The sequence below is a fragment of the Schistocerca americana genome, chromosome 6 (genome assembly GCF_021461395.2).
Source record: "Schistocerca americana isolate TAMUIC-IGC-003095 chromosome 6, iqSchAmer2.1, whole genome shotgun sequence".
NCBI lineage: Eukaryota > Metazoa > Arthropoda > Insecta > Orthoptera > Acrididae > Schistocerca > Schistocerca americana.
The window spans coordinates 581691836-581836014 of record NC_060124.1 but is presented as its reverse complement, the minus strand read 5'-3'; positions in this window follow the sequence as shown (position 1 = coordinate 581836014).

Genomic DNA, 144179 nt, shown 5'->3' with positions numbered 1-144179 from the left:
CGGTCACAGAAAATCCGTGTTGATGACGTGATTGCACAATTGCGTGCGGATTCTCGTCAGCCCACACATGTTGATTCTGAAAATTTACAATTTGATCACTTTGGAATGACGAAACTAAAATGAGCTCTAACATGGAAATTAAGCGTTTCCGGGCACATGTCCACATAACATCTTTTCTTTATTTGTGTGTGAGGAATGTTTCCTGAAAGTTTGGCCGTACCTTTTTGTAACTCCCTGTATATATATAATTAACATTGCTAGATTACACGTGAATGTTAGTGCGAGATAAGTCATTGTAAATGTGAAATGCTTGTGATTTAATAAGTTGTGTAATCTCCAAAATATTGAATGCAAGAATGCAAACGTGCATTCATTTTGTTGTACAGTTCAAAATGGCTCTGAGCACTATGGGACTTAACAGCTGAGGTCATCAGTCCCCTAGAACTTAGAACTACTTAAACCTAACCAACCTAAGGACACCACACGCATCCATGCCCAAGGCAGGATTCGAACCTGCGACCGTAGCGGTCGCGCTGTTGTAAAGTTGCCGGACGGTAGTTTGTGGGATGGAGTTCCATGCATGTTGCATTTGCTTGGTCGATATAGGGATGGTTAATGCTGTTTGTGGATGACACTGCAGTTGTCAGCCAAAATGTCCCAAATGAACTCCATTGGAGACAGATCTGCCGATGGAGCAGGCCAAGCTAACGTGTCGACACTCTGTAGAGCATGTTGGGTTACAGCAGTAGTATGTGGGCCACCTGTTGCCCTATAGGAAAATGACCCTCCCTCCCAAAATTGCTGTTAGTGAATGACAGTGCAATAGGTCGAATTACTAGATTAACGTGCAAATTTGCGGTTAGAGTGCGTGGGATAACCACGAGAGTGCTTAAGTGCTTCTGTTGCCATACAAAATCGCACTACATACAATAACCCCAGACGTAGATCCAATGTATCTACCACACAGGCAGTTTGGTTGCAGGCCATCAACCAGCCTCCTTCTAAAGCCTCCTCCTAACCGACACACAGCCATCACTGGCACTGAGGCAGAACAGGCTTTCGTCCCAACACACAACAGACCTTCACTCTGCCCTCAAAAGAGCTCTCACTTGACACCACTGAAATGCTTTCTTTTAGTTACATTAACATAGAGACACCATTTGTCGTCACCAGTAACAATACAGAATGGGGATGGTCGGATTTTTCACTAGCCAACTGACGACGAGCAAGCAGAGACACACATATGGCCATCCGCTGATTTTTGGATTTTTGACTTAGAGCACGCGGTTCTCATACACCCCATATTTGAACCTTCGCCTTTGCACGCGAAAGCCGCAAGATGGAATGGTCACAGTATATGACACTTCCAAGTTCCGGGGAACATTGACTTGGATTAATGAGTTTAAACGATCTTCATCAAACCCCGAAATCTTCCTGAACGTGGAGAAACGTGGAGAAACGATCCTCTTTAAAACGAGAACCACTGTAGCAGGTTCGAATCCTGCCTCTGGCATGGATGTGTGTGATGTCCTTAGGATCGTTAGGTTTAAGTAGTTATAAGTTGTAGGGGACTGATGACCTCAGATGTTAAGTCTCATAGTGCTCAGAGACATTTGAACCATTTTAAAACGAGAAAACCATTTTCTCTCCGTGCTCTGTCCAGCGGCATTGTCCCCATACACGGCAGAAATGTTCCCGGCTGCCTCTGCAAATGTCAACCCTCTTCTAAACACAAATAGAAGGATATGTCACACACGTTCCGATTTCTCTACTTGGCACTCTATTTTCTAGCGTTCACAGTTCTACTCACTGTCTCCAGATCACAAAATGACAATATTTAAATTCAAATACCAACAATAAACTTCAAATAAACGACGACAGTCAACAAATAAACCCATAGCAACCGGAATACCAACATGCAAAGCAAAAACGCTACGAACTTATGCACCAAACTAATAAATATGTAGTGCCCATAACTAAAGTTCCAGTTTCAAAACGCTGTAGAAAGAGAACCACTGCTCGTAATGACGTCAGATATGGTCATCGTACTATCGACTGAGCGCAAACGACGTGGAACAAAAAAAATTAAGAAACATTTTACCAGTAGATGGCACTGTAAGGATCTTCAAGTAAATTCCGTCTGCTACAAATGACAGAAGAATCGCAATGGTTTGAGTTGCACGTTAATCCATCAATACTGTTGAATGTGTATGAATGCACAACTTCGTTAGTCAACAGTTGTGGTATTCCTAGTTAGGTAAGCGCATCCAGGACGGCAAAGTCGTACTACATGGGCTGGGAAATATCGGTTTTTAGTCGTTCTGACGCCAAGAACAGCTTAAAGAAAAAGACATCGGTTTTTAAATATCCCAGGACCGAACACTGCACAAGAAATAAAATTTATCGGTTTATAACTGACGTGAGACTGGCTCAAGACGTGTTTAATATGTTGTTCACCGTCTTATGGGACAGGTTGAAATCGAGTACCGGCATACTCCACAACAGATCGGTGTGCCTCGGGGAAGGAGGGGGGGGGGGGTTGGGGGGAGGGGGTCACGTTCGGAATGTGTTGTGCTATGCGTGCCTTCAATTCAGCTACGCACTGAATGCAACATCCTTCAGATAACCCGTACAAGTCACACGTATGAAGTTCAGGTGATCTGAACGGCCAGGCTGTAGGGAAACGGCGGCTTGCATTTCCGAAATACCTCTGCAGCAGCCGCTTCACTGGTTGTGCAATGTACAGGGGAGCGCCATGTTGCATGAAAACGATGCTACCCACACGTCCACGCTGTTGAAGTTCCAAAACAAATTGCAAAACGATTTAGAAAAGATATGTGAATGCTGCGAAAAGTGGCAGTTGACCCTAAAGTGTGAGGTCATCCACATGAGTGCTAAAAGGAACTCAAACTTCGGTTGCACGATAAATGAGTCTAACCTAAAAGCCGTAAATTCAACTAAACACCTAGGTATTACAGAACAACATAAATTGGAAGGAACACCACAACCAAAGACAGCGTTTTATTGGCAAGACACTTAGAGAATGTAACAGACGTACTAAGGAGACTGACTGCCTACACTACGCTTGTGCGTCCTCTTTTAGAATACTGCTACGCGGTGTGGGATCCTTACCAGATAGGAATGGCGGAGTACATCGAAAAAGTTCAAAGAAAGGCAGCACGTTTTGTATTGTAGCGAAATATGGGAGAGAGTGTCACAGAAACAATACAGGATTTGGGCTGGACGTCATTAAAAGAAAGGCGTTTTTCGTTGCGACGAAATCTTCTCGCGGAATTCCGAGCATCTACTTTCTCCTCCCAATGTGAAAATATTTTGTTGACACCGACCTACATAGGGAGGAACGATCACCACGATAAAATAAGGGATATCAGAGCTCGTACGGCAAGATATAGGTGTTCATTCTTTCCGCGCGCTATACGAGATTGGAATGATCGAGAATTGTGAAGGTGGTTCGATGAACCCTCTGCCAGGCACTTGAATTTGATTTGCAAGTATCCACGCAGATGTAGATGTGGAAATGACGGTGGTGAGCAGTAGACTCTCATGGCGTTTACCAGTGACGGTACAGGTAACAGGACTCCTCGAGAAAACGCGTCTCTGCGATAAAAGATGCCGTCATCGAACACCAGCCAGTCACTTTTGCAGAATGCAGCGGTACCGGTTAATGTGTGGGCGGGTTTTCCGTTGCCCATATTCTGCAATTCTGTATATTGACATGTCATTGGATTCAAATGATTCAAATGGCTCTGTGCGCTATAGGACATAACATCTGAGGTCATCAGTCCCCTATAACTTAGAACTACTTAAACTTAACTAACCTAACATCACACACATCCATGCCCGACGCAGTATTCGAACCTGCGACCGTAGCAGCAACGCGGTTCCGGACTGAAGCACCTAGAACCGCACGGCCACCGAGGCCGTCATGTCCTTGGAGATGGGCTTCGTCTATCGACAGAATGTTATATCACCATTGGTTGTCAACTTCCAAGCGAGCAAGAAATTCTTGCTGGCAGGTCAGCAGGAAGAAACTTCTGGAACATGTGTGCTTTTGTACAGATAGCAATGCAGGATGTCTCGTAGGATATTACGTAGCGTTCTCGCAGGTATGTCCGACGTTCGTGCAATTCCCCGTGCACTGCTTGTTTTCACACTACAGCTCGACCCCTCCTGCAGTGATGTGACCACAACTCTGACAGACATAGGATTAGCTGCTTTCCTCACTCTACCACATTGCCCTTGATGAGGACCAGTATCTTTCAATTTTGTAATCACTTTCTCCAGACCCTTAGCGTGCATCGGACGAATGCCTTTTGTCTTACCCTTGAGCGTCGGTGGCTTCTGTGGGGCTACCTGCGTACAGTTATCGTTCTTGTAAAGAGCTTTAGCAGCATCGCGCGATCCTCATGTTGGGCATCTCGAAATCAAACAGAGGAACAGCCGCGTGCCGCACGTCTGTTGGTGACCATTTTCTGACGCTTACAGAGCCATCTGTTGGTCAAAGCTTTTTCATTTTTTCTTCCTTGAAGTTTCCCCCTGCGTCAATAATATTCTGTTCAAATTTGAAGTCATTCTGATGAGCGGCTCTCTTTCTAGAGAGTTTTGAAACTGGAAATTTAATTATGGGCACCCTATATACACTGAAGAGCTAGAGAAACTGGTACACATACCTAATATCGTGAAGGGTCCCCGCGAACACGCAGAAGTGCCGGAACACGGCGTGCCATCGTATCAACTAATGACTGAAGTAGTAGTACAGGGAACTCTGATGCCGCGCGCCGCGGAATTTGAATCCGCGCCAGACGTCACGGACGTCGAAGATCCATAGAGGTCTCTGCACCATCGCGGCGCGCGCCTCCTGGCCCGCTTTCAGCGTGGGGGCGCCACAGTGGAACACGGGGTCCCTGCGGCCAATAGCGGCGCCCCCGGTAGCGTACTTAAGCGCCGGCCACTCGCTCAACCAGATCCTGCCTCCTCCTCAGGGCTCCCTCTCCTCCCCCTCCCTCCTCCTGAGCGTCTTCCCCCTCCTACTCCCCCTCCATCTCTTGTGCCTTCTTTCAGTGTCTCTGCGCTCCCTCCTGCCCTGTCTTCCCTTTTCCTCTCCCGCCCCATGTGTCTCCTGCCTCTTCGTGAACCCACGGTTGCCCCTCTTCATCCCGCCGCTCCCCTCCTTTTCCACCCTCTCTGACCTTTCCCTCGGCAGGTCCCACCTGGTAGTTTCATTCTTCGTCGTGTGTGCTCCAATTGGGTTTTAAGTGTGTTGTTTCGATGTTTTTTTAATACTGTGGCCAACTTTTAACCTGTGCATGCGCATCCAGTGTCTTCTCTGTGTTTTAAGAATCGCTAACTGTGTTTTTTAACTTTCTTCTGACTTTTTTAACTGTCCCCAATCAACGTCTACATGTCAGTGTATTTTTACCTTCATTTTCTCCCCTTACTCTGTTTTATGTTCCCCTTTTTTATCTCCTTATGTATGTATTATTTTATTCTTGTTTTAGTTGTCGTGTCACTCGGCTGAAGAGCGGCGTAATAAGCTGCTGCCAGCCCGCCCCCTTTAGGGGGAATCGAAACTCAATAAAGGAAAAAAAAAAGAAGCTCAACCAGTCAGTCTGATCTCGCTTACGTCGGTTTACACCTCGCTTTGCGTTAGACTGCTTACTTCCTGGTTCGTGTACGAGTTTGTTTCCTTGTGACTCTGTTGTTCGGCCTTGTCGTATTCTTTCCGTCCTACGCTGGTCGTGTCCGTCCTCTTCCGTTGTGTTGTTTTTCGTGGGCCTCTCCGCGGGTCCCGCCGCGCCTTCCGTCAGCGCTACGCCGTGACCGTCATGGTCGCAGTTACAACAGGAACTGACACCATGAATCCTGCAAGGCTATCCATAAATCCGTTAGAGCACGAGGGGGTGGAGATATCTTCTGAACAGCATGTCATGTCTGGAGAGTTTGGTGGCCAGCGGAAAGGTTTAAACTCAGAAGAGTGTTCCTGGAGCCACTCTGCAGCAATTGCGGATGTGTGGGGTGCCGCATTGTCCGGCTGGAATTGGCCAAGTCCGTCGGAATGCACAACGGACATTGCCTGAGTTGGCTGCGGCATTTCAACAGCCGACTAAAGCTTCCATATGAGCTTACATGCAGAAATGATGATCCATATATGAATGCAGGGGATATTCTGTAACTGAAGTTAATAGAAACTTGAGAATCCCCGGTAGCAAGGTACTTCTAAGAAAGTAAGTTGAAACGAATTAATAGAGAGAAGAAAACAATAAATAATCAAGAGTAAAAGTGTAAATACGCAAGACATAATAAAATATAAAATTAGTGTTAAATGCTGTTAGAAGTTCTTACGTTAGTGTTACAGCCAGTCTTTCTTCATCTGAAACACGCTGTCGCGTATTTTTTCTGAAGCTCAGGAAGAAGGGATTGCAATAAATTCTTGAATTTAGTAAATCTCATTCTAAAGTATTTCACAAATTTCACAGGATCATCAGTGAGACTATTAAATATCGAATGGAATTCTCCATTTCCTCTAGCTCTGAATAGAGGGTGAACCCAGTAACGACGTTTCTTTCTTTCCGACTCTTGTTTTCTGTTCAACTAAACTAAATAAGTGCCGAGGACAACAACAACCTCCTCGTCTGTTTGCTCCACTGGCGATTGAGCACAGCTCACACGCGGCATGCTCTGTGGGCGTGGGAACGCATGCGGCGCGACACGGCAGGAGCACATTCGGAACACGGACCGGCCCTGACAAACCTCACCAAACAACAGCCGAGAGGTGCGTTTGCCTGCAGACGAGACTGGTGTCCAGTTGTTGAAAACTGCAACAGTGTTAGACACAAGGTGGGTTTCGTCCAGTTTTCGTAGTTTCAGCGTTTTGGGAGAATTAGGAGGTTCTTGCAGACCATTTTGCAGCAGCTAAGGAAAACCCAACACGTCTTCGGACAGATGCAAGTATGAAGGACTGCTCATCGACGTGTTTTGTTTTAGATTTGGCGTTGATGTGCATTTCAAGAACTTTCAGACATGAGCGAGAAATTACAATACCGAGATGTAGACTTACTTCTGGCTTCCAAAGAGCCTCAGATGTTGGTTAACACATTTACCGCTCTGGAAGATAGCCCGGGAAGTTTTTATGAGCAAGCTGTGAACCTGGCAGCAACGAAACTAAAGAATTGTCCATTACTCCTGTTGAGTTTTATAACAACCTTTCACTAGCGGCTGGAAAGAGAATGTTCAGTCGGGAAGATGCAGCTTTGGCCAGTTCATTCACTGTAGTTGATACAAGCACCAGGTCGAAATATAACTCAAATACAGTGAAAAAATAGCGAAGTGAAAACAAGCAGTTGAACGTGATGTGCACTGCAGATTATTAAACCTTTTTATCACCAAAACGGTGGTCTCCAAAGCATATGCTCAGTTCCTACTATACACTACTGAAAATTGGTATGTATACTTCCGCTTCCACACATTACACCATCCGGCACTGAATTTCACCGTTTAGGTTACACGATAGTAACACGGACACCATGAAACTGAAGTCCCTAACACTGGATTGCATTTCCGCTCTGTATCTTCACTGATTACCTCGAGGTGTTTTAGCTCACCTGGTGTCTTCTATAGATGTCCCATGGATGCCGTTTGTAGATACTGGCCATTGGATTCTTCTTCTCAGCGGGTCACCAGTTCATTTCTACTATATTGAATGGGGCAAGGACGAACAGAGCTGCAAAAAATTAAATTTCAAATTATGACTCGGTCGAAATAAAGAAACGGACACTGACTTAGGAAGCCACAAATACCTCTCCAAGGTTATTCAAACTTTGCCGTGAAGAGCCTACAGGCGCACACAGGCAGTAAAAGTAAGTTTTGAAAGTTTAAATATTTCCTGGACACCGTGAATAACAGTGTCACTGGACGCAATATGCTTCAGCATTCAGTTTAGATAAATTCTGGCAACATGACACGAAACATTTCAGCGTCACTCAGTGTCCTACCACTTACAACATACGACTTTACACGCCAGTCCCAACAGCGAATCCTGCAGCCGCTTAGCCACCGTTTAGTGAATGTGTCCTCCTCCTCCTCGCCTCTGATTGGTCCATCTCAACATCTAATAAAAGTTCAATAAAAGAAGTTCTAATAAAACAGCTAACTACTCGCATACATGATTATTAAAGTTGTTGAAATTATTAAATGACTGCTCTCAGTACAAGCAAGACCACCGGTACGGTTGGAAGCTAAAGCTTAATAGCAGCCTCCAACAGCATACTGTGCGGGATGTGCGGTTGCCCCCCATTGCTCCAGCATAGGAAGCCCCTCGAACGTTCCACGTTGCTCCCACAGTAGGCGACTACCTGGCGTCGGGTGGTGTGACGTCAGCTACGGACTGCCGAGGCCTACGAGAAAGACAGGCCCTGGCGCCTACGTCACGAAGGTAGCCCTGAGCTCGCTCGCTCGCTCAAATCAGCAGACACCTGTTCATTCGTAACTAGGCGTGTCTGTACAAACTAAAACTGAATCTTCTACTGGAATCCGCTATTATGGAATCTTACTTTTATTAGTCCTACGAGGTGCATTCAAATTCTAAGGCCTCCGATTTTTTTCTAATTAACTACTCACCCGAAATCGATGAAACTGGCGTTTCTTCTCGACGTAATCGCCCTGCAGACGTACACATTTTTCACAACGCTGACGCCATGATTCCATGGCAGCGGCGAAGGCTTCTTTAGGAGTCTGTTTTGACCACTGGAAAATCGCTGAGGCAATAGCAGCACGGCTGGTGAATGTGCGGCCACGGAGAGTGTCTTTCATTGTTGGAAAAAGCCAAAAGTCTCTAGGAGCCAGGTCAGGTGAGTAGGGAGCATGAGGAATCACTTCAAAGTTGTTATCACGAAGAAACTGTGCGTAACGTTAGCTCGATGTGCGGGTGCGTTGTCTTGGTGAAACAGCACATGCACAGCCCTTCCTGGACGTTTTTGTTGCAGTGCAGGGAGGAATTTGTTCTTCAGAACATTTTCGTAGCATGCACCTGTTACCGTAGTGCCCTTTGGAACGCAATGGGTAAGGATTACGCCCTCGCTGTCCCAGAACATGGACACCATCATTTTTTCAGCACTGGCGGTTACCCGAAATTTTTTTGGTGGCGGTGAATCTGTGTGCTTCCATTCAGCTGACTGGCGCTTTGTGTCTGGATTGAAAAATGACATCCACGTCTCATCCATTGTCACAACCGACGAAAAGAAAGTCCCATTCATGCTGTCGTTGTGCGTCAACATTGCTTGGCAACATGCCACACGGGCAGCCATGTGGTCGTCACTCAGCATTCGTGGCACCCACCTGGATGACACTTTTCGCATTTTCAGGTCGTCATGCAGGATTATGTGCACAGAACCCACAGAAATGCCAACTCTGGAGGCGATCTGTTCAACAGTCATTCAGCGATCCCCGAAAACAATTCTGTCCCCTTTCTCAATCATGTCGTCAGACCGGCTTGTGCGAGCCCGAGGTTGTTTCGGTTTGTTGTCACACGATGTTCTGCCTTCATTAAACTGTCGCACCCACGATCGCACTTTCGACACATCCATAACTCCATCACCACATGTCTCCTTCAACTGTCGATGAATTTCAATTGGTTTCACACCACGCAAATTCAGAAAACGAATGATTGCATGCTGTTCAAGTAAGGAAAACGTCGCCATTTTAAGTATTTAAAACAGTTCTCATTCTCGCCGCTGGCGGTAAAATTCCATTTGCCGTACGGTACTGCCATCTCTGGGACGTATTGACAATGAACGCGACCTCATTTTAAAACAATGCGCATGTTTCTATATCTTTCCAGTCCAAAGAAAAACAATCAGAGGCCTTAGAACTTGAATGCACCTCGTATAATTATGGGAAGTCCATGGGCCTACTTATAATTTGTTACGGCTGTACCGGCGTACAATAAAATCAAATCATTCTAAAATGATTATCAGTTGTATAAGGCACCACTCCTAGCATGTAATGAGTATTGTTAAGCAGAAGACACTAAATGCTATAAACAAGCCGTTATACCACTTATATCGAGTATTGATCTTAAATTAAATTTTGCTGTAGTACGGTTAATCAGTAAGACTTGACAGTAGCAGGTTCCAGTGGAAGATGCAATTCTCGTTAGTGCTTACACGCCCAGCTGCGAGTTAACAGGTTTAGAAACACATTTTGTCTGCTGAGCTGAGCGAGCGAGCGAGTTCACGACTACCTTCATGACGTACGCGCCGCGCCCTTTCTTTCTCGTGGGCCTTGCCGACTACCGGCTACCGATGCTGCTTCGCTCTATGCACTGCAGCCTATAATGTAATGTGCAGGGCGCGGTGTGGCATAAATTCCACACAAAGACATTAAAGACAAAAGTTTTGGGAAGAAAGAAGTTGAGTCACTTGCACTTCGCTTTGAGTTGAACAAATGAGATAACGAGTACAGCATTTCGTGAGTGCTTTTTGACAACAATGAGAACTTGGTAATTGTGGAAACAAAACAAATTGTCCCACAAATTGGCTTCCGTCGACAACCACCATCAAGATAATTGTAGAGTCATCTAGCGAATGTGAGAGAGGCTTTTCGCAGATGAATCTGATCATTACTGACGATAGAGTGTCTCTTTTAACAAAAAGTGTTTCCTCTCTACTGTATTTTTTCTCATGCCGAATGGCCCATCACCCACTCGTTTTGATCCTTCAAACTACGTGGAATCTCGGCTGCTTCGCGGACGACATTCCGCTGTAGACACCAACAGACGAGGGACGTACTTGTAGGTATTCGCCTTACTACAATTTTTTGTAACAAATCATAAACTAATAAATAATATATAACTTAAGTAACAAAACATGTCATGGCAGTTTTATTTTTTAGCAGTAAAACTGTTGTATTTACACTTTTAAAACGCTCAGAGAACCGTTAAAATACAGTTTTGAGAGCTCTAAATTTAATATTTTAACGGTTGTCTGAGCGTTTTAAAAGTGTAAATACAACAGTTTTACTGCTAAAAAATAAAACTGCCATGCGCACGAACAATCAACTATGACATGTTTTGTTACATAATACATACATACGTAATACATAATACATACATACACATAATTTTTAAAATATGTGGCTTATTTCTATCTGAAAGCTTACTTTAGTATTGTGAAAAAATCTGAAATAATTCGGTCAACCACTTGTCCTCGAGATTTTTGCTAACAACGTTTCCTATTTATACATTAAATATATGTCAAAAATTAGTAACGTATATCTGTCTCTACATTTATTAGAGTATCACAAAAGTTTGGAAATAATCAGTGAAGAACTTTTCGAGATCTTTACTAACAACGTTTACCCTTCATGTATCATGTATTAAATTTATATATTCCATCTATTAAAAATATGTACCCTATGTCCACCCAAACCTTTATTAGAGTAATCTATAAAATCTGAAGTAAACCGCTCAAGATCTTATCGAGATTTCTTCGAAATAATGTTTCCCTTTATACATTAAGTATTTAATTTATATATTATAACTATTATAAATGTATAGCCTATGTCTGTTTGAATGTTTGTTAGAGCACAAGAAACTTGAACTAAATTGGTTCAGAAATTTTGGAGATTTTTGGTAACAACGTTAAACAATGCATTGTCTTTATATAAAAGCACATGTATATATTTATATACCATATTTATTTAAAAATGTGCTGTCTATGTCTTTGTCTCCAAAAGTTTATTACAGAACCATGTAAAAATCTGAAGTAAATCGGTCATGACCTTTCCGATATTTTTCCTAGGAACGTTTCCTCTCTTTTTTTGTACCATACATAATAGAAAATATTTATCGTATGACCATCGAAATGTTTGCTAAACTCCGCGTGAAAATTTGAAATACAGTAAGTGTGTGTTTAGAGCTTAAAGCGCTCAAAGGCGAGGTTATCAGCGTCTTTACACACATTGAAAGAAACGAATGTGTACAAAATTACGAAAATGTTGTGATGCAGTGAGGAGGAAATCCATCAAATGACACTCATGCACTCTATCCCACCTCACTCACATTGACCACGGATCGTTCTATCTCAGGAGCACGAAGACAATGGAGAAAGGGTAAAACGTGCTGTTCAAAGGATTAAAACGCAAGAGAAACGACAGAGGAGCTAAAAAAAGGCGCAGGGAAATGTGACTGGCTGACTACTTACAAAAAGAGTGGGTGAACCAGTCACCCTGTTAACATCTCCTCAAAATTTTCAGAAACAAGTTGGACAAATCACAAAACCTTACAACTCTCATCACGTTCGTTGGAACGTTACGCAAAATACAGGGCAGATGAGCCGGCAGAAGAAACCGTGCGTCATAGGGCTGTGCCCTAAGCGAAGACGAGTAAGGAGACCTCGCGCCGTTGACACGGCTGGAAGGAGGTACGCCATGACCGCGATGTGGGCTTTACTAGAAGGAGCTTATTGCCTGTCATTTGCAGCCATACATCCTCCCGTCGACACAAGACTCTGTATCTCAACACCGAAGAGACAGCATGCAGGGGGATCGCACACCGATCTAACAGAGCATCACGACACGCCTCCTTGGCTGGTAGGTCCACCCTTTCATTCGCCGGAGTACTTACGTGCCCTGCTACCTAGCAGAAAGACGCCTCCTACCCTAGTCATTGCAGCTGGAGGAGAGCATCCTGGACATTCTGGACTACTTTATCTGCTGGGTACAAACGTTGTAGAGAGAGAGGGGCATTCAGAAAATCGGAATAGACAAGAAATTTAATACGCGAATCACATTCCGTTCCAGTGCCGGCAAGATCGCACATAATTCCGTATCGAAGACAGTACAGTCTTGAGGCAGTCGGATCTCAGGGATACGATCAGGGAAAATACCATAGCCGTCAATAGAGTCCCCCTGTTTCGACGCCGACGTAAAGACAGTTCTAAAGATGTAGTGCGCAGTTGAAATGTCCGTAAGTAACGTATTAGAAACATATGCAGGAGTGCACCTCCCCTGTACTGCACGAAATCTAAAACTGCTATGTGCCTCTACAGTAACTACGTTGGCAGGTGGTTAAAACCCTGGATTTGGGGCTGTACTTGCTACACACCTAGTGTCTCCAGCACTTGCCATACACGAATCCCAAGTGGCCATGTCGCTCGTGGACGATGGACAAAAGGCGTTCCAGAGGCAAACAAGCAGCTCTATCTTACACTGAAATCGGAGCTACGAGGAACTTACATGCCTGACGCACCATGAGGAGGTGCCGCCATAAGGTAAGTGGTGGAAACCCAGCCTCAACACACAGACTGGGTAGGAGCTGATCCTATAAGCACCTGTGGCCAGCCTAACACCCTCATGGTGAGTAGCGTCAATAATCTTCAGGTAAGAAGGCCTCACTGACCCGTAAGTTGTGCATCCATAGTCAACCAGGATTACTCAAAAGCTCTATAAAATTGGAGCAAACGTGCCCTCTCTGCTCCCTCAGGCACACACACAAGTGCATTCAGTGTTCTGGCTTTCAGGTCTCTCAGATGCGTTAACCACGACAGTTTGAGCCAAGAATGAGGCCCAGAATGGTAAATCAAAATTCGAAGGCAACGAATAAAATGAGTACATACTCACTTTTCTGCAGAAACCTGTGTTCACAGCCCACTCCTCAAACCTCCACACTGTAAGCTTGTAACAACAACAACGTTATACTATTGTACATATAATAAATTTTGCTTCTGTTTTTCGATAAATTGGTATAATCGATGTTCTGATTTCATTTCTTTTTTGTTTCATGCCATTATGTTAAAGGAACTGCAAACAATTTTCGATGTGAATATTAATGTTTATGTCAAATTGCAAGCAATATTATAACAAAATGGAAATGTAAGAAATGTTGAAACTGTTGTAAGATGTTAAAGTTGTAATTGTGCGCCTGGTCCCTACGTAGGTAATGTATTAGGATCTGCAGAATGCAAAACCTCGGGTGAATACCCTGTCTGTAGGGGAGCGGTAAAAGGTGGATGGCAGGCGAGCGCGGGAAAATGCACACGGGCGCGGCACGGCATAACGGGCTCAGCAGTAGTAGTCGGAGTTGGGCATCGGTCTGAGAAACACGCTCTGGATCGAGGAGGCTCTCCTGGAAGACGTAGTTTCATTGAGCCTCGGATGTGCCGTTTCCGACGACTATACAGCATAGCAATACTCCATAGGCACTAAATGGAAAAGTATTGCGACGCTATGAAGAAGTGCCGATACATCAAGAGCCATAGCTGTGAGTGTATGTGTGCTCTGCGCCTCGCAATCTCGCCGCCCGCCAACCGCCGCATCGATACGAACAGGTTGAAACTTTTAGTACTGTATTCGTGTGGACCAGTGTTACTTTTGTTCCTTACTCTTCAATAACAACTTAACTTTTACCAGAACTGTCCTATCATTTAATTATCCTCATATCTAACCTAGACAGGGTCCTTTCCACATGTTGTGCAATCCGAGAGTCCCGAGATGAAGATGTAAAGTTTATGTTAATAATAATTACCTGCAGACCTATCTATGTTAGAATGATGTTTAAAGAACTTTGTTGTTAATGAATATATTGGTAAATAATATAGGTCTGACAAAGTTGGAAGATAATGTTGAAATTGGTTTAGTAATGAAGGCTAATTAATTTGAGACAAAAATAATGGTAGTTAAATGAATAAGACAAAAAGAGTAGCAACTCATATATGGGAAATCTTGAGTGCTTAACGATTTTCGATAATCAAAAATTTCAGTACAGTGATCATAACAGTTTCAGGGTCCCCCCCCCCCTTTTCTTTTCTATTCATTTAAATTCTGAAGTGTACTGAACTGATTTGACCAGCAAAGTTAAAGTCAATATAAAACCAAAATTTATTAGTGTTTTATCTTTTTTCAAAATTGACATTGTATGTGTGTTTCGAAAGTGCTATTTCTAGGGTAACCTATGCCCGATTTTAATCAGATCCATAGACAGTACGAAGTTTGTAGTAAACATTATAGTGTATTGTTGTGTATTTATGGCTTGTCCATATTAGTACAGAAAGTGAAATTATTAATTCAATATATTTTCTGGTTCTAAAATTTACCATATTATGCAGTGTTATTACGTGTTGTTTTGTATGAGCGTGCATCAACTTGTACAGGGAGGAAACTCAGTTAATGCCTAATTAGGCTGGCGACCGTATTATTAACAATTTGGTAGCATCTGCTGTGTTGTTTCTTGTCCGTCCTAACGTGTAGTTGCACTTCAGACTTGCTTGACGCATCATTGTTGATAATGAGTGAGTGAAAGTCTGGTTTTGCCTCCATTCAGGTACACGCGGTCAACATATATACCAAAATCCTTTCTTATAAGGTGAAGCCCGTCAACTTACCATAGTACAGGCTTTAATAAGCATCGTGCGCAGGAGCGTAGGGTTACAAGCTGCAACTGACGGGTCGCTATTGTATCACTTAAGGAGGAACAGAAAACAGGAAAATCGTCCACAAATAAGGCGAACTGTACACGACTCCTTACGTAGACGCAATACTGTTAAAGGCTGTGGCTACGAGGGTAACATTTAAAACACTGCCCTGAAGCACACCATTCTCCAGCTCAAAACGATCCGACAGTACATCACAAACTCACGTCATAAAAAAGCGCATGGTGACAAAAGACCATTTGGAGATGGGTAGATGGTTACGAAAGGTCCATTGATGGAGTTGCACGAGAATACTGTGTCACTAAGTAGCGCTGTAAGACTTACTCATGTCAAAGAATATGCCGAGACTGTATGCAGGTGAAAGATTGCTGAATAGCCGCCTCTAGAAGGGCCGGGTTGTCGACAGTGGACAAAAATCTCCGGAACCCAGAATGGGAGTCTCTAAGGAGCTGCCTGGTCTCTAACAACCAGACCAGACGACGGTTAATCATTCGCTCCAGGGTCTTTCTACACAATGAGTGGATGCTCCAGTAATTACTTGAACATGTGCATTCTTTTCCTGGTTTGAGGAGAGGGATCAAAATTGCCTCTCTCCACAAGCTGGGGAAGTTGCCTTCTGCCATATAGATTAAAACATTCCAGGAGGATTTCCTTTCATGCTGTGGCAAATATCGCAGCATGCAGTACCGGATTTGGTACATGAAGAATCACGATCTCAGACAGTGCCGATTCCAGCACGAGGAGACAAGGCAGTTGCAAAACTCAGAATTGTGGAATCTGAAGTCCAGTAGTTGGACGGTAGCGGCGAAACGCTGGATCCCGGCTGGCAATGGCCGTAGTTGCAGCAAAATGCTTGGTCACCATCTGAGTGATGTCTGTGGGCGTTGCTTTGAGACACCCCCGTTTAGAACTGTTGCTATTGCTAATAGACTGTGTTTACCAGAAGTCCACCTGCTGGCTTCCCATGCGTTTGTAGAACACGTGGATCTACTGATAGTCCAGGAACGCTTTCCATGACCTTTTCTTGCTCTCCGTAACCACGTGTCGAGCCTTGGCTCTCGCAACTCGAAATGCTGAGAGGTTGTCTGCTGTTGAGCGGTATTTAAACTGTGGAAGAGCTGCCGCACACCTGGCCCATATTGCAGAGTAGCAGGGTGGCTCTCACTGATCCACCAACGTACACATTGCTTTCTAAGATGACCTGACGACCTTGGGATGGATAAGTTCGCAGCATGATGGATCATTCGTGTCATGTAGTCCACCCTTTCCAGGACGCTGTTGTGGTGCTCAAACACAGCCACATCGCTAAACAGCGTCCATTTAGTTCTGCTGACCTTTTTGGTGGCTTCTGTTCAAGTAATCTTCCATCCAGTAAGTGAATGCGTAGAGGAAAGTTGTGACTGGAATGAAGATCGTCAATGACTTGCCACAGGACGGAGTCTACAAGGGCTGGCGAGTAGGATGAGTGGTCGATAGCCATGAAGATCTTGCAGCAGCACAGAAATGAGTGAGAGTACCTGTGCTGGGGATCTACTGCTCATGAGACGTCATGAGACTTTCCAAAACTCGACCCCTAGGGCAAGCAGAGGTCGAGCACCACAGGACACGATGTTCACTGGAGTGTTGCAGTAGGAAAAATTGTTGGGTAAGTTCTTCCATAAGATTGGTGAAAGCCACCATGCTGAGGTAAACACAGTGAGCAAATAGTGATCTTCCGACTCGCATGAGTTTCAACTGCAACTGCTTGCAAATCAGTAGTTGGGAGAAGAGCAGAGCAATAGTGTGCATGATCTACAAACACAGCAGCTTCTCTTCCATTGGTCCTTTTTCCAGTCAGGTCATCCATATGACAGAGAGTATAGCCCCATAATACAGGGGCAATGCCTTTCCCATAAACCCAGGCACAGTCGGAGTTCCTTTGCTAGAAGTTTCAGCTTCTCCAGATGAGTCCTAAAGCCATTAATGTTCCACTGGAGGATGGAAGCCATCTGTCACAGGGTTAGCACCTTCAGCCTGTCTTTCTGCCACTGAGGTGAGCCCACAATAGGGTGAGGTTCAGTCTTGGCATGAGATGATTGCTCGAGTTCGACATGAAGGTCCATTAGTTCTACGGAAGAACCTTGGGAGACAGAGAGAACAACGTCGATATCATTGGACTATTTACTTCTTGACTTCATCAGTGGGGACGCTTGAGCTTTGATTATTTGTCCTGGGTGGGCTCCAGAGTCATAGATGAGGCCGTGGTAACGGCAGCAATGGAAGGCATCCCAGGCTCAATGTTTGGAGATGCAGAGAACTCTGCAACGGCTACAGCACAGCCTTTTCTGAAGTTCTTGGGGTAGGTAGAGGCATAGAAATAACTGCAGCAGCACAACTGCATTGGCACTAGCAACCTCCGTTTGTGTGGCAGCATCGGCTTTCTTCACTGGCTGTTTAAGAACAGAAGCAAACGAGGTAGCGGACGTTGGGGGCAGCGTACCTTTATACATCTTCTTAGCCTCACCACACGCGATGTGGTTCAGAGTAATCTGCTCTTGTATCTTCCATTCTTCCCGATATACACTGCATTCCCAACTCCAGACAGGGTGAGCTACAGAGCAATTGACACATTTCAACAGAGATGAATAGGCCTTATCACATTTGCCACAAGTGGCTTCTCCCTTACACCCAAGAGTAGTATGTCCAAACTGCTGGCATTTGAAGCAGAACCTTGGGTTGGAGGCATAAGGTTGCACACTTAGGCAAAGAAAATCTACCTTAACGTGCACAGGAAGTTGTGTGCTATTAAACGTCAGGATATAGGAGTCGGACTTTACAAACTCCCCATACATCCCCTTCGTGATGTTTCGCACGTCGACTATACCTTCGGGAGCGCACTCATCTTTCAGTTCCTCCTTGCGAATGTCCACCAGATCCCTGCACATCATAACACCTCCACCGTAATTCAGGGCGCTGTCCAGCTCAGTTTCGATGGCATATTCCGCAAGTAATTGTCGTTTCTGTATGTTCTTAACTTTCTGGGAGCTAGATGTTTCAGCCAACAGTGCTCCGCTACAGAATTGCTTAACTGACTGTAAAGTGCCAGAAATAGCCTCTATAACTCTTTGAATATAGAAAGGCGAAAAATTCTCGAAAATGCTCTCTTCGTATTTCACTATTAAAAACACAGTCTCATGACCAGCATGCGTCTTGTTAGTTTTCTACTAGACCGAAGACTTTCCGAATTATCAGCTAAGTCTGGAGGACTGGCTACACGAGCCTTCTTGTTCGATTAGGCGTTCGTACCCACCAGCGGTCCACTCTTTCCGCTGGCAGGAGAAGTAGGGAATTTCGAGGGTTCCATCCTGGTCCCGCGAGTAGCTAAGGAAATAGAAATCCACGTAGACAGATCCCTGCGTGCTAGGAAAGCCTTATACAACTGGGGTGGAGCAGGTTCCCCAGAGGTTGTCCACTAATGACTGTTCCACCACAATAGCCACGCGTTTCAACCGCGCGCAGCACACCTTGAGATCTAGGGACTTATTATAGAGGTTTCTACCATCCTCGTGATCCAGCCGGTCACGCCAAGACCCCCAGTCACTGTGACACTCAAAAGTTCCACCGCCGCACCGCACAGTGATTGCTGAGGCATGTCCAGAGCTTACGGTGACAGACGAATGGCGGCACTTACCGTCCTCCAGCTCAGGAACCCGAGGTCACCTAGCCCGTACACAGCAAATGAATGCTGAGCCCCTGGGCGGAATTTGAAATAAATTAGTCAAGAACGTTTCGAAAGTTTTGCTAATAGTAATTCCCCTTTACACAGTAGGTATACATTTTTATAACATATGAATTAAAAACGTTATGTGGACTATGTCCTTCTGAACCTTTCTTAGAATAAAGTGCAGAGCTCCGAAGTTTGGAGATTTTTTGTAACGACGTTACAGAACGACTTATGGGGTCTATTGAACAACAGAAAATCCAGGATGGAATTTAACAATATTATGAAAAGGAAAGTTGCTATTCACCGTATAGCGGTGATGCTGAGTCACAGATAAGCGCAGCAAGAAGTCTGTGACAAATGAAGCTTTCGGCCCGTGAGGCCTTCGACAAAAGTAGACGACAGACACACACGTCAGCCGTCTATTTTTGACAAAGGCCTTACGGGCCGAAAGCTTTATTTGTGACAGTCTTTTTGCTGTAATTATCTGAGACTCAGCATCTCCGCTGCATGGTGAGCAGTAACTTTGCTTTTCATAATATCATGACGTCTATTGGAATGATATGTACCCTATTCCCATAAGGACATTTAGGTGATGAAAGGGGTCAATTGGACCCAGTTTCATTAAATTCATTACACCTTATTTAATTTGTGTAATAATGTATGTACAGCCATCAGTGCCGTTGAGTATCTTCCATTCATTTGTGTACTGAGCACTCAGAGCCAAACGTGAGGGAGAAGGCAAATGTGGCGTTATTTATTCAGTTATGATGCAGATCCGTCCCCTTCCCTTATCTTTCCACCTCCTGGTGCGGACCTTCAGTAATTGTGGCAGTCTGAGTGATTTACAGATCGCCCCTTCTTAGGCAGAGATAGAGAGGCGGTGGGCTGTGTTACCAACTTAGTAGGTTCACCACTGCGGGAGGAATCTGCGACATCCCAAAAACACGTGGTGCGATCCAGGGTTGGTAACAGGTATGAACTTCCACGCCCTCACCTTCGGGAAGGGCGACTGGAACAGCGGACACGTCGCTCCAGAGCCTCGACGTATGCCTTGGCGATATGCTGGACAAGTGTATCTTCGCGTCACAGAGAAGTCGATAGTACATAGACTATAACGTGAGTAATGGGATCGGTGATTTTAGCCGCGTAACCGTGTTGAATCTGATTTACTGTAAGTAAATTTCAGAGTGCGTTATATACTCACATTGTTCTGATCTGACCGTCGAACCACATCGGTTCCATCTTATTTTAGAGCTAATTCATAACGTTGTATTTCTTAAGTTTCAGCTTTAATTAACAGGTCAATAAAGCATGTGTTAATTTATGGGATATTTTGATAAAAATAATCTAAGATGGACTTGGTAAGCTCAGTGGTCTACTGCCAACACGTGAGTAATCTGCAAGAAGTGGGTACATTTCTGTTGGGTGCTTCGCGAATCCGTCTATAGAATATTGAAATGCATCCGCCATGTGTGAAGTTACGTTAAATTCACTTGGAACCAATATTGATTATCTGGCGATCACTTTGATCGGCCGTCACGTGTTTAGATGATAAGCTGCAGTCATGGACCGTACGGCTGGTCCCGGCGGAGGTTCGAGTCCTCCCTCGGGCATGGGTGTGTGTGTTTGTCCTTAGGATAATTTAGGTTAAGTAGTGTGTAAGCTTAGGGACTGATGACCGTAGCAGTTAAGTCCCATAAGATTTCACACAAGTTTGAACATTTTTTTGTAGATGATAAGAATGGTTCTTCCTGCCACACAATGAAGGTGAGTAAAGCATGTAACGAATCAGTATGAAAGTAGGGAGGTTAGCATAGCGTGTATAGATTAAATTAAACTGCCGTCCAGAACAAGATATGGTATTCTGCGTGGATTCTCGCCACTAGGAGCGTAGTTTTAAATGTGGCAAACATCACAGACGGTAAGTCACCTGGCATCTGCTGAACAAACTGAGATGTGGCCATCGTGTGACATTACAATTTGTTATTTTGGGGGTTTATTCTTTGTCTGTAGCGCAGCGGCGCCACTGGGTAGGAACGGCCGTTATGATTCCCCTTGTGCAAGCTGTAACGATCACCACGTGGTGTTGGATAATGTGTCTTTTTGTTCACCTGTTCCAGTCTGGAGTAGCAGTCAAGTTTTTGTAATTTTTCTCCTTGACGTTAATTAACAGTGCGCGCGACGCCAATTTCCTAATCACTCGTTGTGATTCCTCCCCACAATTTTTAGAATATTTGCTGCCACAGTATCGTTGAAGGCATGCTGACGAATGAAAGACTACATGAGTGTCCTCATGCAATTGTGAAATTCAGTAATCCTGTGATCCCCAGAGGTGCGCATATACGACTGCATCTCAACATTCGATGCCCTTGAGATCATACACACATTTCTTCTTTGTTAACACCAGAGCGCACGCGAGGGCTACTTGTGTAGCACAGCGAGTAAACCAGTAGTTTATTATCAGCAAGCAGCGCGCTACAGTGCCGCCGTTCTATGTATTCCTCAGGTATTAGTCCCAGTTCTCGGTAGTAGCACGCCGACTGCCACGGCGTAAAGACGTGTAAATAAACTGTCGCTGAAGTCTGTTGGGTACGTCTGTAGCCCGCGCGATCGTTCGTGGAAGTTAAATTTCTGATTGAAAGAGCTGTTAAACTGAGGTAAATATGATACAAGTACTGTAATAAATACTACGAAAGCATTGCACTTTTTATAGTATTGTCGTTTGTACGCATTTTTGCAGTTAGTCATTTTCTACTCTTTATATTGTTGTTTATACACTGAAGAGCGACAGAAACTGGTACACCTGCCTAATATTGTGCAGGGCCACCGTGAGCACGCAGAAGTGTCGCAAGACGAAGTGGCATAAAAATGGTTCAAATGGCTCTCAGCACTATGGGACTTAACTGCTGAGGTCATCAGTCCCCTAGAACTTAGAACTACTTAAACCTAACTAACCTAAGGACATCACACACATTCATGCCCGAGGCAGGATTCGAACCTGCGATCGGAGCGGTCGCTCGGTTCCAGGCTGTAGCGCCTAGAACCGCTCGGCCACACTGGTCGGCTGAAGTGGCATAGACTCGACTAATGTCTGAAGTAGTGCTGGAGGGAATGGACACCATGAATCCCGCACGGCTGTCCATAAATCTCTAAGAGTACCAAGGGATGAAAATCTCTTGTGAACAGCACGTTGCAAGGCATCCCAGATATGGTCAACAATGTTCATGTCTGGGGAGCTCGGTGACCAGCGGAAGTGTTTAAACTCAGAAGAGTATTCCTGGAGCCACTATGCAGCAATTCTGGACGTGTGAGGTGTCGCATTGTCCTGCTGGAATTGCCCCAGTCCCTCATTATGCACAATGGACGTGAATGGATGCAGGTGATCAAACAGAATTCTTACGTACGTGTCACCTGTCAGAGTCGTATCTAGACGTATCAGGAGTCCCATATCACTCCAACTGCACACGCCCCACACCATTACAGAGCATCTACCATCCTGCTGACATGCAGAGTCCATGGATTCATGAGGCTGTTAATGGCCCAACATTGAAATCTCCAGGAATTTGCAGAAGGTTTGCACTTCTGTCATGCTGACGATTCTCTTCAGTCGTCGTTGGTCCCGTTCTTGCAGGATCTTTTACCGGCCGCAGCGATGTCGGAGATTTGCGTTTTACAGGATTCCTGATATTCACGGTATAGTCGTGAAATGGTCGTGCGTCTACCTCAAAGATGTTGTGTCGCATTGCTCGTTCGTCGGCTGTAACACCATCTTTAAACTCACTTAAATCTTGATAACCTGCCACTGTAGCAGCAGTGACCGATCTAACAACTGCGCCTGACACTTGTTGTTTTATATAGGTGTTGCCCATCAGAGCGCCGTATTCTGCCTGTTTACGTATCTCTGTATTTCAATACACATACCTGTACCAGTTTCTTTGGCGCTTCAGTGTATAAATAAGATGGATGGACAAATTCAGTGACGGCTATTGAAGGACGACGTAGACGGTGAGGTTTTGAGCGAAAGTGAAGAAAGGCTGGTGAACAAAATGTCCCGGCTGTGTCTCCTCACAAGTGTGATACGGAACAGGAAGGCGAGGAAAACGATGCTGATGAAAATGTGCATTTGTCGGGTTTGGCTACCTTTCACTCTCGTAATTCTGCGACATGGAGTAAGTTCCCACCACTCACCTCAAGAACCAGGTATCACAACATATTGGCTCTTCCACCATGCCGAATAGGTTTGGCTAACGATACTAAACAACTCTTCTATCATTTCTGCTATTTTTCGATGGTGATTTTTGAAACATTCTCGTTCATTCGACATACACTTGCATTGACACAATAAAAAGCAAACATCAAAGAGAGAGAAATGCATCCCATACTGACCTGATAGATATCAAGGCAATTATAGGCATTTCATTAGTAATTGGAACTTGCCATGCAGGCCTAAGAAATCTAAAGTACTTTTGGGACGATTCGAAAGGTACTGACATTGAATTAGTATGCACAATTATATCTGAGAGTAGATTCCGACTCCTACTAAGTGCTCTCTGCTTTGACGATGTAAGAGACGACCAGGCTTGTCAAGCAAACGACTGATTGGTTTCAGTACGCCAAATTACCAATATAATGCTTCAGAGCTGTAAGTAATATTACACTCTCAGAGAAAATCTTAAGACTGATGAGGAGTTAGTCGGTTTCAAGAGACGCTGGGCTTCCTTGACGTACATGTCAAACAATCCACCGAAGTTCGGTATAGAGATCATTATGGTGGTGGACGCCAAGTATCCATATGTCTATAATTTTGAGATTTACGTCGGTATGCAACCGGGAGGACCATTTTGAGAATGAAATAGAGTGACTGATATCGTCCACCGAATTCTGTGTCCATTATATGACCTGGGATGCAAAATCACTACGGACAACGGATTTACTAGTGTGCCTACATGAAATAACTGTTGACTCACAATATTACGGCCGTAGGAATGCTAAGAAAGAATAAACAAGTGATAGCCGAATTGCTCAAAACAACAAGAAAACGAGAAATAAACGAATCCATTTTCTGGTTTCAACCTGACTGCACTCTAGTCGGTTATGTTGCAAAGCGAAATAAAGTAGTATTGTTGTTATTTACATTTCAAAATGATGACAAAATCGATGTTGCTAGTGGTGATGCTGGAAAACCAGACTCATCGTATTTCATAACCAATCAAAGTGCGGTGTCGATATTTTTTGTAAAATGTGTAGACAAAACTACGTTACTGGAAACAGTCACACTGTTTTACAATTTTGTCAATATGGCGGGCATAAATGGTTTGTGATACATCAGGTGAAAAACTCTGAAATGAAAGTCGTCCACCGTAACTACCTACAAGAAGTTGAATTCGTGCTAGAGAGATCTTGTATTGAGCGCCGAATATCGCAGCAAAACTTACCCAGAGCTGTCAACCTGAAAGGCGGACTACTTCTTGAACCTCCAGAACAACCCATACGCCCTGTTACACTTACTCGTGGTGGGGCTAACCGTTGTTCTTTTTGTAGCAGGGCTCGCCGTCGCAGTACCGGTACACAATGCAGCAGATGTACGGACGGATTTGTAGCGGTCATCAGGCTGTCGTGTGCGCTGAATGTATGCCAACTGAACGAAGATGATGGTGAGAAATTATTTATTAATTCCACTAGAAGATTAGACATCGGGAAACTAATGACTGTTATTCTTGAAATTAAAATTATGTGAACTTCATCAAAACCGGTGCTTGAACATCGATTTTTAAAGAGTTTTTTATTTCTTTGTTTAGATAGTTAAAAAGTTATTTTTTTTTTCAAATTTTAAGTGTAAAGGTGATAAGAATATAGATATTTGGTATTTATGTAACATGTTTTCTTTAAATTATGTCATAATTTCTAGATAACATAATTTCTTGTTGGGCTATATATGTAGCCCGCCCGTGCGCTCAAGGACTGTTTGTGGGCACGTGCTCTCTATGTTAATTAAACTTCTTAGTGCCGTAGGTCGAATTTTATCTCACTCTGTGTCATTCAGTGTTGAGTACGTCAAAAGGCAAGGCGAATTATATGTGCAGATCATAAATGTTAATAAAGTCAGACCAGCTATAGATGTATGTTTTAATGTTCAGAAATCCCAATATACTCGTCCACAGACATTCCTTGAAAGTATCATGAAATGATAAAAGAGGAGCCACTTTTCTGGCCCACATGGACATAAATATGTTCCCCCTCTTGTTCTGATTAACTTTATACGGTACTGGCCATTAAAATTGCTACACCACGAAGATGACGTGCTACAGACGCGAAATTTAACCGACAGGAAGAAGATGCTGTGATATGCAAATGATTAGCTTTTCAGAGAATTCACACAAGGTTGGCGCCGGTGGTGACACCTACAACGTGCTGACATGAGGAAAGTTCCCAACCGATTTCTCATACACAAACAGCAGTTGACCAGCGTTGCCTGGTGAAACGTTGTTGTGATACCTCGTGTAAAGGGGAGAAATGCGTACAATCACGTTTCTACTTTGATGAAGGTCGGATTGTAGCCTATCGCGATTGCGGTTTATCGTCTCGCGATATTGCTGCTCGCGTTGGTCGACATCCAATGACTGTTAGCAGAATATGGAATCGGTGGGTTCAGGAGGGTAATACGGAACGCCATGCTCGATCCCAACGGCCTCGTATCACTAGCAGTCGAGATGCATGGCTGTAACGGATCGTGCAGCCACGTCTCGATCCCTGAGTCAACAGATGGGGACGTTTGCAAGACAACAACCATCTGCACGAACAGTTCGACGACTTTTGCAGCAGCATGGACTATCAGCTCGGAGACCACGGCCGCGATTACTCTTGACGCTGCATCACAGACAGGAGCGCCTGCGATGGTGTACTCAACGACGAACCTGGGTGCACGAATGGCAAAACGTCATTTATTCGGATGAATCCAGGTTCTGTTTACAGAATCTTGATGGTCGCATCCGTGTTTGGCGACATCGCGGTGAACCCGCATTGGAAACGTGTATTCGTCATCGCCATACTGGCGTATGACCCGGCGTAATGGTATGGGGTGCCATTGGTTACACGTCTCGGTCACCTCTTCTTTGCACTGACGGCACTTTGAACAGTGGACGTTACATTTCAGATGTGTTACGACCCATGGCTCTACCCTTCACTCGATCCTTGCGAAACCCTACATTTCAGCAGGGTAATGCACGACCGCATGTTGCAGGTCCTGTACGGGCCTTTCAGGATACAGAAAATGTTCGACTGCTGCCCTGGCCAACACATTCTCCAGATCTATCACCAATTGAAAACGTCTGGTCAATGATGGACGAGCAACTGGCTCGTCACAAAACGCCAGTCACTACTCTTGATGAACCGTGGTATCGTGTTGAAGCTGCATGGGCAGCTGTACCTGTACACGCCATCCAAGCTCTGTTTGACTCTATGCCCAGGCGTATCAATGCCGTTATTACGGCCAGAGGTGGTTGTTCTGGATACTGATTTCTCAGGATCTACGCACCCAAATTGCGTGAAAATGAAATCACATGTCAGTTCTAGTGTAATATATTTGTCCAATGAGTGCCCGTTTATCATCTGCATTTCTTCTTGGTGTAGCAATTTTATTGGCCAGAAGTGTAGAAAATTTCACGAGAATCCTCTTTAAAAGAACAGTGAGTCTTAGTGATGCTATCCTATTTATAAAGTCTTTATCAGTTAACGAATATTCCTGGACAAATACCACTCGCATGCATTAAAAGAAGAGGAGGGAGGGGGATACTTTTAACTATCGTGTAAAAATTTCAAGTAAATCAGTCGACAACTTTTCGGGATTTTTGCTATTAACTTTTAGCCTTTGTCCGTCCGAACGTTAGTGAGAGTATCGTGTGAAAATCTGAAGTAAAACAGTGAAGAACTTTTCGAGATTTTTGGTAACAAAGTTGAGCAACGACTTGCCTTTACACAGTAGTGCAGATGGGAGTCACTAACCGCAACCTGAGGCTCAGCACACCTACGCAGTGCACCCCGTTTCTCCTGACTGAGTGCAGCAGCAGCGAACTGGCGCTGCACACCGATGTGTCCCGGCCGTGTGGCGGCCCTCTGCCCCCGCGGCCCGTTCGCTGCACCCCGCCTCCTGCCTCACTCCTCCGCAGCTGCCGCCGCTCCGCCGCCGACCCCGAGACCTCGGTGGACCTGCTTGCTGTACTCCAGGGCGTTACGGGCCGCGAATGAGGTCAGAAGCCGTGTACGTGGCCGAACGCGGTGATCGTCAAGCCAGTGACTTTTAAAATCCAAAACTTCACTTCGTCGCCAATCGCAGTTCCTACTGTCATTCTTGTACACTGACGACGCTCTACGTGGTGCAGCTCAAAAGTCTGCGTGGACGCAGGTGCTGCTCCCGGTAAATGGTATCAGACCAGCATACACCTAAACACGACAAATACTGATTTAACTACAAATTTCTATGTCCGGAACACTGATTTATTGAGTAACACAAACGCACAACTTTCGTCTGATCGTTGTAGATATAGGTCTAGTCTCTGTCAGTACCCACATTACAGACAAAGCGCAAACTGGTAAACATGATTACCTTCTTCCCAGCACATACACTAGTCCCTGCGACTGTCTTGCGTTGTCGATGGGAGACTGGTTTCCCTTCGGGCTCGCCGTCATCTTGTCTGACAACTGCTTTGGTGAACGGGTCGTTGTTCATCAGTCTACTAAGTGGCAGGAGGCAGCTTACACCTTGGTTTAAGTGGTGATATGAAACTGTGCAGTATTCCTTTCACGTGACTGCTGATGTGCAGCGTAGCTCCTGTTAAGGTGTCAACCTCTCTCGTAGGGCGCCCGCAGGGCTCAGCATATATTTTCTGGGTACGGGCTTGGCGACACCAGGGCTCCTGAGCTGCGGACTGGTTAAGTGCCGCCAGTTCTCTGCAACTGTGAGTCCTGGGCACGCTTCAGCGACTACCGTCCGGCACTGCAGTGGAACATCGTGCGTCACAGGAAACAGGGATCTTCGTATAACTACACGCATCGCGAGGATGGTTAAACCTTTATAAACAACCCCTCAGTGTCAAGGTGCGCTGTGCACTGATGAAATACGTGGCCCTTGAGGAGCAACAGTCACTGGTGACAACTTCTGGGGAGCCTGCTGCACCTCAGTTATAAAGTTTACCCGCGCATGTGGGACTCTGTCTGGGTGGCTAACTCAGCTGAGTCAGCTCTGACTGTCAACAGCAGCAATCAGAGTAACGTGTCTCATCCTGCGGTAGGTGTGAACGGTTCTCTTTAGAAATTGTCACCGTTTTACATCCAAAAAGCTCTCGAGGGATTGGCGAGGCAACTCAAATCAATCAAAAGGCTACATAATGAGATTCTCCTGCTGGTGACTATGGAGCTGGATACAGAAGCTGCTGAATCCCAAGCTACTTGGAGAGTAATGCATCAGCAGTGAGCCCCACACTGAGTTAAGCTTTAAACGTGTTGTAACATGCCAGGGCATTATGAATATGGATGCAAAAGAACTGAAACAGGAATGGGAAAGCGCAAGGGTGACTCGTGTCCAAAACGTTATGAAAAGGGTTGACGGTGACTTCAGAAGTCAGCGTCCTTTATCCTGACATTGTCAGACAAAGCTGTCTGAGTGAAGAGCGGCGGGCTTCCTCCACCTTGAGGTTAGGCCTTATGTCCCAAATCAAATGCGCTGCTTCAAGTGCAAACACTTCTGCCACACCACTTTGGGTTGTAATGGTCGGCCCACGTGTGGACGGCGTGGCAGTGCAGGACATGAACGACGTTTCCAATGCACTGCTCCTCCCTGTCCATCCAGTATTGAGCAGGGACTCTCCTGTCTTCATTGAACTAGAGAAGACTTGAAGAAAGAACTTGAACCCACTCAGCCACCAAGTTTTGTAACACTTTTGTCTCGACATCGGAACAGCCTACTGAGAAAATCAGTGTCAGCACTCATATTGTGACTGCTGAGCAGGGCACACCTACCTGCACCTGTAAATGCAGCTGCCAGCCTACATGCCGCTTCATATCGCTGAAACATTGAGGGCTGCCAAATGTAATGTCAGCGTAGATAGCAAAACCTCATGAACGACATCCGAAGAGGTTCACATAATGTTTCAGTTACTTCTGCCCTCCCACCATCCCCAAAATCCAAGCTGGAGACGAAGGCCCGACGGCCAAAGCAATGCCCGTCATAGCCGACGGACCATGTAACCTTGTGACCATTCCCCCTGTGGGTCCGGGGGTAAGAATAGGCCTGCGGTATTCCTGCCTGTCGTAAGAGGCGACTAGAAGGAGTCTCACTGTTTCGGCTATTAATGTGATGGTCCCCATTGGGGTTTGACCTCCATTTTTCCAAATTCAACAAAAAAAAAAAAATGGTTCAAATGGCTCTGAGCACTATGGGACTCAACTGCTGAGGTCATTAGTCCCCTAGAACTTAGAACTAGTTAAACCTAACTAACCTAAGGACATCACAAACATCCATGCCCGAGGCAGGATTCGAACCTGCGACCGTAGCGGTCTTGCGGTTCCAGACTGCAGCGCCTTTAACCACACGGCCACTTCGGCCGGCCGCGCATCCAAATTCAACAGAAGTACGAGCCTTTTGGGGAAGGACGCCTTACGTGGTGCACCATCAGTCCTCTGTGCCCTAAGACCCTGGTACTCTCTATCGTCTTGGCATCGTAACTGCACCCTCCATCCTTCATTTTGGTCATACACACCTGATGGATTGTGTAAGTTACACCATTAGTGCGTTACCATCTGCACCCACGATACCATGGACTTCCCATGGCACCCAAAATCCAGCACGGTAGCCAGCCCGTTGTGATGAGGTCGTCATGTACCCTCTAGGTTGTAGCCCCTAACAACACAGGGATCGTACTGCCGATGCCTGAACTGACACCTCCCCATGTAAGCCAAGGAGTAGATGCTCGTCTCTCTGGGGCATCAGGACTCCCAGCAACGGCCATCCTGCCAGGCGGCCTTTGCTGTGGCTAGGTGGCACCCATGGGAGAGCCCCTGGTCGGAGTGGGTGGCATCGGGGTGGATGCCCCGCAATGAAGCGGGTGAAGTCTCAATCCGGTGGTCGCACGACCACCAACATCTCTAAGTTCGGTAAGATACAATTTAATGCTGTGACGTATAAACCCAAATCGTTCCCTTCCCTAGCCATGCCATGGGGGGAACGTAGGGCTGCAGACAGAGAGGAGCCATATTCACCACGATACCTTGTGTGCAGCAGAACCGATGGGGAATCGTTTTTGGGGACTAAGCCTCTCTTCTTTGTTCACCATCTTGAAGATAAGTTTGGAGAAGTGGCGTCTCTTTCCAAAATGAGGAGCGGGGCCATTCTGATACAAGCAGTATCATCTGCACAGTCACGGGCATTACTCACCTGTGAGAAGCTTGGTGACATCCCCGTTAACGTCATTCCCCATAAGTCCTTAAATTTGCTCCAGGGAATTATCTTTCATAAAGATCTTCTGCTACAGTCTGATGAAGAGCTACGGGAGAACCTGGCACGACGAGGTGTGCACTTTGTCCGTCATGTCTTTAGGGGGCTGAAGGATAATAGGGTCACTACAGGTGCCTTCATCCTGGCCTTTGAGGGTGACTGCTTGCCTGAGAAGGTCAAGGTCATGATCTACCGGTGCGATGTCAAACACCATGTCCCACCCCCAATGCAATGCTTCCAGTGCTGGAAGTTCGGACATATGTCCTCCAGATGCACTGCCAGCCCCACGTGTCGTGATTGTGGACGACCTTCACATCCTAATGCTCCATGTGCTCCGCCTCCCACCTGCGTTAACTTTTGGGAGCATCATTCTCCCTGCTCGCCAGACTGTGCAGTCTACCAACGAGAGCGGACGATACAAGAAATTAAGACCCTGGACCGTTTAACTTACCAAGAGGCAAGGAAGAAGCTAGAACGGCTCAACCCCACACTTATGTTGAGGAGTTATGCTGCTGTAACTCTGCCGCCACCAGTTCCTGCAAAGACTCCCTTCTCAGATGGCCCACAGAACAGTCAAGTTACGCCTGCCCCACCGCTGGTAGGGGCCACTCTCTCTTCCACTACTCCCAAAACACCCGGTTTGGGAGCAGTGGACCCCGAACAACTGGGGTCATCAATCCCCACCTCTCAGCCTGAGAGGCAACAGCCTCCTCCGGCTCCTCAGCTGGGGAAGCAACAGCCTCCTCCAGCTGCTCAGCCGGAGAGGCAACAGCCTCCTCAGGCCTCACTCGTTCGGAAGCGGTCCCTTGGGGGACTCCCTTCCAAGGACTTTACCAGTGTCTCGCAAGACGCTAGCCAGTGGCTGAAGAAGTCACTAGCTGCTGGTTGAAGGGCTTCACGCTCTTCCTCTGTTGCTGACAATGCGTCAGAAAACCCCTCCCAGCATGCGAACCCTCCTCCCAAAGACAAGAGAGAGAAGAGGAAGCTCTCTTAAAAGAATAAGGACCCAGTGGCTCCTGCGCCAAAGCTTCCTGTCAGCTCAGCCTCTGATGATGAGCTCTTTGCATCCCCTGATGACCTGGATCTCGCCGTCTCCTCAGAAACGATGGAAGTTGCGACGTCAGTCACTTAGTCGGTGGCAGCATGTGACTCTGTGAAGTAATTTGCTTTTTCAGTGCCTTCATGCCCCTACAAGACACGCTTTGTACAATCCTCCAGTGGAATTGTGGCGGTTATTTCAGCCATCTCCCTGAGCTACGACGGCTTCTAAGCATGAGACCTGCTTTCTGCGTTGCCCTCCAGGAAACCTGGTTCCGAGCAATGCAGACCCCTGTCCTTCGTGGTTACAGGGGCTATTCCTGTAACCGTAGTGTTTACAGTAGTGTGTCAGGTGTAGCCTGCGTGTATGTCCTTACCTCTGTATATAGTGCTCCTGTGCCCCTTCACACATCATTGAAAGCTGTGGCTGTCAGAGTAAGGACTACCCAGGACATAACTGTCTGCAGTGTGTATCTCCCGCCAGGTGGTACAGTCCCCCTGGCCGAATTGGCTGCACTTGTCCCTCAACTCCCCACACGTTTTCTTCTCCTGGGGGATTTTAACGCCCACAATCTCCTGTGGGGTGGAATAAAGATTACTGGCCAAGACAGGGCTGTCGAGAATCTCATCCACGAGCTTGACCTCTGCCTCTTAAACACTGGCGCCGCCACACATTTCAGTGTGGCGCATGGTACGTTCTCGGCCATAGATCTGTCATTGTGCAGCCCAGGGCTTGTACCATCGGTCCACTGGAGAGTCCATGACGACTTGTGTGGTACTGACCATTTTTCCATCTTCATTTCACTACCCCAGCATCGCTCCAATGAACGCTTGCCCAGATGGGCATTTAGCAAGGCAAACTGCGAAGTGTTCTCCTCTGCTGCCACTGTTGAATCTCTCCCCCACGGTACCATCGATGTGGCGGTTGAGACACTGACTGCAGCGATTGTTTCCGCTGCGGAACGTACCATCCCTCGTTCGTTAGGGCGCCCCCGGCAAAGGTCAGTGCCTTCGTGGTCTCCGGAGGTCGTTGAAGCCATTAAAGAGCGTCGGCGGGCTCTTCAGCGACATAAGCGGCACCCGTCTTTTGAGAACCTATTTTTATTCAAACGTCTCCGTGCTCAGGTCCGGCGGCTCGTCAAAAGGCGGAAACAGGAGTGCTGGGAGAGGTACGTTTCCACCATTGGTTCCCGTACTTCTCCCATCCAGGTGTGGATGAAGATTCGGCGTATCTTTGGATTGCAGCACTCTACAGGTGTCCCAGGGCTTACCATCAACGGGGCGCTATGTACCGATGCCGATGCAATCGCCGAGCATTTCGCTCAGGACTATGTTCGGGCCGCTGCATCAGGGAATTACCCGCCCGCGTTTCGTGCGCTAAAACGCTGGGGGGAAGGCAAACGACTTTCTTTTGCTTCTCGCCACCCCGAGGCGTATAACGCCCCATTTAGTTCGTGGGAACTCCAAAGCGCCCTGGCACAGTGCCGCGATACAGCCTCTGGGCCAGATGGCATCCACAATCAGATGCTCAAACACCTGTCCGCGGACTGTCAGCGATGTGTTCTTGCCATCTTCAACCGCATATGGGGCGATGGTGTCTTTCCGTCGCAGTGGCGAGAGAGTACTACTATCATTCCGGTGCTGAAGCGTTGTAAGGACCCGCTTAATGTGGATAGTTATCGGCCCCTCAGCTTGACAAACACTCTGTGCAAGCTACTGGAACGTATGGTGAGTCGACGGCTGTGTTGGCTGCTCGAGTCTCGGGGTCTTCTGGCTCCGTGCCAGAGCGGCTTCCGTCAGGGCCGTTCCACCGCCGGTACTTCGGTCTTCCTTGAGTCTGCAATCCGCACTGCTTTTTCCAGGCGCCAACACCTCGTCTCCGTCCTTTTCGACCTCTCCAGAGCATATGACACGACGTGGCGGCACCATATTCTCGCCACGTTGCACGGGTGGGGTCTCCGGGGCTCTCTCCCCATTTTTATTCAGAATTTTTTATCTGTTCGCACATTCCGCGCTTTGCTTGGCACATACCATAGTTCGCTTCATGTCCAGGAGAACGGCGTTCCACAGGGCTCTGTATTGAGCGTGCCACTTTTCCTTGTGGCCATTAATGGCCTTGCAGCAGCAGTGGGGTCGTCTGTCTCACCCACGATATATGCTGACGATTTCTGCATCTTTTTCAGCTCCTCCACCATTAGTGTTGCAGAACGTAGGTTGCAGGGAGCAATACGCAAGGCGCAGGCGTGGGCCCTAGCCCATGGGTTTCACTTTTCTCCTGCGAAGACTTGTGTTATGCCCTTTTGTCGGCGTCGAACTGTCCCTCCCCACCCTGAGCTCTATCTTCAGGATGCCATGCTCAGGGTTGTTGACACTTACCGTTTTCTGCTCGATGCCCGGCTTACTTGGCTTCCACATATTCATCAGCTCAAGCATCAGTGCTGGCAGCATCTGAATGCCCTCCACTGCCTCAGCAACACAACTTGGGGTGCAGATCGTAATACGCTGCTGCAGCTGTACAAAGCCCTTGTGCTGTCTCGACTGGATTATGGGAGTGTGGCGTATGGCTCAGCGTCGCCCTCAGCGTTGCAACTGCTGGACCCCGTTCACCACTGTGGGGTTCGACAGGCGACAGGAGCATTCCGCACCAGCCCTGTTAATAGCCTACTTGCTAAGGCTGGGGTTCCTCTACTTCGCGTTCGGCGTCAACAACTCTTAGCCAACTATGCGGCCCATGTCCGTTGTTCGCCCCATCACCCTCACTACCGTCTCCTTTTCGCTAATGCGGCAGTCCATATCCCATACCGGCGGCCGCGATCAGGCCATAAAATTGGGATCCGTGTTTGGTCACTCCTTAGTGAACTCGAGTCTTTGCCTCTTCCATCCGCTTTTCAGGTCCACGCACATACACCACCTTGGTGTATTCGTCGGCCGCAGCTTCGGCTGGATCTCTCACGATGGCAAAAAGATTCCGTTCCCCCTGCAGTCTTGCGCCGCCAATTTCTTGCTCTCCTCGACGCATCCCGTGACTCGGAGGTTATGTATAGAGATGGCTCGATGGTTGATGGCCGTGTGGGGTACGCTTATGCTCATGCGGACTATGTAGACCAGCGCTCCTTGCCGGAAGGCTGCAGTGTTTACACCGCAGAGCTAACAGCCATTTTTCGTCCCCTTGAGTGTATTCGTACCAGCACTGGAGAGTCCTTTGTTATTTGCAGTGACTCTCCCAGTAGTCTGCAGGCTCTTGACCAGTGCTACCCACGCCATCCCATTGTTGTTGCCATCCAGGAGTCTGTTCACGTTCTTGAACAGCGTGGACGTTCAGTGGTGTTAATATGAACCGCGGGACACGTTGGGATAGCGGGAAACGAACTCGCCGCCAAGTTAGCCAAAGAAGCTACCCGCAAACTGACGTTGGAGATCGGCCTCTCGGCAACTGATCTCCGATCGGTGTTGCGCCGTCGGGTCTTTGGGATGTGGGGAGACGAATGGCGCACTCTGTCTGTACCCAACAAGCTGCGGCGAGTAAAGGAGATCACGACTGTGTGGGGTTCCTCCATGCGGGCCTCTCGCAGGGATTCTGTTGTTCTCTGTAGGCTTCACATTGCTCACTCTTGGCTGACGCACGGTCGTCTGCTGCGTCGAGACGACCCCCCTCATTGTCGCTGTGGTGCAAACATGACGGTGGCCCATATGTTCTTGGAATGTCCTCTTTTAACCGCTCTCAGGGGAACTTTTAATCTCCAGGGTGATTTATCATCTCTTTTAGGTGACAATGTCTCTATGGCAGATCGGGTTTTAAGTTTTATTCGCGCAAGCGGCTTTTGTAGGTCCATTTAATTTTATTACATCACCCTATTTCGAGCTGTATCTTTTAATTAGTTTTGTGTTGTAATTCGACTCCACCCTAATCTTTTAGGCTGGACGTTTTAACGTGTTGCAGAGTGGCTGGCTCATCCTTTTATTTTCGTGATCAGCCAGCCACGATCCTCTGCTGTACAGTTTTAATTCCTTCTGACTTTCTTCTCTATGTTGTTTTTGTTGCTATGCTCCGTTTTCCATGTTGCTTTGTTATTGACCTTGGGGCTTTTCTTCCCCCGGAGTTTTTCTTTTAGTGGTTAGAATGACTAATGGATGGTTTCACTGTGCTCTGTGTGTTTCTGAAACAAGGGACCGATGACCATTGCAGTTTGGTCCCTTTAATCTTTAAACCAACCAACCTTGTGACTGTCTAATGCATCTGACAACGATCACACCATCGCTGGTATGGGCGTCAACGACAAGGGGAAACACAGAGCAAAACCTTACCATGAAAATGGCTTCCATATCGCAGTGGAACCTGAGTGGTTTCAGGACAAATGTAGAGGAATTACGTCTGTTAACTCAGGGGAGACCAATGTTTTTCTGCCTTCAAGAGACACTTTCTAATTCTCTGACAGTACTGAGCTACGTGGCTACATTCTCCACAAGAAGGACGATCTCAGTGGAGTGAGAGCTAGAGAAGAAGTACCCACTTTCCTCAACAACGCCTACCAATCCCTGCTTCACTCCCTCACAACCACCCCGCAAATAGTTGCTACGTTTGCCCATGTGCTTCACCAGTTGACAGTGGTTCACTTTACCTGCCCCCACATGAGGTGTTCGGTGAAGACGCTCTCCAAGACCTCTTTACTCAGCTCCCTCATCACTTCATCCTCTGTGGTGACTTTAATGCACATAAGGTGCTTTGCGACTCTGCAACCTCCTGCGTCTGGGGTAGAGCAATTGAGAGCATTCTCTTGTCCTTGCATGCGAGTTTACTGAACACGGGACGGAACACACACTTCAACACTGCTTGTGCATTGTTAACTGTCGTAGATCTCTCAGCACGCTCTCCAGCCCTCATGCACACCACTCAAAGGAAAGTGGTTGATGACGTGCACTCAAGTCACCAATTCCCAGTCTGGATTCATCTCCCAGACAAAGTGGACCGTGACAGTGTCCAGGAATGGGTGAATCAAATTACCCATAAGATCCACCACGCCACTGAAGCATCCATTCTGCTGTCTTGAGGCCTGCTGTAAAGGCAGCCTCTCCCTTGGTGGAGCGACGAAGAGTAGTTATCGTCATGTTGCCCTCACTAGCTGTGTGTGGAAGACCTTGGATCATATGGTCAAGCACCACCTTGTCTGGATCTTAGGATCCAGGAACTTCTTAGTCGTTTTCAGTGCTTCTTCAGGAGGTTTTGCCTTCCTGCAGGTGGCTATACAACAAGGTTTCCTGCCCCCCCCCCCCCCCCCAAAAAAAAAAAAAAATATTTTGGGTATATTGTTTTGACATAGAGAAGGCCTGTTACACAACTTGGAGGTTTCTTATCGTTAGGCAGCAACATGAATGGGTTTTTCGTGGGTGTCTTTTCATTTTTATTCGGTCCTTCCTCTCGCCACGCTATTTTCGATATCGAGTCGATGACGTCCTCTCTGACTGCTGTGAACAGGAGAACGTGACCCCGCGAGGTAGTATCTTAAGTGTAACTGCCTTTGCGATAGCTATTAATAGTTGTTAAATGTCCTGCCCTGTGTTACATATTTGTAATGACTTCTCTGTCTTTTGTTCCTCTTCAAGCGCTGCAACGACAAGACGTCAGCTGCATGTAACTCTTCGACAACGGTTGGACGAATGGGCAGTGAAGAGGTGTTTTAAGTCATCGTCCGAGAAACTTCTATGGATTCTTTTTACTGCTGTTGTTCTATTTTAATTTCTATGAGTTGAGGATGAGTTTTTTGGGCCTAATTTGCGTGGTTGGTACATCTTAAGAACCTGAAAAGAGAGTCACTCAACGCACTGAGCATTTTAAAGTGCCTTACCCACTATTCGTGGGGGCAGACAGACAGGACTTGACTGCTCCGTTTTTACAGACCTTTCGTGCGATCTCGGCTCCATTACGGCTGCACAGTGTGTGGGTCTGCAAGATCCCCTGGCTTAAAGGTATGGAACGCGGCGCACTGCGAAGGGACTCGGCTGGCCACTGGAGTGTTCCAAACGAGCCCCATACCAAACCTCTGCGCTGAGGCTGCTCAGACGCCGCTTCACATCACGCGACGGCTTTTCGATGTCCGCCAGGCAAGTAAAACGCCGCACGTGGTCTACACGCCTACCTGCGTACCACACCGCTGCTCTGGCTAAAGTGGAGAGGCTTTTTCGCAATCGGGAAGCGACGAGGCGCTATGGGATTCGAGAGAAGGATTGCCTTCTAGAGTCAGGTGTGGCTGGTTTTAAGGTTTTACACCGAGATTGGACCAGATCTCCACCTTGGCTCCCACAGAGGCCCAGAATTACACTCCTGGAAATTGAAATAAGAACACCGTGAATTCATTGTCCCAGGAAGGGGAAACTTTATTGACACATTCCTGGGGTCAGATACATCACATGATCACACTGACAGAACCACAGGCACATAGACACAGGCAACAGAGCATGCACAATGTCGGCACTAGTACAGTGTATATCCACCTTTCGCAGCAATGCAGGCTGCTATCCTCCCATGGAGACGATCGTAGAGATGCTGGATGTAGTCCTGTGGAACGGCTTGCCATGCCATTTCCACCTGGCGCCTCAGTTGGACCAGCGTTCGTGCTGGACGTGCAGACCGCGTGAGACGACGCTTCATCCTGTCCCAACCATGCTCAATGGGGGACAGATCCGGAGATCTTGCTGGCCAGGGTAGTTGACTTACACCTTCTAGAGCACGTTGGGTGGCACGGGATACATGCGGACGTGCATTGTCCTGTTGGAACAGCAAGTTCCCTTGCCGGTCTAGGAATGGTAGAACGATGGGTTCGATGATGGTTTGGATGTACCGTGCACTATTCAGTGTCCCCTCGACGATCACCAGTGGTGTACGGCCAGTGTAGGAGATCGCTCCCCACACCATGATGCCGGGTGTTGGCCCTGTGTGCCTCGGTCGTATGCAGTCCTCATTGTGGCGCTCACCTGCACGGCGCCAAACACGCATACGACCATCATTGGCACCAAGGCAGAAGTGACTCTCATCGCTGAAGACGACACGTCTCCATTCGTCCCTCCATCCACGCCTGTCGCGACACCACTGGAGGCGGGCTGCACGATGTTGGGACGTGAGCGGAAGACGGCCTAACGGTGTGCGGGACCGTAGCCCAGCTTCATGGAGACGGTTGCGAATGGTCCTCGCCGATACCCCAGGAGCAACAGTGTCCCTATACGATACGAGGACCTCCACTGCCGGACAGTTGGCTTCACTGATCGCAGCTCGTTGTCCGTCACCGCCTGCCACTCCTCCTCCCGTAACTGCAGAGATCTACAACTCAGCAGCAGAATGGGAGCGTTCGAGTGAATGGCGAATTCTGTGGCGGTATGTTTCCTGCAGGTTTGCTACGCGGCTTTGTCGGCCTGTTCATTCCCCCCCAGAGTGCCACGTGCCCTGGTATCAAGCAGAATTACACCTTCTTCCCTTGCCACTATTGGAAGTACAGCTGGTCGTGTATGAGCAGCGCCGGTTTATCTGCTCAGTACATGTACCGCAACGATTGTAGGCCAACAAGGGAATCAGAGCAGATGGGAAACTGTTTGCCCTGAAAATACCTCATCTGCTCCGATGCCTTCAGCAGCGCACGGGGATCTGCAGAAAATACGGTATGAGTACGGGGAAAGTGAATCCTGAAGACACGGTAGAGGAAGACTATGGAACAGCCAAGGGAGTCGCCTTGTTGGGAGCTATCTGCATACACAGTTGTAAAACCGTGAATCCATGCTAAAATGTTAAAAAAAAACAGAGATTAAAATCTAAAATCGGGAGTGCAATCTTTCATAAAATTCGCCTGCCGTGTTCCCTGCCCCACGCAACCCGCATTACTAGACGGATGGCTATCCTACAGTGGAGGTGCGACAACGAGACTCGCGGTTACAACGAATACACTGTGAGTGGAGTTTGTGTATACTAGTGTTATTAACCGGAATAAAAATGCATATTTGTATAAAAATGGCAACTCGTGTTGTCCTTGGGTCAAAAAAAGAAGTGGAAACCCAGCCATTTCTTTCTACAGCTAAATTTACAACAAGAAAAAAAAGCGACGCACCATAAAGGAATTATCCTTATGGGACGTAAATAGGTGTATATGATGTGCGTGTACAGAAAAAACACATGATTAGACAATCAGAAAAATTGGGTCAATTATTCAAGAGAAACTGCTTCATAAATTGAGAAATTCAATAACGCATTAGTCTTCCTCTGGCCCTTATGCAAACATTTACTCGGCTTGGCATTTATTGATAGAGCTATTGGATGCCCTCCTGAGCGATGTCTTGCCAACTTCTGTTCCATTGGCTCGTTACATCGTCAAGATCCTGAGATGATTGGAGGGCCCTGCCCATAATGCTCCAAATGTTCTCAATTGGGAGAGATCAGCGACCTAAAGCGCCAACTGGACAGAATTTGGCACGATGTCCCTCCAGGACATCGAACATCTCCGCCAATGCCAAGCTCAATAACTGCTTGCATAAGGACCAGAGGTGGAGCAATAACTTATTGACTTGCTCAATTTGTGAAACTTTTTTCTTGAATAAACTATCGAGTTGTTTTTTTAATTCTTCATTTGTTTGTATGTACATGTACATCACATATACCCATCTCTGTGACAGTCGCATAGTTCCTTCACAGTGAGTCTTTTTCCGAAGTTTACTGTTGCTGGACTAATACTTTCAGTTTAAATATGTACCATTGGTATCGATGTTTTCATTCAGTGGCTTGTAGCGGGAAATTTTGCCTGGAGAACATGGCATTATCTCGAAGTATACCACACCAAACAAATATAGCACGAAATACAGAGCGAAATTGACAGTCATCCAAATTCGAGGTCCTGCTTTCGCATCAGAGACTTCGGAGTATGTTGCACTATTTTCCATCTTTGGTGTGACACGTGCAGCATGTAAAATGCACTACATATTTGATGACAAAGTGTACAAACAAAAAACTGAAGCACACAGAAGACAGGAACAGATATCAATGTATTTATGTATGAAGTACATAGACAATCATAATAAAATAAATAACACAGCAAAAATGGAGAAATAAAATGGAACATTGTGGGGAGCATTTGAAAACTGCGAGCATTAATGGCGAGATAACTCCTGAGGGCGGCATTAATCTCTTGGAGAGAAGTCGGCAGCGAGTCCGTAGTACACAGTCACGAAGAAGTTTGTGTGTCGCATCCTCAATGTGAGGGTGAGAGGGTTACATTAAAAGGCAAGCAGAGCATCGGTTAGAAGCTACTGGACTCCAAGAAGAGGTTCCATACGCTGACCGTTGCCGCGTCAGGATCATAGATGTAATCTAGCAGAATGACTCTGACAATGTAATCGAGGTTTATGGAATAAGACAGTATCCAGCTAATGGCGAGAAGACCCCTGAGTGTGGCATCATTCTCTTGGAGAGAAATCGGCCTGGAGCCTGTAGTAAGCAATCGAGAAACAATTTCTGTGTCGCATCGTCAATGCGACGGTGCGAGGGTTGCAGTAAATGGGCAGCGGTGCATCGGTTACAAGCTACTGGACTCCCAGGAGCGGTTTCATGTGGTCACTGTAGGCGCTAGGATGATAGACGTACACTAGCATAATGACTCCAACAATGTCCTCGATGCTTATGCAATAGCTCAGCACCCGCCTCATGGCGAGACAACTCCTGAGGGCTTCATTAGTGTCTTGGAGGGAAGTCGGCAGAGAGCCTGCAGTATCGTATTACGAAGCATTTTCTGTGTCGCAACGTCCTTGTCAGGGTGCTAGGGTTACAGTAAACGGGCAGCTGTGCGTAGGTTACATGTTACGAGACCACCACGAGAAGGTCCATGCGGTAACCGTAAGTGCGCCAGGAACATAGATGCACACTAGCAGAATGACTCTGACAATATTGTTAAGGCTCATGCACCGGCCTAATGGCGAGACAACCGCTGAGGAAAGCATTAGCTTCTTGGGTAGATGTCGGCATGGAACCTGTCGTACGCAATGCTAAGCAATTTCTGTGTCGCATCGCCAATGTGAGAGTGCGAAGGTTACAGTAATCAGGCAGTGGTGCATCGAATACAAGCTACTGGACTCCTAGCAGAGGTGCCATGTGGTAACTTTTCCCGCCTTAGTGTCTTGGACAAAAGACCCCAAGGAGCCTGCAGTATTCAATCATGAAGAAAATTCTGTGTCGCATCGTCAATTTGATTGTGTGAGGGTTACAGTAAACGGGCAGAGATGCATCGAATACAAGCTACTGGACTCACAGGAGAGGTTACATGCGGTGACCAAAGCCGCGTTAGTCTCTTGGAGGGAGGTCGGCATGTAGCCTGTAGTATTTAATTGCGACGCTACTTCTGTGTTGCACCGTTAATGTGAGTCTGCGAGGGTTTCACTAAATGGGGAAGTGGTGCATCGGAATTTAACTGCTGGATTGCCACGAAATTTTCCATGCAGTAACCTCTTAGGCAGAAGACGGCATGCAGTCTGTAGTATTCAATCGTGATGAAATTAAGGTCTCGCATCGTCAATGTGAGGGTGCGAGGGTTAAAGTAAACGGCCAGTGGCGCGTCGTGTTTAAGCTACTATACTAGCAGGAGAAGTTCCATGAAATGACCGTAGCCGCATTAGTCCCATGGAGAGAAGTCGGCATGCAGCCTATGGTTTTCAATCGCAAGGCTATTTCTGTGTCGGTTCGTCAATGTGGTGGTGCGAGAGTTACAGTAAATGGGCAGTGGAGCATCGAACACAAGCTACCCGACTGCCAGGATATGTTCCATGCGGTGACCATAGCCGAATTACGCTATTGGTGAGCATGTTGTTTTTAATCACGAGTCAATTTGTGTCGCATCGTCAATGTGAGGATGCGAGGGTTGCAGTAAATGGGCAGTGGTGCATAGGGTATAAGCTACTGGACTCCAAGGAGAGGTTCCATTTGGTGACCATAACCACGATAGTCTCTTGGTGGGAAGTAAGCATGGAGCCTGTATTATTCAGTCTCGAACCTATTTCTATGTCGCATCTACAATTTGAGTGGGCGTTCGTTACAGTAAATGGGCAGTGGTGCATAAGGTATAAGCTATTGGACACACAGGAGAGGTTCCATGCGGTCACAGTAGACGTGATAGTCACTTGGAATGAAGTTGGCATGGAGCCTGTAATTTTAAATCACGATGCATTTATACGTCGCATGGAGATAAGCCTGCATGGAACATGTAGTATTCAATGGCGATGCAATTTCTGTATCGCATCGTCAATGTAATGGTACAACGGATAACGTAAATGGGCCGTGGTGAATCAGATAAAACCTTGTGGACTCCATGGAGTGGTCATAAGTGCTGACCGTAGCCGCGTAAGTCTCTTGGCGACATGTCACCATATTGCCTGTAGTTTTCAATCGAGATGATGTTTCTGAGTCGCATCTCCATTGTGAGGATGCGAGTGTTACATTAGACGGGCAGTAGTGCATCGAGTATAAGCCACAGGACTCCGAGTTGAGGATCCATGTGGTGACCTTAGCCGCGTTAGACTCTTGGAGGAAGTCAGCATGAAGCCTGTTGCTTTCAATCGCGTCGCAATATCATTGCCGCTTCGTCAATGAAAGAGTACGACAGATACAGGAAACGGGCAGTGGTGCATCGGATATAAGCTACTCGAATCCTAGGATAGGTTCCCTGCGGTGACGGTAGACGCGTTAGTCTCTTCGAAAGAAGTCGGCATGAAGACTGTAATTTTCAACCGCGATGCAATATTTGTGTCGCATTGTCAATGTGAGGGCGCGATCGGAAATGTGAACGGGCATTGGTGCATAGTATACAGTCTTCTGGACTCCCAGTAGATGTTCCATGCTGTGACTGCAGGCAGATTTGTCTCTGAGAGAGAACTAGGCATGGAAACTGTTCAATCGCAACACTATTTCCTTGACTCATCGTCAATGTGAGGGTGCGAGTGTTACAGTAAACTGGCTGTTGTGTTTCAGACACAAGCTACTGGACTCTCAGAAGTGGTTCCATGCCTAGAATGTAGTGACGTTAGTTTCTTGGAGAGATGTCGACATGGAGCCTATAGTTTTCAATCTCGTGCAATTTCTGTGTCGCTTCGTAAATGTGAGGGTTCTAAGATTACAGTAAACAGAAAATGGTGCATCAGGAACAAGCTAGTGGACACCAAGGAGAGGTGGAAATGGAAATGAGCGTTTGGCGTCATTGGCCGGGAGGCCCCTCGCGGGGCAGGTCCGGCCGCCATATCGCAGGTCTTATTACATTCGGCGCCACATTGGGCGACCTGCACGCCGGATGGGGATGAAATGATGATGAGCACAACACAACACCCAGTCCCTGAGCGGAGAAAATCTCCGACCCAGCCGGGAATCGAACCCGGGCCCAGAGGACGGCAATCCGTCACGCTGACCACTCAGCTACTGGGGCGGACCAAGGAGAGGTTCCATGCGGTGACCATAGCCGCATTTGTCTCTTGGAGAGCCTAGCATGGAACCTTTAGTATTCAATCACGCTACAAGCTATGTGTCGCATCCTCATTGTGAAGGTGCGAGGGATACAGTAGATGGGCAGTAGTCCATGGGTTTTAAGCTATTGGATAACCAGTAGAGATTTCATGCGATGACCATAGCTGCGTTAGTCTCTTGGAGAGAAGTCGGTAATGAGCCAGTAATATTCAATCACAACGCAATTTCACCGTAACAAACTGAATATGATGGTGTGAGGGTTGCATTAAACCGGCAGTGGCGCATCGAACCGATGTTCCTGGACTCCCCTCAAGGAAATATTTATATATTACGTTCTTTACATTATTAAACAAAAGCATTATCAACTGTATACCAATAATATTGTAACAATGAGAAGTCTTTGCTATTAGATTCAGAAGCATCCGACCAACTTTACATTTCTAGGCGGTGGCTGACTCTGTACTGTTAATGAAATAAAGAAATTAAAAAATAGATAACTCCCAGCAGACGTTCTAATCGGCGACTGCAGTTGCGCCAGTCTCTTGGAGAGAACTCGGCATAGAGCTGTTAGTATTCAATGGCACGTAGTTGCTCTGTCGCAACGTCAGTGTAACAGCGAGAGGGTTAAAGCAAACGGCCAGTTGTACATCGGGTATAGGCTACTGGGCTCTCCGAGCCCCGAGAGGCTACATGTGGTGACCGAAGCCGAGTTAGACTCCTTGAGAGAAGTCGGCATGGAGCCTGTAGTATTGAATGGCGACGCAGTTTCTGTGTCGCTTCGTCACTGTAAGGGTGCGAGGGACGCAATGAACGGCCAGTGGTGAAACGGGTATAAACTACTGTACTCCCAGGAGAGGTTCCATGTGTTGACCGTACCCGCATTTGTCTCTTGGAGAGCAGTAAGCAAGGAGCCTGTAGTATTCAATCGGCACGCAAACTCTGTGTCGCATCGTCAACATGAGGGTGGGACGGCTACAGGAAACGGGCAGTGGTCCATCGGATACAAGCTACGGGATTCCCAGGAAAGCTTCCATGCCTTCACCGTAATTGTGTTAGTCTCTTGGAGAGATAGTAGCAGGAAGTCAAGAAGAAAAAGGAATCTGAACTCTCTTGGTTAGGGCTGCTAAGACAATTAATATAGTAATAAGCTTTATTTAAAAAGACCCAGAATTAAAATCATAATAATAAATATAATTTCAATCGCTAAAATTTTACATTCAAGCAATAGAAATTAAAATAGCAACCTAAAATTCAGCCATCTTACCGCAAAAATGATTATTCTCAACAAACCATCGGTACTTTAAATTTTTTATTTGGAGCATGAGCAGGAATAGTAGGAACATCAATAAGAATTAGGTCAACCAGGATCACTAATTGGAGACGACCTAATTTATAATGTTGTAATTACGGCCCACGGATTTGTAATTATTTTCATCAAAGTAATAAGTCGGCATGGAGCCTATAGTTTTCAATCGCGATACAATTTCTGTGTCGCATCGTCAGTATGAGGGTTTGAGGAGTACAGTAAACTGGCAGTGGTGCATCACATACATGCTACTGGACTCTCAGGACAGGTCACATGCGGTCGCATTAGTCTCTTGGAGAGAGGTCGGTGTAGTATTCAAACGCGACGCAAATTCTGTGCTGTATCGTCAATGTGAGGGTCTTAAGGTTAAAGAGAATTGGCAATGGTGCACAAGCATAAGCCACTGGACTCCCAGGAGAAGTTCCATGGTGTGACCGTAGCCGCGTTAGTCTCTTGGAGAGAGCCCAACAAGGAGCTTTTAGAATACAATCACACCGCAATTTCTGTGTCGCACCCACAATGAAAGGGTGCGAGGGCTACAATAAAACGCCAGTGGTGCAACGGCTATATGCTTCTGGTCTCCCACTAGATGCCAGATGCGGTGAATGTAGAAACGTTAGTCTCTTGGAGAGAAGTTGCCGTGCAACATGTAGTTTACAATGGCAATGCAATTTCTGTGTCTCTTCGTCAATGAGATGGTGCGAGGGTTCACTAAACGGGCAGTTGTGCGTCGCATACAAGTTAGTGGACTCCCAGGCGAGGTTCCGTTCAGTGACCGTAGCTGCATTAGCCTCTTGGAAAGAAGTCAGCATGGAGCCTGTAGTTTTCAATTGCGATGCAACTTCTGTGTCGCATCGTCAAATGTGAGTGTGAGAGGTTACGGTAAACAGGTTGTGGTGGATCGCATATAAGCTACTGGACTAACAGGAGGGTTCCATATGGTAAGAGTAGGCGCGTTAGTCTCTTGAAGAGAGGTCGAAATGGAGTCTGTAGTATTCAGTCGCGACGCAATTTCTGTCTCGCATCGTCACTGTAAGGGTCCATGAATTATAGTGAACAATCTGTGGTGTATCTTATATAAGTTCTAGACTCCCAGGATTGGTTCCGTGCTTCAATCGTAGCCGTGTTTATCTCTTGGTGTAAAATCGACTTACAGCCTGTAGTATTCAATCACGAAACTATTTCTCAGTAACAAACTGAATGTGAGGGTGCAAGGGTTACAGTGAACGGGCAGTGGTGCATCATACACAAGCCACAGGACTCCCAGGAGATGTTCCATGTTTTGACTGTAGCCGCGTTTGTCTCTTCGAAAGAAGTCGCCATTGGTCCGTAGTTCTAAATAGCGACCCAATTTCTCTGTCGCCACGTCAACGTAAGGGTGACAGGATTACAGTAAACCGGCAGTGCTCCATCGAATACAAGCTACTGGACTCCCAGGGGAGGTTCCATGGGGTGACCGTAGCTGGAAGGAGGTCGGGGTGGAAACTATAGTATTAAATCGCGACGCAATTTCTGAGCCAGTCGTCAGTGAAAGGGTGGAACGTTTGCAGTAAGCTTCCAGTGGTGCAATTGAAAAATCCACTGGACTCCCAGAAAGGGTACCATGCTGTGACCATAGCCGCTTTAGTCTCTTGGAGGGAAGTCAGCATGGACTCTGTAGTATTCAATCGTGACGCAATTTCTGTGTCGCATCGTCGCTATAAAGATGCGAGGGTTACAGTAAACGTGTAGTGCTCTATCGAATATAAGCTACTGGACTCCCAGGAGAGTTTCCATGCGGTGACCATAGCCGCATTAGTATCTTGGATGGAAGTACGTCTCAAGGTTGTAGGTTTCAGTCATTTTTCAATTTCTGAGTCGCATCGTCAGTGTGAAGGTAAGAGGGGTACAGTAAACGGGCAGTGGTGCATCGCATACAAGCTACTGGATCATCGGGAGAGGTTCCATTCAGTGAATGTAGCCCGTTAGTCTCTTGGTCAGAAGTCGGAAGAGCCTGCAGTATTCAATCGCACTGCAAATCCTGTGACGCATCATCAATGTACGGGTGCGAGAGTTACAGTAAACGGGCAGTGGTGCATCAGACACAAGCCACTGGACTCCCAGGAGATGTTCCACATGGTGACCATAGCCGCGTTATTGTATTGGAGAGAAGTCGGCATGAAGTAAACGCCCGGTCATGCATCGGATATAAAATACTGGACTCGCAGGTGTGGTTCCATGCTTCGACAACAGCCCTGTTAGTCTCTTGGAGAGAAGTGACATGGAGCCTGTAGTACTCAATCGCGACAATATTTCTATGTCGTGTCGTCAATGAAAGGGTACGAGGGTTACAGTGAACAGCCAGTGGTGCATGCGGTGTAAGCTACTTGACTCCCAGGAGAGGTTCCAAGCAGTGACCGTAGCCGCGTTAGTCTCTCTGAGAATCGTCTGCATGGAGACTATAGCTTTCAATGGCACTGGAACTTTTGCGTCACATTGTCAATGTGAGGTTAAGAAGGGGTACAGTAAATGGGCATTGATGCATCACATGCAAGTTATTGGACTCCCAGGGGAGGTGCCATTTCTAGACTTCTAGACCGTAGCAGTGTCGCTCTCTTTGATGGGAGTCAGCATGGAGCCTATAGTATTCAATCGCAACACAATTTCTGTGTCGCATTGTCAATGTAAGAGTGGAACTGTTACAGAAAACTGATAGCGGTGCATTGGGTATAAGTTACTGTACTCCCGAGAGAGGTTCCATGTGGTGACCACAGCCCCATTAGTCTCTTGGAGATATGTAGGCATGGAGCCTGTAGTTTTCAATCGCGGCGTAATTTCTGTGTCGCGTCTTCAATGTAAGGTTGCTATGGTTACAATAAATGGCCCATGGTGCATCAGGTATAACTACTGTAGTCCCAGGAGAGGTTCCATGTGGTGATCATAGCTGCATTAGTCTCTTGGATAGAAGACGGCATGGGGCCGGTGGTATTCAGACTGGACGAAATTACCGGTGCACAAACTCTGTCTTTGGGTGCTAGATCATCAGTATAGGGGCAGTGGTGTTTCCCATACAAGCTACCGGACTGCCAGGTGAGGTTCCATGTGTGGATCATACCCACATTAGTCTCTTGTAGAGAAGTTGGCCTGGAGTGTATAGTGTGCAATCGCGACGCAATTTCTCTGTCACATCCTCAATGAGAGTGTGCGTGAGTTACAGTAAATGATCAGTGGTCTATCGGATATAGGCTACAGGACTCTGAGATATTCGCTATTTTTGACTTCATTAAAACAGCAAATACGAGTAGTTAATACTTTCAGCCAGAAGGCAAATACTTGTTTGTAAATAATGATTAATGTATAATGAGGCGTCGCATAGCGACGGTGGAATTTTCTAGTGATGTAATTTGTCGTCTTTGGGCGGCAATGAAAACAGAAAAATACGGATAGATATACGATCCTTCACTATTTTGTTCGCTGGAGAACAAATGAAGCCTGGAGCGCTAAGAAGACTTGTACTGTTTTTCTGAAGTAAGACGGACGCAGATTTGTGGCAGTCTGATTTAATTTTTACTAAATGTATAAAAACGTGTTATGTTTAAGTTTTGAGTGAAGTGTAGGAAGAAGAACTGTTGTAACTTACCGTGACGAAGCACGAGCGACTCAAGAGGACAATGGCTATATAAAAGAGCGCTCAATGGACATGATATGGACATAAAAATCTACCGTCATTGTAGTATTGAGCTTAGGGTACGATATATGCTTTAGTTATAATAAATATTTGTTCTGGGAATACTGAATCATTTAGCAGTGCTCATTTCTATTATCTCCTCAGTATTATTTTCATTTTAATTATGCATTTTGCTAATATTACAGACTCCAAGATCAGCAGTCCAATGTGCGTGTTACATTGATAAAAAGAAAACTGTTTTATCGTCTTCTTGCATCAGCTTTAATATTGAATTTCTCTTTTGTGTGATGTTACAGTTGTTTTTGCGCCCTTAAGAACTTTCTGGTCCCTTAGGAAATTTTTTTTGTCATAACAATAACTTCACAACCGGGTATGATCGTATCTACGATCATGAAGTAATTAGAAAGACGATAACGCAACTTCTTAATCAATAGCACGCTAGTTGTGACTGCCTCAAGCCACGCGAAACCGCAAGTAAAAACTATTCACATCTCATAATGCAATATTTTATGACAATGGTCAATCCATGATTCTTACGCCAATTGTGATTGATAAAACAGTTAGTTAAATCTCAATTTCCAACTTTCCATTGAATAGCAACATCACTTCTATTTTGTAACATCACACTTGGCGCCCGAACAGGGACCTGACCAAAAATTAGTTCAAATTCTTGGAGAATTTTTATGTGCTTGTGTTAATAAATGTTCTGTCGTTTCATGTACACATCATCTCTCTGTGAGAATGACAGAAAATACGCTGGTCGATAACGCAGTTTAATTACCGAGAAAAAAAAAAGAAAAGAGACGTGAATTTGCTGAGACAACATAGCGGTATTCAAGCCATCAAAAAGTAAGTCAGAATTTTGCATACGCAGTGTAGTGCTTCAGTAGCAACGTTGCTTTTCCAAGTCGATCCACATCCTTTCTATCTCCTTCCCCCTATAGAAAATTTGCTTTATTTTATCTTTCAAAGTAAAATTCTTCGTAGTCCAATAATGGAAATTATTTCTCCCCATTGTTAGTATACCTGTATTGCATTTTCAACATGGTGGATAGTGTGCGCAATTTGCAGTGAAGAGCATCTTCATTCATTTGTCTGAAACGGTTAGGTTCCATCTTGTCTTCTTGCCAGATAGAATTTCATTTGTTGCTCACGCGAGGGCGGTGATCTTAGCGGACTCACCACGTCACTGACAAACGACGAAAGCCTTACGTAGCACCTGATTTACTGACGAAAATGGCAGATAGTAAACAGAGACAGGTGACAACAGGAGACGGGAGTGAAGACGTTAATAGTATTCCATACCCTTTACGATCGCGACCGGTAGGTTCCCGTGTGGAAACTGAACTAACCATGTCTGTAACAGGGGAAAGTGACCCTGAAGTCCAAACTCGTCCCGCTGCAGCTACAAATGACCTCGGTGCGTTAATGGAAATGCTGAAACAACAGTTTGACGCAGTAAATGAGAATATAAAAACACAAAATGAGACTATAAAAACACAAAATGAGACTGTTAACGCCCGACTAGATGCTGTAAGCGAATCATTAAAAACAGAGCTAGGCACAATCAAAACAGATCTGCATAAAGAAATTACGGCTGAATTAAATACCCATTTGGGTGAGGTGCAAACTAAGATCAGTGATCAAATTCAGAAAATGCAGAAACAGGTGAAAAGTGAAATAGCTGAAGTATCTGGAACATTAAACACAAAAATTCAGGCAGCTACCAAAGAAATAAACTCAGTTAGAAATGCAGTATCTGACATTGAAGGTGTAGTAGAGGATCTGTCGAGGCAGATAGACTCAATCAATATCGAAGAACAGGTTAAGAGCACCGTGAAAGCACACGCGGAGGCATTGTCGGAACACTACAGTGAATGGATAAAGGGTAAAGATATTTTTATCGAAAAGAAGGTCAGGGAGGAGCTTAGGGAGACTGTCAAGGATGTAACTTATGAAATCTTAGCTGCTCCTGGTAAGTCGGGAGACACAGTAGTTTCTGAATTGGGACATATTCGGAGGACACTTACACGGGATCTTCCCGAGTGGAAGCAGCAAGTAGTGGACGAAGTCAGAATGCTGAGAAACTGGGTAGAAAATCCGCACACGCATACGCAAACTATAGGGAACAACTCTTTAGACGGTGACGAATGTCAGTCAACTCCTTATCGTTCACCGCCTGATTACATGCAAAACAACAGTCCTGTTGAGTCCCGAGTAGGGAAACTAAATGATCCGCCCACAATTGTGAGTTTAATGCAAGAGGAAAGTGTGATTAAGCATCGCACTTTTCCTGTTTTTCATCCGCAGAAGCGAGAAATACACCCCATCGTGTTCCTAAAGAATTTTTCCGGCATATTTCCCAGGAGCTGGACAGACAGACAGCGTATTCAGTTCGTCACTGGCTTTATTTCTGGTGATGCAGCATTATGGGGAACGGAAATGGTAGACACGTGTAGGAATTACGAAGAGTTTGAGAAAATGTTCTTGGCAAAATTTTGGAGTAATGGGGTACAGCAAAGATTAAGGAAGGAGGTGTATGGTGCGGAAATTTTCAATGAGAAGCATGGAAGTCTTCGGCGATACTTTGAGAAGTATCTAGCAAAAATTAAATTCTGGGATTCTCCGATTTCTTCCAAGGACGTAATTATGATTCTCAAAAGCAAACTCCCTGTGTCTATTAGAGAGAAATTAGTAAATGTGTCCGAAGAAGACACGGATGTATTCCTTTCTGTGCTGGATTCCTTAGATTTAATTAGCGAGGATGTGCGCTCCAAGGTTGGCAGCGGCAAATTCTTCCCTGGCAGCCAGCAGAATGCATCGCACGCGGACAACAATGCGCCCAAGGAGAGAGCGAGCTACTGCGACCGCTGTTACCAACCTGCCAGCGGTTATCAAAACGCAAACGGCAATAACTTTAAGCGGAAGCAGAAAACCAATTACAGTAATCAGCAGAGATACCACCCAATTTACAACCACCAGGTACAACATCAGTACGGAAACCCACCCTTTAATTCTGCGCCTGAGCAGTATGGAAATTCTCCACAAACTAGTGGTAATTTTTCAAATGGGCCAGTGTACAATCAAAGTTATAGGTCGAAATATAGCAAGTGGCATGGGCAAGGCGGAGGCCACCCAGCACAACATAAGAACAACTATTCACAGGATAGAGGACCGCGGAACAATTTTCAAACGGTACCAAATGCGAACTTTCCTTCACAAGGAAATGGTTTTGCCGGCAACCAAAAGATCGGGCGACATCAGCCTTCTCAAGTATTCTATTCACAAGTGAATGCACCCAGTGGATTTGACCCCTTTACACCGGCATTTGTACCACATAACCAGCACCAATATGAAACGGAACAAACACTTAAGGCCATGAATGACAAACAGGTTAAACATCCTGCGGAAAATTAGAGGCAGCGCCTTTCAGCCTCCTAGAGGTCGCTGCCGGTTCCAGTGGGGGTACTAACGAATACTCTGATTCTGAGTATGTTAATGCGATACGGTACGACCATGAGACCGACTTACGAGATGACCTTGCACCTGACCTAGAAGCTCAAGACATTTATGATGAACAGGTCCAGGCTTCGATTAAGATTTCTATTGCCAACATTCCTGTCACAGCCATTGTTGATACAGGAGCAAACATCAATGTGATGTCATCATGTCTCTTCAGACAGGTGTCTTCTGTTTCAAAAGTTTTATCATTGCCGATTCAGGGCTGCTCCATATCGGGAGCGATTGGTCCATTGAAACAGAGAGTTAGTTTACAGACACAGCCTCAACTGCAGATAGAATCTATTTCGGTTTCCTGCCTCTTGCGTACTGGAAATTTCCTTGTGTGAACTGTTAATGATAAGTATTGTGTTGAACAGCGCACTGACTACATGGTAACGGCTACTACATGTAAACTTTAAGTATTAAATGCTATGTATGGAAAAATTGTTTATAGTGATGGACATGAACTGATATTTCTTCAACAAGCTGAAGCAGGAAATTGAGGTTGCACCAAGAATTTCAATTTAATTTTAAGTTAGTAATAAGAAAAAAAGTGCTTGCGAGGTGATTGCCCGGAGCTAAATAAAATATGTAAAGGTGAGAAATGGAGGAGGATGCGTAAATAAGCACTTCTCTCAAGGTACAAGAATATTTATAGATTTATTTTTAGTAATGTAAGTACTTGAAGTTCTGTAGTAAAAGCCCAAATTACCTGCTTAAAAAAAAGGGTACATGTTCAAACCGTCCAGACAGTGGACAGGAGTAGAAGAAATAGCTTAAAGTTCAGTTAAAGCGTGCTGTTAAATGGAAAAACAAGTGGTAACCCACATGTGTTCACGCAAGGAGACAATAAGCTGTAGTAAACTAAGTTAGGTGAAATACAGTACAAATAGAGGCAAACCATGAAGCATCAATAATGTAGCGTAAGTACTCCACGAGGCCATTAATTGCTATGAAAGTAAACTATTTCCCTGTGATCTGAGCCCAATGTAAAGAGTATATGAGGAATGTTAGCTGACGAATTGATTTCAGTAGAATCAAGGTACTAAATAACCACACAGCAAGCCCCCTGTATCATAAATAAGTCCAAGTAAAGATCTTCAGAAGATTTGTAGTTTAATCTAGCGACCATTCAATACCCTGATTGAAGGCTAATCTAAAGAACAAGCAATTCACTGATATTTAAACTTAATACTGACTATAACCAGAGTAAGACGTAGAAGTAGCAAAGCATGCTGTAAGGAAGGAGGTTGAAGTTTATATATGTGCCTATGTTTATTAAGATAATTTTATTTACATGCAGATTTTATTGCAAAAATGTCTCCTAAGACACTCCTCTTATGAAATCCATTTTCCTTGTGCCCGTTCCTTTTGATCCTGGTTCATTAACCCAGACCAAGGGTCGACTTGTAAAAGGCACGTGTGCTTCGAAGCAAAGCAGTGCTTATGAGAAATGAGACACGTAGCGTGATGAACTTCGCTAGCTTTGGTAATGTTTGTTATGGACCGGTTGCGTAAACCCAGTGAACTGTCGGTAATTCCATTCATGCAAAAAATATAGTAGACACGCGTTACCCTTTTTTTTTTTTTTTTAACAGAGAACGATTGCTGAGTACATGAAGCGAAGAGGGAGAACTATTGTTATCCAGTCTGCCCTCAAATATAAAAAAAATTTGGCAAGCACAAAGGAAAGCACAAAAAAAAAAAAAGATTCAGCGTTAAATGTGTACTCGTTAAGTAGTAGATATGCTGCGTGGCAGTAGAAAATGATCTTGGGTGCACTAAAGAATAAATGCAACGAGTGTTGCGAAACCTGTAGTTTTCATAATGAGGAGATGAGCACTTAAAAGAAAGTTTGAAAGAATATTTTTAGGTTCACTAGTGAAAGCAAATCTTGAGATATAAAGAGTCCATTCATAAAGCAGTTGTTCACTGGACTTAACAAAAGGAGTGACCATTAATTGTAAATATTAGCTCGTAAGTGATATTTTGTAAATAGTAGAATATAAGTCTTTCTATATCAGTGGAGGAAACGTGCAAAATTGATTGTTTTGTAAATGAACTCCATCGGCGAAGGAACTAAGCACGAATGCTGTGTGAAGATGCACACTAAAGTGCGACGTGCATAATAAAAATAACTGTTCACTGTATACTAGTGGTAGTGTTGTACTGCAAGTGTAAAAAAAGAAGTCAAGGCTACGACAACAGGTGCAACGCAAAGTTCAGTGTTGTTCTAAGTGCAGCGACAGCTAAAACATTCGTCGTCACTTACCTGTGAGCCTCATGGGAGGCAGTTGACAGAGAAGTATGGAGGCAACTTCAGTGTCCGGCTCCTCCGATGGGAAACGCGCGCGAGGTGTTTGTATCGATGCACTCGTGTGATACGAAGTTCACAAAAAAAAAAAAGGGAGCAATCGACGACCAGCAGCTCTGTTACAGCCTGAGCGCGAACGGATACTAAGTATTGGAGCTCACGCAACACTGTGCAGCCGCTGTGAGTGGCTGACGTGTGGGTGACGAAACAATCCAAACTTTAAACTGCTAACCGCCATGACTTCAATCGTACATACTGGAGGAAAGACATTTGTACACTTGTGTGACTACATTTTCATATGTAAATTAAGCAATTTTCTTGAGTTGAAGTTAAGAGGAGTGAGAAGTAGATTGTTAGATTACTCAGGCCTTAAAGCCATTAATACCGGCACTCCTGAACACTGCTAAAATGAATTATAATCCTGTCTCTTGATGGACAAAGAAAATGAATGTGCACTCCAGACCAGTCCCGATCCTTAACAAATGTATCCAATAGGTTATAAGTTATACTAATAATTTTCCACTTCTTCTGTTTCATATTGTAAATAAAAACCCGGGAAGCCACTTGAATTCCTGGCACCACAGTGGAAAGGACAGATGTACTGCATGATGAACGCCGTAGACAGCTAACACAGAAAGTGAAAGCATCACGAAGTGTAGTGCTACGTTATTAAACTGTAATTGAACCACAAGGAGTCAACAGATGCTCGAACATTGTCCACTCTAGTTTAGTGAAAATAAGCACTCACTGTACTTATGTATTAGTTGTTAAGCTCAAGAGAAAGTAATTCCTGAATTCTATCCCCTGAAGTGCGAAATGAACGTTCACTTATTGTTATAAGCAAATATGGACCAAACTTAAATATGCACATAAATGTTAATCTTGGTATTATGGAATGAAGTGACTGATGAACAAAGAATGAAAAACTTTATTTTGAAAAATGATAAATATCTGATATATGTTTATAAATGTAATTTCATTTTAAGTACATACACTCCTGGAAATTGAAATAAGAACACCGTGAATTCATTGTCCCAGGAAGGGGAAACTTTATTGACAGATTCCTGGGGTCAGATACATCACATGATCACACTGACAGAACCACAGGCACATAGACACAGGCAACAGAGCATGCACAATGTCGGCACTAGTACAGTGTATATCCACCTTTCGCAGCAACGCAGGCTGCTATTCTCCCATGGAGACGATCGTAGAGATGCTGGATGTAGTCCTGTGGAACGGCTTGCCATGCCATTTCCACCTGGCGCCTCAGTTGGACCAGCGTTCGTGCTGGACGTGCAGACCGCGTGAGACGACGCTTCATCCAGTCCCAAACATGCTCAATGGGGGACAGATCCGAAGATCTTGCTGGCCAGGGTAGTTGACTTACACCTTCTAGAGCACGTTGGGTGGCACGGGATACATGCGGACGTGCATTGTCCTGTTGGAACAGCAAGTTCCCTTGCCGGTCTAGGAATGGTAGAACGATGGGTTCGATGACGGTTTGGATGTACCGTGCACTATTCAGTGTCCCCTCGACGATCACCAGTGGTGTTCGGCCAGTGTAGGAGATCGCTCCCCACGCCATGATGCCGGGTGTTGGCCCTGTGTGCCTCGGTCGTATGCAGTCCTGATTGTGGCGCTCACCTGCACGGCGCCAAACACGCATACGACCATCATTGGCACCAAGGCAGAAGCGACTCTCATCGCTGAAGACGACACGTCTCCATTCGTCCCTCCATTCACGCCTGTCGCGACACCACTGGAGGCGGGCTGCACGATGTTGGGGCGTGAGCGGAAGACGGCCTAACGGTGTGCGGGACCGTAGCCCAGCTTCATGGAGACGGTTGCGAATGGCCCTCGCCGATACCCCAGGAGCAACAGTGTCCCTAATTTGCTGGGAAGTGGCGGTGCGGTCCCCTACGGCACTGCGTAGGATCCTACGCTCTTGGCGTGCATTCGTGCATCGCTGCGGTCCGGTCCCAGGTCGACGGGCACGTGCACCTTCCGCCGACCACTGGCGACAACATCGATGTACTGTGGAGACCTCACGCCCCACGTGTTGAGCAATTCGGCGGTACGTCCACCCGGCCTCCCGCATGCCCACTATACGCCCTCGCTCAAAGTCCGTCAACTGCACATACGGTTCACGTCCACGCTGCCGCGGCATGCTACCAGTGTTAAAGACTGCGATGGAGCTCCGTATGCCACGGCAAACTGGCTGACACTGACGGCGGCGGTGCACAAATGCTGCGCAGCTAGCGCCATTCGACGGCCAACACCGCGGTTCCTGGTGTGTCCGCTGTGCCGTGCGTGTGATCATTGCTTGTACAGCCCTCTCGCAGTGTCCGGAGCAAGTATGGTGGGTCTGACACACCGGTGTCAATGTGTTCTTTTTTCCATTTCCAGGAGTGTAGTACGCCAGTCACATTATGTAAATGTCACACCAAAAATCACGAATATCTCATGAGGACATGAGGATCGAGGTAATCCTTCGGCATTACCTCTCTCCTCATGGGAGGCGATGAGATATTCGCTATTTTTGACTTCATTAAAACAGCAAATACGAGTAGTTAATACTTTCAGCCAGAAGGCAAATACTTGTTTGTAAATAATGATTAATGTATAATGAGGCGTCGCATAGCGACGGTGGAATTTTCTAGTGATGTAATTTGTCGTCTTTGGGCGGCAATAAAAACAGAAAAATACGGATAGATATACGATCCTTCACTATTTTGTTCGCTGGAGAACAAATGAAGCCTGGAGCGCTAAGAAGACTTGTACTGTTTTTCTGAAGTAAGACGGACGCAGATTTGTGGCAGTCTGATTTAATTTTTACTAAATGTATAAAAACGTGTTATGTTTAAGTTTTGAGTGAAGTGTAGGAAGAAGAACTGTTGTAACTTACCGTGACGAAGCACGAGCGACTCAAGAGGACAATGGCTATATAAAAGAGCGCTCAATGGACATGATATGGACATAAAAATCTACCGTCATTGTAGTATTAAGCTTAAGGTACGATATATGTTTTAGTTATAATAAATATTTGTTCTGGGAATACTGAATCATTTAGCAGTGCTCATTTCTATTATCTCCTCAGTATTATTTTCATTTTAATTATGCATTTTGCTAATATTACAGACTCCAAGATCAGCAGTCCAATGTGCGTGTTACATTTATAAAAAGAAAACTGTTTTATCGTCTTCTTGCATCAGCTTTAATTTTGAATTTCTCTTTTGTGTGATGTTACAGTTGTTTTTGCGCCCTTAAGAACTTTCTGGTTCCTTAGGAAATTTTTTTTTGTCATAACAATAACTTCACAACCGGGTATGATCGTATCTACGATCATGAAGTAATTAGAAAGACGACAACGCAACTTCTTAATCAATAGCACGCTAGTTGTGACTGCCTCAAGCCACGCGAAACCGCAAGTAAAAACTATTCACATCTCATAATGCAATATTTTATGACAATGGTCAATCCATGATTCTTACGCCAATTGTGATTGATAAAACAGTTAGTTAAATCTCAATTTCCAACTTTCCATTGAATAGCAACATCACTTCTATTTTGTAACATCACAACTCCCAGGGAACGTTCCAAGCAGTGTCAGTAGCTGCCATAGTCTCTTGGAGAGAAATCGGCATGGAGCCAGTAGTTTTCAACCGCATTGCAATTGCTGTGTTGGATCGCAAATGTGAGGGTAAGAAGGGTACAGAAAATGGGCAGTGGTGCGTCACATACAAGCTTCCGGACTCCCAGGAGAGGTTCCATGTGGTGACCATAGCCGCGTTAGTGTATTGTAGAGTATTGGGCATGGATACCTGTAGTATTTAATCGCGACGCCATTTCTGTGTCAAATCGGCAATGTAAGGGTGCTAGCATTACAGTAAATGGCTACTGGTAATCAGGTATGTTATGCCGGAGCCAAGGTAGGCCCTGAGGGCCGGCAACCCATATTACACCTGAGAATATGGGGTTGTCTATGTCTAAGGCGTACCAAAAGCGCCGTGGTAAACACTGGCTGTTTACATACAAGATAATGGAAACAGAAATCCCGTGCAAGGGGAGCCTGAGCCACGGCTCGAAGGTAGTATCACCACGCCAAAACCTGATTGGCTGGAGACAGCTATCTATGGGCTAGAACCAGCCCCAAAGTTCGCTTCACTCCGGATGCCAACCTCGTAGACTTCGACCGCTGAAGATTACGTCTTCGTCTCTGAATTGGACTTTTGCTAGTGAGTGCGTGTGTGTGTGTGTGTGTGTGTGTGTGTGTGTGTGTGTGTGTGTGTGTGTGTGTTACTACGAACCATTGTGGAAAATTAGAAGTGAACCTTTTGTTTGTTTCAATTAGGAGACTTTTACTGGCATCGGTTTTTTTTTTTTTTGGTTTTTTTTACCTTTCATTAGTTGTTCAGTCATCAACCTTATAAACGTACATAAATAAAAGTTGTGTTTGTGAAAAATATCGAAGTGTCAGTCACTACACAAGTGGCTACGAGTTGGTGCCTGCGTGTGTCTTCCTCATTGCGAAAGTTGACCTCAGCAGCTGATCCAAAGTGTACACGACTTACTACAAGGTTTTCAACAGTTTTGAAAGAAATTTCAGGATACACAGGAACGTTTATTTACGGAACTCTTGCAAAACCGCCCGGTTCTGCCGCCCCCGCCGTTTCCCGCTTTCAACGATGATAATGCTGAAGACTGCGAAACATACGTCAAGCGGCTCCAGCTGCATTTTCAAATCCACCAGGCTGCTCGTCGTTCCTACTTGTTGTCCTGGAACCAGTCCAAAGTGTATGTTCTCTTGACGAAACTCCAACCTCGATGTCCAGATTCTTTGACTTTATCCCAGATTTGTGAGGTTCTTGCGGCCTACTAGCGACGACGGTTCTACATGTTGGCTGGCCATATCGAATTTTATGTGTCGAAAGCTGGCCAATCCTATCGCCAGTGGGCAGCGGAACTGCAAGGTCTCAGCCGAAAATGTCACCTCAACACACGAGTCTCCAAAGCATCCTAGGCGGATGAGATGGTCCGCGACCAACTCATCCACGCTGCACCTGACACGGGTTTCTGGCGCAGCGTCCTCAGACTCGACGATCCTACTCTGGGCCAGATCATGGATCTTGCATTCAAGTATGAAATCTCTACGGCGGCCAACAAGCTTTTGGAATAGTTGGTGGAAGTGGCGGCCCTCCGCGACCACGACGCCTTGGAGCCCTTCGCATCGCTGGCGGAGGTCGAAGACGTTGCCGCCGTCCGTTCTGATGACCGGCGCCGACCGTGCTGTTCTGCACAGCGTCGACAGGGCAGCCGCCCTGCCCAGGAACTCGCGCCCTCGGACGGACCGTCAGTGCACAGAGGCCTCTGCAGCCCTCCCCAGCGCCGCCAGCCACTCTGGCTGCCGTCCTGCCTGGGATCCTTTACGAACCATGCACAGGGAGATTGCCCTGGCAGGTGGGCATATTGTGCTGTGTGTACCCCGGACATGTCAGTTTGGTTTGTCAATGTCAGCAGCCCCCGTCTCATCTGGGCAATGACCGTCAGGGGCCTATACCCATGGAAGTCAACCAGGTACAATATTCGTTATCTTCCAAGCTGATGATCGACTTTCAGGTCAACGGTCGGCCACAGCAGTCTCACTGATTCCTCTTATGCGAAGATTGGGGCCCCTCCCCAGGCGCCCACACCTCGGCGCCTCCGTACTTATAATAAGTGATCACCCTCTTGGGTCAGTTCATGGCTTCCGTCCTGTATAACTCGGTTCGCCAGGAAGTTCTCCTTGTGGTTAACAATGTGGCCATGGCGGATCTTTTCAGGTTGGATGCTTTCCGGGCCTTTGGTTTCGCCATCGATGACAGTGTTCATCTGATGTCTTCCCAGGTTCCATTGCTAGCAGTCGTTACCCTGTGCTCGGAATTCCAGGACCTCTCCTCGATGGGTATCGGCTGTGCCCAAGATTTTCATGCATCGCTCCAGCTGGAACCATCTGGCCGCCCAAAGTACTTCTGGGCCCAGCAGGCCCCCACGCCCTCCAGCAGCCTCTTCAACATGAAATGGACCGTCTCACCATGGAGAGAGTCGTCACTCCAGTCCGTTAAAGTTCGTGGGTGACACCCTTGGTCGTCCTCAAGAGACCAGATGGGCGTCTTAGGGTTTGCGGTGACTTCAAGGCTATGCTTAATCCTATGCTACAGCTGCCACATCCCAAGGACCTGTTCTCCAAGCTCGCAGGTGGGCAATTTTTTTCGAAGATCAGTCTTGCTGAGGCCTACCTCCAAATACCTTTCGATGAACCTTCTACTCACTTGGTCGTCATCAACACACCATTTGGGCTGTTCTGGTTGAACCATCTCATGCGTGGCATCGCTAGAACACCAGACATCTTTCAACGTCGGACCTACTAATTTTTCAGATCAATGACGACATACAGGATGCATTAACTGCATTCCCAGTCACAGCTGAGAGGATGGCCGCAGCGATGACCGCAGATCCGCTCCTACAACTGGTGTACCACTAGGTTCTCCGCAGCTGGCCGACGCTTCCTCTACCTCGCACCCAGGCTTACCTCTGATTCTTCTTTCTTCTCCACTTCTCCACCCACCATGGCTGTCAACAGGGTACTCCTCTGTGTGGAAAATGACGCCAATCCACGAGTCATCATACCAACTTCCCTGCGGTCCTGGATTCTCTACGTCTTTCATAAAGGTCACTGGGGTATTGCCCGGACGAAAACCCTCGCACATCGCCATGCCTTCTGGGTAGGCATGAGAGCAGATGTGGAGTGCATAGTCCGTGGTTGTCATCAGTGTACCCAGGCCCTTCCCACACTGTGCCAGTCCTTCCAATCCTGTCCAGCTGTTTCCCTCCCATGGGAATGCATCCATGTGGATTTTGCAGGACCCTTCCTCGGCGCTTACTGGTTACTCATCATGGATGCCTACTACCACTTCCCTTTCATTATCCGATGCTCCTCTATCACCACAGACAATACCATCAAGGCCCTGTCAAAAATATTTTCCATTGAAGGCCTTCCTGTCACCTTGGTATCAGACAACAGCCTGCAATTTCGCAGTCAAGAGTTCAACAAATTCTGCCACAGTAATGGTATCCACCACGTCTTTACCCCTCCTTTCCATCCAAAATCCAATGGAGAGGCACACCTTGTTCGCACTTCTAAAACTCAGATGAAGAAGTACATGCAGGACTGCTCTCCGGAACAAGCTCTTACATTATTTCTCAGTACCTACAGCACCAGGCCTATGGGTGACAAGTCCAGCTGAACTGCTCCATGATCGCCAGCCTCGGACCCTTCTCCATCTCCTCCTGCTGCAGGTTGGACCTCGTGCCCCGCCCAGCGATTCTTGATATTCATCCGGCTCCAAGGTGTGGGCTCGCAGTTTCAGGCCCCGGCCCAGCTGGCTTCCAGGGGTCATTATCCAGCCCCGTGGTCGACAACTGTTCGATGTATGCCTGGATGACAGGATGGTTTTGCGTCACCAAAACCAATTGCATCCTCCTTTCCTCGAGCAGCCACAGCACCAAACGCTGGCTCCTCTCTCTCTCTCTCTCTCTCTCTCTCTCTCTCTCTCTCCGATCACCAGCCCCTTTCTTGAGGCCTATGTTGATGCCCTCTCCAACACTGGTGGATGATCTTCCTAGAGATAGCCAGCAGACACTTGCTGCTAGCCCCATGCTGCCACATACTCCAGACCCGGGGCAGCTCTGGGACCTTCCCCTGAACCCACTTCCTGGCCCCCCTTCGGCGCTGCCCCGTTTCGACCAAATGGACATTCCCATGCCGCTTGCCCAGCCTGACGTCACATTGCAACTGCCACTGCTTCAGCGTTCCAGCCACCTCGCTAGGAAGGCGGTGCCCTACTCTCAAACAGCTGGGTTCCATCGCCTCCTTCAGGAGGACGTAGCTGCAAATCAGCCTACAGCAATGGGCTATATTGGTACTCTCTCCCCCTTGGTCACCCGTGTCGCACCAGCATTTCCAAGGGGGAAGGGGTGATATGCCAGAGCCAATATTAAACCACAGAGATTGGGATTGTCTATGTCCAAGGTGTACCAAAAGCACCATGATAAACACCGGCTATTTACATACAAGATAATGGAAACAGACATTCTGAGCATTACTTCCTGTAGGGGGACCTTGAGCCACGGCTTGCAGGAAGTATCACTACGCCAAAACCTGATTGGCTGGAGACAGCTATTCAGGGGCTAGAACCAGCCCCAAGTTCACTTCACTCCGAACCCGACCTCGTAGATTTAGACCGCTGAATATTACGTCTTCATCTCTGCATTGGTATTTTACTAATGTTTATGTGTTACCACGAAGCTTTGTAGAAAATAAGAAGTGAATTATTAGTTTACCTCAATCGGAAACGTTAAATGGCATCGTTATTGTTACCTTTCCTTTCTTATTCAGTAATCAACCTTGTAAAAGAACAAAAATAAAGTTGTTCTTGTGAGAAATTCCGAATTGTCAGTCACTACAAGGCGCAACCTACTGGACCCCAAGGAGAGGTTCGATGCGGGAATCATAGCATCGTTATTCTATTCAAGAGAAGTCAGCATGGAGCATGTAGTTTTCAGTCGTGTCGCATAGTCAATCTGAGCGTGCGAGGAGTAGAATAAAAGGGGAATGGTGCATCGCTCACAAGCTACTGCACTCCCAGAAGAGGACCCATGCGATGACCATAGCCACGTACGTCTCTTGGAGAGAAGTCGGCATGGAGTATGTAGTCTTCAATCGCGACAGAATTTCTGTGCGGCATCGTCAGTGTAAAGTTGCGAGGGTTATAGTTGTGGTGAAAGTAGCTGCGTTAGTCTCTTTACGAGTAGTCGGCATCGAGACTGTAGTATTCAATAGCGACGCAATTTGTGCCTCGCATCGTCATTGTGAAGCTCTGAGGGTCACAGTAGACAGGCAGTGGTGCATCGAACACAAGCTACTGGACTCTCACAAGGGAACCTCCCCATCGCACCCCCCTCAGATTTAGTTATAAGTTGGCACAGTGGATAGGCCTTGAAAAACTGAACACAGATCACTCAAGAAAACAGGAAGAAGTTGTGTGAAACTGTGAAAAAATAAGCAAAATATACAAACTGAGTAGTTCATGGGAAGATAGGCAACATCATGGACAATGTGAGCTCAGGAGCGCCATGGTCTCGTGGTAACGTGAGCAGCTGCGGGACGAGAGGTCCTTGGTTCAAATCTTCCATCGAGTGAAAGTTTTAATTTTTTTTATTTTCAGTTTATGTGACAAACTCTTATGTTTTCATCACTTTTTTGGAAGTGATTATCACATCCACAAGAAAACCTAAATCGGGAAAGGTAGAAGAATCTTTTTACCCATTCGCCAAGTGTACGAGTTAGGTGGGTCGACAACATATTCCTGTCATGTGACGCACATGCCGTTACCAGTGTCGTATAGAATATATCAGATGTGTTTTCCTGTGGAGGAATCGGTTGACCTATGAACTTGCGATCAAATGTTTTCGGTTCCCATCGGAGAGGCACGTCCTTTCGTCTACTAATCGCACGGTTTTGCGATGCGGTCGCAAAACACTGACACTAAACTTATTACAGTGAACAGAGACGTCAATAAACGAACGGACAGATAATAACTATGCAAAAATAAAGAAAGTAAAATTCTCAGCAGAGGGAAGATTTGAACCAAGGACCTCTCATTCTGCAGCTGCTCACGTTACCACGAGACCATGGCGCTCCTGAGCTCACATTGTCCATGATGTTGCCTATGTGGCCCATGGACTACTCAGTTTGTATATTTTGCTTATTTTTTCACAGTTCCACACAACTTCTTCCTGTTTTCTCAATTGATCTGTGTTCAGTTTTTCACGGCCTATCGACTGTGCCAACTTATAACTAAATCTGAGGGGGGTGCGATGGGGAGGTTCCCTTGTCAGGAGTGGTTTCATGTGGTGACCATAGCTGCATCAACCTCTTGGAGACAGCTCGACTTGCAGCCTCTAGTATCAATCGCGACGCAATTTCTGTGTCACATCTTCAGCTTAAGACTGCGAGGGTTACAGTAAATTGCCAGTGGCGCATTGGGTATAAGCAATTGGACGCCCAGGAGAGGTTCTGTGCGTTGGTCAGAGCCGTGTTAGTCTCTTGGAGAGAAGTCGGCATATAGCCTGTAGTATTCAATCGCGACGCAATTTTTGTGTCGCATCGCCATTGTCCCCCCCCATGAACCATGGACCTTGCCGTTGGTGGGGAGGCTTGCGTGCCTCAGCGATACAGATAGCCGTACCGTAGGTGCAACCACAACGGAGGGGTATCTGTTGAGAGGCCAGACAAACGTGTGGTTCCTGAAGAGGGGCAGCAGCCTTTTCAGTAGTTACAAGGGCAACAGTCTGGATGATTGACTGATCTGGCCTTGTAACAATAACCAAAACGGCCTTGCTGTGCTGGTACTGCGAACGGCTGAAAGCAAGGGGAAACTACAGCCGTAATTTTTCCCGAGGGCATGCAGCTTTACTGTATGATTACATGATGATGGCGTCCTCCTGGGTAAAATATTCCGGAGGTAAAATAGTCCCCCATTCGGATCTCCGGGCGGGGACTACTCAAGAGGATGTCGTTATCAGGAGAAAGAAAACTGGCGTTCTACGGATCGGAGCGTGGAATGTCAGATCCCTTAATCGGGCAGGTAGGTTAGAAAATTTAAAAAGGGAAATGGATAGGTTGAAGTTAGATATAGTGGGAATTAGTGAAGTTCGGTGGCAGGAGGAACAAGACTTCTGGTCAGGTGACTACAGGGTTATAAACACAAAATCAAATAGGGGTAATGCAGGAGTAGGTTTAATAATGAATAGGAAAATAGGAATGCGGGTAAGCTACTACAAACAGCATAGTGAACGCATTATTGTGGCCAAGATAGATACGAAGCCCACACCTACTACAGTAGTACAAGTTTATATGCCAACTAGCTCTGCAGATGACGAAGAAATTGAAGAAATGTATGATGAAATAAAAGAAATTATTCAGATTGTGAAGGGAGACGAAAATTTAATAGTCATGGGTGACTGGAATTCGAGTGTAGGAAAAGGGAGAGAAGGAAACATAGTAGGTGAATATGGATTGGGGGACAGAAATGAAAGAGGAAGCCGCCTTGTAGAATTTTGCACAGAGCACAACATAATCATAACTAACACTTGGTTTAAGAATCATGAAAGAAGGTTGTATACATGGAAGAACCCTGGAGATACTAAAAGGTATCAGATAGATGATATAATGGTAAGACAGAGATTTAGGAACCAGGTTTTAAATTGTAAGACATTTCCAGGGGCAGATGTGGACTCTGACCACAATCTATTGGTTATGACCTGTAGATTAAAACTGAAGAAACTGCAAAAAGGTGGGAATTTAAGGAGATGGGACCTGGATAAACTAAAAGAACCAGAGGTTGTACAGAGATTCAGGGAGAGCGTAAGGGAGCAATTGACAGGAATGGGGGAAATAAATACAGTAGAAGAAGAATGGGGAGCTTTGAGGGATGAAGTAGTGAAGGCAGCAGAGGATCAAGTAGGTAAAAAGACGAGGGCTAGTAGAAATCCTTGGGTAACAGAAGAAATACTGAATTTAATTGATGAAAGGAGAAAATATAAAAATGCAGTAAGTGAAACAGGCAAAAAGGAATACAAACGTCTCAAAAATGAGATCGACAGGAAGTGCAAAATGGCTAAGCAGGGATGGCTAGAGGACAAATGTAAGGATGTAGAGGCCTATCTCACTAGGGGTAAGATAGATACCGCCTACAGGAAAATTAAAGAGGCCTTTGGAGATAAGAGAACGACTTGTATGAATATCAAGAGCTCAGATGGAAACCCAGTTCTAAGCAAAGAAGGGAAAGCAGAAAGGTGGAAGGAGTATATAGAGGGTCTATACAAGGGCGATGTACTTGAGGACAATATTATGGAAATGGAAGAGGATGTAGATGAAGATGAAATGGGAGATATGATGCTGCGTGAAGAGTTTGACAGAGCACTGAAAGACCTGAGTCGAAACAAGGCCCCCGGAGTAGACAATATTCCATTGGAACTACTGACGGCCGTGGGAGAGACAGTCCTGACAAAACTCTACCATCTGGTGAGCAAGATGTATGAAACAGGCGAAATACCCTCAGACTTCAAGAAGAATATAATAATTCCAATCCCAAAGAAAGCAGGTGTTGACAGATGTGAAAATTACCGAACTATCAGCTTAATAAGTCACAGCTGCAAAATACTAACACGAATTCTTTACAGACGAATGGAAAAACTAGTAGAAGCCAACCTCGGGGAAGATCAGTTTGGATTCCGTAGAAACACTGGAACACGTGAGGCAATACTGACCTTACGACTTATCTTAGAAGAAAGATTAAGGAAAGGCAAACCTACGTTTCTAGCATTTGTAGACTTAGAGAAAGCTTTTGACAATGTTGACTGGAATACTCTCTTTCAAATTCTAAAGGTGGCAGGGGTAAAATACAGGGAGCGAAAGGCTATTTACAATTTGTACAGAAACCAGATGGCAGTTATAAGAGTCGAGGGACATGAAAGGGAAGCAGTGGTTGGGAAGGGAGTAAGACAGGGTTGTAGCCTCTCCCCGATGTTGTTCAATCTGTATATTGAGCAAGCAGTAAAGGAAACAAAAGAAAAATTCGGAGTAGGTATTAAAATTCATGGAGAAGAAATAAAAACTTTGAGGTTCGCCGATGACATTGTAATTCTGTCAGAGACAGCAAAGGACTTGGAAGAGCAATTGAATGGAATGGACAGTGTCTTGAAAGGAGGATATAAGATGAACATCAACAAAAGCAAAACAAGGATAATGGAATGTAGTCTAATTAAGTCGGGTGATGCTGAGGGAATTAGATTAGGAAATGAGGCACTTAAAGTAGTAAAGGACTTCTGCTATTTGGGGAGCAAAATAACTGATGATGGTCGAAGTAGAGAGGATATAAAATGTAGGCTGGCAATGGCAAGGAAAGCGTTTCTGAAGAAGAGAAATTTGTTAACATCGAGTATAGATTTAAGTGTCAGGAAGTCATTTCTGAAGGTATTCGTATGGAGTGTAGCCATGTATGGAAGTGAAACATGGACGATAAATAGTTTGGACAAGAAGAGAATAGAAGCTTTTGAAATGTGGTGCTACAGAAGAATGCTGAAGATTAGATGGGTAGATCACATAACTAATGAGGAAGTATTGAATAGAATTGGGGAGAAGAGAAGTTTGTGGCACAACTTGACCAGAAGAAGGGATCGGTTGGTAGGACATGTTCTGAGGCATCAAGGGATCACCAATTTAGTATTGGAGGGCAGCGTGGAGGGTAAAAATCGTAGAGGGAGACCAAGAGATGAATACACTAAGCAGATTCAGAAGGATGTAGGTTGCAGTAGGTACTGGGAGATGAAAAAGCTTGCACAGGATAGAGTAGCATGGAGAGCTGCATCAAACCAGTCTCAGGACTGAAGACCACAACAACAACAACAACAACATCGCCATTGTGAAGATGCAAGGGTTACAGTAAACGGGAATTGGTGCACAGGACGCAAGCTTTTGGATACCCAGGAGAGGTTCCATACGGTGATTGCAGCCGCATTAGTCTCTTGGAAAGAAGTCGTCATAGGACATGCCGTTTTCACTCACGATGCAATTCCTGTGTTGCATCTTCAATGTGAATGTGCGAGGGTACATTAAAAGGGCTGTGGTGCAGCGCATTTACGATATTGGACTCCCTGGAGAGGTACCATGTGGTGACTGTTGATGCGTTAGTCTCTTGGAGATAAGTCGGCATGGAGGCTGTAGTACTCGATCACGACACGCTGTCAATTACGCATCGTCATTGTGAGGGTCAGAGAGTAACCCTAAACAGCCAGTGATGCCCCGCATACAAACTACATAACATCATGGGGAGATTGCATTCAGTGACCATAGCCAAGTTAGTCGCTTGGAGCATCTAGTGTTCAATCATGAAGCAATTTTTGTGTTGCATCATCAATGTAGGGGTGCTCCATCTGTCTCTTGGAGACAGCTCGACACGTAGCCCGTAGAATTCAATCGCGACGCAATTTCTTCGCAGCATCGTCAATATAAGGATGTGTGGGTTACATTAAATAGCCTGTGGTACATCAGATATAAGCAACTGGACACCCAGGAGAGGTTCCATGCGGTGACCTTAGCCGCGTTAGTCTCTTGGAGAGAAGACGGCATGGAGCATGTAGTATTCCACGGCGACGCAATTTATGTGTCGCATCGTCAATGTAAGTGTGTGAAAATTACAGTAAACGGCCAGTGGTGCATTGGGTATAAGCTACGGAACTTCCAGGGGAGATTCTATGCGGTGACCATAGCTGCGTCAGCTTCTTGGAGAGAAGTCTGCATGGAACCTGTAGTATTCATTCGCGACGCAATTTCTCTGTAACTAACTCAATGTGTGGGTGCGAGAGTTACAGTAAATGGGCACTGGTGCATTGCAAACTAGTTACTGGATTCCCAGGAGCGGTTCCATATGATGACAGTAGCCAATTAAGTCTATTAGAAAGAAGTTGGTATGGAGCCTGTAGTTTTCAATAGCGACGCAATTTCTGTGTCGCATAGACAACGTGAGGATTCCAGTATTACAGTAAACGGCCTGTGGTGCATCGGCTATATTATACTGGACTCCCAGGAGATGTTCCATGTTGTGACTGTAGGCACATTAGTCTTTTGGTTGGGATTCGGCATGGAGTCTGAAGTATTCAATAGCGACGCGTTTTCTACGTCCCATCCTCAATGTGAGGGTGCGAGGGTTACAGTAAGTGGATAGTAGTACATTGGAACACAAGCAACTGGACTCCCATGGATCGTTCCTTGCGGTGACCATAGCCGCATTAGTCTCTTCAAGAGAAGACGGCATGGAGGCTGTGGTATCGAATTGTGACTTAATTTCTGCGTCTATGATTCAGTAGCTGATAAGGTTTTTTTTGGGGGGGAGGGGGGGGGTAAAGGATCTTTATTAAGCATGAAAATAAACAATAACATCTCCTTGTACGTCAATTACACCTTCTAAAATTACAGTAAATGGCCAGTGGTGCATTGGGTATAAGCAACTGGACTTGCAGGAGAGGTTCCATGGGGTGACCATAGCTGTGTCAGCCTCTTGGAGAGAAGTCCGCATGGAACCGGTAGTATTCAATCGCGACGCGATTTCTCTGTAACAAACTCAATGTGTGGTTGGGAGAGTTACAGTGTAAGGGGACTTCTAGGCTCCCAGGAGAGGTTCCATGCGGTGACTTCAGCCGCGTTAGTCTCTTGAAGGGGAGTCTGCATTGAACCTGTAGTTATCAATCGCGACGCAATTTCTGTCTCACATCGCCAATGTGAGCGTGCGGGGGTTACAGTAAAAAGGCTGCGGTGCATAAGACACAAGGTACTGGATTCGCAGCCGAGGTTCCACGCGGTGACCGCAGCCATATTTGCTTCTTGGAGAGGAGTCTGCAGGTAGTCTGTAGTTTCGACGCAATTTCTGTGTCGCATTTTCAGTATAAGGGTGCAACTAATACAATAAATGGATTGTGGTGCATCGGGTATAAGCAACTCGACTTGCAGGTGACGTTCCATGTGATGACAGTAGCCACGTTTGTGTCTCGTAGGGAAGTCGGCATGGAACCCATGGTAATCAAATGCGACACAATTTTTTTTTGTCGAATTGTCAATGTGAAGGGTGCGACGGTTACAGTAAATGGAAAGTGGTCTATCGGATATAAGCTACTGAACTCCCAGGAGAGGTTCCAAGCGGCTACTGTAACCACTGCAGTATCTTGGAGAGAAGTCCCCATGGAGACTCTAGTACGCAATCGCGACGCAATATATGTGTCGCATCGTCATTCTGAAGATGCCAGGGTTACAATAAATGGGCAGTGGTGCATCGGACACAAGCTACTGAACTACCAGTAGATGATCGATGCGGTGTCGATATTCACATTAGTCTCGTGGACAGAAGTGTGCATGGGGCCAGCAGTATTAAATCACGACGTAATTTGTCCATCACAACGTCAATGTGTGGCTGCGCGGGTTGAACAGGTAGTAGTCCTTCGGATATAAGGTGCTGATTGATTGATTTATTGATTTCAACTGAAGAGCTATAACAGCCTAGGTCTGACCCGCCACTGCCCCACCGAAACTAGATTTATTGTGCGGTATCGCTCTCTGTATATCTAATAAAGCCAACTAGTACCCTTAAATAGTGCAAGGAGTCCCTCTACCAGTTTTTTGTTAGACACAATTTCTTCAGTTCTAGTTGTCCTGAAGATTCTGTATCTTTTACTCTCTAATGGCGTGCATTCGAAGATCAGGTGTGTTACAGTTTCTTCACCTCATCCTACATTTAGGGTCCTCTTCCGTTATACCCATTGTGTATAGGTGTTTTTTGAAGTTCCCATTGCCGGTCATCAGTCTAGTCATGAGTTTGATCTCTTTCCTGTTCAGTCCTAGGATTACAGAGCTTCTTTTAAAACATGACTTGGGCATCATTATCTTACCATGTTTTTGTTTATGGACCTTGATCCAATATCCTACGTGCTGTTTCCTAAGCCAGTTCCGTAGTTCTAATTTGATCATAGCCTTAGTGATTGTCAAGAAAGGTTCCGGTCCAATAAATGGAGTTGTTGCCGCCATCCTAGCCAATCTATCGGCTTGTTCATTGCCACAGATCCCTGAGTGGCCATGGACCCACATTAGGTTCACCCTATTGCTTCCCCCTAGCTCCACCAGAGCCCTGTGGCAATCTGCAACAATCTTAGAGCTTGTTGCAGGAGCTGCCAATGATTTCAGGGCTGCCTGTCTGTCTGAAGAGATGTAGATGCTACGGTCATTTTAGCACCTACGCATATTCTTCTCCACACATGCCCTGATTGCAGTAATTTCGGCTTGGAATACAGAGGCCAGTTTCCCTAGAGGGATGATGCTCTGCAGTCTTGGCTAAGCCCCATACAACCCTGCCACAACGCCTTGGTCTGTTTTCGACCCATCGGTGAACCAAACAATGTCCCACGTTCGGCATCGAACTGTTTTCTCCCACTGCTCCCTACTTCCATTTACTATGTTGTAAGGCTTGTCGAAGCAGTTGGGACTTATACCGGATATTACAAAAAGGCACGGCCAAACTTTCAGGAAACATTCCTCATACACAAATAAAGAAAAGATATTATGTGGACATGTGTACGGAAACGCTTAATTTCCATGTTAGAGCTCATTTTAGTTTCGTCAGTATGTACTGTACTTCCTCGATTCACCGCCAGTTGGCCCAATTGAAGGAAGGAAATGTTGACTTCGGTGCTTGTGTTCACATGCGACTCATTGCTCTACAGTACTAGCATCATGCACATCAGTACGTAGCATCAACAGGTTAGTTTTCATCACGAACGTGGTTTTGCAGTCAGTGCAATGTTTACAAATGCGGAGTTGGCAGATGCCCATCTGATGTACGGATTAGCATTGGGTAATAGCCGTGGCGCGGTACGTTTGTATCGAGGCAGATTTCCAGAACGAAGGTGTCCCGACAGGAAGACGTTCGAAGCAATTGATCGGCGTCTTAGGGAGCACGGAACGTTCCAGCCTATGACTCGCGACTGGGGAAGACCTAGAACGACGAGGACCTCTGCAATTCTTCGTGCAGTTGACGATAACCCTAATGTCAGCGTCAGAGAAGTTGCTGCTGTAGAAGGTAACGTTGACAGCGTCACTGTATGGAGAGTGCTACGGGAGAGCCAGTTGTTCCCGTACCATGTACAGCGTGTGCAGGTACTATCAGCAGCTGATTGGCCACCACGGGTGCACTTCTGCGAATGGTTCATCCAACAATGTGTTAATCCTCATTTCAGTGCATATGTTCTCTTTACGGGTGAGGCTTCATTCCAACGTGATGAAATTGTAAATTTTCAAAATCAACATGTATGGGCTGACGAGAATCCGCACCCAATTGTGCAATCACGTCATCAACAGAGATTTTCTGTGAACGTTTGGGCAGCCATTGTTGGTGATGTCTTGATTGGGCCCCATGTTCTTCCACCTATCTTCAATGCAGCACGTTATCATGATTTCATACGGGATACTCTACCTGTGCTGATAGAACATGTGCCTTTAGAAGTACGACACAACATGTGGTTCATGCACGATGGAGCTCCTGCACATTTCAGTCGAAGTGTTCGTACGCTTCTCAACAACGGATTCGGTGACCGATGGATTGGTAGAGGCGGAGTAATTCCATGGCCTCCACGCTCTCCTGACCTCAACCCTCTTGACTTTCATTTATGGGGGCATTTGAAAGCTCTTGTCTACGCAACCCCGGTACCAAACGTAGAGACTCTTCCTGCTCGTATTGTGGACGGCTGTGATACAATACGCCATTCTCCAGGGCTGCATCAGCGCATCAGGGATTCCATGCGACGGAGGGTGGATGCATGTATCCTCGCTAACGGAGGACATTTTGAACATTTCCTGTAACAAAGTGTTTGAAGTCACGCTGGTACACTCTGTTGCTGTGTGTTTCCATTCCATGATTAATGTGATTTGAAGAGAAGTAGTAAAATGAGCTCTAACATGGAAAATAAGCGTTTCCGGACACATGTCCACATAACATATTTTCTTTCTTGTGTGTGAGGAATGTTTCCTGAAAGTTTGGCCGTGCCTTTTTGCAACACCCTGTATAGTAGGCAGGCATTTCCCTAGCCATACCTATGGTTACCTCTCTCACCATGTTATTGTGTGATTCAGGATATCTGAATGAGACCTAGTTTTGGCCAGTTTTAAGTCTGTACGCGCCAGCTGATGCCTCCATCTTAACCCAAAATTGAAGTGGGGGCATATCCAGCGTGGCTTTCATTCCAGCGGTTGGTGTCCTGCTAATTCCGCTCGTTATGGCTAAGCAGGCCAATCTCTGCACCTTAGCAAGCTCTTTAGCAGCAACCTGCTTTTCTACCTTCTGCCACTACACTATGGCCCCATAGGAAATCCTAGGTCTAGTCATTGTGGTGTATATCCAGTGCATACCCCTGGGGCTTAGGCCCCAGTTTTTGCCACAAGCCCTCCTAGTACTCACTAAAGTAGTTTTTGCCTTGGAGCAGATACTCTTAATATGAGGGGTCCAAGTTAGCTTCTCATCCAAGGTTACCCCTAGATATTTCACTGCCCCCTTCACAGGTAGAGTTTCATCGAAGAGCTTTAGATTCCAACTTGCATGCTGAATATGTCTCTTCATAAATGGCACCTGAACAGTCTTCTTAGGATTAACTCTCAGATCCTGTTTAATACACCATTTTTGCACAATTTCCAACCCTCCTTGTGCCATATTCCTGACTGTGTCAGTGAATTTACCAAGTATTACTATGACAACGCCATCTGCGTGTCCTTGGCAGAAGCATTGTCTAGAATTTTGTTCCTCAATGAGTTCGTTCACCACTAGATACCACAACAGACGAGACAAAACTCTTCCTTGTGGGTAGCCTCTAGTGGTCTTAATTACCATCTTTTCATTCATCATGGTAGCCTCTGCCTTCCTTCCACTAAGAATGGCCCTGGTCCACTTACATGTAGTGGTCCCCATGTCGTGCACCGCTGCTGCCCTTACCATGGAATCGAAGGTCGTTTTACTGAAGGCCACCTCGATATCCAGGAAGATGCAGAGGGCTATTTCTTGGAAGTGCTTCTTCCACGTTCCCAACGAGTTGGTGGAGAGCTGTCTCACATGATTTATCTGGTTGGTATGCGTGTTAGGACAGGTGGAAAGGGACCCTACTTAGCCTCCTCTCCCCAACATACACATTAACCAGTTTTTCCAATGTTTTGATAATGAAGGAGGACAGACTGATTGGTCTCATATCCTTGGCCTTGGTATGATCAGTTCTCCTGGCTTTGGGATGAAGACAACCTTCACTGCCCTCGAAGCATTGGGAATGATTCCTACTGCTCAGCTAACCCTGAATATCCTGCATAGGACTCTTATAAGCTTTCCTCCTGCCTGTTGCAAGAGAGCTGGAAAAATTCCATCTGGACCAGGTGACTTGAATGGTTGGAATGTTCCCACCGCCCACTGGATTTTGTTGAAGTTCACACACTCCTTGGCCGATTCCCAGTCCTCTCTTCGAGTGCCTGAGAATCGTTGTCTCTCTGGGGTCACATACTGGTTTGTGTTGTCGGGCAGAGCATATTGAGAAAAGTGAGTTTTTAGGAGCAATTCCAGCGTCTCATGTGCTGTCTTTGTATATTCCCCATCCTCCTTCCCCAACGTACCCCCTGGACTGGTTGGTACTCTAGTGAGAATCTTGTGAAATCTGGCTTGTGCAGCCGTGCCCTCCACTTCCTCACAGAATGCCTTCCAGGATGCCTCCTTTGCTTGTCTTATTGTAAGATTGTAATTGACAAGGGCCTCACGATATTTAGCCCATTGCCCTTTACGTCTCGCAATATTAAACAGTCTCTGTACCTGTTTTCTTTTGTGTTTCCAGTTTGTTATTCCACCAAGGAACACTCCTATTTGTGCACTTCAACAGCCTCTGCTACTTCCTCAAATTCTACTGGCTTCCTTATCGTGGTTTTAATTTCCGATAAGCCTAAGTCAAGGTCCCTCCTATATGTCTACCAGTCTGTTTTCCTGGGATTCTTGTAAGTCATGGTCTGTCTGATTCCCAGTTCAAGCTTGAATTTAACGTACATGTGGCCCGATGAGGGTGGCTCCAAAACCACACGCCATTGTTTGACATAGCTACCCATCTTCATGGAACCAAATGTTATATCAATTACTTCTTCCCTTCTGCTAGTCATGAATGTAGGTTCATTGCCCTATTCAGGACCTCTAAGCTAAGAGAAATTCAAGAAGGTACTCACCTCTACTGTTGGTGTTCTTGCTGCCCCATACTAGGTTGTGGGCATTGGCGTCGCATCCCACCAGCGGTTGGTCACTTTACCGATGGCAAGTCTCTACCAGTCTCCTCACCTCCAAGGGAGGGGGGGAACTGTCTTCGTAAGGAAGGTATGGTGAGGCCAAAATAATTTCCCTCGTGATACCTTCCTCAAATTGCTGCATTTTGATGGTCACTAAGTCCATAGAGCAGAAATCCATCATTGGCATGAAAGAAATGACATTTCTAACATAGATGCATGTTCTGGAGTTTCTTAGATTCCAAGTATAGATCAGCTTACCTACAGTGCCTCCAAGGCCCGATACACCCCCTTTCTATAAGTAGGGTTCTTGTATCAGGGCCACGTCCACTTCCTGTCTCCCCAGGCTGCGGCTCAGGGCAGCAGAGGCCCCTTTACTGTGCTGCAGATTAATCTGCAGCACCTCCAGGCTCCGTCTCACTGTCATCTTTGAGAACCCTGACAGTGACCTGCGAGAACCCTAAAAACAGTGTCAGGTCCTGCTCCCGCATCGACTTCAGGGACTTCTCACCGACCTCCACCACCAGGGTTCGTCCTTTTGGAGCAACCTTCTGGTTAATCACCCTCCAGTCTTCTGTCGGGACTTTTGGATTCTGGGCCCAGAACAGAATCTTGGTAGAGACTTCCTTAAGGATATTAGGTACCCATAATGATATCTTTGCGGTCGTAAGAAGCTCTGCTGCCATCTTGACCAGCAGCTTCGCATCTTCCCATGGGGTTATCATGGGCACCTTGTCCTTGAGCCATTCTACTGAGTGCACCCCCTCACAGAATAAACTGAGTGCACCACGATCTAGATAGTCCCTCCTGAAGTTGGGACCTGGGCCAGCGTCCTCCCCCAATCTTTTCAGAGAAGGCCCTCTTTACTAGTTCCTCCCGCTGCGAGGTGATGGACACCAGTGAATAACTCTCCTGGATAACTTGAAACGTCCCCTTAGAAAAATTATACATGACTGTGCTTAAACTGACACACAATATTTTTTAGCGCAACGCAATCTGACTTTCAAAAATCCCTACAAAAGAATGGCCCTGACTAACATTAATCTATACGTTTCACAAATCATTTACCTCACAAAAATCTTCGTTACTCAAACTACTGCAATACAGCGAGCGCCAATACTGCTAGCTAAATAAAAGATTCAAACTACTGAAGGCACTAACTACTGATAGGCATAGTTAGCAAATGAAAGATTTTGATAGAGAACAAACAATGTATTTACCTTAATAGTGTTCAAAAGTCATAATATACATAGCGGTTCATGTCATCCAGTCTTACAAATTTCAAAACTCCGCCATTTCTCTCCCCACATCCACCACTGCTGGCGGCACACTTCCAACTGCGCAACGATATGCGCTGTTAACAGCCAACAGCCCGACACTACAATGGCGAATATTACAACAATGCCACCCAGCCACAGATTTCACACAGCACACAGCCAGTGATTTTCATATAGAGCGCTACATGGCGTTACCAATATAAAAACCTAAACAGCCTACTTGCAAACCGAGACTGCAGTACCATAGGTCTGTTTCCCTATTTCTAGTCCCTTTATTTCCCTCCACTTGTTTTTAGGAAGCCATTCTTTTACTTCCTTTTTCCTCTGTTCCCTGAGTAGCTCTCTCCTCTAGGCCGCAGACAAGTCTTTGACCTTAATCTGGTCTAGCTTCTCGATTACAGTTCCCACTTCTGGGTCAGGTCTAGACCCAGATTCTGTCCATGATGTTTGGGTACCTGAGGTCTCAATTTGCCCCTCAGTATCTTTTTCTGTATTTTCTATAGTGGTGTCCATGATGGTCCCTCGAGATTTGGGGATCTAGAAGGTCCACACCACGAATACTCCACTAGGTGAAAGGCAAACCACTCAGGGAGGTCGCTGGTATCTCTGAGGCTCCTTTTGCGACACATCTTCCAATGTGCCATGCATCCATCAGCACGGATTGCATCACAGCTTGGGTTGGCTCAGGGAATGGGGTAGGACTAGGAGTGGAGAAGGCCAGATGGGACGTTGTGGGAAACTCTTAGTCTGATCCATCGGCAGAGGGCTTTCCGGCAGTAGGTCCTCTACCTTTGGCATAGCCCTCAGCCTCACCCAGATACACAAGTTATTCCACTCACATGGACAGTGCTTCATCAAGGTGGTGTCCCCTACTGAATGCCCAGGAGTGATTCCAACTGTCTACTGTAGCCGCTTTAGTCTCTTATACAGAAGACAGAATGGTGCCTCTAGTATTCAATCGCAAAGCAATTATGTAACGGACAGAAGCTACTGAACTCCCAGGAGATGATCGATGCGGTGATGGTACGTCTCGTGGACAGAAGCTTCCATGGAGCCTGCAGTATTCAATCGCTACGTAATTTTTGTTTCGCAACGTCAATGTAAGCGTGCGAGGGTTAAACAGGCAGTAGACCATCGGATATAAGCTCTTGAACTCCCAAGAGAGGGTGCAACTGGCTACTGTACCCACTTTAGTCTCTTGGAGAGAAGTCGTCATGGAGACTGTAGTACTCAAACGCGACGCAATATCTGTGATGACAGGGTTAGAGTAAACGGACAGTGGTGCATGGGACACAAGCTACTGAACTTCCAGAAGAGAATCTATTTGGTGATGGTACGCACGTTAGTCTCGAGGACAGAACCTTGCATAGAGCCTGCAGTATTCAATTGCGAGGTAATTTCTGTGTCGAATTGTCAATGCAAGGCTATGAGGGCTACATTGAACAAATAGTGGTCCATCGGAAATAAGCTACTGAAATCCCACGAGAGGTTCCAAGTGGGTACTGTAGCGCTTCAGTCTCTTGGAGGGAATTCGTCATGGTGACTCTAGTATTCATTCGCGATTCAATTTCTGTGTCACATCGTCATTGTGAAGATGCAAAAGCTACAGTAATTGGGCATGGTGCAGCCGGCCGGGGTGGCCAAGCGGTTAAAGGCGCTTCAGTCTGGAACCACGAGACCGTTACGGTCGCAGGTTCGAATCCTGCCTCGGGCATGGATGTGTGTGATGTCCTTAGGTTAGTTAGGTTTAAGTAGTTCTAAGTTCTAGGGGGCAGACGACCTTAGAAGTTAAATCCCATAGTGCTCAGAGCCATTTGAACCATTTTTTTCTTTGGGGGGGGGGGGGCATGGTGGCACGGACACAAGCTACTGAACTTTCAGGACAGGATCGATGCGGTGATGGTAGACACGTTAGTCTCGTGCACAGAAGTCTGCATGGAGATGTCAGTATTCAATCGCGACGTAATTTCTGTGTCGCATCGTCAATGTAAGGCTACAAGGGTTACAGTGACTGAAGAGTGGTCAATCGGATATAAGCTGATAACACCCAGGAGATGTTCTAAGCAGCTACTGTAGCTGTTGCAACTGCGACCAGAACGGTCTCGGGGTTGAAATTGTCGAAAGCGCTGCGGATTCCGTGGAGAGGCACGCTAACAACAACACAACGGGAGAGGACGGACACGACCAACGAAGCACAGAAAGAACAACAACAAGATGGAACAACGGAGTCAGGATACCTAACAAACACGTCCACTCGTACACAGAACAAGAAAGTAAGACGTACGCGAGATTACCCTGGCTGGCTGGGCGAGAGGCAGGCGCTCTGTCGGGGGGCGTTATTGGCCGCTGGAACCACGTGTTCCACTGTGGCGCCCTCACACTAAAAGCGGGCCAGAAAGCGCACGCCGAAATAGGAGGGGAACTTTACGGTTAAGGTATGCACAGTAGCCTCTTGAACAGATGTCTGCATGGAGCCTGCAGTATTCAATCGCGACGTAATTTTTGTGTCGCATCATCAATGTAAGGCTACGGGGGTTACATTGAACGGATAGTGGTCCATCGGATACAAGTTACTGAACTCCCAGGAGCGGTTCCATGTGGCTAGTATAATCGCTTTAGTCTATTGGAGAGAAGTCGTCATGGAGCCTCTAGTACACAACCGCGACGCAATTTCTGTGACGCATATACAAATGAGCAATGGTGCATCGGACACATGCTGTTGATCCACCAGGGGAGGATTGTTGCGGTGACGGTACGCACGTTAGTCTCTTGGATAAAAGGCAGTATGGAGACAGATGTATTCAACGCGCCGTACCTTTGTGTCCCATGGTCAATGTGAGACTACGAGTTTTACAGTAAACAGATAGTGGTCCATCGGATACAAGCTACTGACACCCGTGTGAGGTTCCATGTGGCTACTTTAGGCTCTTTAGTCTCTTCGAGATAATTCGCAATGGACCCTCTAGTATTCAATCGTGACGCAATTTCTGTGTCGCATCGTCATTACAAATATGCGAGGGTTACACTAAAAGTCAAGTGATGCATCAGACACAAGCTACTGATCTCCCAGGAGAAAATCGGTGCAGTGACGGTAAGCACGTTAGTGTCTTGGACAGTCGTCTGCATGAAGCCTGCAGTATTCCATCGCGACGCAATTTTTATGTCGCATAGTTAATGTACGCCTACTAGGGTTACAGTTTAGAGACAGTGATCCAACGGATACAAGCTGCTGAACTCCCAGGTGAGGTCACAAGTGGCTACTGTAGCCGCTTTAGTTTCTTGGATAGAAGTCCTCCTGGAGCCTCTAGTACTCAAAGTCGACGCAATCTCTCTGTAGCATTCATACTAAAAATATGCGAGGGTTACAGTAAACCGGAAGTGATGCATCGGACACAAGTTACTGATCTCCCACGAGATAATCGTTACGGTGACGGTACGCAAGGTAGTCCCCTAGACAGGAGTCTGCATGGAGCCTGCAGTATCCAATCGCGACGTAATTTTTGTGTCGCATCATCAATGTAAGTTTACGAGGGTTACAGTGAACAGATAGTGAGCCATTGCATACAAATTCCTGAAATCCCAGGAGAGCTACCAAATGGCTACTGTAACCGCCTTTGTCTCATGGAAACAAGTCGTCACGGAGACGCTAGTATGCAAAGCCGACACAATTACTGTCTCGCATAGTCTTTGCAAATACGCGGAGATTACAGTAAAAAGGCAGTGGTGCATCGGATACAATCTACTGATCCGGAGACAGTACGCACGTTTGTCTCTTGGGCACAAGAGTCCTTGGAGCCTACACTATTCCATCGCGACATAATCTTTGTGTCGCATCGTCAATGTAAGGCAACTGGGGTTACAATGAACAGATAGTGGTCCATCGGATACAAGCTACTGATCTCCTAGGGGACGTTGAATGTGGCTAATGTAGCCTCTTTAGTCTCTTGAGAAAGAAGTCGTCATCGAGCCGCCAGTATTCAATCGCGACGCTATTTCTGTGTCGCATCGTCATTATTAATATGATATGGTTACAGTAAAATGACAGTGGTGCATCTAAAAAAAGCTACTGACCCCCCGCGAGAGGAATTTTGCGGAGACGCTACGCACGTTAGTCTCTTGGACTGCTTGGAACCTGCAGTATTCTATCGCGACGTAATCTATGTGTTGCTTCTTCAGTGTAACGATACTAGGGTTACTATGAACAAATAGTGGTCCATTCGGATAGAACGTATTGAACTCCCAGGAGAGGTTCAACGTGTCTTATGTAGCCGCTTTAGTCTCTTGGAGAGAAGTCGACATGGAGCCTCTAGTATTCAATCACGACGAATTTTCTGTGTCGCCTTCTCATTATGAATATGCGTGAGTTACAGGAAAACGGCAGTGGTGCATCTAACACAAGCTACTGACCCCCAGGGGAGGAATTTTGCGGAAACGGTATGCACATTAGCCTCTTGGACACAAGACTGCTTAGAGCCTAAAATATTCCATCGCGACGTGATTTATGTGCCGAACTGTCAATGAGAAGCTACTAGGGTTACAAAGATTAGATAGTGGTCCATCGGATACAAGCTACTGAAGTCCCAGGAGAGGTCCAATGCGGCTAAATTAACCGCTTTAGTCTCTTGGAGCGAAGTCGACATGGAGCATCTAGTTTTCAATCGCGACGCAATTTCTGTGTCGCATTGTCATTATAAATATGCATGGATAACAGGAAAACGGCAGTGGTGCATCTAACACAAGCTACTGACCCCCCACAAGAGGAATTTTGCGGGAACGGTACGCACATTAGACTCTTGGACACAAGATTGCTTGGAGCCTACACTATTCCATCACGACATAATTTTTGTGTCGCATCGTAAATCTGAAGCTACTGGGGTTACAATGAACAGATAGTGGTCCACAGGATACAAACTACTGAACTCTCAGGAGAGGTCCAATGTGGCTAATGTAGCCGCTAGAGTCTCTTGGAGAGAAGTCGTCATGGAGCCTCTTTTATTCAATCGCGTCGCAATTTCTGTGTCGCATTCTCATTATGAATATGCGTAAGTTACAGGAAAACGGCAGTGGGTCATCTAACACAAGGTACTGAATCCCCCCCACCCCAGAGGAATTTTGCGGAGACCGTACGCGCGTTAGTCTCTTGGATACAAGACTGCTTTGAGCCTACACTATTCCATCGCGACGTGATTTTTGTATCGAACTGTCAATGTGAAGCTACTAGGGTTACAAAGAACAGATAATGGTCCATCGGACAGAAGCCACTGAACTCCCAGCAGAAGTCCAATATGGCTACTGTAGCCGCTTTAGTCTCTTTGAGAGAAGTCGACATGGAGCTTCTAGTATTCAATCGCGACGCAATTTGTTTGTCGCCTTGTCATTATGAATATGCATGCGTTACAGTAAAACGGCAGTGGTGCATCTGACACAGCCTACTGACCCCCCACGAGGGAAAATTTGCAGAGACGGTACGAACATTGGTCTCATGGAAACAAGACTGCTTGAAGCCTGCAGTGTTCATTCGCGACGTAATTTTTGTGTCGCATCGTCAATGTAAGGCCTCAAGGGTTATAGTGAACGTAGCTAGTTCTCAGTCGCGACGCAATTTCTGTGTCGGCTTGTCATTATAAATATGCGTGGGTTACAGTAAAACGGCAGTGGGGGGGGAACTGGGAAAACCCCAAGCCCGGAGAGAAACTCTCGGACGCGGACCGCAATCGTGCAACCCGATCGCGGCCGACGTTCTGGGAGATGGACGACTGACTGCGGGAACAGGAGACGATAATTTAGGTGCCCGGGGAAGCTACAAACATGGGCAGCATAAGCGGCCAGTAAATGTTGGCGCCGTAACCGCAGTGGAGGGACACCTGATTCCACTAGTATGCTGTCCACAGGGCTGGTCCGGAAGGCACCAGTGGCAAGGCGTATCCCGCTGTGGAGGATTGGGTCCAGCACCCGCAACGCAGACGGTGATGCTGAGCCATAAGCCAGGCTCCCATGCCCAGCCGAGACTGGATTAATGCCTGGTAGAGCCGGAACAGCGTAGATCGGTCGGTACCCCAGCTAGTGTGGCTCAAGCGTCGCAGAGCATTAAGATGCTGCCAACACTTCTGTTTAAGCTGCCGAATATGAGGCAGCCAAGTCAACCGGGCATCAAAAACCACACCCAAAAACCTATGTGACTCTACCACAGTAAGAACTTCGCCGTCAAGATAAAGCCGCGGCTCCGGGTGAACAGTGCGTCGCCGGCAAAAATGCATAACGCAGGTCTTGGCTGCCGAAAACTGAAACCCATGAGCTACAGCCCAAGACTACGCCTTACGGATAGCGCCCTGTAGCTGACGTTCAGCAGCTGCAATGCCAATAGAGCTGTAGTAAAGGCAGAAGTCGTCAGCATACAGGGAAGCGGAGACAGAATTTCCCACCGCTGCAGCGAGCCCGTTGATTGCAATTAAAAACAGGCAGACACTGAGGACGGATCCCTGTGGTACTCCGTTCTCCTGGACTCGGTAGGAACTATGGGAGGCCGCGACGTGCACGCGGAAGGTACAATACGACAGAAAATTTCGGATAAAGATCGGCAGAGCGCCATGAAGACCCCATCCATGAAGCGTAAAAAGGATGTGATGACGTCATGTCGTATCGTACGTCTTCTGCAAGTCGAAAAAGACAGCGACCAGGTGCTGACGGCGGGCAAAGGCAGTACGGATGGCCGACTCCAGGCTCACCAGATTTTCGGCGGTGGAGCGGCCTTTACGGAACCCACCCCGAGACGGAGCCAGAAGGCCCCGAGACTCCAGTACCCAATTCAAGCGCCGGCTCACCATCCGTTCAAGCACGTTGCAAAGAACGTTGGTGAGGCTAATGGAGTGGTAGCTGTCCACCTCCTAAGGATTCTTGACTGGTTTCAAAACGGGGATAACAATACGTACGTTCCCGCCATTGCGACGGAAACTCACCCTCGACCCAGAGACGGTTGTAAAGGTCGAGGAGCCGTCGCTGGCAGTCCACTGAAAGGCGTTTCACCATCTGACAGTGGATGCGATCGGGCCCAGGAGCGGTATCAGGGCAAGCGGCTAGAGCACTGCGAAATTCCCACTCACTGAATGGAACATTGTACGATTCTGGATGGTGGGTGCGAAACGAAAGGCTCCGACGTTCCATCCGCTCTTTAATGGAGCGGAAGGCCTGGGGGTAATTCACAAAAGCGGAACTCATAGCAAATTGCTTTGCGAAGCGGTTTGCAATGAAGTCGGAGTCTGTACAAAATGCTCCACTCAGTGAGAGCGCAGGGACGCTGACAGGGGTCCGATAGCCATAGACGCGTCGAACCTTGGCCCAGACCTGCGATGGAGTGACTTGGAGGCCAATGGTGGACACATACCGCTCCCAGCACTCCTCCTTGCCTTGGCGGATAAGGAGGCGGGCCCGCGCACGCAGCCGTTTGAAGGCGATAAGGTGGGCTAAGGAGGGATGTCGCTTGTGACGCTGGAGCGCCCGCCGGGGATCTTTAATCGCTTCAGCGATCTCAGGCGACCTCCAAGGCACAGTCCGCCGCCGAGGGGACCCATAAAAACGCGGAATGGCAGATTCTGCGGCAGTAACGATGCCGATGGTGCCCGATTGAACCACCGCATCAATCATTAGAGAGGGGCTCAATTGCGGCATTGGAGGAGAACAGGTCCCAGTCACCCTTATTCATAGGCCATCTGCTAGGGCGCCCAAAAGAGTGACGCTGCGGCAGTGACGGAAAGATCAGAAAGTGGTCACTACCACACAGGTCGTCACGCACTCTCCATTGGAGAGACGGTAAGAGGCTAGGGCTGCAGATCGAAAGGTCGATGGCGGAGTACGTACCATGCGCTACACTGAAGTGTGTGAAGGCACCATCATTTAAAATCGAAAGATCGAGCTGTGCCAATAAATGCTCAATGGTGGAGCCTCGACCTGTAGCCACTGACCCACCCAACGGAGGGTTATGGGCGTTGAAGTCGCCCAGTAGCAAGAAAGGTGGCGGCAATTGGGCTATCAGCGCAGCCAGGACATGCTGCGCGACATCACCATCCGGTGTAAGGTAAAGACTGCAGACAGTAACAGCCTGTGGCGTCCACACCCAAACAGAGACAGCCTCTGAAGGTGTTTGTAGAGGGACAGACTCGCTGTGAAGAGAGTGAAGGACATATATGCAGACGCCACCAGACACCCTTTCATAAGCTGCCCGGTTCTTATAATTACCGCGATAGCCACGGAGGGCGGGGGTTCGCATTGTGGAAGCCAAGTTTCCTGAAGAGCAATGCAGAAGAAAGTGTGAAGTCTGATAAGTTGTCGGAGCTCAGCTAGATGGTGGAAGAAACCGCTGCAGTTCCACTGGAGGATGATATTATCCATGCCTGAGAAAGCCGTGACGAAACTGGGAAGGCAGATTACGCCACTGGGTCACCTGCTGCCTCCGATTGAGTACCTGTGCTAGTGCTATCCATGGTGTCTGAGGGACCGGCGAGATCGAGGTCCTCAGCAGACGCCAGAATCTCCAGACGCAGAGCTGGAAGGTTGCGGTGGGGTGGCTACTGCCGCGAGTTCTTTGGGCTTAGAGTTCTTCTCCTTGGGTTTCTCACGCTGCTCCTTGGGTTTCACTCGCTGGGAGGGCTTCACCGATTCAGTCTCCGAGATGGAGGAGGATCTCGAAGCCCTATGACCAGCTGATTGTGGGCACTTACGCCACTGTCGGTCGTCAGCCTTCCCGCTGTTCAAAACCTGGGAAGGGAGGGACCCAAGGGACCCCTTGCGAGCGTGAGAAGTCGAAGAAGTTGGACACTTCTCCGGCTTAGAAGCGGGGACGAACATCCCCGATGGGTGGGATGGTGTTGCTCCTGAGGTAGGTGGCGCAGGAGCAACTGGGTGGGTAGAGCCCCCCACTGTCAAGGGGGCAGGAGGAGTTATACTACTCATCGATCAGGCCGGAATTCGAGAAACTGATGGGGCTAGCACAGGTGTTGTAGCAGCGGCGTAGGAAGATGTCATTCACACAGGATGGAGTCGGTCATATTTCCTTTTGGCCTCAGTATAGGTCAGTCGGTTCAGGGTCTTGTATTCCATAATTTTATGCCCTTTCTGGAAGATTCTGCAGTCTGGCGAGCAAGGTGAATGGTGCTCCTCGCAGTTGACACAGATGGGGGGCGGGGCACATGGCGTATCGGGATGAGATGGGCGTCTGCAATCTCGACATGTGAGGCTGGAAGTGCAGAGGGAAGATATATGGCCGAACTTCCAGCACTTAAAGCACCGCATCAGGGGAGGGATATAGGGCCTGACATCACATCGGTAGACCACCACCTTGACCTTTTCCGGTAATGTATCACCCTCGAAGCCAAGATGAAGGCACTGGTAGCAATCTGATTTTCCTTCGGACCCCAATGAACGCGTCGGACGAAATGTGCACCTCGGCGCTCTAAATTGGCGCGCAGCTCGTCATCAGACTGCAAAAGAAGGTCCTTATGGTAAATAACTCCCTGGACCATATTTAAACTCTTATGGGGTGTGATCGTAACGGCAACATCCCCCAACTTGTCATAAGCAAGTAACCGTTGTGACTGGGCAGAGGATGCCGTTTGTATCAGGACTGACCCATAGCGCATTTTGGACAAGCCCTCCACCTCCCCAAACTTGTCCTCTAAATGCTCGACGAAGAACTGAGGCTTTGTGGAGAGAAAAGACTCCCCATCAGCTCTCGTACAAACTAAGAATCGGGGCGAATAACTGCTATTGCCATCCTGAGACTTACGTTCCTCCCACGGTGTGGCCAGGGAGGGGAACGTTTTCAGATCGTACTTCTGAGCATTAAATTGAGCCTGAGAACGCTTAGAGACTGCTGGCGGCTGGCCACCATCGAGAGACGATGTACTACGCTTCATTGCGGGTCATCCGCCCTGATGCCACCTACTCCGACCAAGGGCCCTCCCCACAGACGCCACCCAGCCGCAGCAAGAGCCACCTGGCAGGATGGCCGTTGCCGGGAGTCCCGTTACCCCAGGAGGATAGGCATCTACTCCTTGGCATACGTGGGGAGTTAACGGCGCAGGCATCAGTAGAGCGATCCCTGTGTGGTCAGGGGGCTACAACCAACATGGCAGCCCCACCACAACGGACTGGCTACCGTGCTGGATGTTAGGTAACATGTGGTCCATGGTCGCCATCAGTGCAGAAAGAGGCACCGCACAGTGCAAGGTGTAATCTGCACGCAGGAACGTAGTCATGCCCAAGAGATGGAGAGTGGGCAGGACTGCGATTCAACGACGAATAAGTCGGTGAAAGGTTTGATCGCAAGATCGACACAATGCACCAAGTAAGGCGCCCTTCCTCAATCGGCTCGCTCTTCCGAAAAATTTTGAGAGATGGAGGTCAAACCCAACAGGGGACCATCACATAAGGCCAAAAAGTTTGAGACTCCTTTTAGTCGCCTCTTACGACAGGCAGGAATACCACGGGCCTATTCTTACCCCCAAACCCGCAGGGGGATGCTAAGTAGGGAGCTATTGTATCAGCGTAATCTGAAAGGAACCTAATCGGTATAAAATCTGGACCTGAAGACTTGCCCCTATCAAGCGATTTGAGTTGCTTCGCAACCCCTAAGGTATCTACTTCTAAGAAACTCATGCTAGCAGCTGTTCGTGTTTCAAATTCTGGAATACTCCATTCGTCTTCCCTGGTGAAGGAATTTCGGAAAACTGCGTTCAATAACTCCGCTTTAGCGGCACAGTCGTCGGTAACAGTACCAACGGCACTGCGCAGGGAAGGTATTGACTACGTCTTGCCGCTTGAGTACTTTACATACGACCAGAATTTCTTCGGATTTTCTACCAAATTTCGAGACGATGTTTCGTTGTGGAACGTATTAAAGGCATCTCGCATTGAAGTCCGTGCCAAATTTCGCGCGTCTGTAAATTTTAGCCAATCTTCGGGATTTCGCGTTCTTCTGAACTTCGCATGCTTTTTCCGTTCCCTCTGCAACAGCGTTCGGACCTGTTTTGTGTACCATGTGGGATCAGTTCCATCGCTTACCAATTTATGAGGTACGAATCTCTCAATTGCTGTTCCTACTATATCTTTGAATTTGAGCCCCATCTCGTCTAACTTTCCATAGTCAGTTCGGAAGGAATGGAGATTGTCTCTTAGGAAGGCTTCTAGTGACACTTTATCCGCTTTTTTAAATCAAATTATTTTGCGTTTGTTTCTGGTGGATTTGGAAGAAACGGTATTGAGCCTAGCTGCAACGACCTTGTGATCACTAATCCCTGTATCAGTCATGATGCTCTCTATCAGCTCTGGATTGTTTGTGGCTAAGAGGTAAAGTGTGCTTTCGCAACCATTTACAATTCGCATGGGTTCGTGGACTAACTGCTCGAAATAATTTTCGGAGAATGCGTTTAGGACAATCTCGGAAGATGTTTTCTGCCTACCACCGGTTTTGAACAAGTATTTTTGCCAACATATCGAGGGAAGGTTGAAGTCCCCATCAACTATAACCGTATGAGTGGGGTATTTATTTGTTACGAGACTCAAATTTTCATATTCTTATGAATATGCATGTGTCACAGTAAAAAGGCAGTGGTGCATCTGACACAAGCTACTGACCCCCCCCCCCCCCCCACGAGAGGAATTTTGCGGCAACGGCACGCACATTAGTCTCTTGGACACAAGATTGCTTGGAGCCTACCGTATTCCATCGTCCGTGATTTTTGGGTCGAACTGTCAGTGTGAATCTACTAGGGTCACAAAATACAGATAGTGTTCTATCGGATACAAGCTAGTGAACTCCCAGGAGAGGTCCAATGAGGCTCATGTAGCCGCTTTAATCTCTTGGAGAGAAGTCGTCATGGAGCTTCTAGTATTCAATCGCGACGCAATTTCTGTGTCGCATTGTCACTGTGAATGTGATAGGGTTACAGCAAAATGGCAGTAGTGCATCTAACACAAGCTACTGACACCCAACGAGAGGAAATTTCCGGAGACAGTACGCACGTTTGTCTCTTGGACACAAGAGTCCTTGGAGCCTACAGTATTCCTTCGCAACGTAGTTTTTGGGTTGCATCGTCAATGTGAGGCTCGTAGGGTTCCAATGAACAGATAGTTGTCCATCGGATAGAAGCTCCTGAACTCCCAGGAGAGCTTCAATATGGCTACTGTAGCCGATTTAGTCCCTTGGAGAGAAGTTGTCATGGAACCTATAGTATCCATTTGCGTAGAAGTTTCTGTATTGCATCTTTATTATTAAAATTCCTAGGCTTCAGTACACGGCCTGTGGTGCATAGGACCCAAGGTACTGGTCCCCCTGGAGATCAACATTGTTCAGATTGTATATACCAAAGTATCTGCGACAGAAGTCTGCAAGGAGCCTTCAGTTTCCATTTTCGACGTAATTTCTTTCTCGAATCGTCGATGTATGGCGACTAGGATTACAATGAACAGATAGTGGTCCATCGGATACAAGCTACTGAACTCTCAGGAGAGGTTTAATGTTGCTAATGTAGCCTCATTAGTCTCTTGGAGAGAAGTCATCATGGATCCTCCGTTATTCAATCGCGACGCAACTTCACTGACGCATTGTCATTATGAATATGAGTGGGTTATGGTAAAACGGCAGTGGTGGATCTAACACAAGCTGCTGACCGCCTAGGAGAAGAATTTTGCATAGACGGTACGCATGTTAGTCTCTTGGCCATAGGACTGCCTGGAGCCTCCAATATTCCATCGCGACGTAATTTTTGTGTCACATCGTCAATGTAATGCTATTGCGGTTACAATGAACAGATAGTGGTCCATAGCATATGAGCTCCTGATCTCTCACGAGAGGTCCAAAGTGGCTAATGTAGCCGCTTTAGTCCCATGGACAGAAGTTGTCATTGAGCCTCTAGTATTCAATCGCGAAACAATTTCTATGTCGCATTGTCATTATAGATTTCCGACGGTTACACTAAACAGAAAGTGGTGGGGAGCGCACAAGGTACTGATGTCCCAGGAGAGGATCCTAGGGGTTAAGGTACGCCCGTTAGTCTCATGGACAAATGTCTGCATGGACCCCGCAAATTGCAATCACGACGTAATTTTTGTGTCATATCGTCAATGTAAAGCTTCTAGGGTTACACTGAACAGGTAATGCTCTGTCGGATACATGCTAGGGAACTCCCAGGAGTTGTTATAAATGGCTATTGTAGACGCTTTAGTTTCTTAGAGAGAAGTCGTCGAGGGGCCTCAAGTATTCAATCACGACGCAATTTCTGTGTCGCATGGTCATTATGGATTTCCGGCGGTTACAGTAAACACAAAATGGTGGATCGCGCACAAGGTACTGATCCCCCACGAGAGGATCCTTGGGGTGAAGGTACGCCCGTTAGTATCATGGACACAATTCCACATGGAGCCTGCAGTGTTCAATCGCGACGTAATTTTTGTCTCATATCTTAAGTGTAAAGCTTCCAGGGTTGCAGTTAACTGGTAACGGTCCGCCGGATACATGCTAGTGAACTCTCAGGAGTAGTTATAAGTGGCTGTTGTAGACACTTTCGTTTCTTGGAGAGAAGTGGTCAAGGGGCCTGAAGTATTCAATCGCGCTGCAATTTCTGTGTCGCACCGTCATTATGGATTTCCGACGGTTACAGTAAACAGGAAGTGGTGGAGCGCGCACAAGGTACTGATTCCTCAGGAGAGGATCCTTGGGGTGAAGGTACACCGGTTAGTCTCATGCACAAAAGTCTGCATTGAGCCTGCAGTGTTCAATCGCGACGTAATTTTTGTGTCATATCTTCAGTGTAAAGCTTCCAGGGTTGCAGTTAACTGGTAATGGTCTGTCGGATACATGCTACTCAACTCCCAAGGTTTGTTATAAATGGATATTGCAAACGCTTTAGTTTCTCGGAGAGAAGTCGACAAGGGGCCTCAAGAATTCAATCACGACGCAATTTCTGTGTCGCATGGTCATTATGGATTGCCGGCGGTTACAGTAAACAGAAAATGGTGGATCGCGCACAAGGTACTGATGCCCCACGAGAGGATCCTTGGGGTGAACATACGCCCGTTAGTATCATGAACACAATTCCACATGGAGCTTGCAGTGTTCAATCGCGACGTAATTTTTGTGTCATATCTTCAATGTAAAGCTTCCAGGGTTGCAGTTAACTGGTAATGGTCTGTCGGATGCATGTTACTCAACTCCCAAGGTTTGTTATAAATGGATATTGCAGACGCTTTAGTTTCTCGGAGAGAAGTCGACAAGGGGCCTCAAGTATTCAATCACGACGCAATTTCTGTGTCGCATGGTCATTATGGATTTCCGGCGGTTACAGTAAACAGAATATGGTGGATCGCGCACAACGTACTGATGCCCCACGAGAGGATCCTTGGGGTGAAGGTACGCCCGTTAGTATCATGGACACAATTCCACATGGAGCCTGCAGTGTTCAATCGCGACGTAATTTTTGTGTCATATCTTCAGTGTAAAGCTTCCAGGGTTGCAGTTAACTGGTAACGGTCCGCCGGATGCATGCTAGTGAACTCTCAGGAGTTGTTATAAATGGCTATTGTAGACGCTTTAGTTTCTTGGAGAGAAGTCGTCAAGGGGTCTCAAGTATTCAATCGCGACGCAATTTCGGTGTCGCATCGTCATTATGGATTTCCGACGGTTACAGTAAACAGAAAGTTGTGGACCTCGCACAATTTACTGACCCCCCAGGAGAGGATCCTTGGGGTGTAGGAACGCCCGTTACTCTCATGGACAAAAGTCTGCATGGAGCCTGCAGTGTTCAATCGCGATGTAATTTTTGTGTCATATCGTCAATGAAAAGCTTCTAGGGTTACACTGAACAGGTAACGGTCCGTCGGATTCATGCAAGTGAACTCCCAGGAGTTGTTATAAGTGGCTATTGTAGACGCTTTACTTTCTTGGAGCGAAGTCGTCAAGGGGCCTCAAGACTTCAATCGCGATGCAATTTCTGTGTCGTATCGTCATTATAGATTTCCAACAGTTACAGTAAACAGAAAGTGATGGATCGCGCACAAAGTACTGATCCCCCTGGAGAGAATCCTTGGGGTGAAGGTACACCCGTTAGTCTCATGGACAAAAGTCTGCATGGAGCCTGCAGTGTTCAATCGCGACGTAATTTTTGTGTCATATCGTCAGGTTAAAGCTTCTAGGGTTACACTGAACAGGAAATGGTCCGTCGGATACATGCTAGGCAACCCCCAGGAGTTGTTATAAGTGGCTATTGTAGACGTTTTAGTTTCTTGGAGAGAAGTCGTCAAGGGGCCTCAAGTATTCAATCGCGACGCAATTTCTGTGTTGCAACGTCATTATGGTTTTCCGACGGTTACAGTAAAGACAAAGTGGTGGATCGCGCACAATGTACTGATCCCCCACGAGAGGATCCTTGGGGTGAAGGTACGCCCGCTAGTCTCATGGACTCAAGTCTGCATGCAGACTGCAGTATACAATCGAGACCTAATTTTTGTTTCTCAATGTCAATGTAGTGCCTCTAAGGTTCCATTGAATAGGTAATGGTCCGTCTGATAGATGCCAGTGACCTCTCAGGGGTGGCTATAAGTGGCTATTGTAGACGTTTTAGTTTCTTGGAGAGAAGTCGCCATGGATCCTCTAGTATCCAATCGGGACGTAATTTCTGTGTCGAATCGTCATTATGAATATCCGACGATTACAGTAAACGGTCAGTGGCGCATCGCACACAAGGTACTGATCTTTTAGGAGAGGATACCTGGGGTGAAGGTACGCCCGTTAGTCTCATGGACTCAAGTCTGCATGCAGACTGCAGTGTTCAATCGAGACATAATTTTTGTGTCTCAACCTCAATGTAAGGCCTCTAGGGTTACAGTGAGCAGGTAATGGTCCGTCGCATACATGCTAGAGAACTCTCAGGAGTGGTTATATGTGGCTATTGTAGACGATTTATTTTCTTGGAGAGAACTCGTCATGCAGCCTCTAGTATCCAATCGCGACACGATTTCTGTGTCGCATCGTCATTATGAATATCTGACGGTTACAGTAAACGGTCAGTGGTGCATTGCACTCAAGGTACTGATCCCCCCGGAGAGGATTCTTGGGGTGAAGGTACGCCCGTTAGTCCCACGGACACAAGTATGCATGGAGCCTGCAGTGTTCAATCGCGACGCAATTTTTGTTTCGCATCGTCATTATAAATATCCGACGGTTACAGTGAACGGAAAGTGGTGCATCGCACAAGAGGTACTGATCTCCCAGGAGAGGATCCTTGGGTGAAGGTACGACCGTTAGTCTCATGGATACAAATCTGCATGGAGCCTGCAGTGTTCAATCGCGACGTAATTTTTGTGTCTCATCGTCAATTTGAGGCCTCTAAGGTTGCAGTGAACTGGTAATTGTGCGGCGGATATATGCTAGTGAACTCTCAGGAGTTGTTATAAATGGCTATTGTAGACGCTTTATTTTCTTGGAGAGAAGTCGTCATGGAGCCTCTAGCATTCAATCGCGAGGCGATTTCAGTGTCGCATCATCATTATGAATATGCGACGGTTACGGTAAATGGAAAGTGATGCATCACACACAAGGTACTGATCTCCCAGGAGAGGATCCTTTTGGTGAAGGAAGTTACGCCCGTTAGTCTCATGGAGACAAGTCTTCATGGAGCCTGCAGTGTCAATCGCGACGTAATTTTTGTGTCACATCCTCAATGTCACTTGGCGGAAGCAGCGGCCAGTGCCCCTCGCGGCAGGTAGCGCCTGACAAAGGAACAAACCAGTCTGCCACCCTACTCCAGGCTGCTCAGCGGAACGCCTCAGAGCTTTTAGCAGCTCACTGCAACATCCAATCTTTTGCTGCACATTACGAAGAACTTAGCCTCCTCTTCAACCAACTAAACTACCACGTAATCCTCTTATCTGAAACGTGGTTGAAACCACACATATATTTTGCATCTATTCATCTCCCAGGGTACAAATTTCAAAGCGCAGACAGATCAAAAAAGCGAGGTGGCGGGGTTGGCGCGTATATACGAACAGATCTCAAAGCGAAAGTCTTATGTACGTTAAATCCCGCTGAAGAAAAAGAGGCTGAATTCATGTTCATTGAAATAAATATGCAAAGTCGGAACTTCTTGACTGGCGTCGTGTACAAGCCGCCAAAAATAACCTCAGTGAGTTCCTTCCAGTCGGAATTACATTCACTTCAGTGTCAATACGAACATGTCATCGTAACGGGTGACTTGAACATAGACCTGCTAAGAGACACTCCCTCCGCAATAAACCTAAGAAGACTGTTTAGTTGCAATAGCATGAACATTCTTCCATTACAACCTACACACCATACGGCGCACAGTCATACTCTTATAGACGTAATCGCAACGAAACAGACTGACAAAGTAAGAGATGTTGGTCAAACATCGGCCCCTGGCCTCTCAGCACATGATGTAATATTCCTGGCCTACTCTGTGCAGCCCCCAAGGATCAAATCGCGTTACATAACTTGTAGGAACATGAAACGTATTGACCTTGACGCTCTAACAGCCGATTGCTCAGAAATCTCATGGCATCAAATAATCAGAAAACCCACAATCGACGGCAAAATTAATTAACTTGGTGATAAACTCACTGCCCTCTATGACAAACATGCTCCTGTGCGCACAATCCGTGTAAGAAAATCTCCTGCTCCATGGCTGACAGCTGAATTACGTCAAATGATGACTAATAGGGATGCTGCCTACAGGCGTTTCAAGGCAGATCCGAAACCCGAGCGTTTCGAAGAATACAGAAAGCTACGGAGAGAGTGAAACAATGCATTCGCAATGCTAAAATCAGGCACGCTGGCTCCCTTGTATGCAGCGATCTGACGCCCACGACTCTATGGAAGAATCTCCGTAGCTTGGGGGTCGGAAAGGCAAAATCGGAAACTACTTTTCATGTGTCAGCTAACGAATTAAATGAATTCTTCTCTGCACCTCTGAATACCAGCACGGCTGATAATTACCGTTCACAAGAATCCCCAAACAGGATAACTAACAACGATAGCTTCCATCTAAAACATGTAACAACAAATACGGCAAGAAAAGCAATAATGAGAATCTCTTCTGATGCAATAGGCAACGACAGTATCGGTATAACCATGATTAAGAATGTTGTCGATATCTTAGTACCTGTCTTAACTGACATATTTAATTTTTCCCTCGTGAACGGAATACACCCCACTGCATGGAAAAGAAGCATAATTCAACCCATCCCTAAGATCGAAAACCCGCCACTGCCTAGTGATTATCGACAGCATACTGCCTGCTGTTTCCAAAGCACTTCAATATTGTTCATGACCAAATCACTGAACACTTGCATGAATTCAGCCTATATGACAAATTTCAATCCGCTTTCCGTAAACATCACAGCACAAACACCGCTCTAATTAAAGTAACTGATGACCTGAAGTATGCCATCGACAATCGAAAGGCAACAATATTGACGCTACTGGACTTCAGCAAAGCTTTTGACACTGTTAACTTTGACATATTGCTCAGAAAAATGCAACAGCTTAATTTCTCTGATAGTGCAATGAGATGGTTTGAAAGCTACTTAAAAGACAGACAGCAATGTGTTGTCTGCGTAAATGAAAAATCTTCCTGGAAACATGTTTCCTCGGGAGTGCCACAAGGATCAGTCTTAGGACCACTTTTGTTTTCTTTATATGTCAACGATATTTCGTCGGTTCTGTCCTCCTGTAAATATCATTTCTATGCCGACGACCTCCAGCTCTACCTAAGCGTCAGACCTGAAGATGTAAACACTGCAATCGCTCAGATGAATGATGATCTGTCTTCAGTAGTGACATGGGCGAAAAACCTGGGGCTTAAACTAAATGCAAAAAAGACGCAAGTAATCTTAGTAGCCCATCAGAAATTAATAAGTTCAGATTTCCGCGAACGGCTACCTCCTATTCTGCTCGACGGTACTCCAATACCATACCAGAAAACAGTGAAGAACTTGGGTGTAACTTTGGATGAGCATCTCAACTGGGCGGAGAATACAGTCGCAGTGTGCCGAAAGACGTCTGTTTGTCTCTATGCTCTCAAAAAGTTTCGGAACATATTTCCACAGGACTTCAAACGCCAGCTCGTGCAAGCACTCGTTGTACCGAACATCCACTATTGTGATGTGATTCAACAAGGCATGAGTAGTGAAAACAAAAGACGGCTAGAGCTAACCATGAATGCCTGTGTGCGTTACACCTGCAACATTCGCCGATATGATCGTGTTAGTGCTTCATACTCCGAGCTAGGGTGGCTGCGGCCGGACAAATTCCGTGACTACCACACTCTGTATCTACTTCACCGACTCCTCGTCGTGCAAGCACCCCAGTACCTTGCTTCAGAGATTAAAAACCTGCCATGCCATCATAATCGAAACACGAGGTCACTCTTATTTGGTATCCTAACTGTGCCCACTCACAAAACAAAAACTTTTGCAAACTCCTTCTCAGTTACCGCTGTCCGCCACTGGAACAAACTGCCCCTTACCTTGCGCAAAATTCAATCTCCTGCTGCTTTTAAGAAGAAGTTGAAGCATTTCCTACTATCATCCTCATAACGTTCTCCACAAAATTAATGTATAAGGCCAATCATCTCATCTGTCAAATAGCAAAGCTAACGTCTACTATCTTGCTCCTGAGATGCCTTCCTCTTCATCTATCTCTATTAGCCGCGCAATCTTCTTTTCCTTTATATTTCCTTAATTATGTTTCATCATGTCTCTCTATTCTCCTCCTCCCTTCCCCATGAGTCTCCCTCATACTCCCTGCTGCCAGCACTCCTATCTAAAATCTATCTCTTCAATGATGTCTAATTATAACAGTACCTATGATCTACAAATATAAACTCTATATGTATCTATTTTTCCAGGTGTACCTTTCTAATTGTTTATTTCACTTTTTGTACTAGACGTAGTTTAACATGCCTACTAAAACATATGAACGTAAAATAAGTACAATGCCTGGTTAGATGTAAGAGAGTGCCTGATGGCCCTAATCTTGCCAGGTTCAATAAATAAATAAATAAATGTAAAGCCTCTAGGGTTACAGTGAGCAGGTAACGGTCCATCGCATACATGCTAGTGAACTCTTAAGAGTGGTTATATGTGGCTATTATAGATGCTTCAGTTTCTTGGAGAGAAGACGTCTTGGAGCCTCTAGTATTCAATCGCGACGCAATTTCTGTGTCGCATCGTCATTATGAATATACGACGGTTACAGTAAACAGAAAGTGTTGCATCGCGTAGAAGGTACTGATATGTCAGATGAGGATCCTTGCGGTGAAGGTACGCACGTTAGTCTCATGGACACAAGTCTGCATGGAGCCTGCAGTGGTCAATAGTGACGTAATTTTTGTGTCTCATCGTCAATGTAAGACCTCTAGGGTTATGGTGAACAGGTAATGGTCCGTCGGGTACATGCTAGTGAACTCTCAGCAGTGGTCATAAGTGGCTATTGTAGACGCTTTAGTTTCTTCGAGAGAAGTCGTCATGGAGCCTCCATTATTCAATCCCGTCGCAATTTCTGTGTCGTTTCGTCGTTATGAATATCCGGCGGGTTAAAGTAAACGGAACGTGGTGCATCGCAAACAAGGTACTGATCCCCCTGGAGAGGATCCTTGGGGTGAAGGTACGCCCGTTAGTCTCATGGACACAAGTCTGCATGTAGCCTGCAGTGTTGAATCACGACGTAATTTTTGTGTCTCATCGTCAATGTAAGGCCTCTAGGGTTACAGTGAACAGGTAATGGTCCGTCGGATACGTGCTAGTAAACTCTCAGGAGTGATCATAAGTGGCTATTGTAGACGCTTTAGTTTCTTGGAGAGAAGTCGTCATGGAGCCTCTAATATTCAATCGCGACGTAATTTCTCTGTCGCATCGTCGTTATAAGTATCCGACGGTTACAGCAAACAGAAAGTATTGCATCGCACACAACGTATTGATCTCACAGGAGGGGATCCTTTGGCTGAAGGTATGCCCGTTTGTCTCATGGAGGCGAGTCTGCATGGAGCCTGCAGTGTATAATCGCGACGTAATTTTTGTGTGTCATCGTCAACCTGAGGTCTCCAGGGTTACAGTGAACAGGTAATGGTCCGTCGGATACATGCTAGTGAACTCTCAGGAGTGGTGATAAGTGGCTATTGTAGACGCTTTAGTTTCTCGGAGAGAAGTCGTCATGGAGCCTCTAGAATTCTGTCGCGACGCAATTTCTGTGTCGCATCGTCATTATGAATATCCGACCGTTACAGTAAGCGGATGTTGGTATGTCGCTCACAAGCGACTGATCTCCCAGGAAGTTGCGCCCGTTAGTCTCATGGACACAAGTCAGCATGCAGTCTGCAGTTTTGAATATCGACGCAATTTCTGTGTCGCAGCGTCATGATCAATATCCAAGGGATACAGTAAATGGGCAGTGGTGCATCGCACACAATGTACTTATATCCCAGGTGAGGATCCTTGGGGTGAAGGTACGCCCGTTAATCTCATGGACGCAAGTGTGCGTGTAGCCTGCAGTATTCAATCGCGAAGTAATTTTTGTGTCAGATCGTCAATGTAAAGCCTCTAGGGTTACAGCGAAAAGGTATCGGTCCAACGTATACATGCTACTGAACTCCCAGAAGAGACTCGGTGTGACTACCGTAGCCGCTTTAGTCTCCTGGAGAGAAGTTGGCATTGATTCTCTAATATCCAATAGGGGCCCAATTTCTGTGTCGCATCTTAAATATGAATATGCGAGGGTTACAGTAAACGGGCAGTGATGCATCGGCCACTAGCTACCGATCTTCCAGGAAATATTCGTTACGGTGTCGGTACGCAAGTTAAGCTCTTGTACAGAAGTCTGCATGGAGCTTTCAGTATTCAATCACGACGTAATTTCAGTGTCGCATGGTCAAGTTAAGGCTTAGATAGTGGTTCATCTGATACAAGCAACAACTCCCAGGAGAGATCCCAAGTTTGTACTGTCGTCGCTTTAGTCTCTTGTAGTGAAGTCGCCATGGAGCATTTAATATTCAATCACGACGCAATCTCTGTGTCGCGGCGTCCTTTGATATCGCGAATGTTACTATAAATGGACAGTGGTGCATGGGATACAAGCTACTGATCGCCCAGGGGAGGATCCTTGGGGTGAACGTACGCCCGTTAGTCTGTTTTACAGAAGTCTGCATGGAGCCTGCAGTATTCAATCGAGACGTAATTTCTGTGTCGCATCGTCAGTGCAAGTCTACGAGTGTTAAACAGGCAGTAGTCCATTTGATATAAGATACTGAACTACCTGGTTACGTTCCATTCGGTGACTGTAGGCGCCTTAGACTCTTGGAATGAAGTTTGCAGGGAGTCTGCGGTATTCAGTTGCGACGTAATTTCTGTGTCGAATCGTCAATATAAGGCCTCGAGGGTTACAGTGAACAGATTGTGGTCCATTGGATATAAGCTACCGAACTCCCAGGAGAGGTTCCAAGTGGTTACTGTAGCCGTTTTAGTCTCTTGGATAGAAGTCTACATGGAGCCTGCAGTATTCAATCGCTACTTAATTTCTGTGTTGCATCGTGAGTGTAATTCTGCCAGGGTTAAACAGGCAGTGGTCTTTCGGACAGAAGCTACTGATGTCCAAGGAGACGTTCCATACCGTGACCGTAGGCACATTAGTGTCTTGGAAAGAATTCTGCATGGAGCCTGCAGTATTCAATCGCAACGTAACTTCTAAGTCGCATCGATAATGTATCTTTGAGGTTTACAGTAAACAGGCAATGTTCCACCGGATATTAGGTATTCAACTCCCAAGAGAGGTACCAAGTGGTGACCTTAGGAGCTTTAGCATCGTGGAGACAATTCGGTATGGAGCCTCTAGTATTCACTCTCCAGGACATTTCAGCGTCGCATCGACAGTGTGAAGATGCTAGGGTTACAGTAAAATGGAGGTGGTACATCGGACATTAGCTAATGGTCACCCAGGAGAGTTTCCATACGGTTATCATAGCTGCGTTAGCCTCTTAGAGAGAACACGGAGTAGACAATGCAGTTTTCAAACGCAACTTCTGTGTCACAAACTCGATATGAAGGTGCGATGTTTACAGTAAACAAGCAGTAGTACATCTGATATAAGCTACTGAACTCCCAGGACAGGTTCCATGTGGTTACCGTAGGATCATTAGTCTCTGGGAGTGAAGCCTGCCTTGTGCCTGCAGTATTCAATTGCGACGTAATTTCTGTGTCGCATCGTTAATGTATTGCTGTGTGGTTTACGGTAATCAGTAAAGTTCTGTGTCACAAACTCGATGTGAAGGTGCGAAGTTTACAGTAAACAAGCAGTAGTACATCGGATATAAGCTACTGATCTCCCAGGAGATATTCCATGCGCTGACCATAGGCATGTTAGTCTCTTGGACAGAAGTCTGTATGGAGCCTGCAGTATTCAACTGTGACATAATTTCTCTGTTGCATCGTCAATGTAAGGCTGCGAGGGTTACAATGAACAGGCAGAGGTCCATCGCGTATAAGCTACTGAACAACCAGGAGAGGTCACATATAGTGACCGTTGTCGCGTTAGTCTCTTGTTCAGAAGTCAGCACGGAGCCTGCAGTAATCAAACGCGACGTAATTTCTCTGTCGGATCGTCAGTGTAAGGCTGCGAGCGTTAAACAGGCAGTGTTACATCGCATATGAGCTACTGATCTCCCAGGAGAGGTTCCATGCGGTGACTGTAGGCACGTTATACTTTGGGGAGAAGCCTGCATGGAGCCAGCAGTACTCAATCGGGATGGGGCCTGTAATATTAAATCACAACGTAATTTATGTGTCACATCGTCAATGTGATGGTGCACGGTTACAGTGAATGGGCAGTTGTGAATCGCCTTCAAGCACTGGGCTCCCAGGAGAGGTTTCATGCGGTGACTGTAGTCTCGTTAGTCTTTTGGAGAGAAATCGGCATGTTGACTGTGGTATACATTCATACCGAAATTTCTGTATTGCATCAGTAGTAGGGCAACAAGAACTCCAGCACATTTTGTTAGTGTGGCTTGCCTGCATCAGTGGCAGGTATGCACTCAGGATCAAACTTATTGTTCTCCTTTGATTGACAGGTACTTAACCAATTGTTCTGTTAAGTGGTTTTCAGTGTCACCCCCATTTCCTTTAGATGGACAACCACTTATCCTAAATTCCCCCTTTCCCTTCCCTCCCCAAACCTCCTTCCACCTTCGCTGCTACAGGTACACTTTAAAGTCTGAGTTATTGGAAGCAACCCTCATGTCGCTCTTATCTTTTTGATTGACTGCTTAATGAAATTGATCAATTAATTAACCTCTGACCCACTAGTAAACGCCCTCCTCTTCCTGTCCCCTCCCCTCCCCCAGAAAAAAGCGGGAAGTCTAAATTCCATCAGCATAATTGAACATACCATGGCTGCCTATACTAACCTAAGAAAAAGAACTACACCCTCCCCTTAACTGCTGTACCACTAACACCACACTGATATAAAAAATGTATGCAAATTAATTAATTCGATATTCTTCACAGGTATGGGGTTGTTTCTCTAATTCACAGCATCCTATTGGTCAGTGAAATGGATGGAATATAGTTTGAACAAAAGATCGGTAATAAAAAACACATCCTGCCACTCAAGCTTGACGCTGATGCGGCTGTCAGCTGCCAATCCACGCACAGATGTCTGTTCAAGTCCGTCAAACATGAGGTGATGGCATCCCTTTCATACTTTACACCTGAGAAATTCCTCTCGAAATACGTGATCACCTAGGCGCCATTGCTGATGCCACCGGATGGGAGTGAAGACTTATTTGCAGAGCGCAGACACTCCAAGGGCGCGCACTTGTCAACGCCACTGCGAGACACCACCAGACGCGAGCCAGCGTGAGCCAGCGTGAGCCATCCCTCTCAAGCCACTGCTGCCTACAGCGAGCAGGTGAAAGTTGGGTCTATATTCGGGTATACAGTTAGAGTTCTTAGAGTGTTATACTGACGTCACAGGATTACAAGGCGTGCTCACGCCGGTCCCATTACGTGAGATGGGTCTGGTAGCACGTATTTTTACCGTTACTGATGCGATACCTGCGAATACTGACGTCACAGAATAGCACAGTGTGCATTGTTCCTAGCGATCCTAACAGGGCATGCGAGCTGCGTCAAGCAGTGCACACTTACCCAGTGTGACTGATGCATAGCCCGAAATATTCGTCCTGCTATCAATATACGTCTCAGAAACGTTAAACATCCTCACTGCTAAAAGCCTGTGCACGCTCGCGAAAACACCATTAATCATAAAAGCATTCTTGTTGTTTGGAAGGAGAGCACTCTCTAAGTACAGACGGGAGGAAATCAGAACAATGATGCAAACAGAATTCGAAGCACTGTCTTACAGAAGAGAAAAAAGTGCCGGGATTTTCGGTACCCTACAACTACAGGTCTGGAGATGACCTAATGCCACATGGCGGATGAGTGACGGCATCCCCACCAGAGATGCATGGTCTCCTTCAACTTGTCTTCAAACACTTGCTTTCTCAGTACTTTCCATACATAAATTGCCGCCATCTTGTTCGAATCAGTTTATAGACGCTCCTGTGTCCCGGCACAAAGGATATCTTGTGAATGAATAGAGCATTATGATTGTATTTTGTAAAGATCACCAAATTGCACCGACAATTAAACCCTGCAAAGTGGCCTACAGATCCTCAAATGCAGAAGGACCTTTACTCAATTACACTGCTCTTCTATTAAGGACACGAGCTTGAATATTATAGCGCAAAACAGATCTCCAACCCAGCAATATACCACCGCGTACCGTGTCGATGTAGTAAACATACAATCTGTATCCTGCATAATACAACATCAGCCCGTTTACATCATTCATACATATACAGCGAAGACAGACAGCACTGTGTACGCTCCTCGCAGCACTACATATTTCCCTACGAGGTCGACGGTTGTCCACCCCCGACAGGTGGACCAAAGTCACTCTCAGAACTGTTCTACAAATTCGGGCTTGTTCCTCCTCGGTACAAATGCATTACTGTTTCTGGTCCGAAACGGCTTGCTTGCTTACTTTTCTACAGCCATCACCAGACTCTGGCATTACAATGAAACATGTATTTCCGCATGGTTTACGATAATATTACACCATTTTTGCGATACTTCTCGATATTAAGCACACAGCACTATCCTACCGATCGCTCGTGCAACATGATTCAGAAGATGTAGACTGGAAACTATTTCTCTACAGACCCAAAACTTTAGCTAGGTGGACTTGCTGTATACCACTGACTAACTAGGAACTAGTCACTTCTCCGAAGACATTTACGCAGAAGATCGAAAAAGATAGAGAAAACTGATATTTCCACTCACTAATACCGATGTCAGTGATTCTTCCCTATAATTTACAAGGTCAAGTAAGCTGTTTCTCATGTCTAGACAACTGGCAAACGTGTCTTCCATATGCTAGATGCACACACCACAATCGATCTTCTCTCAACTAAATAAATATGTGAAATGTGCAGAAGCAGTCAACCGAACAGTATACACGGAAGGAATAACAGTCCAGGGCAAACACAACTCCATATTCACTCTTCTCAAATCTCCCCTCCATCACGAAAGCTATCCAACACATACTAAGTATTAGTTCGCTATTTGGTCGTATAGAGGACAACACGTTATGTCATCTACATTCCTACACTCCAACAGACCTCTCCATTTGGACAGCTCCCTGCACAGGTCACCGGCGCTGCACGCCAAACACGCAAGTGTAGATTCATCATCCTAAGAAATCGGTCACATATATGTTTTATCCCTGTAATTACAACTAAATGTTACGATCGTGGTCTCAGTTGAACGAAATTCGACAATGAACTACGTATCGTAAATACACCCAGTTGACGGCTGAGGCTCAGGAAATTATATATCAGTACCATTATTATGACTAGACATACTCTTCCCTGAGGTCAAATCCATACCTTTCTTACGAATCGACATAGTCATTTCCTTTGCACATTTGGAACACAGACACATCCTTTATAAGCCTGATGCTCAAGGCGAACCTATCACACATCCCCTACTACTAAGTATAATACTTTGTCAGTAGCTGATCGCTGGCAATACGAAATAATACTGACCAAAAATCAGCAATAGGTGGACATGTCTCATAAGTTTTTCTTGCGAGCGTTGCCTCTGTGTCTTAGAAAGAGAGATGTAATCGTCTTACAAACCGCCAGATGTTTAAAAAAAAAAAAAACGATCCCAACAACTACCGTATGTTACTGTCACAAGCGGTCTTGGTTCTACATGTGCTCACAAGAATCCATGTTAAAAGCTACGTTAACTTACCAGTGGTTTTACCAGTGGGTGCAAGGTGAATTAATGGATCAATTTAATTCAGTAATCAATCACGTTCTTAAGAGTGAGAGAGGTCAATTCCAATAACTCACAATAGACAATCCATGCATACTTCTCTCCAAGTGTCTACAGTCATCACATGGAACGTCTCCTAAAAGTCCAGTAGATTGTATGCGATGCATGACTACCTGTTTACTGTACACTCTCACCCTAACACTGACAATGTGAGACAGAAATTCCATCGCGACTGTAAACTACAGGCTCCATGCCGACTTCTGTCGCCACATGGAACCTCTTTTGGGAGTATCTGTAGCAGTGAGGGTGGGAGGGGGTTTGGGGGAGGGGGAGGAGGTGGAGGGACAATAGCATAAGTTTCTGTCGATCAAAAGGAAATGCGGTAGACATGGAAAACCACTTAACAGAACAATAGGTTAAGTACATGCCAATCAAAGGAGAACAACAGGTTTGCCAATGAGTGCATACCTGTCCCTGATGTAGGCAGCCTGCCCTAACAAAATGGCCTGGCATCCTTGTCGCCCTTCTAGTCATATCGTCATTGTGAATGTGCGAGTGATACAGTAAACTGGCAGTGGTGCATCGCACGTAAGCTACTTCACTCCCAGGAGAGATTACATGTGGTAACCATAACTGTGTTAGTCTCTTGGAGAGAAGTCGGCATAGAGCTTTTAGTTTTATGTTTTGATGGAAGTTCTATGTCACATCATCAATGTGAGGGTGCAAGGTTTACAGTAAACAGCCAGTGTTGCATCACTGGATTCCCGGGAGAATTTCCATGGGGTGACCGTAGCCGTGTTACTCTCTAGGAGGTAAGTCGGCATGGTACCTGTAGTTTTCAATCGCGATGCTATTTCTGTGTCGCCTCGTCAATAAGAGGGTGCGAGTCTTATGATAAACAGGCACAGTCCATTGGATACTAACCACTGGACTCCCAGAAGAGATAAAATATACTGACTGCAACCAGAATAGTCTCTTGGAGAGATGTTGGCATAGAGCCTGTAGTTTTCAATCGAGATGCAATTTCTGTGTCGTACATCAGTGTGAGGGTGCAAGGGTACAGTAAATTGGCCATGGTACATCGGCTGTAAGCTACTTCTGGGAGGGGTTCTATGCGGTTAGTGTAGGAGGATTAGTCTCTTGCAGGGAAGTCGGCATGGAGACTAGTTTTCAATTGTTATGCTATTTCTGTTTCACATCGTCAGCGTGAGGGTGCGAGGTTTAGATTAAATGGCTAGAGTTACTCCGGGTATAAGCTATTTGACTCCCAGGAAAGGTTCCCTACGGTGACTGTAATTACGTTATTCTCTTTCAGAGAATTGCGACGCAATTTCTGTTTCGCATCGTCAACTTGAATGTGCAAAGGTTACAGAGAAATGGCAAGTGTTGCTTCAAATACAAGCTACTGGACTCCCAAGAGAGGTTCCATTCAAAGACCATAGTCGCGTTAGTCTCTTGGAGAGAATTCAGCATGGAGGCCTAGCTATTGAATTGCGACACAATTTCGGTGTTGCAACGTCAATGTGAAGGTGCGAGAGTTGGAGTGATAGGGCAGAGGTGCAGCGGGTATAAGCTACTGGACTCCCAGAAGAGGTTACATGTGGTGCTGGTGTCACATTAGTTGCTTGGAGAGAAGTCGTTATGAAGCCTGTAGTATACAATTGTGATGCAGTTTCTGCACCGTCAATCTGTTGGTCAGAGGGTTACAGTGAGCCATGCGCGGCTTGCAGTCATGATGTTTATTGCTCGTCATCTTGTTTTTATGGTTCTGTCGCCTCGTTTTTCTTTTAATTCGATTTATTGGCGACACTAGGTTGCTGGTTTTCTTGCCCGTGATTGGCAGCAGCAGCGCTAATCGATAAGTCACTGTCGTTGTCTCTGGAGCGACCCCTAGTATTTTCGGGTCGTTGTGTTTTTGGAGTTCAGTCGGGACAGAGCGCCAGTGAGGTGCGGACCGCCAGTACTCGCCGACCGCTGGTGACACACATGTACTGTCAGACGGAAGGAGACTGGAGGGATTGTTCGTTCGGTCGGTCGCGTCATTGGGCGACGTGTATTTGGTCTTTTGACCGTTTCTGGGGCTCGTCAGTTGGTCATCTAGCCAGACTTGGGTCGGTTCCTTCCTTGTGCAGAGATTTCTGGACGCCAATGGGCAAGAGTTCCCTCTGCCAGTGTGACCGTGTCTCTGTGTCTCCGAGATCCGAACGGACATCGAGTCGGGTTGCAGCTTCAGTTAGCTCCAGACAGCCATGACTCGCCTGACCGCTGCCGACACACATAACTTAAGAAGGGACGACCTTGATTGGTCGTTCAGTCGGTCGTTTCATTGGACGATGTGTATTTGGTCGCCAACCGCTTATGGAAACTCTGTGTGTGTCAACTTGTGATTCGTCCTTGTTATTCCACTTTGACAGGTTTTAGGACTGTCGGACTGCTTGGTGCAAGTGTCTACGTGGAACTGTGTGTAGTTTGTGTGATTTCCACTGAGCAGTTATGAATGCTGTCTGTGTACCGGAGTAGGTAGTTGGTCAGTTGCGACAGAGCAGCGAAGAACTCTTGGCGGTGTGAGTTCAGTCTGGGGTTGCCGGCAACGTGCACTCGCGGTCGGATATAAGGGAACTGGTTAGGTTGTTGGTTGGTTCTTCAGCCGTCCCTAGGTCGTGCTGCTACCCAATTATTTAGTGTTACGCTTGGCTGTCTGTCTCACCTAAACTGTTGTTAGAGTTTCCTCGCCTGGCCGACCCTTCGAACGCTTCTGAGCACCACTGCTCACTTCTTGGTGATTCTGATTTTCTTTTCTCACAAGTACTGTGCCAGGCCCTTAGCTATGTATTTTTATCTGCTCTATGTTCAGTATTTGGCCCTCAGATGAACCTTATATGAAGTATTATAATATTAAGCCTTCAGCCTATAATGAATTCTACTCTGCTTTTGTAAATGATGAAAGTCTATGTGAATGCAGCTTGCCGCTAACTTGGTGTAATGTTTTGTCTGTACAGAAGTGTATCTGTCGCCTTTATCGCTCTTTCCCTCTCACACATAAATCGGTACAATAAAGTCAGGGCTTCGTGTTTTCTAGTTAGGCTGATCCGTGAAAAGACAGAGAAACAATTATGCTAATGGAGGATTCTCTCACACTCTCTCTCTCTCTCTCTCTCTCTCTCTCTGTCCTTTATCTGTGTACAGTTTAAATATATTATTTACGTGAAATCAGCCTAGTAGAATCTCTGGTGGAGCCCTTTGTCTTAATATTCAGCGGCTGGCTTGCTAGAAAAGATCTTTACATTTGTTATTATTATTAAGCGCTGCATTCAGTTGGGAAAATCGATCGTTTGAACAATTCGTTCAGTTTACGACAGATCTAAAATTTCAGATGTGGACGAAGCCTTTTTGGACGATTTCAAAAAACTCAGAGATTGCAGGCTCTCTTCGTCACAGCTGAAACTTCTCAATTAATTACAGGGCCCAGACAATCATCAATGGTTCAGACAGAGAACTCATTCGTCATTCACTCTAGAATAAAATGGTCACAAACGTTATTTCTGAGGAAAATTGTATATTGAATCCATTTCCGTACATGTTCCGTTTTCTGTTGGTTCCAAGTCTCATGTAATTTTCTTTTACAGGTTTTTTTTCTCTTTATCTCTCACGCTAGCGGCACAAACTTTCCTAGCTCGCTTTAGCGCGAAGAAGAGTAAATAAATCTCCTTTAGCAATCCGACAATCTTCCAGCCGATACTTCTGAAGCTGTTCCTCTCTCCCACTATAATAACCATGGAGCATACATATCTGTACCTCTGTTGTTCCAAAGAATAAACGTACTAGAAAAATACCTTGGCGTCGACGAGCTGTCGGCGCATATATTACTAGAAAATCTGATCAGATACTTTTCAAACGTAAATAAATGTGGATGATTTGATTGACCATTATTAATTATTGCGTGGTAGAGGGTAATTTTCCGTGGGGAGATTACAATGCCCCTCGCAGCGAGCGAAGTTTGTGAGCTCAATTTTTATTTACCGAACACACTTCGCGAGCTATCTATTATCGAGGATAACCCGGAAGTGATGATTGTCAGTCCTCCGACTGGAAAAGAATATTATGTTTGCGACAGACGAAGAAAAGAAATGTTGAAGACAGAAGAAATGAAGAGACAGGTACCGCGGCTGTATTGCTTTTACGTGCATCTAGGTGTTATGTTTGCTGTGCACAACCAAGGAAGATTATCTTTCATGAAACTGTTATCAGGGTCTACCCATTCGGGAACTTTCTTAAGCAGGGAAACCTTGGAAAACCTCTTAAGCCTAGACCCCCAGCCTACGGTACATAGAAGATAGGAAAGCCTATAGAAGAAAAAAAATATAATTTTGAAATTCATCTCTAAAGGAAAAACAGGGATCAATTTGTATCACGATTTGGAGAAGAGTGGTTTGTGCCTCTAGCAAAACAAAACGTTTTACAATGAATAACGTGAATTCTCGTTTTACAATCTTGTTCCTAGTACAATATCTTGCGGTGGTAAACTCCCCCGGGTCTTGCATGTCCCCGACGTCCACATTTGTAGTCGGTCTTCTACGCGGCCCCCTTTGGAGTTGATCTTCTACGCGGCCCACAATGGGAAGAGTAGAAGGAACAGGGATACTCGAATTCACATGCAACATTCATTCCAAAAGAATTAGCAATGACCAAAAGGGAAACTCTTCCTGTAAGCGAACTGATTAGGTTGCACCGTCCAAGATTCTCCTTTTTGAAAGCAAAATCCTTATGGCTTCTGGATCCTTTTGTTACGACGTACTTCAAGGAATTCAACCATTACTTAATGATGTTGCCAAAAGCATCATCCGATTTACTCTCGTTTCAATACACCTTTTGACTTTGCCTCCCCACTTGTGCTTATAAGTCCAAAAGTTTTAACACATTTTCTATCACTGATTTGTTCTTCGTAATTTAAAGGATTCATGTAACTTACTATAGATTTTGGATTCAAATCATCGAATAATGGAAAGTGTAGTTCATTTTATACCAAGACATCATCCATATTTCCTTGATGTTGTTGTTGTTGTGGTCTTCAGTCCTGATACTGGTTTGATGCAGCTCTCCATGCTACTCTATCCTGTGCAAGCTTCTTCATCTCCCAGTACCTACTGCAACCTACATCCTTCTGAATCTGCTTAGTGTATTCATCTCTTGGTCTCCCTCTACGATTTTTACCCTCCATGCTGCCCTCCAATGCTAAATTTGTGAGACCTTGATGCCTCAAAACATGTCCTACCAACCGATCCCTTCTTCTAGTCAAACTGTGCCACAAACTTCTCTTCTCCCCAATCCTATTCAATACCTCCTCATTAGTTACGTGATCTACCCACCTTATCTTCAGCATTCTTCTGTAGCACCACATTTCGAAAGCTTCTATTCTCTTCTTGTCCAAACTAGTTATCGTCCATGTTTCACTTCCATACATGGCTACACTCCATACAAATACTTTCAGAAACGACTTCCTGACACTTAAATCTATATTCGATGTTAACAAATTTCTCTTCTTCAGAAACGATTTCCTTGCCATTGCCAGTCTACATTTTATATCCTCTCTACTTCGACCATCATCAGTTATTTTACTCCCCAAATAGCAAAACTCCTTTACTACTTTAAGTGTCTCATTTCCTAATCTAATTCCCTCAGCATCACCCGATTTAATTTGACTACATTCCATTATCCTCGTTTTGCTTTTGTTGATGTTCATCTTATATCCTCCTTTCAAGACACTGTCCATTCCGTTCAACTGCTCTTCCAAGTCCTTTGCTGTCTCTGACAGAATTACAATGTCATCGGCGAACCTCAAAGTTTTTATTTCTTCTCCATGGATTTTAATACCTACTCCAAATTTTTCTTTTGTTTCCTTTACTGCTTGCTCAATATACAGATTGAATAACATCGGGGAGAGGCTACAACCCTGTCTCACTCCTTTCCCAACCACTGCTTCCCTTTCATGCCCCTCGACTCTTATAAGTGCCATCTGGTTTCTGTACAAATTGTAAATAGCCTTTCGCTCCCTGTATTTTATACCTGCCACCTTCAGAATTTGAAAGAGAGTATTCCAGTTAACATTGTCAAAAGCTTTCTCTAAGTCTACAAATGCTAGAAACGTAGGTTTGCCTTTTCTTAATCTTTCTTCTAAGATAAGTCGTAAGGTTAGTATTGCCTCACGTGTTCCAACATTTCTACGGAATCCAAACTGATCTTCCCCGAGGTCCGTTTCTACCAGTTTTTCCATTCGTCTGTAAAGAATTCGCGTTAGTATTTTGCAGCTGTGACTTATTAAACTGATAGTTCGGTAATTTTCACATCTGTCAACACCTGCTTTCTTTGGGATTGGAATTATTATATTCTTCTTGAAGTCTGAGGGTATTTCACCTGTCTCATACATCTTGCTCACCAGATGGTAGAGTTTTGTCATGACTGGCTCTCCCAAGGCCGTCAGTAGTTCTAATGGAATGTTGTCTACACCCGGGGCCTTGTTTCGACTCAGGTCTTTCAGTGCTCTGTCAAACTCTTCACGCAGTATCTTATCTCCCATTTCGTCTTCATCTACATCCTCTTCCATTTCCATAATATTGTCCTCAAGTACATCGCCCTTGTATAAACCCTCTATATACTCCTTCCACCTTTCTGCCTTCCCTTCTTTGCTTAGAACTGGGTTTCCATCTGAGCTCTTGATATTCATACAAGTGGTTCTCTTCTCTCCAAAGGTCTCTTTAATTTTCCTGTAGGCAGTATCTATCTTACCCCTAGTGAGACAAGCCTCTACATCCTTACATTTGTCCTCTAGCCATCCCTGCTTAGCCATTTTGCACTTCCTGTCGATCTCACTTTTGAGACGTTTGTATTCCTTTTTGCCTGCTTCATCTACTGCATTTTTATATTTTCTCCTTTCATCAATTAAATTCAATATTTCTTCTGTTACCCAAGGATTTCTATTAGCCCTCGCCTTTTTACCTACTTGATCCTCTGCTGCCTTCACTACTTCATCCCTCAAAGCTACCCATTCTTCTTCTACTGTATTTCTTTCCCCCATTCCTGTCAATTGTTCCCTTATGCTCTCCCTGAAACTCTGTACAATCTCTGGTTCTTTCAGTTTATCCAGGTCCCATCTCCTTAAATTCCCACCTTTTTGCAGTTTCTTCAGTTTTAATCTACAGGTCATAACCAATAGATTGTGGTCAGAGTCCACATCTGCCCCTGGAAATGTCTTACAACTTAAAACCTGGTTCCTAAATCTCTGTCTTACCATTATATAATCTATCTGATACCTACTAGTATCTCCAGGATTCTTCCAGGTATACAACCTTCTTTTATGATTCTTGAACCAAGTGTTAGCTATGATTAAGTTATGCTCTGTGCAAAATTCTACAAGGCGGCTTCCTCTTTCATTTCTTCCCCCCAATCCGGATTCACCTACTATGTTTCCTTCTCTCCCTTTTCCTACTGACGAATTCCAGTCACCCATGACTATTAAATTTTCGTCTCCCTTCACTACCTGAATAATTTCTTTTATCTCGTCATACATTTCATCTATTTCTTCATCATCTGCAGAGCTAGTTGGCATATAAACTTGTACTACTGTAGTAGGCATGGGCTTTGTGTCTACCTTGGCCACAATAATGCGTTCACTATGCTGTTTGTAGTAGCTAACCCGCACTCCTATTTTTTTATTCATTATTAAACCTACTCCTGCATTACCCCTATTTGATTTTGTATTTATAACCCTGTAATCACCTGACCAAAAGTCTTGTTCCTCCTGCCACCGAACTTCACTAATTCCCACTATATCTAACTTTAACCTATCCATTTCCCTTTTTAAATTTTCTAACCTACCTGCCCGATTAAGGGATCTGACATTCCACGCTCCGATCCTTGATAAGTCATATAATTTAGCTATACTCAAAACTTTTTATTCTAAATACATATATTTCTTCGCTTAGTGCTGAAATGTAAAAGTTATTAGCATTGAGGAATGCGGATTCCCTTCTTTCAATTACTCTCTGATTCATACGGTGTTCATCCATGCTCATATATGGAAATGGATTTTTCACACAAAATTCCCAAACGAACACGAACCATTAAATTACTACTGAATCTATGAATATTACTTTCTTTAATCATTCATTAATAAATTAAAAACTCTTAACTTCTAATTATAACACCTATTCCTTTTAGAGTTCAACATGAATCAGTTTATCCTCGCGTTTGGTGCGAGTCTCTTACAAAGCATATCTGTATCGTCTATATCGATTTTAATTCTCGCGCCGACGTCAACTGTTTTGCGCGGGAAATTATCTTTGCGGCGTTATCCGTCACTCACGATTCACTACCACAACACATCCCTTCACACGTTTACACATGTAAGCGTTCACATGAGATTATATATGAATATTCACTCGGAACCTCTTTTGATTATTCCGCGTCATTTGCGGGAAACATTTCATTCTTCTTGAAGGTCAGTTAGATCCTTAATCATTCTTGATGACATTAGCAATGCTAAAGTTCTATGTTCACCCAAACCACAGGTGAAGCCTATCTCCACTATCTTCTTTACAACACTCGATAATAATAGTTAATCACTATTTCTATACTCTATGTCACTGATTAACTATTTCAATTTAAAGGTTTCTATCACTACACACACAGTTAATTGTTATGTTTTTTACGAGCGTTCATTTCTGTCACTCGGAACACCATTCCTCCCTATCTTCTAATCTTCATTATACTTTTTTAAGTCGTTATGAGAAAATAACCCTTTTATTTTGTTCGATCCCGGATATGCTAACAGATAATCCCCCGGATTCGGAATTTGTAGGATAATGTATGGTCCAGTATATAGTAACTCCCATTTCTTTATACTTTTCTTTATTACGGATGATTTGGTATGTCGTTTAACTAGTACCTTCTCTCCGACATGGTATGTCTGTACCCTTTTGATTAATTTGTCATATCGTTGTTTTCTTTGATCAGCCTTTTTCGTCATATTTATGATAGCTTGTCTTATTTTTTCTTCCCAAGGCATCTCAGTTTCCTGAGTTTTGGGGATATGGTCAGTCCAGAAGTTTTCCTCTTTTGCTCCGAACATCAATTCACAAGTTGAGGAGTGGGGCATGTTATTGTATATCTGCTCAAACTCTTCCACATAATTTGCCCACGCAGTTTGCTTATTATGGCAATACGTCCTCATAAATCGATTGAATTCTCTAAAAATCCTCTCAACCAAATTGCCTTGTGGGTGGTAAAATGATGTTAGTATGTGTTTCACACCGATTTGAGACAAAGTCTGCTTCCATCGGAGTCCCGTGAATATTTTAGCATTGTCTGTTATGATCGCCTTAGGTGTACCCACATGTGGAAGATAATCCCTTATCAATCTTAATACAATTACTTTGGCTGTAGCCGCCTTTATCGGGTATAGCTTCACATATTTCGTACACACATCGAGAAATTCCAACACATATTTAACACAACCTCTTGACGTCGGTAACGGTCCACACAGATCGCACGAAATTAATTCTTTTGGTTTTTGTACTAATATAGAGAATAATGGATGCTTAGTCCCTTTCGAATCCGGCTTTGTTTTTTGACAGCTTATGCATCTCTTTAAGACCTCATGCACTCTGCGCTTCATGTTGGGAAAATAACAGTACCCACTTATCTTGTCTGCACATTTTGTCGCACCGAAATGTCCCCAGGTTAAATGAGTGAACCATACAAGTTTCTCTATTTGCGCCTCAGGTATACAAACACACCAACGGACTTTGTTTGGCCTTCCACAGCGGAAAAATAATACGCCATTTACCAGCTTGTAATAATTTGCCATCTGATCCGAAGGTTGCTGTTGTAACCTTTGAATGACACTTCCCCATTGAGCATCTTTTTTCTGTAACTGGGCCATATGCACACACAAATTGACGTAGTACGTCTTAAATGGATTTTCCTGCAGCAGCAATACAGGGAATTCTGAGGAATTATTTACTTCAATCTCTTTTGTTAAACCCTGCGGTGACCTTGATAGAGCGTCAGCAATAATGTTTTGCTGCCCTGAGACATGTACGATCTTAAACTGGTATTGTTGCAGAGCGAGAGTCCATCTAGCCAGTCTGGGGTGTAACAGTTTACACGTTTGTAAAAACGTTAATGATTGGTGATCGCAATATACGATAGTCTTCGACCCATATAAATAATAATGAAATTTTTTAAATCCCCAGACGACCGCAAGAGCCTCTAATTCTGTCGTCGTGTACGTTCGTTCACAGTTGGACAAAACACGACTAGCAAACGCAATAGGACAAAAGGTAAGCTGTCCATTTATCTTGCGTACTTGGAAAAGGCACACTCCAAGACCCACATTTGACGAATCTGTTGACAAGTAGAATTCCTCTTGCATGTCCGGATGGTACAAAAGCGGTGCATTTACTAATTGCTTCTTTATCTCTTCAAATGCTTCTTGACACTCTAATGTCCAGAGCCAGGGCACATCCTTCTTCAGCAAACTATTTAGAGCTGCTGCATTCATGGCCTGATTCGTTATAAATCTTCTAAAAAATGAGGCAAGACCCATAAACCCTTTTAACTGCCTCCTATTTCTCGGTGTTGGAAACTTACTAATCGCAATTAGCTTCTCCTTGGTCGGTAAAATTCCCTTTGCGTCAACTATATGCCCCAGGAACTTGATTCTGGTTAGTGCAAAATGGGATTTCTGTAGGTTAGCAGTTATTCCCATGGTTTTGAACACGTCCAACACCCGAGTCAGTAAGGTAATATGCTCCTCCCAGGTCTTCGATGCAATAAGCATATCATCAACAAATACTGTTATCCTGCTTCTTAGTTCTGGGCCTAGAGCATAATCTAGAGCTGCTATAAAGATTCCAGCACTAATGTTGAGTCCGAAAGGAACTACAGTAAATTGGTAACTTCTTCCGGCATAAATGAAAGCTGTATATTTCCTTGATAACTCATCCAGCTTGACCTGCCAATACGAACTCCGCAAATCGATGCTCGTCAAATATTGGACATCCTGGAACCGTTGTATCAGTTCGTCTATGTTTCCCGGATGTGTTCTCACTGGAATTATGATTTTATTTATTTCCCTGGCGTCGAGTACCAGTCTCACAGTTCCATTTGCTTTTGGCACGACCAACAATGGGGAGCAGTATGGGCTTGTAGAGGGTTCGATCAAACCCCATTTCAACATGCGATCTATTTCTTTTTGAACTTGAGCCTTTAACCTCCAGGGAACAGGATAGAAAGTTCTACAATACGTTTCGTGCGGCTTAACGTAGAGATGGCATATGTATCCCTTAATAACTCCTGGCCTTTCATCAAACAGGTTTTCATACACTAATAATAATTCTTTGAGCTGCTTCTTCTGCTCTTCAATAATGCAGTCGGATTCATTTAACTTCTCATACACTAATTGACCGAAGTCTCCTTTGACTTGGAACTCATTATTTACGTGGTGTTTAGAATTTTGTGCAGTCCTGATTACTTGCACACTGATCCCACTATTATATTTTCTGCTAAGGCTTTCCTTTTTCAACAAGTCCAACTCAGTTTCTTGTTTATTTACATTTAACCAAATTTTTCCTGTTTTAAGATCTATTCTGCATCCGTATTGACGTAGGCTGTCGACTCCTATAATGCAGTCTACCACCAAATTTTTTACAACAAGGAATGTGCTTAATATTGCTACATTTCCGACTTCTACACTAAGTAGTGACTGCACCTTTACATTAGCCGATCTAGCCCCAAACGGCGCCTATTATTCTGCAATTTCGAACTGGAAAAATTGGTACTCGTCTTATATTTCTGATCTTGTTGAATAGAGCCTCCGAAATAACATTCGTGGTTGCAGCTGTGTCCAAAACCGCCACTATAGGTACAGTCTCCAAAATGACTTGCACTTCGGCTACTGCCACCTGTTCCTTATCCTCATCTTGGAGTTCTAAGTCCTCGGTCAATTCATCTGCCAGTAATCGTCCATCATTATACGTTAGCATGGGTACACATATCCTGTTGCCCCTCAACCAATTGTTGACCGCTCCTCCGGGGCACGAGTGGGTCCTTACAAGTTTGTTGGATTTTGATTCGCCTGGTGGTTGACATCGTCCGTCACTTCGGTAATTACCGGTTGATTCGTAGATGTCCGTCCCCACTGATGTTGGTTATTTGAATCTATTCCCCCCGGTTGATTCCACTTTCTATTACTGTTATTGTTCCAGGCTTGCGGTCTGAAATTCCTTTCGTTCCCCCATACGGGATTGTATCGTTTCCCATTCCTGTTGTTCCTTGGATAGCCCCTCGCAAGACTATTGCCGGTATTATTATTGAGATTTTGAGGGGTTTCTCCACTATTTATCGATCTCTGTGCGTTCCCTTACCTACCATTTGACGGAGGTTCTATCTCCCTATATTGGAATCTGTTGTTACGGGCTTTCTGGTTGCTCTCTTCTATAATGTCTATATGATCTAACGTCGTGAGGAACGACTCCAAGTCTTTATCGTTCCCGTAAATTAATTGATTCCGGATTAGTTGGTAATCTTGCCTTAAGTATGTTTATTATGTCTGGCAAAGGCATAGGTCTGTCCCAATATCTAGTTTTGTTTATATATTTTTCAAAATACTTCCTAAGGCTTCCTTTTGAAAAAGAAAAAGGCTCTGGGTAGAGCACCTCCTGCCTTAGGCGTTCCTGTACCCCTTCTGGCCAGAATTTTGCTAAAAACGCTTTCTCAAAATCGTCATATGTCGAGCAAACAGAAGTCACGTCCGAGGCCCAGATCGCCCCCGAACCTTGTATATACCCAGTCACGAAACTGATTTTCTGCCACTCCGACCAATTTCTGGGTAGCACTCCTCTAAAACTTCGGATAAAAACAATCGGATGGACCCACCTTTTGTCAGTGTTAGAAATCTGGAATTGCCGATGCTTTATCATTTTTTCTTCGGCATGGCAAAGGCTTTCGTAATCTCCGTCAGATAAAACTTCACGCGAACAACTAGCTCGTGGCAATTTAATATTCGAGTTACTCACACAAGTCGGTATCATGTGCGAATGTGCAGTAACTGGCTCTACAGACGCTGCCAACTTCTGCTGCTGGCCAGTAGTCATTTGTTCTGAGCCTTGTTGTGAAACGCGTATCGACTCTTCTATCGTTTGTTTCCAATGCTCGAAGTCAGCACCTAACTGCTGTCGCACTTCCTCAAGTCCTTTCGCAAACAAATTCTCTTCCTGTTTGCCGCATAGACTCTGGAATGCTGCTTTAACATTTTGCTCAACGTTTTCACACATTAGCCTTTTGTTTTCTGATGTGATTTCGGATAATTTACCCGTTAATACATTAATTTGGTGGTCTATAACGTCTTGACGTTCGGTCAGATGTTCAACACTTTCCTTTAGGTTCGTCTGCGTACGTGCCAATTCAGGAAGTTGCGCAATTGCACATGACATGGCATCTTGCTTTTGTACTAATTGCGGAACCATTTCCACCTGTTCCCGTACGGTATCTATCTTAATAGCCACATACTCCTTCATTTCTACACGTACGTGTTGAGTAGATTCCTCACATTGAGCTTTAACCAATTCTATTTGTGCAGTTAATTTTCGTTCCGTCTCTTCGGCCTGATCTTTAAGTTCCTTTGTCTTCGCCTCTATCCGCTGCTCTAATTCGGAAAAACTGTCATGTAACTGCTGCTTAATCTCAGCTTTCAGATTTTCCTGCCCCTCAGTAACTGAGGCTAATTTCGCATTCAAATCATTTTGCCCCTCGGTAACTGAGGCTAACTTCGCATTAATGTCGGTTTTCATATTATTCATGCTCTCGGTTATCATCTGCATCTGTCTCATGATAATTACTAATGGATCTAATCCATGTTGCATACTTGCTGTTACATCTCCAGCCGTGTCTACCGGGCGTTCTATTGCACTATCTGTAGCGATCGGTTCTACAACACTTCTTACTACATCACTATTATCCGTGCTCACAGCTGAAGGCTGTTGCGTGTTGCTCTGCTCTGCTTGACTCATCTTAAACATTGCCCTAGTTAAAACCATATAAATGTTCTACAGTCAATATGTATATATCTCCCTTCACACAAGAATACTTCTGTGGCTACTTTCTTATAGTACTTATACAGGTAAATGCAACTAGGGCAGGTCAATCAAACTACGTCTGGCATGAACACAATTAGTAAATGTTCAAATCTACGTCTACTTCCTCAATACTAGCAAGCTTTAATATTATTATTATTATTATTATTATTATTATTATTAGTCGTAAAGCTCCCAGCATGGAAGACGCTAAGTAAAGATGGTTCACTTCTGGGGCTTCTTATTCTTCTTGTTTGCCCACCAGGTCTTCATTCTTTGCGAGAATTCAGCTTTTCTTTCTTCGCTCCATTTTGTTCCAGTTCTCGGCGCTTTTGTCTCTGGTTTGACCTCCCATTTGTCAACTTTAAGTTTGAAATTGTTTCTTTTGTTCATGTCTTCAGTAGTACTGTTGGCTAATTCCAGATCTTTCTTTACATTTTTGATCCATTCTCCTCCATTAACAAGGGATGCTACGTATCTTACTATTTTTTTTGTAAGTATGTGATCGGGAAGTCTCATTATGTGGCCATAGAATTTTAGACGCCTCTTCCTCATGTCTATCTCTATGTTAGAATATTCTTCAATTATAGAATTTTTCTGTAATCTATACCCCTCTTTGGTCCATCTTGGTCCCAGAATTTTCCTAATGATTTTCCTTTCCTCTTTCTTCAGGTTTTCCATATCTGTGTTCCTTTTAAGTGTCAAGGTTTCGCTGGCATATAGCATTATTGGTTTAATTACCGACTTATAATGTTTAATTTTTGTATTTATAGATAGACATTTTTTATTGTAAATGTTTTGGACCAGCCCTAGACCCCTACGAGCTTTTAATATTCTTTCTTGTTGTGAGTATTTTTCAGAAATTATCTCTCCGAAATATTTAAAGTATGGTACCCTCTTAATTTCTCCATATTTGGTTTGTAACTTAGAAATTTCTAGATTTGTTGTTGTAAACACCGTTTTCTCAAAAGATATTTGTAGGCCAACTTTTCCTGCACACTCTTTTAAGGTTTCTATCTGTTTGACTGCCATTTCACTAGAATCTGCCATTATTGCAAGATCGTCTGCGTAGGCTAAGTAGGGGATTTGTAGGTCATCTTTTTTGGTTCCCAGTGATATTGGTTTCCAGTACTTTTCTTTTTTGAGTTCTTTTTCCCATTCTGCCATGACTCTATCCAGAACTAAGTTAAATAACAGAGGTGATAATCCATCACCTTGTCTAACCCCAGTTTTTATCTCAAATGATTTTGAAGGTTTTCCCATGAATTTCACTTTGCATTTTGTATTTGTTAATGTCTGCTCTATGATGTTCCGTGTCTTCTTATCCAGTCCTTGTTCTTCAAGAATTTTAAATAGTGTGGGTCTGTGAATTGAATCATATGCCTTTTTAAAGTCGACTGTAGGCTGCCTTCGCATTTGTCTCATCCTTGTAATCAATTTCAAGTTTAAAATTTGTTCTGGACATGATCTGTTTGGTCTGAGGCCAGCTTGGAAGTCTGATATGTGGGGGGATTTTGGGTTCTAGCAGTTTTAGTGTGTGACGGCGAGTAAGGAGATTCCTCTATAGTTAATAAAAAATTAAGGATCTGCCCCTTATTACTGCGCCCAGCGTGCTGCTTTTATTTGTAGATCCACTTAATTTGCCTGCGAGTATTTCTTCTCTTTTCCAAGTTAAGTTGTCTCGTCGTAGTTCACATGAAACAGAGAACAAAATTATTTTAACAACGTCCAAAAACGTGTCCTGTCACGGATTGGCCATTATAATGAATTCTACTCTGCTTTTGTAAATGATGAAAGTCTATGTGAATGCAGCTTGCCGCTAACTTGGTGTAATGTTTTGTCTGTACAGAAGTGTATCTGTCGCCTTTATCGCTCTTTCCCTCTCACACATAAATCGGTACAATAAAGTCAGGGCTTCGTGTTTTCTAGTTAGGCTGATCCGTGAAAAGACAGAGAAACAATTATGCTAATGGAGGATTCTCTCACTCTCTCTCTCTCTCTCTCTCTCTCTCTCTCTCTCTCTCTCTCTCTCTGTCCTTTATCTGTGTACAGTTTAAATATATTATTTACGTGAAATCAGCCTAGTAGAATCTCTGGTGGAGCCCTTCGTCTTAATATTCAGCGGCTGGCTTGCTAGAAAAGATCTTTACATTTGTTATTATTATTAAGCGCTGCATTCAGTTGGGAAAATCGATCGTTTGAACAATTCGTTCAGTTTACGACAGATCTAAAATTTCAGATGTGGACGAAGCCTTTTTGGACGATTTCAAAAAACTCAGAGATTGCAGGCTCTCTTCGTCACAGCTGAAACTTCCCAATTAATTACAGGGCCCAGACAATCATCAATGGTTCAGACAGAGAACTCATTCGTCATTCACTCTAGAATAAAATGGTCACAAACGTTATTTCTGAGGAAAATTGTATATTGAATCCATTTCCGTACATGTTCCGTTTTCTGTTGGTTCCAAGTCTCATGTAATTTTCTTTTACAGGTTTTTTTTTCTCTTTATCTCTCACGCTAGCGGCACAAACTTTCCTAGCTCGCTTTAGCGCGAAGAAGAGTAAATAAATCTCCTTTAGCAATCCGACAATCTTCCAGCCGATATTTCCGAAGCTGTTCCTCTCTCCCACTACAATAACCATGGAGCATACATATCTGTACCTCTGTTGTTCGAAAGAATAAACGTACTAGAAAAATACCTTGGCGTCGACGAGCTGTCGGCGCATATATTACTAGAAAATCTGATCAGATACTTTTCAAACGTAAATAAATGTGGATGATTTGATTGACCATTATTAATTATTGCGTGGTAGAGGGTAATTTTCCGTGGGGAGATTACAAGCCGTGTATTATTTAAAATTCTTGTTTGCTCTCTATTTAGGCCTTCAGACACATTAGTTTTAAAATCTGTGGCTTCCAGCCGTAATGTGTACATTCCTGTCTGTAAGGTTTCTCTTTAATTAACTTTAATTCTTAAAATGGCCTTCAGCAGTACTGTGTAAATGGTTATCCTAAGGTTTCTCTTTAATTCTTTAGAATAATTGTTTGGGCATCCAGCCATCAAGATATTTCAAATTTTCTTGAAATTGTTTTCTGTTGTACTGTGTAAATGCTTGTCTTTATAGGTTGCCTTTTATTATGATAAACAATTATTGGGCTTTCAGCAGAGGAATTAATTTATATTTTCCTTAATATGGCTTTTAGCCGAGTTTTGCAAATGCTCACCGTTTAAAGAATTTCCTTTGCTGATCTGAAATATTATTTGGGCCTTTAGCCAAGACGATATTTTAATTTCACTTAAGTAAAGTCTTCAGCCATTTGTCTAAATTCTGGCGATTTAAAAGGAATTATTTAAGGATATTTTAATTTTAATTGACTAAGGCCTTCAGCCATTTCTCTAAATCCTTGAGTTTTAAAACGAATTATATAGACCTTACTATTGAGAAGTTACTTGGGCCCTCAGGCGTGAATTGATATTTGTTGTTTTAAAGAGAAAACTGTGCATTGGTTTTCGAGCAATAAAGTTGTGTTTTTGTGTAACTAACAGTAATTGATCTTGGACCCATTCCACAACCTGATCCGCTCTGTCCTACAAAACCAGATTTCATACAGTAAACAGCAAGTGGCCCATCAGATATAAGCTAATGCACTCACAGGAGAGGTTACATGTGGTGACTGTAGCCGTGTTAGTCTTTTGGAGAAAAGTCGGCATGGAGCCCATAGTTTTCAATCGCGACGTAATTGCTGTGTCGCATCGTCAATATGAGGATGCGAGGGTTTCAGTACATGGACAGTGGTGCATCTCACACAAGCTAACAGGCTCCCAGAAGACATTCCAGGCGGCCACCATAACCTCGTTAATCTCCTCGAGAAAAGACACATGAAGTCTCTAGTATTCAATCGTGACGCAAATTCTGTATCCCAGCGTCCATGTGAGGGTGCGAGTGCCACAGTAAACAGGCAGTGGTGCATCGCATACAAGCTACTGGACACCCAGGAGAGGTTCCATTCGGTGACCGTAGTCGCGTTAGTCTCTTGAAGAGAATTCGGCATGGGCCTGTAGTATTCAATCGCGACGCCATTTCCGTGTCGCGACGTCAATGTGAAGGTGGGGGACTTACAGTAATAGGGCAGTAGTGCATCGGGTATAACCTACTGGACTCCCAAGAGAGGTTCCATGAGGTGACTGTTTAAACTATAGTCTCTTGGAGAGAACTCGGATTGGAGCCTGTAGTATTCAATCACGATGGAATTTCTGTGTTACATCGACAATGTCAGGGTGCAAAAGGTTACAGAAAACGGGCAGAGGTACATCGGATACAAGCTACTGGACTCCTAGGAGGGGCTCCACGTGGTCACCATAGCAGCGTTAGGCTCCTGGAGAGAAGTTGGCTATGGAGCCTGTAGTTTTATTCGCGATGCAATTTCCGTGAAGCGTGGCCAATGTAAGGGTGCGAGGGGTAAAGTATACAGGCACTGATGCATCAGATATACGAAATGGATTCCTTGGAAAGGTTTTGTGCAGTGAGTGTAGCCGCATTACTCTCTTGGACAGAGGTCGGCATAGGGCATGAAGTTTACAATCGCGATGTATTTTCTGTGTCGCATATTTAATGTCAGGATGTGAGGGTTACAGTTAACAGGCAGCGGATACAAGCTACTGGACTCACAGGAGAGGTTCCATGCGGTGACCGTAGCCGTGTTGGTCTCTTGGAGAGAATTTGGAGTGGAGAATGCAGTTTTCAATCGCGATGCAATTTTTTGTCGCATCGTCAATGTGAGGGTGCGAGAGTTACAGCAAACGGGCAGTGATCCATGGGATACAAGCTACTGGACTCTGAGGAGACGTTATATAAGGTGACCGTACGTGCGATTGACTCTTGGATTCTGTGTCGCATCGTCAATCTGAAGGTTCAAGATTTATAATAAACGGGATGTTGTTCTTGCGTACAAGCTACTGCACTCCGAGGAGAGGTACCATGCACTGACCGTAACCACGTTAGACTCTTGCAGATTAGCCGCCACGGAGCCTGTAGTTTTCAGACACTGTGCAATTTCTCTGTCGCATCGTCATTGTCAGGGTTCGAGGGTTACAGTTAACAGGCAGTGGTCCATCGGATACAACCTACTGGACTCGCTGGAGAGGTTGCATGTGGTGACCAGAGCTTCGTTTGTCTCTTGGACAGACGTCGGCATGATGCCTGTAGTATTCAATCATGAAGCAATTTCTGTGACGCATCGTTAACGTGAGGTTCCAACGGTTACAGTAAACGGCCAGTGTTCAATCGTGTATAAACTACAGGACTCCTATGATAGGTTTCATTTGGTAACCGTAGCCGATTTAGTTTCTTGGAGGTAAGTCTTCATGGAGCCTGTAGTATTCAATCCCGACGCAATTTCTGTATAGCATCGTAAATGTGAAGGTCCAAGATTTACAGTAAAGGGCATGTTGTGCATCGTAGTCAAGCTACTGAACTCCCAGGGTAGCTACCATGCAGTGACCGTAACCGCATTAGTCTCTTAGAGAGAAGTCGACGTGGAGCCTATAGTTTTCAGTAATGATGCAAATTCTGTGTCGCATCGTGCATGTGTGTGTGCGAGGGTTCCACTAAACAGACCGTGGCGCATCGTGTATAAGCTATTGGACTGCCAGGAGATATTCAGTGCGGTGAGTGCAGCCGCATTGGTCTCTTGGTGAGAAGTCGTCATGGAGACTCCAGTTTTCAATAAAGATGCCCTTTTTGTGAAGCATCGTTAATGTAAGGGTGTGAGGGTTCAAGTAAATGGGCAGTGGTGAATCGGGTATAAGCTACTATACTACCAGGAGAGGTTCCATGCAGCATCCGTAGACGTGGTCATCTCTTGGAGAGAAGTCAGTATGGAGGTTGCAGTTTTCAATAGAGATTCAATTTCTATGTTGCTTCGTCAATAAGAGATTGCGAACATTACAGTAAACGGGCAGAAGCTACTGGACTCACAGGAGAGGTTCTATGCAGTGCTCGTAGCCGCGATAGTCTCTTGGAGAGAAGTTGGCACGAGCCTCTAGTTTTCCTTAACAGTGCAATTTCTGTATCACATCTTCAATGTCAGGATGCGTGGGTTACAGAAATTGGGCAGTGCTGCATCGGATACAAGCTGCTGGACTCAAAGGAGGGGATTAGTCTCTTGGCGAGCAGCTGGCATGAGCCCGCAGTTTTCAATCACGATGTACTTTCTGTGTCGCATCTTCAATAAGAGCGTGCGAGGGTTAAATGGGCAGTGGAGCACCGTATAAAAACTACTGAAATCACAGGAGAGGATCCATGTGGTGACTGCAGCCACGATAGTGTCTTGGAGAGATGTTGGTATGAGCCTGTAGTTTTCAATCCCACGGCAATTTCTGTGTCGCATCTCCAATTTTGCGGTGCGAGTGTTACAGTAAATGGCAACTGCTGTATAGGATACAAGCTACTGGACTCCAAGGAGAGGTTTCGTGCGGACACCATAGCGTCGTTAGTCTCTTGGAGAGAAATCAGCATGGAGCCTCTAGTATTCAACTGCTGCTCAATTTCTGTGTCGCATCGTCAATGTGAGGCTGCGAGGTTTGCTGTAAACAGGCAATTGTGCATCGGATACAAGCTACTAGACTCCAAGAAAACGTTCCATGTGGTGACCATAACCGTGTTAGTCTCTAACAGTGAAGTCAGCATGGAGCCTGTAGTTTACAAACACGATGCAATTACTGTCTTGCATCGTCAGTGTGTGGGTGCAAGGGTTACAGTAATCAGACAGAGCTGCATCGGGTATAAGCTACTGCACTCCCAGAAGAGGTCCGCGCGATGAGCAGAGCCACGCTGGTCTCTTTTGAAGAAATTGGCACAGAGCAAGTGGTTTTCAATCGCGATGCAATTTCTGTGTCGCATCGCCAATGTGAGGGTGCGAAGGTTACAGTGAAGGGGCAGTGGTGCATTGGATGCCAACAACCAGACTCTGATGAGTGGTTCCAAGCGGTGATCGTAGCCGCGTTAGTCACTTGGAGAGAAGTCTGCATGGAGCCTGTAGTATTCAAAGGCGATGCAATTTATGTGTCGCCGGCCGACATGGCCGAGCGGTTCTAGGCGCTGCAACCTGGAACTGTGTGACCGCTACGGTCACAGGTTCGAATACTGCCTCGGGCATGGATGTGTGTGATGTCCTTAGGTTAGTTAGGTTCAAGTCGTTTTAAGTTCTATGGGACTGATGACCTCAGAGGTTAAGTCCCATAGTGCTCAGAGCCATTTGAAGCATTTTTCTGTGTCACATCGCGAATGTGAGGGTGCAAGGGTAACAAAAAATGAGCAGTGGTGCATCATATACAGGCTATTGGACTTTCAGGTGAGGATCCATGTAGTGACCGTAGACGGGTTAGTCTCTTGACCAGAAGTTGTCATGGAGCCTATAGTTTTCAATCGCCATGCAATTATTGAATCGCATTGTCAGTATAAGGGTACGAGGATTACAGTTAGCAGGTAGTGGAGCATCGTGTATGACCTGCTGGAGAGGTTTCATGATCTGCCTATAGTCGCCTTAGTCTCTTGGCGAGAAGTCGGAATGGAGCCTGGGGTTATCAACACTGATTCTATTTCTGTGTCGCATCGACAATATGAGGGTGCGAGGATTACAGCAAATGGGGAGTGGTGCATCGGATACGAACTACTGGACTCCCTGGAGAGCTTCAGTTCAGTGACTCTAGCCGCGCTAGTCTCTTGGTAAGAAGTTGGTATGAGCCTGTAATTTTCAGTAGGTATACAATTTCTGTGTCACATCTTCAATGTCACGGTGCAAGGGTTATAGAAAATGAGCAGTGCTGCAACGGATACAAGCTGCTGGATCCCAGGAGAGGATCATAGGGGGATCAGGTCCGCGTTAGTTGCTTGGAGAGAATTCGACATTGACACAGTAATTATCAATTTCAATGTCATTTCGGGGTCGCTTCATCAATGTGAGGGTGCGAGGGCTACAGTAAATGGGCAGTCGTGCAACGGATATAAGCTACAGGACTCCCAGGAGAGTTTTCGTGATGTGGCCATAGCTGCGTTAGTCTGCTGGAGAGAAGTCGGTATGGAGGTTACAAGCTACTGAACTCTGCGGAGTGGTTGCATGTGGTGAACGTAGCCGCGTTCGTCTCGGAGTGAAGTTGGCATAGAGCTTGTAGTTTACAATCGCGATGTACATTCTGTGTCGCTTCATCAATGTGAGGATGCGAGGGGTAAACGGGCAGTGATGTAGGGAATACATGCTACTGGACTCCCAGGAGAGGTTCCATGCAGTGACCATAGCCGAGTTACTCTCTTGGAGAGAATTTTGATGGTGCTTGTAGTTTTCAATAGCGATGCAATATCTGTGTTTCAACGTCTGTGTGATGGTGATAGGGTTATAGTAAACGGGCAGTGGTGCATCGGGCATAAGATACTGGACTCCCAGGAGAGGTTCCATGTGATGACTGAACCTGCAATAATCTCTTGGAGAGAAATCGGTATGGAGCAGTAGTTTTTAATCCCGATCCAATTTCTGTGTTAATCGTCAATATTAGGGTATGAGGGTTCCATTAAAGAGGCATTTGTGCATCGGATACAAGCTACTGGAATCACAAGGGAGGTACCATGCCGTGACTGTAGCCGCATTAGTCTCTTGGAGGGAGGTTGGCATGCAGCATCTAGTAATCGATCGCGATGCAATTTCTACGTTGCTTCGTCAATGTGAGGGTGCAAGGGTTACAGTAAATGGGCAGTGGTGCAACGGATATAAGCTACAAGACTCCCAGGAGAGTTTCCATGCGGTCACTGTGGCCACGTTAGTCTCTTGGAGAGAAATCGCCATGGAATCTGATGTACTGAATCGCGGTGCAATTTTTGTGTCGCTACATCAATGTAAGTTTGCGAGGGTTACGGTAAATGGGCAGTGGAGCTTCGGGAATAAGCTACTGAACTCTGAGGAGTGGTTGCATGCAGTGACTGTAGGCGCGTTAGTCTCTTGATGAGAAGTCGGTATGGAGCTTGTAGTCTAGTGTTCAATTGCAATGCAATTTCTTTGTCGCAACGTGAGTGTGAGGTTACAAGGGTTGCAGTATCCAGGCAGCAGTGCATCACTTGCAAATTACTGTATTCCCAGGAGAGGTTTCCATGTGGTGAACGTAGCCGCGCCTGGGACATAGATGTACACTAGCAAAGTCACTCTGACAGTGTCCTCAAGTCTTGTGCAATAACCCGTAACGCCCCCAAAGGGTAAAATCTCCAGAAGGCGGCATTGGCCTCTTGCTTGGAAACCTGCATGGGGCTTTTGTATCCAGTTGGGAAGCAATTTATGTGTCACATCGTCAAGGTGATGTTGCTAGCGTTGCAGTGAGCGTCCAACGGTGCATCAGTTACAGACACCAGAGGTTACATGCACTGACCCTAGCCTCGTCCAGATCGTAGGTGTACACTAGTAGAATGACTCTGACATTGCCCTCGAGGCTTATGCAGTAGTGCAGCACTCACCTAATGGCGAGACAACGCCTGAGGGCAATCTCAGTCTCTTCGAGCGAAGTGGGTATGGACAGTGTAGAAATACAGAAGTTCAAAAAATGTCCGACAGATGGCACTTCATCTGATCAGAATAGCAATAATTGGCACAACAAAGTAAGACGAAGCAAAGATGATGTTCTTTACAGGAAATGCTCGATATGTCCACCGTCATTCCTCAACAATAGCTGTAGTCGAGGAATAATGTTGTGAACAGCACTGTAAAGCATGTCCAGAGTTATGGTGAGGCACTGTCGTCGGATGTTGTCTTTCAGCATCCCTAGAGATGTCGGTCGATCACGATACACTTGCAACTTCAGGTAACCCCAAAGCCAATAATCGCACGGACTGAGGTCTGGGGACCTGGGAGGCCAAGAATGACGAAAGTGGCGGCTGAGCACACGATCATCACCAAACGACGCGCGCTAGAGATCTTTCACGCGTCTAGGAATATGGGGTGGAGCGCCATCCTGCATAAACATCGTACGTTCCAGCAGGTGTTTATCAGCCAGGCTAGGGATGATGCGATTCTGTAACATATCGGCGTACCTCTCACCCGTCACGGTAGCAGTTACAAAACCAGAATCACGCATTTCTTCGAAGAAAAAAGACCCGATAACGGTAGATGTAGTAAATCCAACCCATACCGTGACTTTCTCGTCGTGCATTGGAGTTTCCACGACAGTTATAGGATTTTCGGTAGCCCACATTCTGCACTTGTGGGCGTTGACAGACCCTCGGAGCGTGAAATGAGCTTCGTCGGTCCACAACACGTTACTCAGCCAATCGTTATCTTCCGCCATATTTTGAAACGCCCACACCGCAAATGCCCTCCGCTTCACTAAATCGTCAGGTAACAGTTCATGATGCAGATGGATTTTGTACGGATAGCATCGGAGGGTACGCCTAAGTGCCAACCAAACAGTAGTGTATGGAATGCCGGTGCGACGTGCGACTGCACGAGCGCTGACTTACTCGTGCATAGACGAACCCGCTACAGTCTCCATTTCTTCCTGAACTGTCTCAGTAGCATTACGCCTTGTGCTCGGTCGGCCACTACGGGGTCTATCGTCCAAACAACCTGTGCCTTCGAACTTCGAAATCATTCTCGCCACAGCTGCATTTTTCAACGGACTTTTACCAGTTCGAATCCCCTTCCTATAGCGATAGGATCGTAATACAGATTCACTAAGAGCACCTTTTCATGTAACGTCAACATGCTGCGACTGCTGGCGCATCTTCTCCTCTCTCTCTCATTACAGCTCCTTTTATACACGATTGCCATGCGCAGTCACTAACGGTTTGATGTCCCGCGCCATCTGTCGGACATTTTGTGAACTTTTTTTTCCCCCTAATAAAACCCCATGTCAGTCCAAGCATGTGTGTCAATTTTTATCTCTCTATCTACATTATTCCGTGGTTTATTAAGTTTTCAAATTTATACTGACTTTTTGATCACCCGGTATGTAATCATGATGCAATTTTTGTGTCTCATCATCAGTATAAGGGGCGAGGGCTACAGTAAACGATCTGTGGTGCATCGGATACAAGCTACTGGACTCCCAGGAGAGGGTCCATCTGGAGAATATAGCCTCGCCAGTATCGTAGATGTACACTAGCAGAATGACTCCAACAATGTCTTCGAGTTATGGAATAGAACACCACCTTCCTAATGGTGAGAGAGCTCCTGAGGGCGGCATCAGGCTCTGGGAGAGAACTCGGCAGGGAGACCGTAGGATGCAATTGCGAAGAAATTTCTTTGTCACATGGTGAATGTGAGGGTCCGAGGGCTACAGTAAACAGACAGCGGTTACAAGCAATTGGAATCACAGGAGAGGTTCCATGTGATGACCTTAGCAGCTCCAGGATCGTAGATGTACACTATCAGAATGACTCTGACAATGTCCTCGAGGCTTATGCAGTGTAACCCAATGGTGGGTGCTTTGGACATTATTTTTAAGTTCTTGGAGAGAAGTCAACAGAGGATCTATAGTATGGAACTGTGAAGCAATTTCTATATCGCATGGTGAATGTGGCGTTGCGAGGGTTACAGTAAAAGAGCACTTGTGCATAGGATACCAGCTACTGGGCTCTCAGAATAGTTTCCATACGGTGACCACAGCAGCGCCACTGTCACAGATGTACACTAGCAGAATGACTCTGAATATGACCTCGAGGCCTATGCAATAGTCCAGCACCTGCCTAATGCTGAAGCAACACCTGAGGGTGGCATTACTCTTTTGGAGAGAAATCGGCAGACAGCCCGGATAATGCAATCACGAAGCAGTTTCTACGTCACATGGTGAAAGTGAGGGTGCATGGTTTACAGTATATGTGGTCAGTTCTTTGGTTACAAGCTACTGTACTCTCAGGAGAGGTTCGTTGCAGAGATCATAGCAGCGCCCCGATCTTAGATCTACACTACCAGAATGACTCCGAGAATGTCCATGAGGCTTATGCAGTATCGCAGCACCCACCTAATGCCGAGACAGCTCTTGACGGCAGCATTAGTCTCTTGGAGAGAAACCAGCAGGGAGCCTCTAGCATGGAATCACAATGCAATTTTTGTGTCGCATCGTAAATGTGAGAGTGCGATGGTTACAATAAACAGGCAGTGTCCATCAGTTAAAAGCTACTGATTTCGCAAGAGAGGTTCCATGTGGTGACCATAGCGGTGCCAGTACCAGACATGTGCATTAGCAGAATTCCTCTGACAAAGTCCTCGACGCCTGTGTAATAGCACCGCAACCACGGTATGGCAAGACAAACACTGAGGGCGGCATTAACGTCTTGGAGAAAAGTCGGCATGGAGCCTGTAGTAGGGAATCGTGATGCATTTTCTGTGTAGAGTAGTGAATGTGAGATTGTTAGAGTTACAGTAAATGGCCAGAGGTGCATCAGTTCAAGCCACTGCTCTCTCAGGACAGGTTCCATCTGGTGACCGTAGCACCTCCATTATATTAGATGTACACTAGCAGAATGACTCCGATAATCTCCTCGGGACTCATACAGTAGCCCAGCACCAGCCTAAAGGCGAGACAAATCTTGAGGACGACGTTAATCTCTTGGAAAAAACTCTGCATGAAGCCTGTAGTATTCAAACGTGAAGCAATTTCTGTGTTGCATGGTGAATGTGAGGGTGTGAGTGTTACAGTAAACATGCAGTCATGCATCGGACATAATGTACTGGGCTCCCAGGTGAGGTTCCATCACTATCCATCAGTATCATAGATGAACACTAGCAGAATGACTCTGACAATGCCCTTGAAGCTTATGCGATAGCCCAGCAGCCATCTAATGCTAACAAAACTGCTGAGGTCGCCATTTGCCTCTTGGAGAAAACGTGGAATGAAGCCTGTAGCATGGAATTGCGAATCCCTTTCTGTGCCACATCGCGATTGTGTGGGTGCGAGTGTTACGGTAAATTGGCAGTGGTGCATTGGATGCAAGCTACTGGACTCCCAGGTGTGGTTCCATGCGGTGACCATAGCCGCGCCTGTATCATAGATGTACACTAGCAGAATGACACCGATAATCTCCTCGGGGCTTATACAGTAGCCCAGCACCAGCCTAAAGGCGAGACAAATCTTGAGGACGACATTAGTGCCTTGGAGAGAACTCGTCATGAAACCTGCAGTGATGTTACAGTTAACGGGCAGTGGTGCATCGGTTACAATCTACTGGACTCTCAGGGTAGGTTCCATGCTATGACCGTAGCAGCGTCAGAATCATAGATGTACACTACCATAATGACTCTGAGAATATCGTCGAGGCTTAGGCAAGAGGCCAGCACCTGCTTAATGGCGAGACAACTCATGCGGTTGGCATTAGTCTCTTGGCGAGAAGTCGGCATGGATCATGTTGTATGCAATTGTTCAGCAATTTCTGTGTCACATAACCAATGTGCGGGTGTGAGGGTTGTACAAATGGTTCAAATGGCTCTGAGCACTATGCGACTTAACTTCTGAGGTCATCAGTCGCCTAGAACTTAGAACTAATTAAACCTAACTAACCTAAGGACATCACACACATCCATGCCCGAGGCAGGATTCGAACCTGCGACCGTAGCGGTCGCCCGGTTCCAGACTGCAGCGCCTAGAACCGCACGGCCACTCCGGCCGGCTGAGGGTTGTACAAAACGGGCTGCGGTCCATCCTTTAGAAGCTACTGAACTCCCAAGGGAGGCTCCATGCATTGAATGTAGCCGCGCCAGGATCATAAATCTACACCAGAAAAATGACTCCCACATTGTCCTCCAGGCCTATGCAGCATAGTTGTACCTGGCTATCAGTGACACAACTTCTGAGCGTGAGATAAGTCTGTGGAGAAAAGTCGCCGCAGCGCCTGTAGTAGTCAACCCTGAAGCAATTCCTGTGTCGCGTCGTCAGTGTGGGGATGCGAGGGTTACAGTAAAAGGGAAGCGGTGCAGCGGATGCAAGATACTGGACTCCCAAGAGGCGCTCCATGCGGTGTCCATAGCCGCGCCTGGATCATAGATGTCCACTAGCAGAAGGACTCCGACAATGTCTTCGAGGCTTATGCAATGTCCCAGTACCGGGGTAATGGCGAGACAACTCCTAAGGACGCCAATAGTATCTTGGAGAGATGTCGGGACGGAGCCTGTAGCATAGAATCAGGAAGCAATTTTTGAGTCGCATCGTCAATCTCAGTGTGTCACAGTTACACTTAAGGTGTAGAGGTGCATTGGATACAAGCTACTGGACACCCAGGGGACGTACCGTCCAGTGAGCGTAGACCCGCCATCATCATAGATGTACACTACAAGAACGACTCCGACTACTTCGTCGAGGCTTATGCAGTACCGCAGCGCCCGCCTAATGACGAGACAAATCCTGATGCCGACAATAGTCCGTGGAGTCAGCAAGGAGCCTGTTGTTTGCAATCTCGAAGTAATTTCTCTGTCGCATGGTGAATGTGAGGGTACAAGGGTTACAGTAAACGGGCAGTGGTGCTTTGGACACAAGATACTGGAGTCTCAGGAGACGTTTCATGCAGCGACCGTAGCTGCATCCGGATCATAGATGTACAATAGCAGAATGATTCAGACAATGTCCACGAGGCTTAAGTGAAGGTTAGAAGAGGAGAAGGTACTGTGTCTGGTCATTTAATATTAAATCATAATTGTGGATAGGATGCTTGTTGGCTTCCACGACTTCTAACAGGTTAAGCTTATGGCTTTTATTTGCTGAGTGGAGCGTTTTGGGCGGTGGCTGATAGTTGTGGCGTGCGCTCAGTACACGTTCAGCAAATGTGGAGTCAAAGTTCTTCGACGTCAAGCAGCATTCATGTTCAGACAAACGAGACGTTATGTTTCTGCTTGGTTGAGTAGCATAAAACTTATGACAATCAGGCACAGTAATTTTGTGTACACCATTGTTACGATTTACTCCATTATATTTATTTACTGTTGAATTTTTTTTATTGAATTACCGCTCCACTGTCAAAGATGACTCTACTCCGCGTTCGCGTCTCTCTCTCTCTCTCTCTCCATTACTAACATCACTTTCGATGTTGTTCACGAATATTCTACCTCCTTTGACGACGACTGTCAGTTAAATTGTGATTAAGGCCTTCGAAGACGAAAACATGTTACCAAATGAAACTAATTCCGTAGAATATACACAATTTGCTTTTTAGCTACATTTCTAGAAAACTCTTTTTCCTTGTGTAATCCTTTGCTACTATGCCTTCGTCGTCCTTTTTCATGTTCTACTTCCTAGAGAGGAAAACTGGTGCACTTCTTCACAGCTCAACATACAGCCACCCGGTATGTCCGCCTGTTACTCACTTTGCCAGCTGTGTTTCCTCTGTGTTTCTGTACTGAACATGGCCACCAGCCAGCACGCTTTCCATTCCTTTAAGCATCCGACTCAGTTCAAGTTGACTCTCAGCGACTACTGCCATGCCGCCGGTGAACCGAGGCATGGCGATTTTCTGTCCGTGACAGACAACTGCCTCATCAAGATAATGCTTCATTTCCCTCACTGCCTCTTCAGCGTTCATTTTGTATATCGGTGACGATAACGATCAGCCCTGCCTCAAAACTTTCCTGGTTTTCACCTTTCACTCACCTTAGGTCAACGGAGTAGTATTCTGTCTCTCTATTTGATACCAAATTGCCTACAAAAAATAACACATTTTATCTCATTGTACAGGGTGATTCAAAAAGAATACCACAACTTTAGGAATTTAAAACTCTGCAACGACAAAAGGCAGAGCTAAGCACTATCTGTCGGCGAATTAAGGGAGCTATAAAGTTTCATTTAGTTGTACATTTGTTCGCCATTTCAGCCATAAAGTTTTTGGTCCCTTTTTCTTCGAAGGTGCTACTGTAACTGGACTACAGTATCTGGAGATGTTAGAGAATTGGCTGTTCCCTCAGCTCGAACAAGAAGCACAACAATTCATGTTTCAGCAGGATGGAGCGCCACCACATTGGCACTTATCTGTCCGTAACTACCTGAACGTCAACTACCCGAGGCGATGGATCGGCCGCCAGGCAGCCCGTGACAGAGCACTTCATCACTGGCCTCCAAGAAGCCCTGATTTTACCCCCTGCGATTTTTTCTTATGGGGGTATGTTAAGGATATGGTGTTTCGGCCACCTCTCCCAGCCACCATTGATGGTTTGAAACGAGAAATAACAGCAGCTATCCAAACTGTTACGCCTGATATGCTACAGACAGTGTGGAACGAGTTGGAGTATCGGGTTCATATTGCTCGTGTGTCTGGAGGGGGCCATATTGAACATCTCTGAACTTGTTTTTGAGTGAAAAAAAACCTTTTTAAATACTCTTTGTAATGATGTATAACAGAAGGTTATATTATGTTTCTTTCATTAAATACACATTTTTAAAGTTGTGGTATTCTTTTTGAATCACCCTGTACGTTATCTAGTCCTCCTCAAAATCTACGAATACATTACATGTTTCCTTGTTTCCTTTCCTACATCTGGCCAGTGTTGAAATTGTTTCTCGCGAGTGCCCCTGCTGATCCTAAAACCAAACATCTCCTCCTCTTTTAACCCACTTTCATTTTTCCTCCCATTCTTCGATAAAGTAGGCATCATTTTGATTATTTTTGATACAAATGTTACTTGACTGTCTCTCCAGTAATTTTCCCGTCTGTTCGCTCTTACTTTCTTACAAAGTGTAATAATTATATTGTTTGCAGAAGCTGATGGAACTTCCCCAGTTTCATTAATTTAATCAAAGAGCTTGTATAGTTCTCATTCTGGTGTTTTGCCAGATTTCACAAATAAGTCCTTGGCCTAATTTCTTCTGGGCACTTATAAAGTTTATCCAGGGATTGCCTCCATCTCTTTCCCTTACTTCCTACTTCCATTGCCCAATTAGATTTTTGTCCATAATTATTGTCCTCCTTGTTCCGCGATCCGTAAAATGATTGTTTATTTGTCTGCGTACAACAGCTACGTTATCTGTCTCAATTTTAGATGTATTTCGTGATATCAACTTTCCTACATCCACTCTTCTTCAATTTCTATACATTCCCGGATAATTTTGTGAACTAGTTTGTCTCAGTTCCTTTAAATTTTTTTTTTCGATTTTCGTAGCATCATAACTAATTCCAGTACGTCATCTGTCTGCACCTGCCTCTTTAGAGCGCTTTTGATTCCTCATACTTTTTCAGCTTTATTACGTAATTTTTTAAGGGCATTCCACCGATATTCCACACCAATGTCTCGTTAGGGCGTCATTATTTCTTTTCTCACATGTGCCTCCAAGACAATCTGAGTTCTTAGTTCCTTGAACTTGTGTACGTTTTCTCTTTAACTTAATGAATTACAACTCGCATTTTAAAAGTACTAGATTAGGATCACTATAATCTCATTAAATCGATATCTGTTGGAGTCCTTAAGCTAATTCCTGATCCTTGTTTTACGAAAATATACCAGACATGCAGCTACTCAGGTATAGGAGAACCATTCGCAACCGCGTCGTAGAATCGACTCGAATGTGTACAACATTTACCACATCTGAAAACATGCGTTGCACATTGAAAACCGGTACAACAATCCACCAACAACAGGAGATACCAAAACTCAGAAGAACGAGTTGTCGAGCACAATTAGTAAAAACGGAAAACAACGAAACGCAGAATCCCACTGTATTCAACTATGGGTAAAGGAACTGAATCACCAGCAAAGAGAATTATCAAATGCAACAGAAGGGAAGTCTTGAATCAGCAGAATCAAGAACTCGTAACACAAGCACTGAGACAGTGTACACAGCGATGCATAAAGCCGCAAAATATCCATGAAGGGTTTGAATATGCACTCCACCTAGCCAGGCTGGAAGAATCTTCAGACCTGTTAACAGCGCTGAGACATCGCGTAAGAGCCAAACAGCCCAAATAGGGGTAATGCAGGAGTAGGTTTAATAATAAATAGGAAAATAGGAATGCGGGTAAGCTACTACAAACAGCATAGTGAACGCATTATTGTGGCCAAGATAAATACGAAGCCCACACCTACTACAGTAGTACAAGTTTATATGCCAACTAGCTCTGCAGATGACGAAGAAATTGAAAAATGTATGATGAAATAAAAGAAATTATTAAGATTGTGAAGGGAGACGAAAATTTAATAGTCATGGGTGACTGGAATTCGAGTGTAGGAAAAGGGAGAGAAGGAAACATAGTAGGTGAATATGGATTGGGGCTAAGAAATGAAAGAGGAAGCCGCCTGGTAGAATTTTGCACAGAGCACAGCGTAATCATAACTAACACTTGGGTTAAGAATCATGAAAGAAGGTTGTATACATGGAAGAACCCTGGAGATACTAAAAGGTATCAGATAGATTATATAATGGTAGGACAGAGATTTAGAAACCAGGTTTTAAATTGTAAGACATTTCCAGGGGCAGATGTGGACTCTGACCACAACCTATTGGTTATGACCTGAAGATTAAAACTGAAGAAACTGCAAAAAGGTGGGAATTTAAGGAGATGGAACCTGGATAAACTGAAAGAACCAGAGGTTGTACAGAGTTTCAGGGAGAGCATAAGGGAACAATTGACAGGAATGGGGGAAAGAAATACAGTAGAAGAAGAATGGGTAGCTTTGAGGGACGAAGTAGCGAAGGCAGCAGAGGATCAAGTAGGTAAAAAGACGAGGGTTAGTAGAAATCCTTGGGTAACAGAAGAAATATTGAATTTAATTGATGAAAGGAGAAAATACAAAAACGCAGTAAATGAAGCAGGCAAAAAGGAATACAAACGTCTCAAAAATGAGATCGACAAGAAGTGCAAAATGGCTAAGCAGGGATGGCTAGAGGACAAATGTAAGGATGTAGAGGCCTATCTCACTAGGGGTAAGATAGATACTGCCTACAGGAAAATTAAAGAGACCTTTGGAGATAAGAGAACGACTTGTATGAATATCAAGAGCTCAGATGGGAACCCAGTTCTAAGCAAAGAAGGGAAATCAGAAAGGTGGAAGGAGTATATAGAGGGTCTATACAAGGGCGACGTACTTGAGGACAATATTATGGAAATGGAAGAGGATGTAGATGAAGATGAAATGGGAGATATGGTACTGAGTGAAGAGTTTGACAGAGCACTGAAAGACCTGAGTCGAAACAAGGCCCCCGGAGTAGACAACATTCCATTGGAACTACTGACCGCCTTGGGAGAGCCAGTCCTGACAACACTCTACCATCTGGTGAGCAAGATGTATGAAACAGGCGAAATACCCTCAGACTTCAAGAAGAATATAATAATTCCAATCCCAAAGAAAGCAGGTGTTGACAGATGTGAAAATTACCGAACTATCAGTTTAATAAGTCACAGCTGCCAAATACTAACACGAGTTCTTTACAGACGAATGGAAAAACTAGTAGAAGCCAACCTCGGGGAAGATCAGTTTGGATTCCGTAGAAACACTGGAACACGTGAGGCAATACTGACCTTACGACTTATCTTAGAAGAAAGATTAAGGAAAGGCAAACCTACGTTTCTAGCGTTTGTAGACTTAGAGAAAGCTTTTGACAATGTTGACTGGAATACTCTCTTTCAAATTCTAAAGGTGGCAGGGGTAAAATACAGGGAGCGAAAGGCTATTTACAATTTGTACAGAAACCAGATGGCAGTTATAAGAGTCGAGGGACATGAAAGGGAAGCAGTGGTTGGGAAGGGAGTAAGACAGGGTTGTAGCCTCTCCCCGATGTTGTTCAATCTGTATATTGAGCAAGCAGTAAAGGAAACAAAACAAAAAATTCGGAGTAGGTATAAAATTCATGGAGAAGAAATAAAAACTTTGAGGTTCGCCGATGACATTGTAATTCTATCAGAGACAGCAAAGGACTTTGAAGAGCAGTTGAATGAAATGGACAGTGTCTTGAAAGGAGGATATAAGATGAACATCAACAAAAGCAAAACAAGGATAATGGAATGTAGTGTAATTTAGTCGGGTGATGCTGAGGGAATTAGATTAGGAAATGAGGCACTTAAAGTAGTAAAGGAGTTTTGCTATTTGGGGAGCAAAATAACTGATGATGGTCGAAGTAGAGAGGATATAAAATGTAGGCTGGCAATGGCAAGGAAAGCGTTTCTGAAGGAGAGAAATTTGTTAACATCCAGTATTGATTTAAGTGTCAGGAAGTCATTTCTGAAAGTATTTGTATGGAGTGTAGCCATGTATGGAAGTGAAACATGGACGATAAATAGTTTGGACAAGAAGAGAATAGAAGCTTTCGAAATGTGGTGCTACAGAAGAATGCTGAAGATTAGATGGGTAGATCACATAACTAATGAGGAAGTATTGAATAGGATTGGGGAGAAGAGAAGTTTGTGGCACAACTTGACCAGAAGAAGGGATCGGTTGGTAGGACATGTTCTGAGGCATCAAGGGATCACCAATTTAGTATTGGAGGGCAGCGTGGAGGGTAAAAATCGTAGAGGGAGACCAAGAGATGAATACACTAAGCAGATTCAGAAGGATGTAGGTTGCAGTAGGTACTGGGAGATGAAAAAGCTTGCACAGGATTGAGTAGCATGGAGAGCTGCATCAAACCAGTCTCAGGACTGAAGACCACAACAACAACAACATATCCAATCCATCGTCCACCATCAATTGTCTTCTCCGATTTTTGCCGATATGATACGATACGCGTGGTATGCATCAAACCTGACGAACGATAGAATAATTTTTTCAGAATGTCAATCAGGTGTGTTTCCCAACAGATATTTAAAAAACAATTGTTGTTGTAAAATCGCATCGTTTATCAGATGTGCTCGATGTCGTGCTGTTTTCTGCTTCCCATGTTTCTATGATAACTATCACTCTGGTTCGTGCGATACTCCAGCTACTTCTGGTCACTAATTGTTAATTATGCGCGAGTGTATACCGAACTTTTCAATAATTTGTATCCACTTGAATACTATTTGTGATATTGTGTTTTATTTTTCCACGACAAACGACTTTCAACAACTTATTATATGCATAATTGTTGCAACTGATTGCCGGGAATTATATATATATATATATATATATATATATATATATATATATATATATATATATATTTGAATTACAAAAAAACAAATAATAAAAAATTGTTGCATAGCGCGAGATTCGATCCGGCGACCTTGATATTATGAACCCGAGCGCTTACCGCTGCGCCACGACGTTATAAAAATTAATGATCGTAGAGAGTATTTCACCGCAACGGTTTCTTTTTACTCGATTTTCTCGACAACGGCTGAAAAGTGCATCTTGGTGCTTTGCCACATTACACCTCTGGCCATGAGCTTCTATTATGCGCAGTATGAATCGAATCTGAATTTCACAATTGGCGACCTCCCCTTGTCAGTGTATTTTCAGTTCTGTCGGACCATAGACAAGTACGTAGAGCAATTCAAACACATCAGTTACCTTGACGAAAGCAAACCATTCATCTATACCATGGACGCGAACGCTAAGTCACCAATATGGATCACCTCAGTGGAGGATAGAACAGGCACTATACTGCAGGAAGCCATAATGGAATTAAATAGGGAAATGGCGAACAGAATTGGAAATCCGCCAAAATATAAACGTAGGGCTGATTCACAGTCCAATATAGACGTCACAGCAGTTAACGAACGTGCGGTCGAAAAGATCAGAACCTGGGAAGCTGAAAATGGCCTCACCACGAGGGACCACAACACTATTATTTTCACTGTTGAAACCTGAAGAAAATGAACTCAGTAATGATGACGCATTAAACACGTTTTTTACTCGCTAATACGTAAGGAAAGCCGATTGGAACCATCTGATGAGTATTTTCCGCTGTCCGGACGTGGTGGAAATAGATGACAACGTAGAGAAGAAAGCCCAAGAACTCGTCACTGCAGAATACCAGCTATAAGAAAAAGGGGCTGGAGTTCACAAGTACGATGGAACGAGGATCTCGAAAGATAGCGGACAGAAGTCAGAAGCGCAACAACTTTCTACCACGAGGGCCACACTGCGGAAGAAAGAGATCGCAGACTGGGCAGATACAGAGATCTCAACTAGGAATTTAAAGACCACCTGCGGCAGGATAGATCAGAGAGATGGAACCGATTCGAGTCGCAGATTGAATCTTCATCCATGGTGTAAGCCTAATAGAATCGTCTGCTAAAAGATAAACTCTCCAACAATGTTATCAACTGTAAACCGAGCAGGCGGCAGCATGACAGAAAACTGGCGCCAGTCCGCATATTTACTGATGGACACTCTGTTCCCAGACGATACTGCAGAGGACGAATTTGATGAACACAGAGAAGTGCGGAACAAAAGTAGGGAAGCATACTGTGGAGATGGGATAGTGTGTCTGTGGTGTCACCGCCAGACATCACACTTGGCTAGGTGGTAGCCTTTAAATCGGCCGCGGTCCGTTAGTATACGTCGGACCCGCGTGTCGCCACTATCAGTGATTGCAGACCGAGCGCCGCCACACGGCAGGTCTAGAGAGACTTCCTAGCACTCGCCCCAGTTGTACAGCCGACTTTGCTAGCTATGGTTCACTGACAAATTACGCTCTCATTTGCCGAGACGATAGTTAGCATAGCCTTCAGTTACGTCATTTGCTACGACCTAGCAAGGCGCCATTACCAATTACTATTGATGCTGTAAAACATGTACCGTCAAGAGCGATGTTCACCAATTATGGATTAAAGTTAAGTATTCCAGAAGCTACGTACCTTTTTTGCTAGTCTCAATTGCTTGTCTTGTTCCTAAAACGTGTGCCTTTCGGCTTCCTATTAGTGGGTTGGCTGTCTTGCCAATCCACAACAGTGTCCACTGTCAAAAGATGAGGTGAGAAATGAAATACTGAAACTGAAAAGGAGTAAGTCATATGGCAATGACGGCATCACTGCTGAAGCTGTACAGGCTCTTCATTTGCACATTACTTTATGTATACGCCAACTCTACAACAAGTGTTTATCGCAGGGAAGAATACCAGATACATGAAAGAAAGCAAATGTGATAATCTTGAAAAATGGTGAAGACAAGAATCCCCTAGCTTCAAAGTCCTATAGACGGATCTGCCTTCTCGATACCTTAGAGAAGTTCTCGAGAAGCTGCTATGCGGTAGACTATAAGAAAATGGTTCAAATGGCTCTCAGCACTATGGCACTCAACATCTGTGGTCATCGGTCCCCTAGAACTTAGAACTACTTAAACCTAACTAACCTAAGGACATCACACACATCCACGCCGGATGCAGGATTCGAACCTGCGACCGTAGCAGTCGCGTGGTTCCGGACTGAGCGCCTAGAACCGCTCGGCCACCGCAGCCGGCCCCGACTGTGAGAGAAAAGACTTCTTCATGAAATAAATTCGGAACAGTATGGTCTCAGAAGCGGGAAGTCACCAGAAGACGCTGTAAAGGAAGAGATAATACCTGTGAAAAACGCTCCGCATAAATATGTCGCAGCCATAATGGCGGACATCGGCGGTGCTTTCGATCATTTATGGTGGCCAGCACTTTTTGGCCGCCTGAAGAACTCGTACTGCCCAGGAGCGTTACACAGCTGCTTTAAGAACTACTGTGCAAACAGAGAAGCAACACTGTCGCGCCCTGGATAGACCCTAATGAAGGATTTCAAAAGGCTCCCCACAGGGATCCATAAGCAGCCTTGTTTCCTAGGATCTAGTACTCGACGCGGTATCAGGAAAGCTACAGCACAATGAGGTGGTTTTAGGAGCAGTGGCCTATGCCGGAAACCTGACGATTCTTGTGAAGGAAGCTTCGGAAGCAACATGGAACATGTAGGTAATATAATCCTTCAAGAATTACACCGCTGGTGCCAAAGAGTCAAACTGTCTGTTGCGCCTCAAGAGACCATGCACATGCTGATAAAAGGGGATTTTCTAAGATACTCGATCATCAAATTAAGTGGCAGGTCCAAAAAGAAAAAGTCCGTCTCCCCAGATACTTGGACGTCTTCTTGGACGAAAGACAAAACTATGGTGCACCGATCAAAGAAATGAGGAAGAGACCCAGAAACACGATGAACAAATTTATTAGTCTGCCCATGCACACAATAAGAACGTATCATAAATCTATCTCAACTGCGATCGTGGGATACTGTGCAAGTGCTTGGAGCCACAGACTTTTGGTCGTAACACCAGCACAGACAGTTAACAGGGTGCAGCGTGGAATGCTTGGGCTGACGGGGGCTTTTGGCACTGTGTCAGATGAGCCGTTGTAAGTAATGCTTGCAATATGTCCACTCGATCTTCAGATACGGAAAAAGGTGACGATGTATTGACTGAAGAAAGAACAATACAAGTATCATAGAGTGCTGAATTTAATAGGAGTACTGGCCACAAGCAAGCAGCAAATTCAAAATCATATTCTCCACCTATGGCAGAAACTTTGCGATGTCCAGACAACGAGGCGCACCTATGGCTTTTTGCCAAAGGTAACTGGAGACTGGGAATGAAGCACCCCAATGCTTCAAGAGGCCTGACACACTGCCTGACTGGTCATGGGCCCTACGGCGCCTACTGGAATCGAACTGGTGGACGCCAGACCTGGTGGTGTGCCTGTGGTGAAGAACGCGCTGTCTGGGAACGTCTGTTGTATGCCGATGTCGGTGATATCGGTCGGCAGGAAACTGAATCGGAACGAAAGAATCGATGTCAAGGAGATACGGCGATCCAAAACAGAATGGCAGATCTCGGACAAGATTGCTGACGCTATTTCAAGAAAGGCTTGCGTAGTACTTTATCCCATCAACCACCCCCGTCTACTGCACTACGAGATCTTGTGACGACACATCGAGACGCAAGGCAACGAAGGAAGCTGAGATCAACAGCTGCGGTTGAAGAATTACCAGTGCAGTAGGCGCAGCCATCCTAAAGACACCAGAGAGACAAGCAGCCGTGGGCCGTGTCTCGACACCCAACGAACCAGAAACGGGTTGATGTGGGCCCGCACGTCTCTATGTTCATCACCGGCAACGACGTAAGAGGCGGATGCGACCACAACGCCCTCCAGGCGCCCGAGGAACCGGCAGGGCACGCCTACGGTGCGGGGAGAGATGGAGCGCACTGTGGAATGTGATGGACAAAAGCTGGAGTCGTCATATCAGTAGTACACGTGGATTTCGCAATTAGAGTAGTTTTATTAATAATAGAAGTATTTTTAAGAGCTTTTTAATTTTGATAATGATGGAAGCTGAAGAAATGAATTAAAATTTGTGCTCCGTCTGGAACTTGGACCCGATCTCCAGTTTAACATGCAGACATGCTAGCCATTACACCACCGTAGCAGTACAGCTAACCCACCTGAACGACTCCCCTAGCCCAGTGCCTCCCCTAACACAAACTTCTGTTCACACCAGCAGTCTATTTTCCCCTTCTTAAATCTTCAGCATTGTCGAGGTTCTCCAGTCTTCGAATAGTACACAAGCTTTGTACGCCATGGGGAATCTTATGGAATTAAATTTCCCTTGATACGTATGAGTC